Source organism: Panthera pardus, unplaced genomic scaffold, assembly GCF_024362965.1.
Source record: "Panthera pardus isolate Hobbes unplaced genomic scaffold, ASM2436296v1 HiC_scaffold_10, whole genome shotgun sequence".
Taxonomy (NCBI): domain Eukaryota; kingdom Metazoa; phylum Chordata; class Mammalia; order Carnivora; family Felidae; genus Panthera; species Panthera pardus.
This window is the reverse complement of record NW_026526655.1, coordinates 34,690,189-34,834,067: the sequence shown is the minus strand read 5'-3', so window position 1 is coordinate 34,834,067 and position 143,879 is coordinate 34,690,189. Positions and strand designations below refer to the sequence as shown.

The 143,879-nt window shown below is 38.3% G+C and overlaps 5 protein-coding genes and 1 long non-coding RNA gene across 15 annotated transcripts; 3 read left to right on the top strand and 3 right to left on the bottom strand.

Annotated features, from left to right (window-relative positions):
- Positions 1-8,280: 8,280 nt before the first annotated feature.
- Positions 8,281-24,279, top strand: BZW1 (basic leucine zipper and W2 domains 1). Of its 5 annotated transcripts, none has more exons than XM_019428393.2 (12): positions 8,281-8,570; positions 9,784-9,857; positions 11,607-11,783; positions 13,775-13,869; positions 14,824-14,889; positions 15,530-15,665; positions 16,336-16,445; positions 16,590-16,760; positions 17,238-17,384; positions 17,741-17,879; positions 19,256-19,378; positions 19,802-24,279. In XM_019428393.2, exons 2-12 carry the CDS (start codon positions 9,794-9,796, stop codon positions 19,831-19,833), a joined length of 1,260 nt encoding a protein of 419 aa, XP_019283938.1. In that variant the 5' UTR covers positions 8,281-8,570; positions 9,784-9,793; the 3' UTR covers positions 19,834-24,279. The 5 variants fall into 5 exon arrangements, with proteins under 5 accessions (XP_019283938.1, XP_019283936.2, XP_019283937.1 ...); XM_019428391.2 differs by having other exon boundaries at positions 8,281-8,607; XM_019428392.2 differs by having other exon boundaries at positions 8,282-8,574.
- A 20,554-nt stretch (positions 24,280-44,833) lies between these two features.
- On the bottom strand, positions 44,834-64,360 carry CLK1 (CDC like kinase 1). Of its 2 annotated transcripts, none has more exons than XM_019428401.2 (13): positions 64,261-64,360; positions 52,346-52,506; positions 51,828-52,056; positions 50,756-50,846; positions 50,291-50,357; positions 49,081-49,197; positions 48,828-48,994; positions 48,209-48,303; positions 47,983-48,112; positions 47,745-47,827; positions 47,179-47,258; positions 46,852-46,942; positions 44,834-46,720 (listed from the first exon to the last, which is right to left on the bottom strand). In XM_019428401.2, exons 2-13 carry the CDS (start codon positions 52,504-52,506, stop codon positions 46,577-46,579), a joined length of 1,455 nt encoding a protein of 484 aa, XP_019283946.1. In that variant the 5' UTR covers positions 64,261-64,360; the 3' UTR covers positions 44,834-46,576. The 2 variants fall into 2 exon arrangements, with proteins under 2 accessions (XP_019283946.1, XP_019283945.1); XM_019428400.2 differs by lacking the exon at positions 64,261-64,360 and adding an exon at positions 54,811-54,919.
- Positions 59,831-72,493, bottom strand: PPIL3 (peptidylprolyl isomerase like 3). The gene is made up of 7 exons (XM_019428406.2): positions 72,214-72,493; positions 71,579-71,657; positions 70,222-70,296; positions 68,416-68,509; positions 67,643-67,710; positions 64,261-64,379; positions 59,831-60,942 (listed from the first exon to the last, which is right to left on the bottom strand). Exons 2-7 carry the CDS (start codon positions 71,579-71,581, stop codon positions 60,816-60,818), a joined length of 486 nt encoding a protein of 161 aa, XP_019283951.1. The 5' UTR covers positions 71,582-71,657; positions 72,214-72,493; the 3' UTR covers positions 59,831-60,815.
- A 55-nt stretch (positions 72,494-72,548) lies between these two features.
- Positions 72,549-96,099, top strand: NIF3L1 (NGG1 interacting factor 3 like 1). Of its 2 annotated transcripts, XM_019428403.2 has the most exons (7): positions 72,549-72,639; positions 74,808-75,417; positions 76,236-76,398; positions 79,529-79,655; positions 81,553-81,691; positions 91,484-91,567; positions 95,697-96,099. In XM_019428403.2, the coding sequence occupies exons 2-7, from the start codon at positions 74,985-74,987 to the stop codon at positions 95,879-95,881; spliced, it is 1,131 nt and encodes a 376-aa protein (XP_019283948.2). In that variant the 5' UTR covers positions 72,549-72,639; positions 74,808-74,984; the 3' UTR covers positions 95,882-96,099. The 2 variants fall into 2 exon arrangements, with proteins under 2 accessions (XP_019283948.2, XP_019283950.2); XM_019428405.2 differs by lacking the exon at positions 81,553-81,691 and having other exon boundaries at positions 95,697-95,810.
- A 5,033-nt stretch (positions 96,100-101,132) lies between these two features.
- Positions 101,133-143,445, bottom strand: ORC2 (origin recognition complex subunit 2). Of its 4 annotated transcripts, XM_019428397.2 has the most exons (18): positions 142,772-143,436; positions 139,612-139,666; positions 138,307-138,410; positions 137,695-137,838; positions 129,087-129,176; positions 125,355-125,447; positions 124,892-124,923; positions 122,015-122,075; positions 119,677-119,870; positions 118,581-118,679; positions 115,508-115,617; positions 113,111-113,243; positions 112,237-112,333; positions 109,225-109,371; positions 108,435-108,606; positions 104,873-104,934; positions 103,622-103,740; positions 101,133-101,617 (listed from the first exon to the last, which is right to left on the bottom strand). In XM_019428397.2, exons 3-18 carry the CDS (start codon positions 138,401-138,403, stop codon positions 101,531-101,533), a joined length of 1,737 nt encoding a protein of 578 aa, XP_019283942.1. In that variant the 5' UTR covers positions 138,404-138,410; positions 139,612-139,666; positions 142,772-143,436; the 3' UTR covers positions 101,133-101,530. The 4 variants fall into 4 exon arrangements, 3 of the variants coding, with proteins under 3 accessions (XP_019283942.1, XP_019283943.1, XP_053762416.1); XR_008423461.1 differs by lacking the exon at positions 104,873-104,934 and having other exon boundaries at positions 142,772-143,445; XM_019428398.2 differs by lacking the exon at positions 142,772-143,436 and having other exon boundaries at positions 139,529-139,634.
- LOC128778086 (uncharacterized) lies at positions 110,665-115,289 on the top strand. The gene is made up of 2 exons (XR_008423478.1): positions 110,665-112,355; positions 113,131-115,289. It is a non-coding gene; the product is annotated as an uncharacterized LOC128778086 (long non-coding RNA).
- Positions 143,446-143,879: the final 434 nt, after the last annotated feature.

Sequence of the window (143,879 nt, the reverse complement as noted above, 5' to 3'; positions counted from 1 at the left end):
TTCATTGTCTTCTGACCGCCATTGACACCAGGCACATAGTAGGTATTTAGTAGATACATGTTGTAGAAAATAAAAGTGAAGGTCCTAGAGCATTTCACTTTTTTACCTCTTTTCTGCCAAAGAAGAGCAGAGAACTTCCTAACTGTTCTCAGCAAATGCCATTTCTGAGAGACAAATCTGTTGCATATATGTTGTTCTTTCTAGGAAAGTGATTCTCAAAATGTCATAAAACACCAAAGTTCTTAATGTTATTTCATAACACTTTTTACCTAGGTTCTAAAAACTCTTCATGGAATCTGTGTATATTAAAATGTGACTTACATTCAAAGTAACAGGTGTAGAGAATTGATGCAGAATTTCGTTTTAGCACTTCCTATAATGATTCACCAAAAGCTGAAAACCTCTGTTGTGGGCAAGCCTAATTGTATAAAGCCTTCTAAGGCTACCACCACCTGTACTAGTTAGGTTCTGAAAAATAAACCTATGTTTTAAAAGAAAATTATTTTTGTCCCAGAAAGACCTAGGAAATCCTCCAAGACAGTTTTAATACAACATTTTAAGAGTAGAATTGGAAATGCATGATGAGTAAAAGGGTTGTACTTTTCTCATCAGATAAATTGGCATTAGATTTCCTAAATAAGTAGTCCATGGCCTTCTTTTGGAAGAATGATCACCATCAAATATATTTAGCTTACTTTGAAAGTAAAACAGCCCTACTTACCCACAAAGTTTCTATGAAGAATTCTGAAATCCATGTGAAAATATTTTGTAAACAATAACATCCTCTCTAAATGAAGGCCTATAAAGACCATTCTATTACTACTAATTATCAGCAGTAGTTATTACTACAACTGCTGCTGCTACCACTACTAACAACAATAATAATAAAGCAGCAGCTAAGTTCTATTTAGTTTAGTTGCTTTCTCATTTTAGGCTAATAACTTTATATCACACACTGACCCTAAAATGTGAAATTTGGGTTTATAAAGAGAGCAAAGAAAGATGGCCATCTAAATATGCCAGGCAATAGTTCAACATACATTCGAGATAATTTTCTAACACAGACACATTTAGATCTGGGTCATCAGTAAGATTTCTTGTTCTTTAAATGAATTTTAATACATTAAGAGATAAGACTTGATAAGCAATAAACAGCCTTTCCTAAATAATCCTGTAACTAATGGTTATACCATATGCCATCATAGTTAACCTTGTTTGCTTTTCTTTAAATAAATGCCTGAATGTTACATAACTTAAAATGCAGCAATTATGCTCATCCAAAATATTACTTACTTGGCAAGTTACCTCAAACTATTTTCTGAATAAGCACTTTACAGGAGCAAAGAGTTTTCACCTTAACCTACCATCATTCCTATGTGGAGAGAAAGAGAATGAATGCCAGGTTTCTTGAATGCCTAAGCCTCAAAAATCTAAATAAGAGATGTCTGTTTCAAGGGAAGAAATAAGTGTCTTAAAAGAATAACTTACTTACTGGGGTGCTTTGGTGGCTCAGTTGGTTAAGCATCTGACTTTGGCTCAGGTCATGATCTTACAGTCCATGGGTTCAAACCCTGTGTCAGGCTCTGCACAGATAGCAGAGCCTGCTTTGGACCGTCTGCCTCCCTCTCTCTTTGCCCCTCCCCCATTTGTGTGCACTGTCTCTCAAAAATAAATAAACATTTAAAAAAGAAAAGAGTAGCTTATTTACCAAATTTTATTAAAATAGGTAATTACTAATGCTTATTTTTTTATTTTTCATAATCTTGATCATAACAAATATTATTAATAGTAAATAATAGTAAATACTATTAATAGTCAAATAACTAATGAAATCATTCTATGCGGCAAATGAAAGAAATGGCATAAAAGAGGGATACCTGACTGGCTCAATCGGTAGAGCATACAACTCTTGATCTTGAGGTTGTGAGTTCAAGCCCCACACTGGGCTTGTAGAGATTACTTTTTAAAAAAAGATGTTTTGGCACAAAAACAGACACAGAGACCAATGGAATAGAATAGAAACCCCAGAACTAGACCCACAAACGTATGGCCAACTAATCTTTGACAAAGCAGGAAAGAACATCCAATGGAAAAAAGAGAGTCTCTTTAACAAATGGTGCTGGGAGAACTGGACAGCAACATGCAGAAAGTTGAAACTAGACCACTTTCTCACACCATTCACAAAAATAAACTCAAAATGGATAAAGGACCTGAATGTGAGACAGGAAACCATCAAAACCTTAGAGGAGAAAGCAGGAAAAGACCTCTCTGACCTCAGTCATACCAATTTCTTACTTGACATATCCCCAAAGGCAAGGGAATTAAAAGCAAAAATGAATTACTGAGACCTTATGAAGATAAAAAGCTTCTGCACAGCAAAGGAAACAACCAACAAAACTAAAAGGCAACCAACGGAATGGGAAAAGATATTTGCAAATGACATATCGGACAAAGGGCTAGTATCCAAAATCTATAAAGAGCTCACCAAACTCCACACCCGAAAAACAAATAACCCAGTGAAGAAATGGGCAGAAAACATGAATAGACACTTCTCTAAAGAAGACATCCAGATGGCCAACAGTCACATGAAAAGATGCTCAACGTCACTCCTCATCAGGGAAATACGAATCAAAACCACACTCAGATATCACCTCACGCCAGTCAGAGTGGCCAAAATGAACAAATCAGGAGACTATAGATGCTGGAGAGGATGTGGAGAAATGGGAACCCTCTTGCACTGTTGGTGGGAATGCAAATTGGTGCAGCCACTCTGGAAAGCAGTGTGGAGGTTCCTCAGAAAATTAAAAATAGACCTACCCTATGACCCAGCAATAGCACTGCTAGGAATTTATCCAAGGGATACAGGAGTACTGATGCATAGGGGCACTTGTACCCCAATGTTTATAGCAGCACTCTCAACAATAGCCAAATTTTGGAAAGAGCCTAAATGTCCATCAACTGAAGAATGGATAAAGAAATTGTGGTTTATATACACAATGGAGTACTACAGGGCAATGAGAAAGAACAAAATATGGCCCTTTGTAGCAACGTGGATGGAACTGGAGAGTGTGATGTTAAATGAAATAAGCCATACAGAGAAAGACAGATACCATATGTTTTCACTCTTATGTGGATCCTGAGAAACTTAACAGAAACCCATGGGGGAGGGGAAGGAAAAAAAAAAAAAAAGAGGTTAGAGTGGGAGAGAGCCAAACATAAGAGACTCTTAAAAACTGAGAACAAACTGAGGGTTGATGGGGGGTGGGAGGGAGGGGAGGGTGGGTGATAGGTATTGAGGAGGGCACCTTTTGGGATGAGCACTGGCTGTTGTATGGAAACCAATTTGACAATAAATTTCATATATTGAAAAAAATAAAGTAGGGAACCCAGGGGGGTGCCTGGGTAGCTGGTTAAGTGTCCAACTTTGGCTCAGGTCATGATCTTGGGTTCATGAGTTCAAGCCCCATGTCGGGCTCAGAGCCTGGAGCCTGCTTCAGATTCTGTGTCTCCCTCTCTCTCTGTCCTCCCCCTGCTTACGCTCTGTCTCCCTCTCTCTCTCCCTCTCTCAAAAATAAATAAACATTAAAAATAATAATATAAATTAAAAAAATTATAAAGTAGGGAACCCAAGGATGCCGGGCTGGTTCAGTCAGTAGGGCGTGTGACTCTTGGTCCTGAGTTTGAGCCCCATGTTGGGCATGGAGCTGAAAGAAACGAAGGAAGGAAGAGAGGAAGGGACAGAGAGAGAGGAAGGAAGGAAGGAAGGAAGGAAGGAAGGAAGGAAGGAAGGAAGGAAGGAAGGAAAGAAGGAAGGAAGGAAGGAAGGAAGGAAGGAAGGAAGGAAGGAAATGGAATAAAGAAAGAAGGAAGGAAGGAAGGAAGGAAGGAAGGAAGGAAGGAAAGAAGGAAGGAAAGGAGAAAGGGGGTAAGTAGGGAACCGAATTTGGCCTAATAATGATGAAAAAAAGTTCCAAAATACTTCTATCGTAAGACATTGTCCTGAATGTTGCTGACATTTTACCCAAAACTTTGTTATTGACATGCTGGAGTTTGCAAGGTTAGCCATTACAGGATTCGTAACTGAGCACAGAAAGTCTGAATAACAAAGTCCTGCACAGCACTAACAAAACAAAAGGCAATTTAAGGCAGACTTGGGCCTTGTCTTATGAGGCATTTCCTCAAAGATCTGATTTATCCCTCCTCTCCTTGAGCTCATTAACCTTAAGCTCCTTAAACTTAACACTTTAAGCTCCTTAAATTTTTACACTAGTACAGCATTTATCAAGTAGGCATGCAGTACATTGTTAGGAACTACATTCAGTTTAAGGACAAATAACAAATCTACTAAAAGATATGGAACCCCAGTTATGAGCATTCGAAGGGTCTTTATCATGTAAAGCATCAGTACTCACATTTTACAGAGAGGTTAAGTGACTCATGTGAAACCTCAAAAACACCCAGGGACTAGATTCTCCTTTAAATATCTATACTCCAGGGCACTTGGGTGGCTCAGTTGGTTGAGTTGAGGGTCCAATTTTGGCTCAGGTCATAATCTCACAGTTCATGGGTTCAAGCCCCACATCAGGCTTTCTGCTCTCAGCACAGGGCCCACTTCAGATCATCTGTCCCCGTCTCTCCCTGTCCCTCCCCCACTTGCACACACACACACACACACACACACACACACACACACACACACACACTCTCTCTCTCTCTCTCTCTCAAAAATAAATAAACATTTTAAAAAATAAAAATAAATGTCTGTATTTCAGCATCCCTAAAAGAAAACCAGCTTGAAATTCCTTCTCACCCTTCTTTCTCCTCCATGATCAGGTCTCCTCCATGAGAAATACTAGCTATATCAAACCCATCCCATACTTACTAAAGCATGATGCTTGCTATACAGTGAGGCACTACTAAAATGAGTAAGAAATTGCCATTGCCATAAAGAATTTCAGTATAGAATAAAAGACAACTGCAAATACAAAAGTAGATTGAATATCAGAAAGCACAAAGTGCAAAGTTCAGAAAAGGAATATGTTTACATCAGCTGCAGTGATTAAGAAAGGCTTAAGGGAAGGGTAGTATTTGAGATAAGCCTTGAAATAATAAATGGGATTTTGACAGTAAAGAATGAGGAAAGGACATCTCAGTCTGATTAAAGCATAGAGTTCAGGTGTTTGGAAACTTTTCTGCTCGAGATACAGGTTATAAACATTTCCCAAGGGCATAGGTAAATTAGGCTGCCTGCCATATACAATTCCAAATGACCCCCTCCCTCTCTCACTTCCAGGAACATATATCAGCATGCAAATGAGTGAGAATGATCTTATAATAGATAATCTTCCATCTGCTTTACTTTTTAAAGGAAATCACTTGCTAAATTTAATATAGTTTTTAGTCAAAAATGCTTGCTACACCCCATGATGGATGGCAATTACAGGTTAAGAACCACCAGTGTGATGGGAAGTAAAGGTGAGAAACATTGGTCAGAACTATTCCTGGGTGATCTGGAGTACAAACCACAGCATGTAAACAGTGAAGAGATATGATTCAGGCGGCATCTGGGAAGATTATTCTAGAAGGGTGGAGAAAGGGATAGCACAGTTAGGAAGTTATTGCAAAAGTCCCAGTTACTTAGAGGTAATAGAGGCCTAAATGAAGATATTACTGGAAAAAGATGACTGAGTTGAGAAATGTGACAAATATAGAAGACAAGCTTTGTGAGGTCAGAGGTCTAACTTGTTACCTCTGTGTCTCTAGTGGTCTTTAGTTCAGCAACTATTTGTTGAATGGATAAACAAGATCTTGGTGGCAAGACAGTAATGCTATAGCAGTGCAGCCAGAATGTCTGGGTTCAAATTAAGCTCTTCCATTTACTAGTTATATGACCTTGGGTAAGTTACTTGACCTCTCTATGCCTCAGTCTTCCCATCTATTAAATGGGGATAATGATGGAGTCTAGATCATAGGGTAGGTTTTTTTTTTTTTTTTAATGTTTATTTATTTTTCTGAAAGAGAGACAGAGCATGAGCAGGGGAGGGGCAGAGAGAGAAGGAGACACAGAATCTAAAGTAGGCTCCAGGCTCTGAGCTGTCAGCACAGAGCCTGATGCAGGGCTCAAACTCATGAACCAAGAGATCATGACCTGAGCCGAAGTCAGATGCTTAATTGACTGAGCCACCCAGGTGCCCCAATCATAGGGTAGTTTTGAGGATTAAATAAGGTGGAGTGCTTAGAAGAATACATGACACATATATCTGCCACATAACAGTAGCTATTCTTATCAGTAAAACAGTGTGCCTTTAACAGAACTTCAGAAGTGAGAAAAACAGTTTAGGGGTAAGGGTACAAAGAGTGTTTAGTTTGGCATTTAGTGGAGCTACCAGATAGGCCTTGGGGAAAAGGTTTACACTGAGGAATCTGACTCTTGCCACTTCTCTGCGCTCCCCGTAGTCCTCCCATCTCCCACCAAGATCCAGTCACACTAGCCCCTTTCAGTTCCTCCAACAGGTCAGGTTTTTCCTACCTCAGGACCTTCCCACTGTCATTCCCTCAGCCTAGAAGGATAGAGAGCCTTGACAAATATGTAATGATTCAATAGCATTTGGCACTCTTTTAAAAGTTAACTCCGGGGCACCTGGGTGGCTCAGTTGGTTAAGCATCTGACTTCGGTTCAAGTCATGAACTCACAGTTCGTGGGTTCGAGCCCCGCGTCAGGCTCTGCGCTGACAGCTCACAGCCTGGAGCCTGTTTCAGATTCTGTGTCTCCCTCTCTCTGCCCCTCCCCTGTTCATGCTCTGTCTCTGTCTCCAAAATAAACATTAAAAAAAATTTTTTTTTAAGTTAAATCCAGGGGCACCTGGGTAGCTTAGTCAGTTAAGTGTCTGACCAGCTCAGGTTATGATCTCACTGTTGGTAGGTTCTAGCCCCGTGTTGGGCTCTGTGCAGACAGCTAGGAGCCTGTAGCCTGCTTTGGATTCTGTCTCCCTCTCTCTCTGCCCCTCCCCTGCTCATGCATGCTCTCTCTCAAAAACAAACTTTTTTTTTTTTAATTTAAAAAATAAAAAAATCAAAGTTAAATCCCTAGGAATGTATAAGGTAAGAAAGCAAAGTGGAATAAGATAAAAGGAATGAGCACAGAAAAGAGGAACAGCAATTGCAACGGACTATCCAGGGGGGTAACCAGGATACTTGGAACGAAGTTTTTAAGGAGATGGGTAATGTTCTAAATGCTCAGAGGAGGAAAGGAAAATGAGGATCACTGGATTTGGCAATAATTCTGAGGAAGAACTCTGAGAAAGTAATTGTCCACGATGTTGAGAGGGGAAGGCAGCAGAGGTCAGACAGTTAAATAAATCAACTAATATAAACTGATTTACCAAAAATGTTTGATAAGGGAGAGAAGCAGAGTGCAGGGAAGATGACTGTAGCAACAGACCCTGTTTTTAGGGTTTGGGTGGGATTTTTTGGTAGGAGGATAATAACAATGGAGAGGAAAACAAACTAAGATACAAACGGAATAAAAACATGAGGCTAGATCTTGGAGACATTGTGCATCTCTGCAGTTTTAATGCCCACAGTGCTTTTCACACGCGTTACCTTGTCCCTCAGCTCTCTGATGATACATCCTCTAATTCAGTGGTTCTCAAAAGTGTAGTCCCTAGACCAGCATCATCAGCATCAGAGGGAACTTGTTACAAAAGCACATTTTTGAGTCCTACAACAGATCTACATAATTGTGCGGGTTAGACCCAGCAATCTGTGTTTTTAAAAGTCCTCCAAGGAATTCTGAGGCTCTCCAGGTCCCCGCAAGGACCACACTCAGGAGAAAACGACAAAAGACCGCTGCAAGGAGTAGCGGCCACAGTTGGAGGGCAGAATTTTCTTCTGAACCTTCCATCTGGATCTCCCAACCTCCTAAGAGAGGCAGTGCACAACCCCAGCCAGCCAGCGGCACCTCAAAGCAAAGTCGCCCCGCTTCGGACTAGCCTGAGCGAGTTCTACCAACCCCAACGGGAGCGGAGGTCAGCTAAGGACCATTGGCCAAGCTCAGCCACCGCCCTAGAAAGGGCCCGAGTGCACCAAGTCCTCAGCTTCGACTTCCGGCGGGGGGGGGGGGGGGGTGTCTGCTGGGAGGGACTCCGGGCTGCCGTATCCAAATTCTTCAGGATTGGCGGGGATGGGGGGCGGGGTATTTGTTCTTCTAACCCCTCCGTGTGCTACGAGGCCGCAAGGGGCAGAGAAGGAAGAAAGACAGGCTAGGATAGGATAAGTTTCCGCAAAACCTTGAACCCAATAAAGGAACAAAGAAGACTTAAAAACCCTTCTCCCTGTCCTTTCCTACTTTCCCACCCCGAATCCCAAAGAATGGAAAAGGCGGAGGCTCAAGGCCTCGTCTAAGGGAGACGCGGGGAGGACGCTTGAGGAAGAAATCTCGCGATAGGAGGCCGGCCGGGGCGGGGGTGACACCTCTTCCCTCCTCCTCGCGTTAGTTCCGGTCGCAGAGGAGACACCGCCGCAGTTGCCGCCACATCGGGGATTTCTGGCTCTTTTCTGTTCGCCTTAAAGTCGGTGAGGCGCGACGCTCGCCTGTCCCGGGACGAGGTTGTGGCCCTCAGTCGCCAGACAGGGCAGGGGGGTGGGGGCCGGCAGGTCTGGTGTGGCCCGGCTTGAATGGGTCTGAGCCGCCGCCTGAGGCCAGGCGGGATCCGGGGCCTGGATTGGAGGTCCACTGCCGCCACCTCAGCAGGGAGGTCGAGGGTCTGCGGCCCGGACCGGGACGTGGGGGCCCGGGGGTGCGCTGCGGCGCCAGAGACCGAGGGACACCCCCCCCCCCCCCCGCAGCGGCCTTGCCTGGCCTGGGTAACAAAGCCGCTGCGGCCTCTGTTGGGTGATGTACGCGTGGGGGGTTCTGGCGGGAGGGGCGGGGGAGCAGCCACCACCTCTGCGGCCGCCTCCACCACCGCTGCTTTCGCTGGAGGGCGGGCGGATGTACGGGGCGGCGGGGCCCCCGGCGCGAAGCGCCTCGGCGCCTGTGGTCCGCTCGTTGCGGCGGCCGCCACCACCGGCGACGGGGTCAGTGGAGAAGGGGCTGCGGGCCGAGAGCTCGCCCCTGCGGCGCCCCGCAGGGGCCGAGGGGTTCTGGGTTGGGGGTGGGTTATCTCGTTCGAGCGGCAGACACAGGAAGGGTGTGGATAGGGAGACACGTGCTCGGGGAGGAGACTTGGATTGCAGGGTACGGGGCAAAGGAGGGTAGGCCGGCTCTCAGTTCATTTTGCAGGCTGGAGTGGTGCAAGCGGCCGCTGCAGTCACGGGCACAACTTCATAGGGTGGTGCTGCTCATAGGCCCACGGTGGAAAGGATTCACCCTTTGACGGTGTCTGAAAATTGACGTACACGGTTTGGATACCTCGCGGCAATGATGGCAATCTCGCTTAGACTTATGTGGTGCTTAGAAGTGGTGGAATATGCAGGCGAATTCAAAGAGGAACGAGGAGGAAACCAAACAATTATGTTTATGATGGGTGATTTGCCCCTAGTCACTATGGTGCTGCTATAAAGTCTTTTAAAAGTGTACTTCACCGTACATCTTCAGAGTTTCTTGTAGGGAGAAATGCAGGATTTGAAGTTACATTAATTCTTGGTGTCTGCCCCAGGTACTGCCAGGCTGAAAGTGTTCTATTTGATTTATATTGTGACTACACCAAGGTTTGATGCTTTGTTTTTAGAACAAAATGTTATGGCACTGATATTTTTAAGGCTTTATTTTCCTTTTCTTAGGGTGTCTTTTATGAATAATCAAAAGCAGCAAAAGCCAACGCTATCAGGCCAGCGTTTTAAAACCAGAAAAAGAGGTAAATATGTTTTAAAGTCTCTCTCCAAACTTCCAGAATAACTTTGATATCTTGGTTTTTCTGCCAGGCAATTGCTTAATAGTAAATCTTTTGAGAGAAAATATCAGAAAGGAACTTGAATTTCTAGTTGACTGCCATTTCAGATATACCCTTAATATTTTTACTGCTTTTCTAAGCCTTTAGTTTTTAGTATCAACATATATATCTCTAAGGTTAGTGAATGGTCTTTTTATTGTGAGGATAAAGTACCTTTTTTTTTTTTAAGTATGGAGTGCATTTTCACTAGCTAAATTTTATTTAAGCAGACTTGCTTGAGGGGAAAAGTTAATTTATGAAAGGGAGCTCCTAATGCAATTGCTGATTTTTCCCAAACTTTGTGAAGATTTCTGAGAGAAAAACCAGACTTTACACATGGAAGCTAATTATGGAACAGAGTTCACACTGTCATGTCTTTTGAAATTAAATACTTCTCACAGACAAGTACTAGAATTCTGTTAACTGCTTCTATTAGTGGGTAGTTAGGTGAATATTCTGTAGCAAAGCACTTATTAGTGATACAAAGTTAAGTGGGGTGTGGTCTCAGATATATTTTGTATTGGGCTTAATACTTTCACCAGGATTTTTCAGTGTTATTGTTCAAAAGCCATATTGACCTTATTTTACAGGAGATTTTGAGGAAATAGAACTGGGTCAGCTACTGGTTATAAATTGTTTTTTTCTACCCTGGGTAACAGACACTTTGAGATATATATTACATAATCTTTTGTAATCCCTGATCATAGACTGTCCTCTTGTAGTGGGGAGACTAAACAGTGATTTGATTCTAGTCTTTTCAGATTTCTTTAGATTTCACCTGCTAAATAAATTTTCTCAAGAGGAGGAAGAGGAGTTGGAAACTGAGCAATTCAGCAGTAATAGGGAAAAGTCTGTATCCCCTTGAGGATGTGGTGATACCAAGTCATTTTATTGTTATTAGCATCAGGAAGAGGTGTCACTTCCCCAGTTCCACATTGAGATAACTCATGCCCTCCTAGTTCCTCATGGTGGGGTCCTGGGTAGCATGAACAATCATCCCAGTTTGCCTGGGACTGAAGACAGGACCTAGGCTTTTCAGTGCTAACACAAAGTCTTGGGCAGACAGGGAGGAGTTGGTCACTCCAGGGCTGTGTGAAAATTACGGTAGCATCTAACCTAGATAGGGAAGTTAGCAAAGGTTGGGTATGTCCCTAAGGCACTGTTAAGTACCAAATGAATGATTTAAAACAAACATACAAACATAAAGTGTTATGGGCATTTAAAGAATCAAGAGCTCCAGCATTTAGACAGAATTTCACTCAAGAATAAAATTTACCTGAAGTTTAGAGGATGTCCTAAATTTCAGAAGAGCCCAGAGGCAATAGGAGAGCATTTGGAGTAGAAATTGCCTCCTGGCAGTAGGAACACACTAGCTCATTTAACTCTTCATTTATGAGACTTGTGTGAAAAAAATAGTAGGAGAAAAGCCACACAATTCTTGTGACTAGGCAGTCATGCCTTGCATTTGCAGAGGATATGTGTAGTCTTTTATTGTGTCTGCTTGCATTGCAGGTCTTGGGTAAGCTTTGTGTTTTGTTTTTTTCAGGTGTTGAAATAAATGAGATTGTGATACATGTGGTTAACTTATTCAGTAGTTACACTTTCATAAGGTGGTGGTTTCATGGCATTTTGGTAAGCCTTTTAAAACTAAATGTTGTGGGGTTTTCCCCCCAGATGAAAAAGAGAGGTTTGACCCTACTCAGTTTCAAGACTGTATTATTCAAGGCTTAACTGAAACTGGTACTGATTTGGAAGCAGTAGCAAAGTTTCTTGATGCTTCTGGAGCAAAACTTGATTACCGCCGATATGCAGAAACACTCTTTGACATTCTGGTGGCTGGCGGAATGCTGGGTAAGTGTCTGGGTTTTGTGGGAAATGTGATGTATAGAGATTATGTGGAATCCAGAACATGGACTGTTTGACAAACCTGTCAAATTAGGGTGGCTTTGTTTTTGGCTTTTTTACTTTCTTAGGATTTTTCCATTTCCCCCGCCCCAAGGTCATAGTAGTTTAGCAAATTATCTTGCTCTGTCTAGCTTTATAGTTGAAATCTGTTAGAAAATCATAACATTTGGAGATGACTTTTCTGATATGTACATCCCTACTACATCCCCAATCAGTAATTTTTCCAAACTGTGTTTGAACACTCTCCATTAATGGAGAAATCTTAACCTCTTATGTAGTCTTATGAAATACTACTTCTGTGTGCCTGAGGACTAATCCTACATTCTTCAGTACATTAGCCACAATCACTTAGAGTTTGGCTAATATAAATTGAGATGTCCTATAAGTGTCAAATATACGTTGAATTTTAAAGACTTGATATAAAAAAGAATGTAAGACATGTCAATAATATTTTGAATACTGAAATGTTAGAATCAATATTTTTGATATGTTGGATTAGAGTGTATTAAAATTGCACCCTTTTTTTGGGGGGGGGTGGGGAGAGAAAGAGCCTGAGCCAGGGAGAGGGGCAGAGAAACTCATTTTTTTTATAAGGAATAACTAAGACAGTTTACAGGTTTTCTTAATGTTTATTTATTTTTTTGGGGGGGGGGGCACAGAGTGAGAGAATCCCAAGCAGGCTCTGCACAGAACCCAGTGTGGGGCTCAAACTCATGAAGTGTGAGATCATGACCTGAGCCAAAATCAAGAGTTGGACGCTTAACTGACTGAGCCACCCTAGGCACCCTCGGAGGAACTCTTAAGTAGGCTCCATGCCCAGCGGAGAGCCCTGACACACATGGGGTTCTTAAAACTGCAAGATCATGACCTGAGCCGGAATCAAAAGTTGGGCACTTAACTGAGCCACCCAGGTGCCCCTGTTTTTAATATTTTTAATGAAGTTACTAGAAGATATAAAATTACATCATGTGGCTCACATTATGTTTCTGTTGCACAGCACTGCTCTAACTTCCACCTCCACCCTCACCAGCTCAGGATGTCTTAAAAGAATGTGCCATTTAGTTAAATATCTTCAAATGATGGTGATAATTTCATTTCCATAGCTCTTTAAGACATTTCAAAATGTTTTCACAGTGATATGATATTGATCCTCAGGGCCAAGCTGATAGAATCAGAACTCTTATTTGTAAGCCTGCAGAATGGAGGCTTAAAAGGCTTCAGTAACTTACATGCAGTCAAATAATTACTCAGTGGTGGAACCAAGGAACTTAACGTTCATATGTTCTAATATATTCCATTATATTAGCAGTTTGTAGTAAGAAATACCTATTTTCTATGTACAATACTAACCCTAAATCTGCTTTTAAAATCCTTTTTTAAACCTTTACTAAGGAAATTTTCAAATATATCCTAAAGAGAATAGTAAAATGAACTTCTTGGCTGTTACCCTACTTAATTGTTAACAGTCTTAGTCTGGCTGTGTTCCCCCTGACTTCACCCCCCTACCCCATACTTCAAAGTGTATATCAGACTCACTTTATCCATAAATACTTACAAATGTATATGAAAGGTAAAGACTAACTTGTAAGTTTTTATGGCCCAGCCTCTTAGGAAGCTTGAAGGGTTGTTTTCTGTATGGAAAGTTATGTTATCAAAAACAACTTAAAACATCTCCACTTGAGTGACAGATTTGGTACTGTTGAATGGTTAATGCAGTGAGTTTAACTGGGTTGCTGAAGGGGGTTATTCTCTCAAGTTGTTTCACTTTGTTCACCAACCAACCATGTTGCTTTTGAGATAGTGACTTTGCTCTCAGATCATCTTTTAGAATTTGTATCATTTTATTTTATAATGAGAATCCTTCTAGAAAGTAAGATTGAAATAATTACTAATTTTAAATGAAGGTCACTGCAAATTTTTTGTAAAATATACCTTAGCCCCAGGTGGTACACTGGCAGATGACATGATGCGTACAGATGTCTGTGTGTTCGCAGCACAAGAAGACCTAGAAACCATGCAAGCATTTGCTCAGGTAAATGAAACTATATATTTATTTCAGTTAGCTATTCTCCGTCTGAATAGGAGTAGTCTGCTTTTAAGAGGTTGCAAATAGAAAGTTGAAGGAATCTGAACTGAAGATTTAGAGATACTTTTTGGTGTAATATTAACGAACTAGAAATTTCAAATGTGTTGAGGAAAACAAAGTAGAAAAGATTGAATTATTTTCCTGTTTGTCCCTTTGGAATTAATCCATTTTTAAGGAAAACCCTCAAACTGAAAAGGAAAATCATTTCCTTGTCATTTCATTCAATTAATGTTTATTTATTTTTGAGACAGACAGAGACAGAGCATGAGCAGGGGAGGGGCAGAGAGAGAGGGAGACACAGAATCTGAACCAGGCTCCAGGCTCTGAGCTGTCAGCACAGAGCCCGACGCGGGGCTAGAACCCACGAACTGTGAGATCATGACCTCACGGTTAAGTCGGACGCTTAACCGACTGAGCCACCCAGGCGCCCTGCCTGTAACTTTTTAAAGATGAATGAGTTAATAGGCAGATTAGCTTACCAATCAAAATTTCATTCAAAGGTTTCATACATAGTTTGTGTTATTGTAAGCAAAGAATTCAAGTGCTCCTAACCTAGAAATTTGTTACCTGTCTTTGGGAAAGTAGAACTATATTCTCTGATCTTATTCTGTTAATAATCCTACAGATGGGTAAATGACTTGTATTTAAGCAATAAATAGTCCTTGCTTTAATATCTGGCAATAAAAATCTATCGTGGGTGGCTATTAAAGTGTTATATTGTAAGTTTTGAGAGTTGACAGATTCTTCCCAAGAGGGCTTTTTAAATAGCTTGTAAATTCTTATATCCAGTGGAAGTTTCCCTTCTTTGATGCTCTAAAGATACTGTGAGATACTCAGATCTTTTAGGAATCTGGCATCTGTAGATATCAAGTTATTAAATTCCGTTACTGTTCTTCATAGGTTTTTAACAAGTTAATCAGGCGCTACAAATACCTGGAGAAAGGTTTTGAAGATGAGGTAAAAAAGGTATGAACAACAGTATGCTTTGTGGATACAGAAGGTTGGGGTCAAAGAGGGGAACATTAAATCTTAATTTTGCCACGGATTTGAGAGGATTTAGGTATTTAGGTAGACTGTCATTGAAATGTGATTTGGGGGTGTATCGTTTAGTTTAATTTGCTACGGGGGTATATCATTTAGTTTAATTTGCTACACAGTGTTTCCTAGCTTTGTGTCCAAACAAGTGGCAAAAAACTAAAGACCAAAATGGGGTTTGTTCAAAAGATACAGTAAGATCAGAGTTAAGCAGATTGAGAAAGAAATTTAGCATACTTGATATTGAAGTCTTAGTCTATATATAGGTAAATGAAAAAATGTAGTAATGTTAATAGTAACATCAGGTTTCAACCTGTTCCAATTATTAACTCATGTAATACAGAAACCCTGTGAGGCAAGTTTTATTATCCACATACATATATGTGAGGAAACTGAGGCACAGAGGATAAGTAACTTGCTCAGGATCACTCAGCTAGTGTTACTATAACTAAGACTAAAACTTGGATGGTTAGACCCCAGAGCCCACACTTTTAATCAGTACAGGTTGCTTTACTATGTCTCTTTATATAATACAGTTGCTCTTTTAACCTTTAACTATTTACTTTTATAGCTGCTGCTGTTCTTAAAGGGTTTTTCAGAGTCGGAGAGGAACAAGCTGGCTATGTTGACTGGTGTTCTTCTGGCTAATGGAACACTTAATGCATCCATTCTTAATAGCCTTTATAATGAGAATTTGGTTAAAGAAGGTAATCAGCCTTTAGTAAAGAATTGTCTTTAGTTGTGTGAAGGTGAGGATACCAAAGAGCATGAAAGATGTACTGATATAAAAACTAGGATATAACTTACATAGATTTGATTTGTGTAATAGTCTTAGTTTTTTAACTATCTTTAAATTTCATAAAATAAAACTCATTAGATATTTAATATATACCTTTGGGTATCTTTAGGTATATAGCAGATGTGGTTATAACTTAAAAAGAGAAATGCCAGGGAAACCCAGAAAGATTAATTCCAATTGGGAGACTTGGGAAAGTCAGAGAAAGTGACTTTAGGGAGAATGTCAAGCCAAAAAGAAAATAAGTTGCCTGATGTAATTTTCATAGTTAAATAATTCTGTTAAAATAAAAACAAAACTTTTTTAAAACTAGACTACTGAGTGTTTAATGTGCCCTATTTCCCACAACAGCCCTGTCAAGTGTAAGAACTGTTACACTCATTTTACACATTAGAAAGCAGTTTAATAACTAAAAGTACCTAACTAGCAAATGAGACAATAGAGAAATTGGAGTGAAATGGTAAGCAGCTTAGTGGCAGAGGGAAGTTTGGGGATAAAGGGAGTAAGTCTGTGGTTGAAATGGGGAGATAGAATGGTTGAAATCCACTTGTTTCTGCTAAGTAAGCTCTTTTGTTCTACAGGGGTTTCAGCAGCTTTTGCTGTAAAGCTCTTTAAATCATGGATAAATGAAAAAGACATCAATGCAGTAGCTGCAAGTCTTCGGAAAGTCAGCATGGATAACAGACTGATGGTTTGTAACTTTTTTCATTCTTCCCATTCTTGCCAACACTTAAAGTGTGACAAGGGAACTTTCTCATTTCTAATCTGTGAAAAGAAGTGGTTTTTTACTGATACTATTTAAAGACCACTTGACCAGATTAAATTCTCCTTTCAGGAACTTTTTCCTGCCAATAAACAAAGTGTTGAACACTTCACGAAGTATTTTACTGAGGCAGGCTTGAAAGAACTTTCAGAATATGTTCGGAATCAACAAACCATAGGAGCTCGAAAGGAACTCCAGAAAGAACTTCAAGAACAGATGTCCCGTGGTGATCCATTTAAGGATGTAAGATATTTTTGTTTAAACCATCTTTACGAACTAACTAGAACTTAAATAAAATTTTAGAAAAAATAAGCCATCTCTATGATTTTTTATTCACTTGAGAAGCTTTAAGGTATTTCACCAGAGTGAGTTTTAATTAGTGGCTGTTGAATTATGTGCTGGGGCTTTCCATTAGCCTTCTTCACATTTAATGCTTTACTAGTGCCCAGAAATTATAGGGCTTGGGGATTTTGTAGGGTTCAAGCCAGTGAATAGATTTTATGTTTCCATCTCCATCCTTTTCCACCTGGTTTGCCTGTGTGTAAATTAAGGCTTGGACTAGAGGTCCATCCCTTCCAGTTCTAAAAGTTCTCTGATTATATGTGGTACACGTGTGGTTCCATTGCCAGTTGTGTTTTTATGTTTTTGTAAAAGGTCTAAGATTGATGTGTAGAGTATACATATCAAAACTGATTTACTAAATTGGGATTCTTTTTGCAGATAATTTTGTATGTCAAGGAGGAGATGAAAAAAAACAACATCCCAGAACCCGTTGTCATTGGAATAGTCTGGTCCAGCGTAATGAGCACTGTGGAATGGAACAAAAAGGAGGAGCTTGTAGCGGAGCAAGCCATCAAGCACTTGAAGGTAAGTCTGACTTCACCTTTCTTTGGCTCACGGTTTAAAAACAAATACATGTTTAAAAATAGCATTGGCCTGAAATTTGTTGTTTGCTTTTGAGGGAGTATTGGAAAATATGAGCATTCCTTATTTATTCTCTAAAATACTAACATTGTATTGACAGTTGTCTGGAATCCCTGGTGCAGACAGTATTGCTTGGTTGGCTTAGTTGCTTAGAGAGCCTTCTGCTTAATTTAAGTTTCCATTACATAGAATATAATTTACAGTGATTTTGAAAGATCTGTTATGTTCTGTATTTTAGGAATTTTGAAATGGCTGGTCATAAGAAGTGACTACATTTTTTTCTCTTTTCCCTTTAAAAGCAATACAGCCCTCTACTTGCTGCCTTTACTACTCAAGGTCAGTCTGAGCTGACTCTGTTACTGAAGATTCAGGAGTATTGCTATGACAACATTCATTTCATGAAAGCCTTCCAGAAAATAGTGGTGCTTTTTTATAAAGGTAATTTAAATTTTGGATTTTGTGAATACATTTAATAAAAATCCTAAAATACTCCTCTAATAATTTCAGTGAGTCTGAACATTAGCTCCATAAAATATTTTACTCTAATCATAGGACTGAATTGTCTCTAATTGAATTGGGTGCTTTTTAGTGTATTAATATCCAAACATCTTTAAACCTTATTAATAAGTTAAAATCTAAAACCTTCTTGGTGTGGCCTCAAACTTTGTCTCCTGTTCTCTACCAGTTCTCTTCCCCAGACACACTCTTCACATCTCTGTAGTCTTTGGCCCATGACAAGTTGACTTCCCTTCTTCACTCTACCCCATTAGCCATCTTGTCCTTCAAGATCAGTTCAAAATGCTCTGGTAAAACCTTCTATTTCAGTTATTATTCCCTTTTCTGTGATCCCTATTTCAGAAAACTGATCTAAAGTGGTTAATAAAGATAAGGACTTTGTTGGGAGAGAGCCCATCGCAATATATGTAGATTACTATCATTGTTAATAATGTTTGGGTGTTTTTAAACATCTGTTTTTGAGAGCATGCTCGTGAGTGGGCGAGAGGCAGAGATAGAGGAACAGAGGATCTGAAGTGGATTCTGTGCTGAAAGCAGTGAGCCAAATGCACAGCTTGAACTCAGAAACTGAAGTCATGACCTGAGCCAAAGTTGGACACTCAACAGACTGAGCCACCCAGGCACCCCTGTTTTTTTGTTTTTTGGGTTTTGGTGTTTTTTGTTTTTCTTTTTTTTTTTGAAGGGAGAGAGAGAGTGTGCTCACGCAAGCTGGGAGGATCCCAAGCAGGCTCCACGCTATCAGCTTAAGCTCAGAACCTATGAGATCATGACCTGAGCCGAAACCAAGAGTCAGATGCTTAACCTGCTGAGTTTAATGAATTATTGATCAAGTATCACTGATTACTTAATCATAAGGTTTCTCAACCTTGGTATTCCAGATATTTTGCGCCATTTAACTCTTGTTCGTAACAATCCTGTGCCTTATAGAGTATTGAGTAGCATTTCTCCTCAGTGTAACAATCAAGAATGTCTCTAAACATTGTCAGATGTCCCAGCACGGGGATGGGGTGTGTCAAGTTACCTTCAGTTGAGAAAGTCACTGGTTTAGTGAGTGTTTTTCCTAGCTGTAGGTTCCTATGTTGGCAAGAAGTTGACAAAACATTTCTTTATGTAGGTTTCTCATTTTATCTTTTCTATTTTTCTTTAAAAATTGAAGAAACCAGTTGAGTGTTCTGAATACAATTATTGTTTTTACTTGACTTCAGTAGGCTATTTTTTACCATGCACACATCTGTACCTTACGTGGCATCTGACTCTGCCTGAAAAACTCCCAGATGTAATGATGACTCTCTTTCTAGCTGAAGTCCTGAGTGAAGAGCCCATTCTGAAGTGGTATAAAGATGCTCATGTTGCAAAGGGGAAAAGTGTCTTCCTTGAGCAAATGAAAAAGTTTGTAGAGTGGCTCAAAAATGCCGAAGAAGGTAAGTCTTTTACTTGGTGCAGTTTGTTTGGTAAGCTGGAGAACTAATTTTAATGTGGCCATTGTATATGCCACCTTTTTTTATTCATATACCATTCTGTACCTTGAATACAGACTTTCATTCATTTCTGACAGATCTGCAAATACTCATTTACTTTAAGGCAGGTAGGGAGAGCTTGACTTTAAATATTGAAGTATTTTGATGGCTTGGCCATTAGACATTCTGAGGAGGAAAATTGAAAAGATTGAGACTTTAATATTCATGAATTTTGAGATGTATAAATGAAGGCTTGTGAATATCCTCATAAGTGGGGGATTATTAATAATATATCTTAATTATATTAAAAATCTTCAAAGTTATAAATGGGGACTTTTGTTTTCTTTTATTGTATAATGCTTGACTGCATCTTTTCCCCTTTTCTAGAATCTGAGTCTGAAGCTGAAGAAGGTGACTGAATTTTGAAACTACACCCTCAGTAAAGCAAACAGGAGTTGTAGATAAAATGTCATGTCTCATGTGTCCTGGTTCTTACATCTTCCTACCTCCCTATATCAAGCATGATATAAGGGCTTTCATGGCAAATTTTATTTTAAATGTTTCTATGGTTACTGGAAATGTTGGGTTTAGTTTCTAAAACCATGTTTTAAGTAGCTACAGGAGCTATAGATTTGAATCTAATGTTGCATTAGTCTTTTCAGTTATCTTCTACCTCCTGTATTTTCTACTGTAATAATGTAATTTAAGGCCTTCCACAATGAACAGTTCACTTTATTCCCTGGGTTTTCTATATAAACAGTTTTCAAGATATGATTTGGTTAAAAATAATTTGTTATAAAAATTCTGTTTGCAAATTAAACTGTAAAAGTATCCAAAGTCTCAAAAGGCAATGATTTGTGTGATAATTTAGTATGCCCAAAGCCCTGCTCATCAATGAAAATCTCATATACAGTAATTGAATTCATTAACATGAATCTTGAGTATTTGGACCGTTGCTTGCATGTTGGTATTTTCTTGCATTTTTAACCCTGGATGTCCTTGAGCTCAATTGTTTGCTCTATGGTTTTTATTCTTTAGTAAAGCCATGGAGAACAAGCTTGAAAGTGAGTTGTTTGGGAAATTGTGTATGACAGAGGTGGTGGGAAGAAGAAAGTTGAGCTTGTTCTCATTAAAAACTTTTGCATTCAGTTTGTATCTTTCCAGGCAAAACCAATGGATATTCTTTTCATACAGCCATTTTCAAATGTACCTTAGAAAAATCTTGTCATTTAAAGTATTTTACGCTTGTCATGCACTTAGATTGAAAGGAAAGGGACTCATAAAATAGTGTGCGTGCCTGCCTGGCTCAGTTAGAAGAGAGCATGTGAATCTTAATCTCACCATGGATTCGAGCCTCACATTGGGTGGAGAGATTACTTTTTTAAAAAAATAAAAATAGTATGAGTAAAGGAAGTGACTATCAAATCCCAGGAAGTTGTTAAATATTAAGTGGTCAGCATGTTCTGAGACTCTAAATGTAACTCATTTCCTCTTGCCTTAGAGTATTTGTTGTAAAGAATGAAGTGCAATGATGATACTTTCCCACTTGATCATGTTGGATCAACTTCATTCTCTTGACATCCTTTTAAATAACTCAAGCATCTGGCTATTAACAATACCCTAGTTTCCATCTTTTTAAATTGCCATGAGCCAAATATCTCTTATATACAATTGATCCATTTATTTCAATGGCTGCCTTTTAATTTCCATCTTTCTTTTCTTGCTGCTACCCGTATATATATTATATATATGTTTTATATATATATATATATATATATATATATATATATATATATATATGTGTGTGTGTAGTCATTAGAAAACAAAAAATGACCACCACTTTGGTGGAGAGACTTCATATTAATAAAGTGAACATTTTGAAAAGGTTTTTTTTTTTGTTGGGAAAAGAAACCAACTTAGAATGATGCCACCACACTGAATGGAAATTGCCCTTCAAAGGTGCCGTTCTTAGGAGCCAAGAATTCGGTGTTTAAAAGTTCATCTTGAGGGAATATGTGTAATATAATTTGAAGTAAAGGTGTAGTGACCTTATGAGGAACATAACTGATACCATTATGAATGGGGTGAAATTGTTAAAGGAATAACTTTGATAGTTTTAATGCACAGGCAAAATGTATTCACTAGGTTTCTACATAGTGATCTGCTTTTACTTTGTAATTTGTAGTCCTCAAAAGACTTTTTTTCAAAAATAATAAAGTCCATCCTTACGCCTAGGTTATATAGGTCAGTCTTCTTTAGTTTTTTGTTGGTTTTTTTTTTTGGTGTATTCCATGTTTATACCTAGGAATAGCTGTACGTTATGCGTTCAGACAACGTCTCTACTGTGCAAGCATTTAATAATCGTCCTTTTCATCCTATGATTCCCTAACTATAACACCCACACAGAATTCCAGTGTAGCGGAAACTACATTAATATTTCTATAGCCAAACCATTGCATGTTACTGTCGTACAAAGTGTACCCTATTTTATTATATACTGTGTATAGTGAAAAAGTGTGTAGTCTTCCAGAACTACATTATGATCTTTGATCATAGTTTTTTTCTTCATAATGACAAAGTAGTATTTACTTACTACAATGTTACAGTAAATGGATAAGTCACCTGTGATACTATAAAGAAAGGGAATGCTTCCTAAAGACTACAGATTTTCATTTTGAATTATAAGTGGAATTTTGGAACTTGGCTGCCAACGCCCACCTATGGCCTCAAATATTTACTGCTTAATCTAGATGTTAAAATTGTACTTGTAATTATAATTGGATAATGTTAGCTGATTTTCCTAACTTGGTGTCAGTTTCCAAGGATAAGTCGTCTTTTAAGTGCCATAATTAAATATGTTTAGAGCTGATCCTAAGTTTCTTAATTATTCTGGGAGTATTGTCCTAGAGATATTTGTTTGTTCTTACGAAAACTCCAAATACAAAAATGCCCAGGAAATTTTGACATAGCATAGTGATGGTGGGGAGAGGAAATGCGTGTGACTAAGAGATGTATCTGCGTTGTACATGAAAAAGAATAAGGGTGATTGGGGGGGAGCCCTTCTCGGGTGGTATCACCCCTATTGTGACCTAATGTATCTTTTTAAAGGGGAGGGGACCTAAAGATAAACATTTTCATTGGCAGATATATCTTTATGTATATCCATATCCTGAGGCAGTATTTTAATCATTTCCCATTGGTTTTGAAGATTTTAACAGATTGTTGATTGTAACTGTATCATAAGTAGAATCATTTGGAATTCTAATCTATAAAAATCAATTAAAACCCTGTGTAGCAGTTTATAATTAAAGTTGCTAGGCATAACGCTTAGATAATGGTATTGAAATTTTACTGATGAAACTACAGGAGATTCAGGAAATGACAGAACTGTTGGTTGGCTTTAAGTGTAACAGATGCCAAAATTTTAGTGTGCAGTATTACTTGGACTACTGAATGACCTTTGTAAAAATTTTCCTCAGATGCTATTTACAGGTGCCATGTAAAATAGGTAAAGCATTTGTGAGAGTTCTGGTAAATTGCCTTGCTATGATTTCTTTATGTAAAGTAGTAAGTAGTCCTTTAGTATTGATATAAAGTGTTTCTGTTTACCAGCTTACTGAGGCCTAAAGGTTTAAAATATAATTAAATAATAGGTTGTTCAGTGGGCTTTATTTAGGTGGACTCTAGTAGATGTGATAAGTACTTTTAAAAACGAATTGCAGTGGATATGAGCTAAACCCAATCTTTTTTTTTTAATGTTTTGTTTTTATTTATTTTGAGAGAGGGAGAGGATCTCAAGCAGGCTCCACATTGTCCACGCATTGAGCCTGACGTGGGGTTCAATCTCACAAACCGTGAGATCATGACGTGACCCGAAAAATGAAGAGTCAGCCTCTTGACCAACTGGGCCACCCAGGCAGCCCTGACCTAAACCCAGTCTTACCCATACAGTTATACATAATTACGAAACTTGGTGTGGATCAGAAAGGTTTCCCAACCCCCTTTCCTTCCCTACTTTCCCTCCCCTGTTTTAACTGGGCAATTAGCAGCCATATCAAATCCAACCTTTTTTGATTTCCATGCATTTATATTTTTTTCTTTAGAATTATAGTCTCCTCTCTCCCAATAATTGAAAAAAGGATGAGGATACTTTACAGATGCACTCAGTCACTGTCAATTTAGTAACTTTTAAAAACCTTATATAAATTAAAAGTTCAACTGTTTGTAGTGCCCTAGAGGAAACACTAGTAAAAAATCTGCCAAGTCCTTTGTTTTGTAGACTGTCTAGAGGGACCAAGACCTTGTTCAAACTATGATCAGAATGTTTATGGTTGTATTAGTGCAGGCTTGAGAACTATGCATTAAGTGTATACAGTGAATTTGGGGTGTTACAAAGTTATCAGATACAGTTGAGCTGTTCCATTTCAGGAGTTCCCGGTCTGTGTGACCATTTTACAATACTGAAGGGAAAAAAGTTTAAACCTTTTTTTTTTTTCTTTTTTAGTTAAAAATTCGAAGGCTGTGCTTAAACACTTGACTTAGAGGTAAACCTATTGTGTGACCCATTACAGACTGCAGCCTCTATTACTTCAAAAATCTGTTTTGTGTTCTCTGGCATCTTAAGAATATTTTCTCTGTAAATACACCTCATTTCCATTCTAGTTAGGAGTAACGGACCCCGGCATGGCAAACAGTTGAAGAGCGGAGAAAACTGGATAGCTGATACTACAGATAGTTGTTGGACCACCTCCAGTCCAGCCATCCAAACCAGTAATTCCATTGCTGCATTATTTGTGTTAACTGTGAAATTGGCTTCTTGTCTGTACCCTTGAAGTTGAATAAAATTTCATGAGATTCCTTGTTAACTTAGAGAAGCAATGACTATTGTTGCATTGGTTGTTGTATGCTAATAACCTATAAGCACTGGAGTTGCTTCTGGCTCCAGTCCTTGTCCTAGTCCTTCCAGTTTTCCCCCTGGCGTTTTGAATACCATTGAAAGGCCTATTCCTCTTTTTTTTGTCTGGACCACTTTGGCTGTTGTTTGGCTCACATGTACTTCAAACTTCTCCAAATGCTCAAAAACTGCAATCATTTCTCTTCATGAAATACTAGTGCCATCTACCCTCCCTGGAAAGTTTCAGCTCCCCTCCCTTCAGCCCTCACATCTGATGGGTCAAGTTCTGTCCATTTCAACTCCAACTCTAATTCATCCCACCAGTGTCTATTAACAGCCGGAGTAGTCTTTAATTCAAGTAAAACTACTTAAGAACTTTCTGCTGGAGGGACCTGTGTGATTGATTTTGTAGCTAAATCTTCCTTTTTCACTTATTCACCCCCCCCCCCCTCAGTGCCCAGCATCCGATAGTACTTGTCAAGTAGTAAGCATTAAATACTACGTAAGTGAAGAAATGAGAACAGGGATGACCGTGCTTCTTGGATCTAGTCAGAATACTGAAGTTGAGGATGTGAAAAACTAGAATGGATGTTTGCATGTACAATGAAAGTTGTTCTGTGATTTTGGAATATTTATTTAGAAGCAACTTTGGTAAGGTGGAATCCAAGATACTTCTATGGCAAGGATTGCTGTGACTGATGTGACCTGGCTGGACTAAGAACCTGTCAACAATTCGTAAATGTGTGTTGTCAGGTGCTCTGCTGAGCTTTAGCACTGTGGTAACAAACAGGACTAGATGCCAAAATTCAGGCCTACAGGAGGGAGCTAATCACAAGTGAGGTGAGAGCAAAACCAAAGGCATGGTAGGTACTGGCAGGTTGGAGCGTCTGGTTTCAGGGCTTACATAGTCTGTAAACCCTTAAAACAACCATGAGAGACAAATCACACTCAAAACATGGTTTGCAAGTCCCTAACATTGAACAAATAGACCATGCATGTGAAACAGTTGGAGAAAAATACCCCTCTATTAGCTGTGTGGCTGGGCAAATAATTCAACCCTGAGCCTTGTTTTCTACATCTGTAAATAAGAATTATGACTGATGCCTATCTTGTGGAGTGATTGAGAAGTTTACAATAATCTACTTAAACGAAGGTACTTAAACAGTACTCATCAGAAGAATCTCTCCATGAACTGTGGCTGTTGTCAAGGATGTGTTCGTGGGGGAACTAAATGCCACTGACACTGCTAAAGCCCTGAATACAGGTTTCCTGTTTGATTTGAACCAGTAGAAGGTAATGAAAGTCCCAAAAACCATTGACATGATATTTTTACTTTAGCAACTGTAGAAAGAGACACAAGATTAACTGAAATCGTCATGACCTGGTAGTAACAATGGAAGTCATGTTTTGTGTGCATGTGGTCAAGTGTCTTTCCCAAACTCCATTCTAAAAATATAAAAGTTATAAGTCCACAAAGGTTAATGGCATATGATAAGTATCTTTTGTTGAGAGAAGGAAAGCAGACAGGTGACCAATTGGCGGGGTTTTAGCTTTGTCTGTTCTGCTAAGCCCCTGCGGTGCAGCAGAGAGCTAACCATAACTTAATTCAATACCGCAGGTCTAAGGGAAGACTCAGAAGTTGGGGCACTCGTTTCTTTTAAGGGTGGGAGTGAGGAGCAGGGTGGAAAGCATGAGTTTTCGGAGTCTTTAAAAGGAGTAGCCACCTTTGTCCACTCCCCTTACCTTACACCGCCACGTGACTGGACTTAAATTCAGCAGAAAACAGAAGGTTTACCATCTGCAGAAAGAAGTTGGGGCTATGGACTGGCGGATACCAGACACAGGTAATAATACTATATTAAAATGCAAAAAACAAAATGGGCAGATCCATAGCATTATACATCTGTGTGGCAGAGATTAACAATTGTCCCTGATACTATTCTCTGACTTTTTCTTAGAATCCCCAACATTTAGCTGGACATATGACTGCTCAAAAAACATCTCAAAAAAGAAGACGAAGAAGAAGAAAATACATCTCCCAGCCCAGCCTCCCTTGTAAGTGTGGCCACATGATTAAGTTCTAGATGGCGGGATGAGCTATTTCCAGTGCCTTTGAAGAGGCCATGTCTTCTTCCTTCCCTTTCTCCTTCTTATAGCTGGAAATGATAGCATGATGACTAGAGATCAAACAGGGCTCTTGGACCATAAAGATGAGGGATGATTTGCTGAGCATTACAAAGCTACAAAATAGAGCCTGAGTTCTTGACACAAACTTTTTCAGTGTTCCATCTCTGACAACCTACGTCTGGACTTCTTTCAGATGATAAAGAAAATATCTTGTTTAAGTTATTTTTATTTTAGGTCTCCTGTTACATGCAGCTGAATGTAATCCTAAATAGTTGTTTAGAAATATAAAGAGAAATAGCAAAAGGGACAGACTCAAAATAGGCTCAAGATGAAAAGCTGAATAGATCAATCCTCATAGGGGAAAAAACAAGTGGTAGGTGTGCCATTTTTTAAGTTATTATCTTGTTTCAAACACTCTTGTCCTATGTGATGATGAGGCTGGAGCTCTGCAGACTACATTTCTTACATGGGATTAGAAGTAGGGAAAGGTATGGAGAAGAGTGTTCCTCAAAGAGGAAAGAGCATGTGCAAAAGGCTGGGAAAAAATGGAATTTGGTTTATTCAGGTAAAAAATACATTAGGTCTAAAAAAAATTAAGTGTACAATGCATTGCTTTTTAATTCCTTCACAAAATTGTGCAGCCATCACCACTACTGAATTCCAGAACATTTTCATCATCCCAAAAAGAAACCCCCACAACCATTAGCAGTCACTCCCCATTTCCCCTTCTCATCTCATCAGCTGTACCAACCACTAACCTACTTTCTATCTCTATGGCTTTACCTATTCTGGACATTATTTCACATAAATAGAATCATACAATATGTGGCTTTTTATACCTAGTTTCTTTCACTTAGCATAATGGCTTTAAGCTTCGTCTAGGTTGTGCCATGCATCAGTATTTCATTGCTTTTTCTAAAAGGCCAAATATTCAATTGTATGGATATATCACATTTTATTTATCCATTCTTCAGTTGATCAACATTTGGGATGGTTCTACCTTTGGACTATTATGAATAATGATGCTATGAGTATTTGTGTACAACATTTTGTGTGGATGTATGTTTTCATTTCTCTTGGGTATATACTTAGGATGGAATTGTTTGGCCACATGGCAACTCTATGCTTAACTTTTTGAAGAAGGACACAAATGTTTTTTAGAATGGATGCACAAGTTTTACATTCCCACTAGCAAATTTCTGTACATCCTCATCAACACTTATTGTTGGCTTCTTTGATTATAGCCATCCTAGTGAGTATGAAGCATTATCTCATTTTGGTTTTTATTTGCATTTCCCTGATGAGTAATAATGTTGCAAATCTTATTGGCTGTTTGCATATATTCCTTGGAGATATGTCTATTCAAATATTTTGCCTATTTTTGAACTGTGTGACCTTTTATTATTGAGTCATAACACTTCTTTACATATTCTGCATACAGGGCATAATTCCCTTATCAGATATATGGTTTGTAAATATTTTATGTCTGTAGTTTGTCTTTTCATATTTTTAATGCTGTCTTTTGGTGTGTGTGTGTGTGTGTGTGTGTGTGTGTGTGTGTGTGTGTGTGTGTTTAAGTAGGCTTCAAGCCCAGTGCAGAGCCCAATGTGGGGCTTGAACTCACAACCCTGAAATCAAGATCTGAGCTGAGATCAAGAGTCAAAAGCTTAACTGACTAAGCCACTCTGGCACCCCTTGATGCTGTCCTTTGATGCAAAACCAGTTTTTGAAATTGTACGAAGTCCCATTTATCTACTTTTGTCTTTTATCCCCTGTGCTTTTGTTATCATATCAAAGTAACCACCTAATCAAAGTTCATAAATATTTACTCCTGGGGCACATGGGTGGCTCAATCCATTAAGCAACCAATTTTGGTTCAGGTCATGATGTCACTGTTTGTTGGTTCAAGCCCTGCACTGGTTTGTTAGTTTGAGCCCTGCCTTGGTTCGTTAGTTCAAGCCCCACATTGGGTCATCTGCTGTCAGCACAGAGCCTGCTTCAGATCCTCTGTTTTCCTCTCTCTGCCCCTCCCCAGCTCATGCTTGTGCACTCTCACTCTCAAAAATAAACATTAAAAAAAAAGAAAATATTTACTCCTATGCTTTCTTCCAAAAGTATTACAGTTTTAGTTCTGACATTTAGGTATATGATCCATTTTGAGTTAATTTTTATATGTGGTGTGAAGTAGGGATTCAACCCCATTCTTTTGCATGTGGAAAACCAGTTGTCTTAGCAACATTTCCTGAAAATATTATTCTTCCCCTTTGAATTGTTTTGGCACCTTTTTTCAAAAATCAATTGCCCACTTTCTGGATTCTCATTTCAACTCCAGTGATCTGTCTATCCTTATGACAGTATCATACAGCCTTGATTGTCACTGTAGCTTTGTGGTAAGTTTTGAAATTGAGAAGTGTGAGTCCTCCAATTTTGTTCTCTTCTAAAATTGTCTTGGCTATTTTGGGTTCCTTAGCATTTCCATTTCTGCAGAAAAGGAAGCTGAGATTTTTGTAAGAATTATTATATCTTAGATCAGTTTATGACTATTGCCATCTTACAACCCGTGAATATGAAATGTCTTTCCACTTTTTTAGGTCTTCTTTAATTTCTTTCAATGGTATTTTAGTAGTTTTCAGTGTGCAAGCTTCACACTTCTTTGGTTAACTTTATCCATAAATATTTCATTCTTCTTAGTGCTATTGTAAATGAAATTTTCTTAATTTCATTTTCAAATTATTCACTATTAGCGCATAGAGATACAATTGTTTTTTATATATTGATCTTGTATCCTACAACCTTCCTGAACTCATTTATTAGTTCTAATACTTTTTTCAGTAGATTCCTTAGGATTTTTCTTGACACATACCATGTTCATATCATTTACAGATAGAGAATTTTACTTCTTCCTTTCTGAGGAAGACTTGCCTATTTGCCTTGGATAGAATCTCCAGTGCATTATTGAATAGAAATGCCAAGATTGGACATTCTTTTCTTGTTTGTGATCTTACAGGGAAATTTTTAGTCTTTTTATCAGTAAGTACAATGTTAACTCTGGGTTTTCATAGATGCCCTTTATCAGATTGAGGAATTTTCCTTTTTTTTCAGCTTTATTGAGGTATAGTTGACCAAAAAAAAAATTGTATGTGTTTAGGGTGTACAAAGTAATTAATATATGTATACATTGTGGGCACCTGGGTGGCTCAATCAGTTAAGCTTCCAACTTCAGCTCAGGTCACGATCTCACGATTTGTGAGTTCAAGCCCCATGTCAGGCTCTGTGTTGACAGCTCAGAGCCTGGAGCCTGCTTCGGATTCTGTGTCTCCTTCTCTCTCTGTCCCTCCCCTGCTTGTGCTCTGTCTCTCTCTGTCTCTCAATGATAAATAAACGTTAAAAAACTTAAAAAATGTATATGTATATGTTGAGAAATGATTACCACAATCAATTTAATTAATACATCCATCACATCGCATAATTAGCGTGTGTGTGTGTGTGTGTGTGTGTGTGTGTGTGTGTGTGTGTGTCTGTCTAGTGAGAATACCTAATATCTACTCTCTTGGCAAATTTCAAGTATTTGAAATAGTAATATTAACTATAGTCATCATGATGCATAGCAGATCCCCAGAATTTATTCATCTTATGCCTGAAAGTTTGTATCTTTTGACCAACATCTCCTGCATCCACTATCCCTCATTCCCTGGCAACTACGATTTCTACTCTGTGGTTCTAGGAGTTCAACTTTTTTAGATTCCCCATATAAGTCAGAACATATAATATGTGTCTTTCTGTGTCTGGCTTATTTCACTTAGTGTAATGTCCTCCAAGTTCATCCATGTTGCTGCAAATAGCAGGATTTTCTTCTTTTATATGACTGAATAATATTCCAGGAATTTCCTTCTATCCCAAGTTTATTGAGTGTTTCTCTCATGAAAGGGTGTTGGATTTTATCAAATGCCTTTCCCGCATCTATTGAGATTATCAAGTATTTTTTGTCTTTTATTGTATTCATTTGGTGTATTACATTGATTTTTCATATGTTGAACCATATTTTTTGTATTCCTGGGATAAATCTCATTTGGTCACAGTGTACAATCCTTTCATATGCTGCTGTATTTGGTTTTCTAGTATTTTTTTGAGAGTTTTGCATCTGTATTCATAAAGTATATTGGTCTGTAGTCTTCTTCACCTGTGAGGTCATTGTCTGGTTTTGGTATTTGGCTAACACTGGCCTCACAGAATAAGTTGGGAAGTGGCCCTCTTCTGTGTTTGCTAAGAGTTTGCAAAGGATTGATGGTAATTTTGTAAACACTGGTAGAAGTTACCAGTGAAGCCATCTGTGCCTGAGTTTTTCTTTGTGCAAAGTGTTGTTGTTGTTGTTGTTGTTGTTTTTAAGTTTTATTTATTTAAGTAATTTCTGTCCCCATGGGGGTTTGAACTCATGACCCAGAGATTGAGTCTCATGCCTTTCCAACTGAGACAACCAGGCACCCCTCTTTGTGCTAGGTTTTCAATTACTAATTCAATCTCTTGCTATAAATTTATTCAGTTATTTCTTCTTCTATCCTATTTTTTTAAATATTTTGTTTTAAAAAGAATTTTTTTAAATTTTATTTTTAAATAATCTCTACACCCACCATGGAGGTTGAACCCACAACCCTGAGATCAAGAGTCACATGCTCTACCAAATGGGCCAGCCAGGTACTCCTATTCTGTTTCTTCTTGAGTCAGTTATTTGTGAAAGGAAATTTGGCATTATAATAAAATTTTTAAATAAGCATATCTTTTGATTTAGCTGTTCCAATCCCAGGAATTTATTTCCATTATATATTGCTATATAATAAATCACCCCAAAATTTAGTGACATGAAATAACAACTTTTATTATGTTCACAGATTCTGTGGTTCAGGAATTAGGGCACAGTAGAGACCAATTGCCTCTACCTCATGTCTAGGATTCCTAATCCAGGAAAATTCAAACAGTTGGGAGAGGGAAGTAACTCAAATGACAGAGGTCTGGAAACATTTGGAAGATGGTCTCAGATGACTTGGATACTGGGGCTGTTGACTGGAGCACCTACATGTGTCTGGCCCTTCTCAGTGACTTTGTCTTCTCATAGCATGGTAGCTGGATTCCAAAAGGTAGTCTCTCAAGAGGGAGCTGCTGAGAGCAAGTGTTTGATGAAAACAAGATGGAAGCTGCATGACCTTTTATTGACCTCGTGTGACTTCTGCTGTTGTCTATTATTTGAAGCAGTTATCAGTTCCAAAGAACATGTGGAGTTGGAGATATTGTGGAAGACATTTTTAGAAAAAATCTGCCACACCTATCTTATAGAAAACTTGTATTTGATAAGTAAAAAAAAGCAACAGGCACAATCTTATTTGTAAAGTTTTAAAATGTGTACATATATACAGAAACAAATGCATACAGAGAGAACTGGAAGGAAATGGGATATCTATACCAGTTATCTCAGGGATGGGGGTGAGGAAGATATGTAAAGCTGGGCTTTCATATATTTTGATCTACATTATTTTATATTGCTTGAATCTTTTACAATGAGAATTATTAATCTATTATTTGCATAATAAATAAAATATCTATGTTGAAAATATCAGTTTTTAATAAATGGTGTAATACAGGGTCACCTGGATGGCTCAGTCGGTTAAGTGTCCAACTTTGGCTCAGATCATGATCTCGCAGTCCATGAGTTTGAGTCCGGCCTCGGGCTCTGTGCTGATAGCTCAGAGCCTGGAGCCTACTTCGGATTCTGTGTCTCCCTCTCTGCTCCTCTCCCACTCATACTCTTTCTCTCTCTCTTAAAAAAAATAAATGGGGAATAAATAAATAAATAAATAAATAAATAAATGGGAATGCAAGCAGGTGAAGCCACTCTGGAAAACAGTATGAAGGTTCCTCAAAAAACTAAAAATAGAACTACCCTATGACCCAGCAGTTGAACTACTAGGCATTTATCCACAGGATATAGGTGTGCTGTTTTGAAGGGACACATGCACCCCCATGTTTATAGCAGCACTATCAACAATAGCCAAAGTATGAAAAGAGCCCAAATGTCCATCGATGGATGAATGGATAAAGAAGATGTGGGATATAGAGACAATGGAGTATTACTCAGCAATCAAAAAGAATGAAATTTGCCATTTGCAGCTACATGGATGGAACTGGAGGGTATTACGCTAAGTGAAATTAGAGAAAGACAAAAATCATATGACTTCACTCATATGAGGACTTTAAGAGACAAAACAGATTAACATAAGGGAAGGGAACCAAAAATAATATAAAAACAGGGAGGGGGACAAAACAGAAGAGACTCGTAAATATGGAGAACAAACAGGGTTACTGGAGGGGTTGTGGGAGGCAGGGTAAGGGGCACTAAGTTATCTACTCCTGAAATCATTGTTACAGTATATGCTAACTAATTTGGATGTAAATGTTAAAAAATAAAACAAGTTTAAAAAAATATTAAATAAATTACTTAATATATGGATGCCTTCGATTTATCAGACAAAAGAGTAATTTAAGGCAACATGTATATTGTGAAGGCTGCTTTTAACTTATCAAGTCAAAAGGGCCCACAGTGACCACCTGGCTAAATAAAGACAGGCCCATCAGGCGACCCACCTCAAAATATCCATAGGCCCTAACTAACCAATGAGCTACTTAGAACCTGGCACACTTACCAAAAAAAAGGAAAATTCCAGATGTTCCATACCTCCTCACCTTCCCTCTTTAAAAACAGCCCCCACCTCTTGGCTGACAGTCTCCGCTTTGCTGTTCTGCCATCCTCCTGGCCACTCCTTTGCTGTGTATTCAATAAGCTTCTATTGCCTTTGTTCTGCCTCAGGTGAATTCTTTTACTGCCCACACCACCGGCTCCCACCTGATCATTGCCCCACATCTGGTGGCCCCCATCTGATCAAGAGAGGCACACATATATGACATTACATAATGCCATTGATTTGGACTCGGATTAAAAACGGGTTTTCAGAGGCATATGAGAAATATGAAAGGGAACTTTCTAGAACCTACAATTCAAAGCTCTGTAAAGGCAGAGCATTGGGAGTTATTCCATGCTTGGCACTTACCACATTTGCAAATCTAGCAGTAGAATAAATTTCACATGATGGAAGAAAACTAAGAATTTACAGTGGGCGATATAGACTTACAAATGTTTAGTTGCTTATCTACATACAAAATGAAAACCCTATGTTTTGCTGTTTAGAAGAAAGTACCAAAGTTTCTGTTGGTTTAAACAAAGTCTGAGGTTCTTCCCATGCTCATTTTTCTCTCCAATATTTTGTGGCTGTGATTTTTGCTTCTGGCAAAGGCAGGAAAACTTATTCCAAACAAACTCTCTTTCTAATAATAACTAGAAAACCTGAATAAATTGTAAAAGATGTAAGTTTGCAAACACTGGAGAGTTATCAAGGCTGTGATGATTTGAGGGGCCAACATCCTTGAGAAAAGAAGAGGGAGGGCCAAAGAAGTGACCCTTCAAAGTATTAGGGAATTTACCACTAGTGGCTGAAAGATTGAGCAGAATTTTAGGTAGCTGCATGGGCTGAGAGGGAAATGGGTGGTGAAAGTCTGCCAAGGAGGACCCCAGGTCTTTCACTTGGGATCCTATAGCAGATACCATTGGTGCCCTGCCCATTTCCTTCAGGCCTTCCCATTACAGTGAATGGAGGTTAACTTCCAACTACCAGTATCTCATTTGCATTTCTTTGTCTGAAGGCTATCAGAGCCCACTCTAGGTCTGGCAGGCTGAAGTGCCAAGAATTTATTCTCTCCACCCTAGCAGTCCTCACCATTGCCCCTTTGGTAGAATAATTAGAGGCTCTTCTTCGGGAGCTCCCAGAAGTCCACAGAGGCATTAAGTTCCAGGTACTCACAATAGGAACTTCCTTGATAATGCATTCTGTTTTTGGATGCCATCCCTTTCCTGCTCACTTTACTCTCTTACTGGTGCTTTCTGGAATCACCTCCCAAATAAACTACTTGTATTTGAAATCATGTTTCAGAGCTTCTGATTCTGGAAAAAACCCCAAACTAAAGCATTTGGGCCAAGAAATGGTCCTACACAATGGGGTTTCCAAGAAAGGACTCTTGATTGGATCACTGACCAAATGGTTAACAAGGACCATATGTAGGGTGCTGACAATCCCCGGAATGCTGTGGCACCACCACTAAGACTCTCACCTGTGAACTGGGATAGAATTCAGGTGTTAGGGCGGATGTGCTGGCTTATACAACATCACTGGCATTTGAGAGGTGGCAATGATAATTATAAAAACTGAGGCTTATTTTGTTGTTAAGTGCCATAGATGGCCCCGCTGCAATTTTGGGGAGCCAGGCAGGAGCTATGCTTTCCATGTGTCCAGCCCACTAGGGATTCCCTGGAGGGAGCAGTTGGCCTCAGCTGCGTACCAGGGCTCACTCATTTGCTTCTCAGGCTAGTGGCTGTGAGAGGTCAGAGTCAGCTACTCCTTGCTAGTTGACCCTGGATGGGGAGGACAGAAAGAAGTCCTTGGCAGCTGCTGAAACCTGTTGTGTTTGGAGGACTTGCTTGCTTGCCCTGAGCCGGCATTGACTGCTTTAGCAGCATTTGGTGAAGCAGAAAAACAAATTAGAATTGGCGGGCCTTAGAAATCTGACTCCTGGTAAGTTCCCCGATAATTGCACATTGGACCCCATCGGTGCTTGGTTTCCTGCTGTTGAGTTCTTTTGAACCATTTGTTCTGGGTTTTCATAATCCGTTTGTTCAGGCTAGCATAGCTTGAGTTGTGGCAGGAGCCCTTGTAATTTGTAAAGGTACCATTGGAAAGAGGAAGGAGGTGAACGAGAAGCCAGGGTCCCTTTGGGGAGATCTCTGTTGGAATTGTGTTTGTGTGCGTATGTATACACGAAATAGGGAATGCTAGTTCTATCCCCTCCCAAAGCCCCCGAGAGAGAATATCAACTGACTGGTCTACTTTTAGTTATAAACTTATGACCAAGAGGAAAATGATTTTTATTGGAACACCAGCTGGTCTATATATGTGTTAAGCTCAGAGGAAAGAATGGCCATGAATGGCTCTCTTGGATTTCTTCCTTCTATTCGCTTGCCTCCAAACAGGGGGTTTGGGTTTGGCTCTCTTAGCTTGTCTAGGAAGCTGTTTGGTTCAGTTGATAAAGGCTTCCCGACTTTTGGGGGAGAACAAATGCTAACAGCGGAAACTCTGGGCTTAGTTATAGATTTGTTTCTTTGTTCTTAACTTTTGACAAGGAAGATGGGGAATACTCCTGTCCCCAACTAAAGTCCATTAGGACATATTTTGAATAAATGGTGCAGAGGGCTGAAAAACAACCAGAGAAAAAGCCTGTTTTGCAGGAGGGAAAGATAGTAGATGGAGGTAAAGGAATGTTAGTCCAAATTTTAAATCTACCTTGGGCTCTGCTCCTGAAACCCCTGCCACCTCTGCCCCCCACTCCCGCCACTTCCTGCTCCACCCCCAGCATGCCTGGCTCTACCCCCTCCTATACAGTCCTCAGTGTCCCCCATGCCATTAGCTCCTGCTCCTTGCCCTCACTATCAAAAAGCAAAATGCACTCCAAGCCATTGGGCCACCTCCTTATGAGGTTCAAACTGTAGTTCCTCTCAAGTCTACATGAAGGGGCCCAAGAGTTCCCCAGCTTTAAACCACCCACTTCAGACTTCCCCACAGGAGTCCCAAATGAAATTGATGGTGGGGAATAATTGATTTTTAGTGGACACAGGTGCAACATATTCGGTATTAAAGGTAATTTAAGTTTGTTGGTTTACTTAAAATAGACATGTCTTTAGAGTTATCAGCATTAAAATAAAACTTTTATTCTATCAAGTTTACTAAAGGTCAAATAAACTTGTGTTACTTGTGTTGCAATTTGTCAGCAAAAAGATGACTTCAAATGATAGTTTTGTCTATCTCATAAAGTTTTCATGGACAATTGTTAAGAACAAGGAGGTTGAGTAGTAAGTTTTATTTAAAGCTTTCAAAATTTGAAATTTTGGAGTTTTGCTAAGCTAAATGATGAATTGGGTTGAATTCATTGGCTAAGTCTTTCTCAAATATGATAGAATATTAAAGCATTGATTACTGAACATAGGTTTGTCTGCTTTTGGCTTCTTATTGCACAGACACTGAGGATGCTTGGGTCTGTTGGTAAACCTGCTTTGTGATTTACTGAAAGTTGTGCTATGAAAAAAAATTATAAAATGTATTCATAAATTTCTGATCTAAAGAATTGTGGTGTAACAGACAGTTTGCAATTGTTTACCACTTGGTTTTCACTTGAGGCTAAGGTTTCTTTTATTTATTTATTTAATTCCAGTATAATTAACACACACGCAGTGTTATATTAGTTTCAGGTGTACAATATAGTGATTCAACACTTCCGTAGTTACTCAGTGTTCACCATAAGTTCTTCTCTGGTAACCAGCAGTTCTCTGTAGTTGAATCTGGTTTTTTATTGTTGTTGCTTGTCTCTTTTTTTCTTTGTTTTGTTTTGTTTCTCAAATTCCACATATGAGTAAAATCATACGGTATTTGTCTTTCTCTGACTGATATTTCACTTAGCTTTATACCCTCTAGATCCATCCATGTTGTTGCAAGTGGCAAGATTTCATTATTGTTTTATGGTTGAATAATATTCCATTGTGTGTATATACCATATCTTCTTTATTCATCTATCAATGGTTACTTGGGTTGCTTTCATATTTGGCTATTGTAAATAATGTTGCAGCAAAAATAAGGGTGCATGTATCTTTTTGAATTAGCGTTTTTGTTTCCTTTGGGTAAATACCCAGTAGTGTAATTACTGGATTATATGGTAATTGTATTTTTAATTTTTTGAGGGAACTTCATATTGTTTTCCACAGTGGCTGCACCAGTTTGCATTTCTACCAATAGTGCAAAAGGATTCCTTTTTCTCTACATTCTCACTAACATTTGTTTCATGTGTTTTTGATTTTAGCCATTCTGACAGGTGTGACACAGTATCTCTGTGTGGTTTTGATTTGCATTTCCCTGATGATGAGTGATGGGCATCTTTTCATGCATTTGTTGGTGATCTGGGTGTCCTTGGAGAAATGTCGGTTCATGTCTTCTGCCCATTTTTAATTGGGTTATTTGTTTTTTTGGTGTTGAGTTATATAAGTTTTCTTTTAAATATATTTTGGATATCAACCCCTTATCAGATATAACATTTGCAAATATCTTCTCCCATTCAGTGGGTTGGTTCCCTTTGTGTTTTGTTGGTGGTTTCTTTCACTATGCAAAAGCCTTTTATTTTGGTATAGTCCTAAAAGTTTAATTTTGTTTTTGTTTCCCTTGCCAAAGGAGATAGATCTAGAAAAATGTTTCTTTGGCTGATGTCAGAGATTACTGCCTATGTTTTCTTCTAGGAATTTTATGATTTCAGGTCTCACATTTAGGCCTTTAATCCATTTTTAGTTTATTTTTGTGTATGGTGTAAGAAAGTGGTCCAGTTTCATTCTTTTGCATGTAGCTGTCCACTTTTCCCATTACCATTTTTTTTGAAGAAACAGTCTTTCTCCCATTGTATATTCTTGCCTCCTTTGTTGAAGATTAATTGACCATATAAATGTGGGCTTATTTATGGGCTCTCTATTATGTTCTATTGATCTATGTGTCTATTTTTATGCCAGTACCATACTGTTTTGATTACTACACCAACGTAGTATATCTTGAAATCTGGGATTGTGATAACTCCAGTTTTGTTCTTCTGTTACAAGATTGCTTTGGCTATTTGGGGTCTTTTGTGGTTTCATATAAATTGGAGTGTGATTTGTTCTAGTTCCATGAAAAATTCTGTTGGTATTTTGAGGGAGATTGCATTAAATTTATAGATTAGTTTGGGTATATGCACATTTTATCAGTATTCTTCCAATCAATGAGCATGGAATATCTTTCCATTTGTGTCATCTTCAATTTATTTCGTCAATGTTTTATAGTTTCCAAGGTACAGGTATTTCACCTCCTTGTGTAAGTTTATTCCGAGGTATTTTATTATTTTTGGTGCAATTGTAAATGAGATTTTTAAAAAAGATTTTAAGTAATCTCTACATTGAACATGGGGCTAAAACTTATTGCCCCCAGATCAAGAGTTGGATGGCTCCGCTGGTGTCAGCCAGTGCCCCCAAAATTATTTTCTTAATTTCTGTTTCTGCTACTTCATTATTAGTGTATAGAAATGCAACAATATTCTGTATATTGATTTTTTATCCTGTGGTTTCACTGAATTCATTTATCAGTTCTAGTAGGTGTTTTTGTTGTTGTTGTTGTTGTTGTTGTTTTTTGGCGGAATCTTTAGGATTATCTTCATGTATTATCATACCATCTACAAATAGTGAGAGTTTCATGTCTTCCTTACCAATTTGGATGCATTTTATTTTTTTCTTCTCTGACTGCTGACGCTATGACTTCCAGTAATATGTTGAATAAAAGTGGTGAGAGTGGACAACCTTATCTTATTCCTGATCTTAGAGGAAAATATATCTCAAATTAAGACTTCAATAGATAAAATTAACAGCAGACTGGACAAACTAAAGAGGATTAGTAAACTGGAAAACAGACCAGAAGAAAATCCCCAAATTGAAACATGGAGATCAGAAATGTAAAGAGTATGAGAGACATTTCCAGAAAGACAGATTGAAGTACTTTGCTCCTTCCACTAAGTACAACTAAAAACCCTAAGCATTATATATAAAACAAAAGTAAGAAGACCTTATCTGGATCTTAGGAATGACATGGTTGTGAGTTTTCCCTGGCTTTTCTTTATCCTAGACTTGATGCTGGAGAAGTTGGCAACCTGGAAACATCAATAAGCACAGACAAAAATCCTCAATAAAGTCTGCTCTCTCTAGCCAAAGGGCCAGGAAAAGAGCAGCCAAGAAAAGAAAAAAAGAGAAACAAAAACAACAAATTTGAGATGGTGGAAGAACAGAGGGAGAGAGAGAAAGAAAGGAAGAGCATCTCAAGCAGGCTCCACAGTGCAGAGCCTGATGCAGGGCTTGATTGCACAACCCTGGGATCATGACCTGAGCCCAAATCAAGAGTTGTACACTCAACCTGAGCCACCCAGGTGCCCCTTGACAGAAAACTTTTTTTTTTAGTAATTGCTACAACTTATTGAGTACCAGATACTTCGCTTAAATTTTTTTAAGTTTATTTATTTATTTTCGAGAGAGAGCAAGTGGGGGAGGGACAGAGACAGAGAGGAAGACAGAGAGAATCCCAAGCAGGTTCTACACTGTCAGCACAGAGCCTAACACAGGGCTCAATCTCACAAAGTGTGAGATCATGACCTGAGTCGAAACCAAGAGTCAGAGGCTTAACCAAATGAGCCACCCAGGTGCCCCAATACTTTATTTTAGGGGGGGGGGGCTCAAGTGAGTGAGGGGCAGAGAGAATAGGAGACAGACAGAATCCCATGAGGGGCAGAAAGAGCGAGGGAGCTCACCCAGAGTGGTGCATGAGCTCACCCAAAGCAGCGCTTGTGCTCATCTGAAGCGGGACTTTAGCTCACTGGATGCAGTGCTTGAACTCACCAACTGTGAGATCATGACCTGAGTCAGATGCTTAACTGACTGAGCCACCCAGGCGCCCCCTTAATAGAAAACTTTTAAAAATACAATTGATTGCTCTACTCCAGCCAAACACCACAGAAAAAAACATGGTTCTACTTCCACTTTAGCTAGCAAAATTCAAGTGGGGATCTGAGATTTCCACCCTACCAAGGTTCTGACAAAATTACTCAACCTCTGACTAGGTGGTACCAGAGAAGGCTGAGTTAGGGAGCTGGGGCTTTCATCTCTGCTGGGTGATAATACTCCTCCCTGTTGTATCCATCTGGAGATTTTCATCCTCATTTGTAGTAATGAGATAGCCCTCCCTCTTCCTGCTGGTGTGGCATTTTGAGGCCATGTGGAGAGTCAGAACTTTCATGCTGTCCACAGACAACATGGACTGAGGCCACTCCACTCAAGGTCAGTCAGGCCATCTGAGGTAATAGGTAATGAAGCAATCCTGCCCCTCCCATGCAGGGCTGGAGGCCTGCCCCTCCCATGCAGTGCGGAGTCAGAATTGCCAACTCTGCCCAGAGGTGAGGTGGAACTCCTCTCTGACCTGGGTGTTAACATAAGCTGAGTGGAGATCCTGGACTCCTCATTCCCCTGCCTTTCCCACCAGGGTAGTATCAGAGGAGTCCTAGTGAAATAGAATATTTAAGTAAGACCCAGAGTCTTATAAATGCCCCAAATACTCAGGTTTCAATCATAATAAAAAAATTACTTGTCAGACCAAGGATCAAGAAAATATAATTTAAAAATGTCAACAGATGCCAAGATAACAGATCTTGGAATTACCCGATGATGACTTGATTTGATTTGAATTTTTTAGAGAAAAAGCGAGCTTGGGGGAGAGGGGTAGAAGGAGAGAAACTTAAGCAGGCTCCACACTGAGCGTGGGCTCAATACCATGACCCTGGGATCATGACCTGAGCCGAAATCAAGAGTTGGTCACTCAACTGACTGAACCACCCAGGTGCCCCCCTACGATGATTTTAAAGCAGTCATCAGAAAAATGCTGTAATGAGCAATTACAAAAACACTTGAAAAAAAAAAAAAAGGAAAAATAGAAAGTCTCAGCAAATAAATTTGAGACACGAGGAACCAGATCGAAATGTTGTAGCTGAGAAACACGACAGTTGGGGGGAAAACCCCCCACGGGATGGGCTAAACAGTAGAAAGGAAGGAATTGAGGGAAAAAATCGGTATTCTTGAATAATAGAAATTATCCAATCTAAATAACAGAAAATAGATGGGAAAAGAATGACCAGAGGATCAAGGACCTTTTGAACTATAACAAAAGATCTAGTATTCATGTCAAGAGTCCCAGAAAGAAAAAAGTGGGCAAGGCTGAAAAAGTATTCAAAGACATATGGTTGAAAACTCCCAAATTAGGCAAATGATCTAAACCTTCAGATTTGAGAAGCTGAATGCATCTCTAAAAAAGATAAACCCAAAGAATATATACATAGTCAAACACATAGTCAAAGACTATACAAAGACACATAGTCAAACATCTTTTGAAAATCCAGCCACCCACTACTTTTTGTAAAGTTTTACTAGAATGCAGTGACACCCATTCATTTACATGTTACCTACTTTCTCACTACGATAGCAAACATATACGCTTAAAACATATAGAAGAAAAAATACAGTGAACCTTCATTGATTCATCACCTAATTTCAACTATTATTATCTCACAGCCAATCTTATTTGGTCTATACTCCCTCTCTCCTCCCTTCTGCTTCTCCCAACCCCTCTGGGATTATTCTAAGGCAAAACCAAGGCATGGTAACTTTTCCAGGAATCCTTTCCTGTAACTGTTGAAAGGGAGGCAATATTCTTTCTTCCACTAGTAGAGTATAAGCCAGGACTGCAAGCAACCACTTTTGCAACCATTCAGAACGTTCTGGTGACTTCCTATCTCATCCAGAACAAAATAATCTACAAAGCAGGGGTGTCTGTCTGGCTCAGTCAGTAGAGTATGTGACTTTTGATCTTGGGGTTGAAGTTTGAGCCCCACATTGGGTGTGATTACTTAGAAATAAAATCTTAACCCCCCCCCCCAGCACCCCCCCCCCCCCCCATGATCTACAAAGCCCTACATAATCTAGCCCCTGGATCTCTCTCTAACCTCATTTCCTAACACTCTAACACCCATTCAGCTTCAACTATACTGGTCTTGCTGTACGATGAGCATACTAAGGATGCTTCTGCTTCTGTGGCAATTACTATCTCCTCTGCTTGCATAATCTTCCCTGGGTTATTATCTACATGGGCCTCTCCCTAATTTCCTAAGAATTTTACTCCAAAAAAAAAAAAAAAAAGGTTACCTATTTATTCAATATTTACTGAGCATCTTCAATCTTTCTGGCACTGTTATAGGTTCTTGGGATATGCAGTGAACAAATTAAAACATCTCTGGGATCACGGAGCTTACCTCTCAAAGGTGTAAAAGTAAACTAGAGAGAAACAGCAGAGAAGGGAAATATGGATGGTGTTAAGGGAGGTTGTGGCAACTTTAAGTAGTCAGGGAAGGACTCACTGAAATAAACATCTGAAGGAGAGTGAAATGTGTATACCCAGAAGAGGAAGGACTATACTTGGTATGTTTGAGGATAAGGAGGCCAGTGAAGCCACAGAACTACAGAAGAGAAAGTAGCTGGCATTGTTGTCAGAAAGATGTAGTGGCATAGAAGATATTACCTATTTAAAGTTTATTTTTTTTATTTTGGAAGGGAGATAGAGAGCAAGCAAGGGAGGGACAGAGAGGGAGACAGAATCCCAAGCAGGCTGTGTGTGGTGTGTGGAGCCTGATGCAGGGCTCAATCTCCCGAACCACGAGATCACATCCTGAGCCAAAGTCAAGAGTCAGACGCTTAACCTATTAAGCCACCCGGGCATCCCAGACAGTAGATATTGTAAAGGTGATTATAACGACTTTGGTAGACTGATATGGAAGCCTTTGGCTTTTGAGATGGGTAACTTGACATTGAGTTTTAACAGGCTCACTCTGACTTCTGTTTGTAGACTGGGAACAGTTAAGATGGATGATTGATTCCACTGATGGTCCAAATTCTCTACCACTGCTTTTGTCCCCACCTTTTGCCATGTAATCTTGTAATATCCTCCGATGCAGATGCTAGCACCCAGCCACATGCCTTTCTTTGACCAATGGGATATTAGCAAATTGGCCCTAGGACACCATTCCCGAGGGGCAGGATAAGCCTCAAAGCTTGAACTTCCTTGCTTTTAAAGGTATCTAAACCCATGTTTTTTTCTTTTAGGTTTATTTATTTTGAGAGACTGCGAGTGGGGGAGGGGCAGAGAGAGACAAAGACACAGAATCCCAAGCCGGCTATGTACTAACAGCGCAGAGCCCGATTCAGGCCTCAAACTCACGAAACCGTGAGACCATGACCTGAGCCGAAATCAAGAGTTGGACACTTAACCAAGTCACTCAGGCACCCCAAAGATCTATAGGCCCTTAAAGGTTCATGTCATTCAATCTAATGCATCTCACTTTCAAACATGTAACCAATCCACTTTTCTTACATCTTAAAGGCTGTTAATTAGTACAACTGAATATGCAGGTCACCATCTGCAATGGCAAAATTTATGTAACTCAAAAACTAGGACTACAGTATGTAATTTGAGATTATCTAAGGTCAATTTATTTAAAATGTACTATCATTTAGAGTGTACTCTTAAGAAAAAAATTCAGAGAAATCCTCTGCACAGGCCACCTTAATGTAATTTTTGAGTGCAAATTAACCCTAAGATTATTGTATTGCAGGGGACCAAAGGAACATGCAAAATACCAGTTAATATGTGACTCCTTCCAGAGCTAATAGCTTTTGTATAATCCAGGCCACTATTCCACTTGTGCTTTTCGTCTATTAAACATACCTGTAACTCTGAGATAAATACTGTAATATTCCTTAGTTTTACAAATAATATAGTCAAGAACAGACTTAGTGACATTCCAAAGTCATGCAGCTTATAGTAAGGGCTAGTTTTCAATCTAAATAGTGTGGACCTGGAGTTGATATCCTTATTCTAGCAACAAAAATTTATACTATGCCCTAAAAATCTGCTTAAAATCTCAGCGTTAATTTTATTTTTAAATTTCTAAAAAACCCCAAAACTCTTTTCAACAAACAATGCAAGAACTGGACATCCACATGCAAAGATTAATCCTTCACAAAAATTAACTCAAATGGATTAGATTTAAATGCAAAACACAAAACTTTAAAACTCCTAGGGAGAAAAGCTAGATGATCTTCAGTATGGCGACTTTTTAGAGACAGTAATGCCATAACCCATGAAAAAAACCTGACAATCTAGACTCTCTAAACATTAACTGCTGCTCTGTGAAAGGTCAAGAGAACAAGTCAAGCCAGACTGGAAGAAAATATTTGCAAAAGACAGGTCTAATAAAGGACTTTATCCCAAATCTACAGGTAACTTTTTTTTTTTTTTTATTTTTGAGAGACCACACACATATGCACACACAGGGGAGGGACAGAGAGAAAAATCCCAAGCAGGGTCCACACTGTCAGTGCAGAACTGGATGTGGGGCTCGAATGCAGTCTGACATCATGACCTGAATGGAAACCAAGAGTCAACTTGGTTGACTCAACTGACTGAGCCACCCAGGTGCCTTACAAAAAACTCTTAATGTATCTTTATCATTTAATCTAGCAATCACTTGTTTTCTACCCAAAAGAATTGCAAACTTAGGTCCAAAAAAACAAAAAAACCCACACCCGTCCATGGGCATTTTTAGCAGCTTTATTCAAAATTGTCAAACTAGGAAGTAAGATGTTCTTTAGTAGGTGAGTGGATAACCTATACTACACCCAGACAATAGAATACTAATTCAGAACTAAAAAATGAACTATAAAGCTATGAAAAGATGGGAGGAACCTTAAATGCACATTACTTAGGTGAAAGCCGCCAATCTGAAAGGCCAAATACTGATTCCAATTATAGGACATTCTAGAAAAGGCAAAACTACAGAGTGAAAAGATTGGTGGTTGCCAGAGTATGGAAGGGGAAGAAGAGATAATAGGCAGAGCTCAGATTTTTAGAGCAATGAAAATACTCCATATTCTACAACGATGGATGGATTACACATTTGTCCAAACCAAAGAACATATTACACAAAAGTGAACTAGAGCAATCTATGGACTTTGGGTGATTATGTCAACATAGATTCAATTAGAATACATACCCACTGGTGAGGGATGTTAACAGAGGATGCTATGTACGTGTGGGGGCAGAGGGTACATCCATCTCTGTACCTTCCTCCCAATTTTGCTGTGAACCTACTACAACTCTTAGAAGTCTCTAAAAATTTTTTTGAGAGAGCACATGTGCACAAGCAGGGGAAGGGCACAGGGAGAATCTCAAGCAGTCTCCATGCCCAGGGCAGAGCCAAACACAGGGCTTGATCTCACTCATGACCTGGGCCAAAATCAAAAGTCAGATGCTTAGGGCACCTGGGTGGCTCAGTTGTTAAGCATCTGACCTTGACTCAGGTCATGACCTTACAGTTGGTGAGTGAGTCTGACATCAGGTAAAAACATGAGCCCCAGGCGAGTCCTGCTTCTCTCGCTCTCTGCCCCCTTTATCTTTTGTGCCCTCTCTTGCTCTTAAAACAAAAGTCAAATGCTTGACTGAATCACCCAGATATCCCAAAGTCTTAAAAAACAATAATAAAAAATAAAAACCCTGATGCAGAGTCCTAAATGGATCAAATATAAATGAAACCATCGGCAAAAGCCTGACTTTTGTCAAGTCACTTGATAACTTAAACTTGGCTGCCAAGTATTCTGGAAGTTATTTTTATTTATTAAGTTTTTTTTACGATTTTATATTTTTTAAGTAATGTCTACACCTAATGTTGGACTCCAATTCAATACCCCAAGTTCAAGAGTTGCATGTTCTTCCAACTGAGCCAGCCAGGTACCCCTCTGGAAGCTTTTCTGTCATTCATTATTAGTCTTGAGCATAGGACATGAGGCCATTTGTAGTATCCTACTGGGGCGGGGGGGGGGAAGGTCAGAATAAAGAGAGGAAGAAAACTGGGGACTAATTTCTACTTCTTTGTGTCCTGTAATGTGGGCTCATTAACATTTGGTTTTAAGAAGGAAGGAAGAAGCTCCAATGCTAGCAATCCCTAAAATGCAAACAGCTAACTATTTCTGAAGACTTAAGGAAACCTCCAAGAATGGAAATCTATGCACGAAGAAAAATGGTGCTAAAACCAAGTTATAGATTCCTTTAAATTTCATAAGCGCAAAGTTTATTCTGAATAAATCATTTTATACAGTAATTACTGGAAAAAATGTTCATTACTTTAGCTATTTACTTAACAATTCAAATTATCCAAGCAAAATAAACATGGCAATAAAAAAAATGTAAGAAATTTACAAAAGCTATACAAAATAACTTATTTAAAAATTAAGACTGATACAGTCTATAAAATCTCTTCAAGAGAGCTATACTGTTACAGATCTATGTATCTTTTCTCAGGGGATGAAAGAAAGGATGCTTTAAGGCTTCTCTGAGAGTAATCCTTTTAGCTGGATCATACTGTAACATTTTCTCAATGAGGTCAAAGAGAAGTTCATGTTCAGCATCCTGAGAGAGCATAAATTCCTGAAAGGAAAAGAAATACAGTCAACAATCTTTTCTACTACCATTTATTACCATTTTATTTTCTACCATAAAAAGAAGGGAAATTCAAGGTTTTGATAATTTAAGCCCAAGCTTAAATGGGCCAGGCTCACCTTCAGAGGTTTACAGCGCCTTGAAACATATCTGCCAGCAGAACTGTGTTCATCCCAGTCTAATCGATCATGATGGAAATATTTACGTTTCCTAAAAGTAAATACCCATTCATTTATAATGCTGACAATGAAAACTTAAAAACATCTAGCAAAAGTGATTGGTTGCATCACTTATGATGATTTTATTGATCAAAGATTAACACTTTTTCTAGAGACTTGGAAAATTACTTAAGTGAAGATGCATTTGTCAAACTTCACCATTTCATAAAATTCTAACCAGAATATAAAACCAAGTGGTACGAAAGATGTACCTACTCTTAAACATACCTCGTTTTCTGTATCATATGTTTTGGTAAAGGTCCAAGAATTCTTTCCATCATTGCCAAATGCTCCTTACTATCATGTGTCTAAAATAACAAACAGAACTTGTTAAGCACATTGTGCACTTTGATCTCATTTAACACAGCTGCTACACTTCTAGTCCAGAAAGAGGTCACAAGGAAGGTGACTACTAAAAAAGGGCAAACTTTTAGCAAGTTACAGCTGATAACAAATATCAAGGCACACAGAACAAGGTCACCAATGACTTCTCTAAATCAACAGCATAATTGTTTATAAATGCTTAAAAATGTTTTTAAATAAAATAATAAATTACGAAGGGAAATACAAATACCCAATAGCATCAGAGTCACAGGACTTTCATTTCTTTATACTCATCTACAGTTAAGTCTACAAGGAGAAAAAAAGCTACCTAAATGTGCATACTTTGCATTAAAGTGCTCATTCACATAAGACAAAATAAATAAATAAATAAATAAATAAATAAAGGGCTCATCCACACAAACAAGCACTTTTCTTGAGCAAAGCCATCGAAACAGATCACGGTCACTTACTGGAAATACTGTAAACCCAAGGTAGTATTCAATAAGAATACATCCTATACTCCAGACATCACACGGCTGGGACCATCCCAGGGCTGCAAAGCAAAGCAAACTGTCAGAAAAAGACTTCAATATTCCTTGAAGACCTAAAAAATGCCATAAAGATTAAGACTAGAATTCTAAATTTTAAAGTGAGCTTCAATAAAGATATATATAGAAGTTCCCAAACCATAATTAAGAAGTAACTTACCTAAAATAACTTCAGGTGCCCTATAATGCCTTGTAGATACCAATGTACTGTGATGTTCATCATCATATGTTGCACTTCCAAAGTCTACAACTTTAATATCTGGATTTATTAAGGTACGTTCATCACGTTTCTGAAAATCGTAATTCATGGGTTAAGGAGGCATAATACCTTGAGGCATAAAATATTCACTTCTAACTATGAAAATACTAATACACTGAAGACTTACCATTTTGGGATTATATGCCTCTGTGTAGTCAGACTGCACAAATAAGATGTTTTCAGGCTTTAAGTCTGTGTGAGTCAACTTATTACTGTGCAGAACTGAGAATGAAACAAACAACTACTGTAATTGGAAAATCAAAAACCTAACCAAACTCAAAGCCCTACAACAAAAAACCTCTCTGATGCCTTTTCCACAGGTCCAAAGTTGTCAACATCCAACAGCTGGCTAGAAAACCACCCACTACCTTCAGTTAGTCCACTGCCAGCTAACAGCTAACTACTCAAAAAGTAAAGAAAGAAGTATCTTTCTCTTACAAAGCCAAGATTTATCATTCTTTAACCCAGTGGTTCTGGGTTAGTATTTTTAAGAATCAAGCTAAATTACAGTCTTCTCTATGACAATGTACTATTGTACGATAGACAATGTACTACTTACTGAATAAAACGCAATGAACTGACCAGCAGCTGGTTATCAACATCTTCCTCATACCTACTCTTAGGCCAGGTTTTTAAGACCTATAGGTTAGATCCCATTTTTTATTTAAAAATCCCTATCAGTCTGGCACTAGATCAGTCTCAACAAACTCAAGATTCTCATTCTCAAAGATATGCCAAGTACTCACAATTCACGGACTTGCATATCTGATATGCCATCTTCCTGATATGATCCAGACGAAATGGTAGAAAACCATTTTCCTTAATGAAGTCGTAAGTACTAAGTCCTAGTAGTTCAAATACAATGCAAATATGACCATGATGCTCAAACCACTCCAACATCTGGACACAGCGGCTATAAATATATGAAAAATAACTGAGTACAGCTTCTTACAATTCAAATCTACGTGACAGAATTTTCTGAATTGTTTTTATACTTACAATGTACTGCTGGGGTCTGTTGTATTCAAGTGTTCCAGAACTTGTATTTCTGAGCGAGCAGCTTCACAGTATCTATCCACATTTTTAACTATTTTTACTGCTACATGTCTACCTCCTCTGTTAGAAAAAGTCCAAGTCAAAAAAAAAATGTTAAAGATGATGTCCTACTCCATTTTCCTATCACTCTTTTCAAACTGTGCGACTTCTACTTTGACCCACTGTATTTATCTTCTTAAATCTGTGGTCTAACATTTGGTTTTATCAGATGTACTATATGGAAGTACTCTCTTATAACTGCAACTCAATGTAAATAATGAGAATGATGCATATTTTTTTCATCAAACCACCACTCACATGAATGTTTTGGCCCTTCTACTAAAATGTATGTTAATAGTTGTAATTTAATAAGAACATTGGGGATATCACCACTTTAGTTTGTATTCCAATTAAGACTCAAAACATGTACATATAACAGTTTCTCCTTATAGTACCTGGCAAATATTTTATCAAATTCTTCCTTTGTCTACGTTACCAGAAAACTTTAGAGATAGTAGGAGCATAGTATGGAGCTCCAGCTCTCAAAACCTTACTAACCAATAGTAGGAAGCCTTCTCTAGTCATTTGTTTAGAAAAACTCTGCCATTCAAAAGGGGGGAAAAATTCAAATAGAAGACAAAAAAGGTAAAAGGAGAGTTCTTACATTATCTCAAGAAATTTTAATTTGAAGAACATGAATAAAGCAACATGTAATACCATTTTACAAGAGTATTCAACCCTAATGGTGTAATCACAATGATAGCATCTAAAAATACAGATTCCTAGGTTAACTACTCTGATAATTGTTTCAACATGCCTTAGGTAAGCAAAATTCCAAATACCCCTAACATAAAACCAAGGCTTTGAAAAGTTCTGATTTAGATCACTGATCTGGGGCAGGGGGGGATCACAATTTCCCAGTGGGATAACAAAAGAATACTTTCTAAAACAATAAAACCTGCTCTCAGCTTAAAATTAAAGGCTACGTACACTACTAATAGCTAATACTTAAAAAATACAAAGTGCTAGTACCTTTTACTGGGAATTTCCCACATTACAGTAAAAAAACCAAATGAAAGAATATAATAATATATCTCATTCAGACCAGTCTAAAGCTAAAAAAATTTTCTAATGCTGATGACCTCCCCAAATGCAATTACAGTAGGAAACTTACGCTTTATGATCAATGCACTCCACGACTTTTCCAAAAGCTCCTTCTCCTAAAGTATCAACAATTTCATCTAAAAGAGAGAAATAAAGCTCAGTCATACCAAGCAGTGGAAATAATTTACTTATCATAATAAATGCTATCAATGCACATTATTCTAGTTGATGCTACAAATTTCCTTATCACTAGACATTTTACTGGTCAACACTGTCAAAAAACATTTATAACTATTTTTAGGTCTAATTTCATTCTTAAGTTCATTTTATTAACTTGATTTACTGTTTTGGAAGTTCTGCTTAACAAATATTAAATTTCTAAAGAAAGAAAAAACACAATCCCCACCCACCAAAAGAAATGGAAAACAAACAAACAAAAAACAGAGAAAGAAAAAAAGATTTCCAAATCCCTGAAATGTTTATATATAGATTATGTTATCTGAAAAGTTAATAAGTGTTGAAAAATATTCTATACATCTTGCACTTAGTACGTCTCCACTCTGACAGATCAGGTGACCCTCCTCATCATCCTCTACACTCCTGGTTCTTTTCCTTCGGTGACTCTTCTGGAAACGTCAAGTGGGCGGCACCAAGATCATCCAGCCAATCAATATACCCGAGTGAATTCAGGGCAGAATACGAAATTCATTCAGCGGGGAGATATTCAGGCATTCAGATACACGCCAGGCCACAAACGGTTGGCAGGAGCAATTTCAAATTCAGTCCCCAGAAATTCACAGGGCACATAGTTTATGTTAACAGGAGAAAAACATGGCAAGGAACAGATTTTCAGATAAGATACTCAAAGTGGCAAGGCAACAAAACATAATACAATTGTTTTTCTTAAAAAAAAAAAAAATGCTTAGTTGTAGCATTCACTGAAACATAATTTTAAGTTTCTAGTGTTCTAATTTAATGTTGCAAAATTGTAGGATGTAATAGTTACTTGGTCAAAGTAGACTGTGGCCAAATTAAGACTTCCTAGCTAATCTAACAAATATTGAAGCAGTAAATAAAATTAAAGTCCTAATTTTGGGGAGAAAAAAAAAAAGATTTGGCATACAAGAATAACACTATGTCATTTAAAATGTCATCTGAACTATCTTCAAATTAACCCATAACCCATAATGTTCCAATCTGTTAAGTGGTTTGCTTAGTGAAAAAAGAATTAAAAAGCATGCTTTGCTAGAAAAAGGCATGCCTAAACCTTTAATCTTACAAAAATAAAATGCCTATTCTACTTTTGTGATAAACTTCAATTTATCAAAACAAATCAGATTTCTTGAAGTACCACAAAACTAAGTTAATCACCTCCACTGTTTCACTGGAATGACAATTAATTGCTAACTAGTAATAAAAAGTTACTCTATTACTTAATATGTATTGTATTCAGGAGTTTCCTATGCAATGCACAAACACAGAAAGAATCCTGCAAGTTAAATTGAGATGACTTCTTTTTAAACACAACTTTCTCAAATAATCAAATTCAAGTTTTCCTGTCCCAAGGGGGAAATAAACTTTACAGAATGTTTTAAAAGAGCTCATACCCCATGTGAACGATGGTGTGAAGTACTATGGTGAATCCTATGTTTGCTTTTATAACTACTTCTTCCACTTCTACCAGAAGACTTGCTACTATGGTTCTGGTATCTGCTTTCATGGTCTCTATGGCGATGTCCAGGTTCACATCCTTGACTGTAGTCATTTCTGTATTCATCAATGTAGCGTCGACTATGATAATCTTTCTCATTTATGGACCTGTTTTCCACATAATGGCTAAAAACAAAAAATATTGTTAATTATTTATGCTAATACTAGATATCCTCAAACCGACAGTACTCTTAATACCTTTTGCTTTCCCCACCAAAAAAAAAAAAATCCCATGCAATTTTAGAAACGTTATAAGCCATCATTGGAAACAGAAACAAATGCTATTCATGGCTACTTATTTAAGTGATGCTGTAATTTTAATCATGAAAATATACCCCCTCCACCGTTTTACTGAGGTATCACTGACATACAACATTTTGATGCAATATATGTTCATATATATTATCATTCTTACCTATCAGATGTTTTAGAGTGATTATATTTGCAGTGCTTATTCTCCCGGGCACTGCTATGTGATCTCTTCTTTCTTTTATGACTGCTGCTGCTTCTCCATTTTCCACAGTCCCAATCTTTTTCCTCCCAATCAGGGCAATAAGTTCTCTTCAAGTGTCTCATCTACATAAAAGAGAAGTTTTAAGTAGTATCCTACCTGTCAGCACTGAACACTTCAATTAATAAAACTCTTCTTTGCTAATTCATTCTAGCTGTGATTTTTAAACTGTTCTTTTATTTTTGTTTCTTTAAATATTTATTTTTAAGTAATATCTCAACACCCAACACGGGATGGAACTCACAATGTAGAGATCAAGCGTTGCGTGTTCCACCGACTGACCCAGCCAGGTGTCCCTAAATCGTTCTTCTATTTGTATATTTATTTTTTAATGTTTTTTTTTTTTTTTAATTTTTTTTTCAACGTTTTTTATTTATTTTTGGGACAGAGAGAGACAGAGCATGAAAGGGGGAGGGGCAGAGAGAGAGGGAGACACAGAATCGGAAGCAGGCTCCAGGCTCTGAGCCATCAGCCCAGAGCCTGACGCGGGGCTCGAACTCACGGACCGCGAGATCGTGACCTGGCTGAAGTCGGACGCTTAACCGACTGCGCCATCCAGGCGCCCCTGTTTGTTTGTTTTTGAAAGAGAGAGAGGGAGAGTGTGAGCTGGGAAGGGGGGGGGGGGGGAGGGAGTGGCTGCAGAGGATGTGAAGCAGGCTCTGTGCTGATAGCAGAGAGTCCGATGTGAGTTCGAACTCAAAAACCATGAGATTCTGACCCAGACGGAAGTCAGACGCTTAACCGACTGAGCCACCCAGGTGCCCCTAAATTGTTCTTTTAAATCAAAGTTCAAAATTCATTGTCAGCCAATCTAAAATCACCGATAAATCCGATGAGAGCATTGCGCCAAAATGTGGAGTCCAAACTATTAACAATATTCTGCATTATCCATGTTATGCTAAGATTTATTTTTTTAATTTTATTTTTTTTTAATTTTTTTTTTTTAACGTTTATTTATTTTTGAGACAGAGAGAGACAGAGCATGAACAGGGGAGGGGCAGAGAGAGAGGGAGACACAGAATCGGAAGCAGGCTCCAGGCTCTGAGCCATCAACCCAGAGCCGGACGCGGGGCTCGAACTCACGGACCGTGAGATCGTGACCTGAGCTGAAGTCGGACGCTTAACCGACTGAGCCACCCAGGCGCCCCTATGCTAAGATTTATTGAAAGTGTGTAGGAAAAGAAAAAAACGGGGAGAGGGCTGGAAAGTCCAATTCATCAACTTGGTAAAAACCTTACCCCTTTCCTGTCAGTAGCATAATGTACTATAGGTCCACATATGTAACTCTCCCCATTTAAACGGGTATCGGAAACTAGCCTCCCAACTCAAATGCAATCCGAAACGTTCTTTGCGACAGAACACTCATTATTGTGTATTTCTGTAAAGGAGATATATCCCCAAGGCCTTTTACTATACACAAATCAATGGTGGCATTAGAAAACCACAAAATACCATCTTCGATGACCATTCCCCCGGCATGTATATATATAACAAAACCTAGCTTATCTTAAAAGCAATCTTACATAATCAACTTAGAGGAGGGCAGCACCTTCCTTCCAGAAATGTTTCAAGAAGAATCCCTAACAACTTGGAAAAAAAAAACCACACACACAGAAATGACTTTTCATTGTCCACTATCGTTTTTACCAGTACTAACTGCTGGGGCTCCACCACGTCTCTGCACACAACTCCGAGTCAAAATATTCTGAAGGTTGCTCTCAACATGTTGGGGGATCGAGGGCGCAAAAACTCCAACGCATAAGATGTCTGATAGCCTGACTGCTCTCACACGCTCCTTCAAATATATCCTATTATTTCTCCTTTTTCTAAACCCTATTTTTGTTAACGCCACCGAGGGCAAAGACACTCGTGATTTTCACTTTATTAAATCTTTTAAGACTCGAGTAGACCTTAGGTGATGTCGCCTCGTATCAGCTCAATGCGTTTTTCTCTCTGTTTGCTAGGAACACAGTTCCTCACAGGAGGCTGACATGCACATTCCAAGAGACAAGTAAACACCACCCACAGCAGGAAGCTTCGCCTCCTCCGCCCCGCCGCCATCTTACAGTTCCGCCGAGGTGGCCAGGGCCGCCGACGACAAAATGGCGCCTACGGGCGTCCGGCCAAGCCCTCCCAGCTCAGCCAAGTCACTACGCCTCGCCAATGTCCGGGGAGTCGCGGTTCAAGGAGAAACTCGCGGCAACAGTCTCGGCAGAGAAGACAAGCGAGCCGCCTCCGTGCGACCCAAGAGGGTGAAAGAGGAAGGGAGGGGGAAGGGTCGTCGTACTAGAGGTTGTATGCACCACAGGGCGCTCTCCGGGCACAGAAAAAGGGTCTTGACACCTAGCCCGCTTCCTCCTGAGTCTTACCTTCCTGGCCAGAGCGTCCAAGCCGAAGAAGACAAAAGATTGCAACGCGACGACAGAGTAAGCCCAGCTGGCTACCACGAGCTCCAACAACAAAATGGAGCTGACAGCCGCAGCGTCTGGACTCTCCTCGAAAATATTGGTGACGCTGCGAGCGCGTCCCCGCCGCGGGGCGGGGCGGGGCGGCACGGGCGCGTCACTGGAGCGCAGGGATGGAAGGAAACTAACGTAGGAGCCGTGTGCGCAGGCGCCGGGTGGGGAGCTCAGCGACAGAAGGTGGAGGTGGGGAAGTTGCGGACGGTGGCTCTGTCGGCCATGTTGTCCACTGTCTAGGTCTTAGGAAATAACGTAAGTACTGTGGAAGTCTCGTCCATGCTCTTTAAAAATATTTGGGAACGCTGGATACAAGAAGAAGTGAGGCAAGCATGATACAAAATATCCTGCGCCCTGAATGCAACCACTAAACAATCTTTAAAATAAATAAATAAATAAATAAATAAATAAATAAATAAATAAATAAATAAATAAATAAATAAATAAATGCACCACTTCTATCATGTAGCCCTAAATTACTAATTGTCTGGATTTCAGCATTTGCTAAGGTTCTGAGACCTATTTTAAACTAGTTAAGGCTTTAGTGGCTGGGACTCACACACCCTGAAATTGGATTGGAAGAATTTTCAAGATTTTGAAAGTTTAAACGAGTGAACATTTTGGAGACAGGAAGTGGATACCCTACACAGTTAAACATTTTGGCATTAAGCCGGTCCTTTTCAGTGTTAAGGCCAGATGAACTGTAAAAAAAGGAAATGGAAGGTCGTGAGGGAAAAGCGCCAGGAAACAACCTCTGAACAACAAAATCTTCAAACTACACTTCAATGGACCAAAATGATTGCCAATCCTGACCTCGCACCCTTCCTCCCATTTTGTTTCTTGAACAAAATGATTGCTTATTCATTCCAAACAGTTGAAAATGTATAAAATCAAACATTAACGATTAAGCATAATTTTACTGCTCACACTTGCACAGGAGAGCAACGTATATTGCCCAGGCCTATGCAGATGCACAATTATGGGTAAAAAGTGATGAGGAATACATATTTCCAAAGTATCTGTGGTAGTTTGCATTTCTTAAGCCCCTTTTCTTAATGGATTTGGAGATGCTTTAAAACCATTAATACTTAAATCTTTACATTGGGGCCAAGATCACCAAATACAAGGTAAATATTTCAGAGGGAGAAATCACAATAAATTGTGAAATTTGTAGCTGTTCAGGATACAGTTAGCACACTTAAATGTTAAACAAACCTAGGGAATCCTGGTCTTTGGAGGATGATAGCTAATCATAGTGGGCTAATTATTGTGCCAAGCGCTGTACATACATTTTCACTTAATCCTAACAACCTGCAAGATAGGCATCAACTATATTCTTCTATTACAGATAAAAGTTGCAGTGCATGTGCAGAGAGCAATTTAGAATCCCTACAGTAAGATTATAAGGGTGAAAGAAAATGAACATTGAAAAAATCTTATATATACTACCAAAATTCGTTTCTAAAATGTGTTTTTTTCAAAATGGTTTTAAATTTAGCAAACCCTCTCACACCTAGCCAGTTACTAATGTGAGATTTACCCAAAGTTACATTTATGAAATGAACTATTTTGTGTGTTAGTGCTTATGATTGTTTGGGGCATGCTATGTCCCCCCCCCCCCCCCCCCCCCCAATAATCTCTACTACCTCAGATTGTGACTGTATTTGTAGATAGGGCCTTTACCCAAGTACTTAAGGTTAAAATGAGGTCATTAGGATGGGCCCTAATCCAATATGACTGACGTCTTTATAAAGAGATTATGACATAATTACCCACTGAGGAGGATCTTGTGAAGATAGAAGATGGTCATCCACAAGCCAAAGTGAGAGACCTTTGTGTAAATAACCCTGCCCATGCCTTGACCTCCTAACTGCTAGTCTCTATAACAGAATTTTTTTTTTTTAATTTTTTTTTTTAATGTTTATTTATTTTTGAGACAGGGAGAGACAGAGCATGAACGGGGAAGGGTCAGAGAGAGGGAGACACAGAATCTGAAACAGGCTCCAGGTTCTGAGCTGTCAGCACAGAGCCGGACGCGGGGCTCGAACTCACGGACCGCGAGATCATGACCTGAGCCGAAGTCGGCCGCTCAACCGACTGAGCCACCCAGGCGCCCCTCTATAACAGAATTTTAAGCTACCCAGTTTCTGGTACTTTGTTATGGCAACCCTAACAAATTAATACAGTGCAAAGATTTTAAAATGGTATTTTGGTGAGGGGCACCTGGGTGGCGCAGTCAGTTGAGCATCTGACTCCTGATTTCAGCTCAGGTCATAGGATCAAGCCCCAAGCTGGGCTCTGAGCTGAACTTGGAGCTTGTTTGAGATTCTCTCTCTCCCTTGGCCCCTCTCTCCCACTCAGTCTCTGTCTCATAAAAAAATAAATGGTATTTTGGTGGAAACTTGTAACTTTATTCCCTAATTAGTGAAGTTGAACATTTTCTCTTTTCTCTTGTGACTTGCCCATTCATACCTCATTGCTTTTTTGAATGTACAGTTCTATCTTTTAAGCTTTTTAATTGCAATGAAGTTTTTGATTTTCATATAGTTAAACCTGTTTCATCTTTACCTTTGTCATGTTTGTGAACTGAGAAATTCCTCTTTGGAGGTGTTTCTCCCCACCCCCGCCACCCCGGAAACTTATCCATCTGGAATTTTGGTACATCATGTGAGGCAAAATTCTTTTGCTATTTTTCTGCATATAATTTACTGGTTATCCTAACACAATTTATGGAGTAACTCTTTAATGATTTTGGATATTGCTTTAATTATATATTAAACTCCTGTGTATACACTACTCTACACTCTTATACTCTACTAAAATACTACACTCTTTTAGTATTCTAGCTATATTCCCCACACCATTTTATTTATTATTACTATTCTAATGTTTATTTTTGAGGGAGAACAAGTGGGGGAGGGGCAGAGAGGGAGACAGAGGATCTGAAGTGGGCTCTGTGCTGACAGCAGAGACTGATGGTGCTTTAACTCAGGAACTGAATGATCGTGACCTGAAATGAATTCGGACAATTGACTGACCCACCCAGGCGCCCCTCCCCCACACCATTTTGATGTTTGCAGCTAATAACATTTTCATTGTAATTTGTTTTTTAAAATTTCCATTATCAATTATTCTGGATGTGCTTTACAGTTATTATGTTGAGTTCCCATCTCTACCTCTACCACAATTGGTACAAACTGAATTGAAAAGAACCATCAGTTTTCTTTTAAATTCAATAGTGAAATGGTAACTAATCAACTTTTCTAAACTGATGAAAAGTTGAATCCTATGTATTAAAATTTAACTATTCGGCCGCCTGGGTGGCTAAGTTAGTTAAGCATCCAAATCTTCATTTTGGCTCAGGTCATAATCTTATAGTTTGTGAGATCAAGGCGGGCGTTGGGCTCCAAGCTAACAGTGTGGAGCCCACTTAGGATTCTCGCTCTCCTCTCTCTCTCTGCCCCTCCCCTCACTTGTGGGGTGAAGCATTCTCTCTCTCAAAATAAACATTTAAAAAATTAAAAAATAATAAAGACATTGTAAGAATGAGATCTGGGGCGCCTGGGTGGCTCAGTCGGTTAAGCATCCGACTTCACCTCAGGTCATGATCTCGCGGTCTGTGAGTTCAAGCCCCGCGTCAGGCTCCGTGCTGACAGCTCAGAGCCTGGAGCCTGCTTCGGATTCTGTGTCTCCCTCTCTACCCCTCCTCTGCTCTTACTCTGCTTCTCTCTCTCTCAAAAATAAATTAAAAAAAAAAAAAATGAGATCTAAGAACCAAATACTCACCATATTGGTACTTTAAAAAAAAAAAAAAAAAAAAGGACAGTTTAGAATAAAAATTGAGGGAATACCAGTCAATACAAAAACATTTTGACAGTAAAAGCCTCTTAAGAGTGAGGACAAAAAAATTCAATGACATTCAGTTGGAGAAGAAAAATATCAGGTATAAGAAATGTCAAACCAAATTCTGGCCCAAAAGAGGCTTTAATATTAATTCTTGAAACCTAAATGATTAAAATAAAAGGGTGACTCAAAATGTGAGGGCATTAGGGGTACCTGGCTGGCTCACAGCTACAGCATGTGACTCTTAAAATTTTTTTTAATGTTTATTTTTGAGAGAGAGAGAGAGAGAGCATGAACAGGGAAGGGGGAGAGAGAGAGGGAGACACAGAATCTGAAGCAAGCTCCATGCTTTGAGCTGTCAGCACAGAGACCTATGCGGGGCTCAAACTTAGGAACCATGAGATCATGACTTGAGCCGAAGTCGGACACTTAACTGACTGAGCCACCCAGGTGCTCCTACAGTGTGTGACTCTTGATTGCAGGGTCAGCCCATGTTGGGTGTAGAGCTTACTTTAAAAAGTGAGGGTTATTAGTATAATTGGCACATCAGTTTAGTAGAAGGTATAAATGGTAATAAGAGGGTATTGCAAGCTAACTTCTAAACTATAGTTAAGAAAGAAAATATGGGGGCACCTGGGTGGCTCAGTCGGTTAAGCAGCCGACTTTGGCTCAGGTCATGATCTCGCGGTCCTTGAGTTGAGCCCCGCGTCGGGCTCTGTGCTGACAGCTCAGAACCTGGAGCCTGTTTCAGATTCTGTGTCTCCCTCTCTCTGACCCTCCCCTGTTCATGCTCTGTCTCCCCCTGTCTCAAAAATAAATAAAACGTTACAAAAAAAATTAAAAAAAAGAAAGAAAGAAAATATTATTTAGATCAACTATTTGCAGAAATGATACAAACCAATAAATACCTGGCATCAGTTTTAGAATACCCAAAACCTAATCAAGGTGTGGAATATGGTTCTTGATGAAACCAATGGGATAGCCTGATAAATGATAAGGCCTGATTCAGTGAAAGCCCTATGGTCGAGATAAATGTTAGGAGAGAAGCTTCCATTTACTCTACAGAACACTTACCGCATGCCAGAAGTTTTATACACATTATCTCATTTAATCCTTGCAATAGTTTTATGAGGGAATATTATTTAGGGATGAGAAAACTTGGAGATGTTAACCTGCCTAAAGTTACTAGTAGGGGGCACAGCTGTGATTCAAACAGTCCAGGACTCCACAACTGGTGCTTATAACCAACTAATCGCATTTTCAAAATGATCACCTGTAGAATTCTGTCCTACAGTACTGTAAATGATAGGCCTTAAAAAAAATGTTCCATGGGCAAATTGGGAAATTGAGTGTTTGCTGTACTATAGGACTTCTCTGTGCCTTTACTGTAATTCTAAAGACCAGAAAATAGCAAATGGATTGGCTGGTTTTTCTAGACCATCTCTGTATCTTGTCCTTTCTAACTATGCAAAGTGAATAATTAATGGACAAGGATACTTCCAGGATATGGACTAGATATGGCAGGAATATGTAACTAGGGTGCTCAAAAATACTTGAATTTAAGGCTCAGAATTTGTTTGTTTTTTGCTCAGTGTCTTTTTAAATTATTTTTAAATGTTTCTTTATGAGAGAGTGTGTGAGTGGGGGAGGGGCAGAGAGAAAGGGACAGAGGTTCCAAGTGGGTTCCGACCTGACAGCAGTAAACCTGATGTGGGGCTCAGACTCACAACCACGAGATCATGACCTAAGCATAAGTGGGACGCTCAACTGAGCCACTCAGGTGCCCCGAGGCTCAGCATTTAAGAATGAATGTTTATATGTAATAATTAAACAAAAGGGCTTAAAAAAAATTAAACTTAAATACATTAGATGCTAGTTTTAGTAAGGAATATGCTCTAATAACGGGAATAAAAGCTGTGTAGGGCCCTTTGATACCACCAACTCATAGAAAATCTTATTTGTAAACAAGCAGAAGGATGATGCAGTCTCTTGACATAATTTAAAACTGGGTAAACCACAATAGGTGTGTTCCTCTGAATAGTCTGCCAAATATTCTTCCAGATCTATTATAGCTACTGTGCAAATGGATTGGCATGAATAGTTATGTCCTTAATGTGTACATCATTAAGAGGTCGGTATGTCTTCTCATTTACTGGTAACTTCTCCAATTCATCTAGAGTCTCTAGACCATCTATTACCCTGAAAGAGAAACCATATAAATGTATGAAACATACTATCGAAATACCTATAGCATTAGTTTCCTTAAAAGAAAAGGATAATATCTCAAAGTTCTTTGAATTTCCTAGTTGAGTGTACAATAAAATATTGATTTGATTTTCTACCACAGATATGAGCCAAAATTCAAGAATTCATTTTTATGCCTTTAGATAATAGCAATGAATAGGAATATTACCACTAAAATATTCCCACAGCATAGCTACAAATGGGTCTAATATAACCATTCACAGATTTTCTTTACTATGGGAAATACCCAGAGAAACTATGTAAGGGTGACACTGTTGTTAATCAGTACTGCCCTATACTGAAGGTGCTGAAGTGGGTGGCCACTTTGCACTTTATTGTGTAAACATGGTATTTTTATACTTTTTTACATCTGGGCAACAACAAAAAACAGTAGTAATAAAATAAGAGGAGGGGAGATGGGACACTTAAACCCATTTACAGCAAACCCACTTCATGTTTTCACCAAGAAAAAAAAATATTGACAGCTATCCTTCTGGCAAGTTAGTCTAAAACATTTGCTAAGAAAAGGTGGCTTTAGATTATACCTCCTAGTTCAACTCAAATCAATTCTGGACACTTGTAGTATTACTCAAAAAAAAAAGATAACAGAGGGGCGCCTGGGTGGCTCAGGTGGTTAAGCATCCGACTTCAGCTTAGGTCATGATCTCCCGATTCCCGGGTTTGAGCCCTGCGTAGGGCTGTGTGCTGACAGCTCAGAGCCTGGAGCCTGTTTTGGATTCTGTGTCTTCCTTTCTCTCTCTGCCTCTCCCCTGTTCACACTCTTGTTTCTCTCTCTCTCAAGAATAAACATTTAAAAAAATGTTTAAAAAAAAGATAACACATTTACATTTTATTTTGCATTTCTTCTTTAAAATTTTTTTATTTACTTATTTTGAGAGAGAGAGAGAGAGAAAATCCCAAGCAGACTACACACTGACAGCACAGAGTCCAATGTGGGGCTTGAGCCCACAAACCCTGAGATCATGACCTGAGCAGAAACCAAGAGTCAGATGCTTAACCAACTGAGCCACCCAGGTGCCCCCTATTTTGCCTTTTTTTTTAAATGTTTGTTTATTTTTGAGAGAGAAATAATGTGAGTGGAGGAGGGGCAGAGAGAGAGGGAGACACAGAATGTGAAGCAGGCTCCAGGCTCTGTCTGGGCTGTCAGCACAGAGCCTAATGTGGGGCTGGAATTCAAGACCCCCCGCACGAGATCAAGACCTGAGCACAAGTCAGGCGCTTAACCGACTGAGCCACCCAGGCACCCCTACATTTCTAATAACCTTTTGAATTTACTTCCAAATGTAGAACCATTAAAGTCTTTAAATTTTAAGTTTCAAAAGCTGTCTCTCCTCCTGGGTCAATAAGAGAAACAGAGGATATGGGAAACAGATCTCAGGCAAAAAAGGGCATGTACAATTGAGGCCAGTAGGTCAAGTATTTTGGGACACGGGCCCCTTTGAGAATCAAAGGAAAGCTATGTACCGTATTCCCAGAAATAAATGTGTTGTATATATATAAAACACAGTTGCAAGGAATTAAGGGACCTAAGGTTAAGAATTTTTTTTTTAACTTTTTTTCAATGTTTTTACTTGTTTTTGAGAGAGAGAGAGAGAGAGAGAGAGAGAGAGAGCGCGAGAGGGAGCATGAGCTGGGGAGGGGCAGAGAGAGAGGAAGACACAGAAGCTGAAGCAGGCTCTAGGCTCTGAGCTGTCAGCACAGAGCTCAGCTCTGGGCTCGAAATCACGAACTGTGAGATCATGACCTGAGCGGAAGTCAGGCGCTTAACCAACTGAGCCACCCAGGTGCCCCTTTTTAAACTTTTTTTTTTAAGTTTATTTATTTATTTTTAAAGAGAGAGAGGGAGACAGTGGGGAGTGGAGGGGCAGATAGGGAAAGAGAGAGGATTCCAAGCAGGCTCCAAACTGTCAGTGCAGAACCCAATGCAGGGCTGAAACTTACACACTGAGATTATGACTTGAGCTGAAACCATAAGTCAGATGCTTAACCAACTGAGCCACCCAGGGGCCCCAAGAAGCTTTGTTTTTAACTCTAGTTTTATCACAAATCTAGTAACATAAACCCTAGTAATTAATGATTAATAATTCTGAATGGTGACTTAAAGGAGAAAATAAAAGGAAGAGAACCTGAATTATTTACGTCCAGGCAAATACTACTAAAGGATGTAATATTTCATTAATTTCACTGGTTATTAATCTATAAATTAGACATATGTATATGGAATGAAATATAAGAGTTGCTGAGTCTTCTATTTTTCATTAACCTAACTTGGAATTCAAACTGTTAAATAAAAGAAACTATAACTGTACCTTGGTTTATTGAGCATGTAAATATTTGTTGAATAAACAGACAAGTTGACTTCTTGCTGATTTATGAAAGCAATTCCCAGGCATAGTGCTTATAGTGAATATTCTGGCAGAGCCTGCTAAATGCCTCCCTAGGAGTCAGGCACCCTCTCTTCTTGCAGAAACCTCATTTTACTAAGAATGGCAATGTGTCTAGCCAAAAAACATTTCCTACCCTCCCTTGTAGGTAAGAGGAGGCCTCATTGCTAAGTTCTGGGTCTTCTAGGGAAGGTCTTTAAAAAGGGGCTTACTTGGGGTGCCTGGGTGGCTCAGGTGGTTAAGCATCCGACATTGGTTCAGGTCATGATCTCACAGTTTGTGAGTTCAAGTCCTGTGTCGGGCTCTGTGCTGACAGTTCAGAACCTGGAGCCTGCTTTAGAATCTGTGACTCCGTCTCTCTCTGCCCCTCCCCCACTCACGCTCTGTCTCTCAAAAAATAAATAAATGTTAAATAAATAAATAAAAATAAAAAGGGGTTTACTCAGCTGACAAGCAACTAGTAAACTTTTGCTCTTCCTCCTTCCTTCTGCCTGGAACCCACGTTGTGACTGGAGCTGTGCTGCTTACATTATGACCATGAGCTGGGCTTGGGGATGGACAATAAAGATGGTTGAGGAAGAAGAGGCACCACTTAGAATATTGGTGACAAAAATGAACCATCTTTCTTCATAAGAAGAAATCCATTATATAACTGATACTTTGCATAATGATCCTGAAAAAAGTATTGGCTCCTATTTCGCAAAATAAAGGAATTAAGGCTTGAAGAGGTTATAAATTCCCAAGGTCACAGGGCTGGTAAGTGGAGGGCTTACCAGGTATATTTAGCTTTCTTTTTTTTTTTAAGCGTTATTTTAAAAAATAAATTCCAAAAGGAATTTCCAAAGGAAACCATAACCAGAATACTCACTTTCCAAATACTGTGTATTTCATATCCAAATGTGGCTGCTTGCCATAGGTGATGAAGAACTGAGATCCATTGGTGTTTGGGCCATTATTAGCCATAGATACAACACCTCTAACATTGTGCTGTAAAAGACAGGCCAAAATATTGATTTAACTGTGTTTTTATATAAATGTTCCAAATAATAGGACTGAAACAAGACCTGAACTCTTTCAGGGACCAAGAAAACACTTAATCAGTTTCTATTAGGGCTAATCTAAATGATCAGTTTCTGGATTATCTATATTTCTGAAACCTTGTATGTAAATTATTTATATCAAATCATGTGCCCCAATTAATTTCATTTTCACTTTAGAGAAGTACAGTCACAAACACTTAGCAATACCAATATATGATAGGAATCCTTACATTTACATTAAGGAACAGTGTGCTGGCATGAAACAATCAGGCAGACAATAAAACCAAAATCCCCATAACCTCTTCACATATACACTGGACTCTGGCTAGTTTCTTTATCTGTAAAACAAGGGAGGGAGGTTGGACTAGTTCAGGGGTTTATTCAGAATTGAAATGCTCACAAGGGTAAGCAAATAATAAATTAACTGAACAGAATGTAAACATTACAGAGGCTGGCAAAAGGAATGGTGTTATCTCTTGCCTAATGGCCCTAATTTTTTTTTTTTTAAACCAATGGCCATAGATAATACATCTGTGGATCTTCCACCCAAGGGCAGTCAGTTCACAACCCAGGACTAGATGATCTAAGGAAGGTCTCCTATAGCTTTAATATTTATGATACTATTTGTTATAAAAGGGACTTGTGTAAAAGAATTAAAAAGACTTTACTGATAAGATTGAAGACGTGACAGAACTGTGTTACAAGGAGGTGCAATATAAAAGATCATAAATAACTCTAATGATTATTCTCTCTTTAGCTATTCATCAGGGGACACTAATGACACAAGCAATGGAGATACAACTGCATCAAGATATTAATGCTTTATTGACTTCCTAAAGGTGACTACCAGTCAAATGTTATATTTGATACATGCACCAGAATGTATGTACCACTTATAACTTAATAAAATACTTAATAACCTATTTCTAAGATTTAAGAATTCAAATTTGCCAAACTGTTGCATATGCCTACTACTCCTCTCATCTATTACCCCAGCCTCTCCAAAAGTGAACCATTATCCTACTATCTTTATATATGCCTAAACAATATATTGTTTCCTTTTTCTTGTTTCTGAGCTCTCTAAAGTAGTATCTTACTATTTGTAGTCTTCTGGGAAGTGCTTTTTACACTATCATTTTCTTTCTAAGATTTACACACATACGTGTGTAGTTCTGATTTTTACTGCTTTATATTATTCCACAACTGAATATACTACAGTGTACATTTTATGATCAATGGACATTTGGGTTGTTTTTAGATTTTTGCTGTTAACACTCTAGGAACACTCTTGTACTGTTTCCTGATGCATTTGTACAAGAGTTTTCTAGGGTAAACATTTGGGAATGGAATTGCTGGATCAGGGTATGTGAATATTCAATACACACCCTCAACTCTGCATATCAAGATAATGGTTCTTTTCAAAAAAATTTTTTTTGTAACATTTATTCATTTTTGAGACAAGAGACAGAGCACAAACAGGTGATGGGCAGGGAAAGGGAGACACAGGATCTGAAGCAGTCTCCAGGCTCTGAGCTGTCAGCACAGAGCCTGATACCGGGCTGGAATTCATGAAGTGTGAGATCATGACCTGAGCTGAAGTTGGACGCTTGACCGACTGAGCCACCCAGGTGCCCCTAAAGGTAATGATTCTTAATCTTGACTGTAGGTATCACCAGGAAACCTGAAAATATAATCTAGGTCCTAATCAGTCCTCCTATTTTTCTCTACATTTAGGGGGTTGTAAGACCTTAATATTTTATATTTTTACAACTACACGTGAGTCTGTAATACCCAGTGTTGAAAATCACTGGTATAGGATGGTGGATTAGTGTTGAGGAGGCAGTTAGTTATTAATTAATGCCTAAAAAGTTCTTGTTTGTAATTCATGAAAAGAATGACTTATAATTTATCACCTCCCAACCCCAACTCCTATAACCAAAGTAATGTTTCCTTATGATAGAAAAACAAAATGAAGAAAAAAAAATTACTCCTAGTACCACCATCCAGACATAAACACTGCAATGAATTTTTTTCAGAGTTTTCTTGGGCATATTTTAATGTAACTGAAATACAATACTAAGTTATATATTCTTTAAAAAAATTTTTTTTTATGTTTATTTATTTTTGAGAGAGAGAGAGAGAGAGAGAGAGAGACAGAGTGTGAGCAAGAGAAGGGCAGAGAGAGAGAGACACACACAGAATCTGAAGCAGGCTCCAGGCTCTGAGCTGTCAGCACAGAGCCTGATGCGGAGCTCAAACTCACAAGCCATGAGATCATGACCTGAGCCAAAGCTGGACGATTGACTGACTGAGCCACCCAGGCACCCCCTAAGTTACATATTCTTACTGAGCAGAATTTATCTTTTTCTAATTTCTAAAGTTATCATTCTATGCAGATACAAAGCTTAAAAGACCATATGATAAACTGTTAGCAGATGTCACCTCTGGGAAATGACACTTATTTATTTTAATTTTTTAAATTTAATTTAAAATAAGATTTTTAAAAAATAGGCATGCATTAGTTTTTTAGTAAAAAAAAAAAAAAAAAGTTCTTGGGGTGCCTGGCTGGCTAAGTTGGTAAAGCATGCCCTCTTAATTTTCGGGTTGTAAGTTTGAGCTCCATGTTGGATACACAGATTACTTAAAAATAAAATCTTAAAAAAAAAAAGGAAATAAAAGTTTGAAAAACACAGAAAAATATGACAAAGGAAATAAAAACCTCTAATTTTACCATGCTATGCATTTCTCTTTAACGTAGTTGGGATCTACCACAGGTATTAAGTTAATACAGGAATATTCAAAGATCTAACAGAAAATGTTGAAAGTTGGACATTGATAATGGGCAGTATTGCAACCAGGAAGTCTTTCCTCCCTACTACCAAAAAAAGCCCAATGATTCAGGTCATTCAACATAAATTTTATAGTGAGACATTAGGCCCTTTTGGTACATTACTGATTAAAACATTTCAGGTTGGGCATACAGATAAGCTCACTTAATATCAAGATTCATGGGATTGTGAGATTCTAGAATATATTTTAGGCAACAACTGCCATTTATAATTTCTCCCTGGCATTTATCAAGTGTACTACTAGAAAAAAAGTATGTTTGTATACTAATAACATTAACTTGTGTTACTACAACATATGTATTAAAGGTTTCAAGTGTAAACAAGGCATTAGAAACCAGATGTTGATACATTGGAGATATACCTTAAGATATTCACTATATTCATCCTCAAATTTCTTGCCCCAGATACTGTTACCTCCTCTTCCGGTACCTATATTACAAGACAAGCAAATCAAAAGAAGTATCTAATTAAAGTTGAGAAAGGGTTCATTTTCTAAAACAAAAGGGCTATTTTATAACTTGTTAAATACAAATAAAATTTGACATGTCCTCTCCTCAAAATTTCACTTTACAGACTGGAAAAATAAAGTATCTCTACAAAAAACCCAATCCCCTCCCTATCAATATTGTTCATATTTTACTTTAAATCTAAGTGCTGGTAGCTTCGACTAAAAATTTCTTGCTAGGGTAAGGGGCCTGGTTATAAAAACTCTATGTAGGGGCTCCTGAGTGGCTCAGTTGGTTAAGCGTTTGACTCTTGATGTCAGCACAGGTCATGATCCCAGGGTCAAGGGATCAAGTTCTGCGTCCATGCTCAGCATGGAGCCTGCTTAAGATTCTCTCTCATTCTCTCTCTCTCTCTCTCTCTCTCTCTCTCTCTCTCTCCCTCCCTCCCTCCTCCCTCCGCCCCTCTCCCCCCACTTTCACTCTCTCTCAAAAAAACAAAAAAAAACCCCAACACAACAATCCACATGCTTATATTTTATCTATTTTATAAAAATTAAATAAATTTTATTTAAAAAATATTTTGAGTATAGTTGACACACAATATTACATTATATATTTTTCTATTCTTTGTCTACCCTCTTTTTCACACTATATACCCAATTCTCTAGATATTAATAGAATAACTTACCTGTTGGATCTCCTGTTTGAACCATAAAACCCTTGATATTTCTATGAAATATACATCCATTGTAGTAATTACTGGCACAAAGAGCCAAGAAATTCTGAAAAGAGTAAAAATAATAACTGGGAAATGATATAGCAGAAACATTTAAAGAACAAACTGTATTTACTGAAAACACTATAACAATGTATTTATGTCTTTTAGGCGTTACATTGGATAATGTCACTTCTCTGCCTAAAACACTTTGCTTCCTTCTGTTTTTGGAATAAAACACACAATCTTCAGTAGGGCCTAATAGGCCCTTCATGACCTGGCCTACCTCTGCATCTCATGTGATAATAACTTCTTTCTGTTACTTACTGTGTTAACCCCATCATCCTTCTGAAAATTCATCCACAAGAGGTAAGCATTCCTACCTTGAGGCCTTTGTACTGCTATCTCTATACCTGGCATATTCTTTTTATGTGTCTTTCTATGGAGATGCCTTCATTATTTTTCTGCATGTGATTTAAGTATCACTTTCTTGGTTAGGCCTGCCCTCACCTTCTTTTAAATAATTATTTTCTGTTAGTCCCTACATCAACACTTTATTTCTTTCAAGACATTATCACGTTCTAGAATCACTTTTTTTTTCTAGAATGAATCCCTCCCTGTCCCCACTCCCTCCTCCAATGCTTATCTTCTCAGCTAGAATATCAGTTTCACGAAGGCAAGGAATGTCTCTTGGTCATTACAGTACTCCCAGACCCTGGCAAGATAGCCTTTCATAAATAATTGTAGATTTTTTTTAAGTTTGAGAGAGAGAGAGTGCACGCGTGAACGAATGCCCATGTGCATGAGGGGCAGAGAGAGAATCCCAAGCAGACTCTGCACTGACAGCAGCAGAGCCTGACTTGGGGTTTGATCCTACAAACCATAAGATCATGACCTGAGCCAAAATTACAAGTCGGTGCCTAACCAACTGAGCCACCAGGTGTCCCCATAAATAAATGTTGAATGAATATATAGAGAGCCAGTTCTTTCCTTCTTTGTCATTTAAATACGTAAAATAACATAAGAAACAGTTATCTTACCTAACATGGTAATGATTACTTATATTTCCAGAGGAAAATAAGTCAAAAGAAAAAGATACCAGCCACTCTATGGTTAGAGAAAAATTATCTACTCTTTCTTTGATCCTCAAAGGTGAAGTGGAAACCAGGCCAATAATTCTAATGGATAGTTTTTCCTGACAATGGTTTTGTATTTTTTTTTTTTTTAATTTTTTTTTTTTAATGTTTATTTATTTTTGAGACAGAGAGAGACAGAGCATGAACGGGGGAGGGTCAGAGAGAGGGAGACACAGAATCTGAAACAGGCTCCAGGCTCTGAGCTGTCAGCACAGAACCCGACGCGGGGCTTGAACTCACGGACCGCGAGATCATGACCTGAGCCGAAGTCGGCTGCTTAACCGACTGAGCCACCCAGGCGCCCCAGGTTTTGTATTTTTAAATTTTATGTTTATTTATTTTTGAGAGAGATCATGTATGCATGTGTGTGCAGGGGAGGGGCGAAGTGAGGGAGGGGTAGAGGGCTGCCATGCTGGCAGCAGAGAGCCTGTTGTAGGGCTGGAACTCAAGAATCTGAACCATGAGATCAGGACCTGAGCTGAAGTCAGACACTTAACCAAATAAGCCACCTAGCCGCCCCATGACAATGGTTTTATACACAAGTTTTTTTTTAATTTTTATATTTTTAGGTTAGATAATTTGATTTCAAAATGGTTATCCTGTTGCATTAACTCATTTTTAATATGTACATAATGGTACTTACCTCACATGTTTTGGGTGTCCTTTCACAGAAGACTTCTATTTTAATATCACCTACATCTGTATGCAGTGTCACTGACTAAAAAGGAGAGAGAATGTGAGAACAATTAAGATTTCTTCGGATGACTTTATGCATTGTATTATTTCCCAAACTAGATTAAAGATGACAATCTGAATGAAAACACAGAAAGAAATACCATTTCAGAGATGACCTATCCACATAGCTGAAAAGCTGTACTTCTTCAAAATTTATTTCAGCAGTAGAAAAAAAACTCCAGATGATAAATATATGTTAATGTAAAATAGTATCCACCCTAAAAACTTGACAGTAAATACTGTGATGGAAATACTTAAAGTTTGAATTTTTCATCAATAAAAATGAAAACAATGGTTAGTTAGTATTACTGATTTAAATAGCAACTCCCCAACATCATTAATATATATTGAAAAATAGTAAGAAAATGACTTTTCAAAACATAGTCTGCACCATTTCCCTTAATGTAATTAAATTGAGAGACAGTGTTAAAAACAATTCCTTTCTTCACTAAAGACAACAATTCTCAGTTTTTCTAGATTCTAAATGTGCAGAGATAACCATATTACTCTTGCTTGCTTGTTTTTTGTTTATCTGATGTTGAGTAACATTCCTTTTGTTACCCATTGTGGGGTGGGATTCTGAGAGGTTATTATTTTTTTAATGTTTATTTTTGAGGGGGGAGGGGCAGAGAGAGAGAAGGAGACAGAATTTGAAGCAGGCTCCAGGCTCTGAGCTGTCAGCACAGAGCCTGACACCGGGCTCAAACTCAGGAACCTCAAGATCATGACCTGAGTGAAGTCAGAAGCTTAACCAACTGAGTCACCCAGGCGCCCCTGGAGGGGTTATTCTGAGGCTTCCTTTTTCATTTCTCTTCTTCCAGTAGTATCCAGCAGTCAGAGAGTATGTTCAGGTTGATAGAGGGCAGGAGTGTGTGTGAGGTGGGGTTGGGGGGTGGGGGGGAGACAGCATGATTCTCATTGCTTTTCTTCTGCTTCAAGCTCTAGTTGCCCACCTTAGAACAAACAAAAGGATCCAATTAAAATGATCACACCTGGCTATACGCTTCAACTCCCTCTTTCCATCTATATGTTGTAATCAGTCTTTTTCTGTAAAAAGTAAATTCTATGCATTTTAAGTGAAAACACTGAAGAATTTAAAAGTAGTTTTGTTTCTGGCTTTGTTTAGAGGCATCATACATTTTATGCTTCTACAGTTTATCATTTCTGTCTTGCCATTGAAAGTTCATGCAATTTTATTTCCCTTCAATGAATTTCTAAAAATTATTTATAATGAAACGCATTCATAAGAATTGTGTAAAACTTACCATTTTTCTTCCTGATGGTTTCGGGAAGTATTATTGCTTAATTTCTCAGTCTCCCCGAGAGAAGTTAGAAAACGAATCTTTATTCCCAAAAGAGAAAAGAATTAAGTTCATTTTCCTCTCTTAATTCACACGTGCTCATTTTTAATGCATATTTAAAATGCCTACAATAGCACCCTCTAAGTAATAAAAATTTGGTTATGGAAATGATGAGATCCTATCCGACTCAAGCCCCTCAATCTCTTACTTCCCCTGCTCACTCTTCTTCAAAAGCCTCCTCGCAAACTCCGCAACTAGCCAGGTACATTTCCGCCTTGGGATCTAGGCACTGGGTGTTCCCTTTGTCTGGAACACTTATACTTAGACATCTGGACAGCTGTTTTCCTCACGTCCAAGTCTCTGCTCAAAAGTCAGGTCTCACTGGCCTGATAACTCTATTTAAAACTGCCTTGACTCTAGTGCCTGCCCAATTTCCTTTTTTCATAGCACTTATCGCTAATACAGTACATATTTTTCTAATTAAATCTGTTCCAACACCACCCTCCCCGCCCAGAATGCTGACGCAAGCCCAAGAACTAAAACACGGAGCTTGACAAGTGTCTCAATAAGTGAATGAAAGAGTGTGTGATATTACTTACCACTTCAGTTAGCACAGCTCTAATTGAAACGACAGATGCCCTTCCTTGCAGATGCCCATGTTTCGAAACAAGTGTCTTAGGGCTACCGGAAGTCGAGCGCGGGACCCATTAGCGAGAACGCCCCTCTCCTGCTCGCCTCCTTTTCCCTTCCAGCCTCATTGCTATCTCAAACCAAAATGACTAGAACTAGGAAGACAGTGTCATTTATCTTCACCTGGTACGCTTTTGACAGTGAACGGGAGCTCTTTTAATAATAAAACAAAGACACAAAACGTAAACCGGAACTATTCTGGGCAACCTCCAGAAGTGCCTTGGGTTCAGACGTAAAATGGGAAGGACCACTTCCGCCCAGCTCCTTTCCCCCGCCCCATCTTGCAATGCCAAGAGTCCCTGCGCAGGACCGGAAGCGGTGCTAGAGGAGAATTGGTGAGTCCTGGGCTATTTATTCCCGCTTGGCCAGGCCCAGGTTAGCATAAATTGTAGGAGTTGTGAGATTGCGTCTGTGAAAGGAGGCAGAGGAGGAGACAGGGGCAGGAAACTGCCTTGTGGCATAAGAGCATAGGGCGCCAGGAGAGCAGGGGTCCTAACTCAGGAGTTTCTGCCAGTGCCTGGTCTCGTCACTGTCCTGGAAAAGGTCTGAAGTGGGACTGAAATGTCAGGTAGATAAAGTAACGTAAGAGGGTGCAGTTCGCAGGCTGTAAAGTGGTCCCTACTAATGTATTTTAAAAACAGTGCTTACTCTAGGCCAGGCATTGTTCCCAGCTGTACGGTTAAATCTTGTGACAACACTATAAGCAGGGCACTTTTATTCTCATTCTAAAGAAGGTGAGACAGCAGAGGTTGAGACATTTGTTACACAGCTGTGGTTCTGGGAGTTCGTTGCGTTTCAGAATGGGTCCTCCAACCCACAATGCTATGCTGCCTCCCATTGTTAATTGTTGCGTCAAGCTTCTCGGTTTTCTAAAAATGGAGGGTGTTCTATGTTATTTACAAGGGTTCTTTCAAATTTAGCAGTAAATAACTCAAAAGTGGTATGGTGGCCCATTAGGGCTTCACTTTCAAGGCCTGCCAGATTTAGAAGAGTCTGGAAAGTGGGGCAGTATCAGAACTTGGAAATTCGAGAGTGGAAGTGGTATAAGGACCTTTAGAAGGTCTTCCGAGACCTTAGGCTCCAGTGGATTTTGTAGGCTCTGCATCATTTCTTTGTTTTTGTTTTTAAGAAAAAGCGTGCGGGGCGAGGGGCAGAGGGAGAGAGAGAATTCCATGCAGGCGCCGTGGGGCCTGACACGGGGCTTAATCGCAGGACCCTTGGATCATGACCTGAGTCAAAATCAAGAAGAATTGGGTACTCAACCAACTGAGCCCCCCCCCCCCCCCCCCCCGCCCCGGGCGCCCCATTCAAATCAGATACTGAACAAGTACTCACATCTCTTAGTAAACATTTCTGCTGAAAAAAATAGTTTTTTTCAACAAATTTGTTAAACATTTTTGTTGAAAGAATTTGTTTTTGAAATTACTGGGTTATGACTAATTTGGTAAAATTTACAATTGGCCATGCTTTTCTTGTTAATTATTGTGCATACAATGAATGCTTTTCTTCAAAAACAGAAATGTTCCTAGAATCTTAATGGAATTAACAGTGTTTTGTATAGGGGCTAGACACTGAAGATGTTTATTAAGAAAAACTTTATTTGAGGCACCTGGGTGGCTCAATTGGTTAAGTGTCCAACTTCAGCTCAGGTCATGATCTCACAGTTCCTGAGTTCAAGCCCTGCATCAGGCTCTCTGCTGTGAGCACAGATCTGGCTTCAGATTCTTCCTCTCTGTCTCTGCCCCTCCCCTGCTCACACTGTCTCTCTCAAAAATAAATGTTAAAAAAAAGAAAAAAAGCTTTATTTAAGAAGTTAAAGGATGGGGCACCTGGGTGACTCAGCTGGTTAGTGTCTGACTCGATTTCAGCTCAGGTCATGATCTCCCAGTTTGTGAGAGCCCCGAGTTGGGCTCTGTGCTGACAGCATGGGATATTCTCTCTCTCTCCCCCACCATTCCTCTCCCCACCCCTCCCCCACTTGCACTCTCTCTGACTCTCTCAAAATAAATAAAAAGTTGAAGGAAACTTGTAAGGAAAGATAGTATTTAGAGTAATGGAAAAGGGATGAGGGTGGTTGAAGCAAGGATGGGGAGAAAAAGAACTTTGTGTTGGGGGCTGAGGAAGTGGGGATGAATGCGTACTATGTACCAGGCTTGTGCTAGGTGATTTACACATCTTAATTGATTTGCTTCTATGGATGGCCTTTGATTTTGGTTATAGTAGCTCCCATTTGGTAAATGAGAAAACAGCCTCAGAGAAGCTAAGTGACTTACCTAAGGTATCATGTGCTGGTAAGTGGCAGAATCAGTATTTGAACCCAGGGATATGTGACTATAGTCACATAGTTCTTTTGCTCATATGCTTTGCTACCTCAAAGGTCCAGGCTTAAAGTGTACATGTGTACCATTTCCTGTGTATTGACTTCAGATACTCAATTTTACCTGATTTCTTCTCTCCCTTTTGTTTTGTTTTGTTTTGTTTTGTTTTGTTTTGTTGTTGTTAGTGTGCAAGCAGGAGAGAGGGGCAGAGAGAGAGACTCTTAAGCAGGCTTCATGCTCAGTGGGGAGCTCAGTGCAGAACTCGATCCCACAACTTTGGGATCGTGACCTGAGCTGAAATCAAGAGTCAGACGCTCAACCGACTGAGCCACCCAAGCATCCCAGTTTTACCTGATTTCTGTATGTTATCTCGTGTACTCCTCACTCCCACAACAATCCGGCTTGTTCATTCCCTGATCTGCAGTTCTTCCCGTTCCTTCATGGATTTGAAGGTTCTCCTTTCCTCCTTGAATGACTTTGCATCCCTCTCACTTGCTGAGAGTTGGGACAATGTTGGATTACTGGTGGAACCAAGCCCACCACACACTGTAAACACACTCTTCCTTACCAATGACTTGACCGAGGAAGTGATGGAGGAGGCGCTGCAAAAGAAGTCGGATCTTATTCTCTCCTACCATCCGCCTATTTTCCGACCTTTGACGCACATAACCTGGAAAACCTGGAAGGAGCGCCTGGTGATTCGGGCTCTGGAAAACAGAGTTGGTATTTACTCTCCTCACACAGCCTATGATGCTGCACCCCAGGGAGTCAATAGCTGGTTGGCTAAAGGGCTTGGTGAGAAGCCTCTTCTTTCATGTTTAATATTTTCCCTACGAATGCTTTGAAATTTTAGAATGTCTTTCTAGTAGAATTTTAACTGCTTTAGATGTGGGTACCATTCTATTTTTATATATTTAAAAATAATGTTGTGAAATCTGGCCATTAAATTGCATTTGAGAAATTAAATTTTCATCCTTAATAAGGAAAGCATAGGAAATCTTTATTGCTGGACTGAGCTTTGTGAGTCCTCACTCACGTGACACAGTGCCTAGCACCCAGAAATTCAAGAAGTGCTTGTTAAATTGAGCTCTGAAATCTCAGATCTCTCCAGGATATTCTTTGTATGTCAGTTAGATAGAAATCAGATTTTCACTGAATGCTTACTCATGCCCAGCACAATGACAGAATTCAGCCTATGTGTTTTAGCTTTATTTTTAGTTAGTTATTTTCATTTACTCATTTGGGGTTGAAACTTTTATGATGACATAATCTGAATTAATGTGGTCAAGTAGGTTATGAGCATTTGCAACCTGAATGATGATTTACCTGAATAAATTTAGTAAGCAGTCACAATTCTATGTATCATCTAAAACTTCATGAGTCCAGTTTTTGTGGTATTTAACAGTCTTCTGGAAAATAATTCTGAAAATAAATTTGATTTTATGTCAATACTAAATCACTAGATTATGGGGACTTTTGGATGTATATGTAAGGGATATATATATGTGTGCATATTATATAAACATCAGTTTCTAAAAGCTTATTTCTTAAAATTTTGTCCATAATAGTTTATCTTTTTAATTAAAAAAAAAACAACACAATTTTATTCCTAGGAGTTTGCACCTCCAGGCCCATACATCCTTCCAAAGCTGCCAACTACCCAACGGGGGGAACCCACAGAGTAGAATTCAGTGTTAACTCCACCCAACACCTGGACAAAGTCATTTCTGCAGTGAAAGAAATTGCAAATATTTCTATCACTTCTTTTTCTACTAGGTATGATATATTTTTCTTCTTTTTTTGTGTGTACTTATCTGCAAGGATCTTCTTTATAAATTCTATAACTCTAGTATTGTGAACTGAAACAAATTGTTTCCCCCCAGGGTGGGTTTACGAGGCAGTATACTTCTCATTTGCATGTAGGTGCTCCAGAAGAACCATGGGTTTTTTTTTTCCTGAAACAATAAAAATGACAAGTAACACTATTTTCCAGGTGGGAGGGACTATACTATGCCTTTTATTTACAACGTTTCTAATTCCCCTGATAATGTTGAAAGGTGGTTTTTACTTTATAGTATATAGATAAACCCTACTGACTCACTGATTACATAGGTTTACTCTTACCAGTTTCAAGCAAATCAGTGATTCTCAAACACTTTAACGGAAGAAGACATTCAGGTGCCTCTTAAAAGGCCAATCATTTATTTAGGGCAGAGATATCAAAATGGTGCCTTTAGTGGATTTTCTTTGAAGCTAATTTATCCGAACATCTTTTGAAGCAAGTTAGGAGACAAGTTACACAAAGCTGGAACTTAATAATTGTTTAAAAAAACAAAGATGAATATAATAACTTTAAGAAGATGGAGATCTGTTCCAGGCTACAACAAAAAGGGACTCTTGTGAGTGGTTTTTAGGTGTAGATACCTTGTAATAAAATTATTGCAAATGCTTTCTAATAGTGTTGAGGGATTTAAAAAACCTCAAGAAAAATTGTTTCCAGGACTTTGTATAGATTCCAGTTATGGATGTCTTTTACCATATTGAAATACTGTGTAAGTACTGAAATTAAAAAGATACACATGAAAATTTCAAACAATGTAAAAGTCCTCCTTGTTCCCTCTACTCAATTCCAGTATCTTCAATTCATGTTACCTTTTCCTTTGTTTTCAGAGAAGTGGGTATCTTTCTAAACACATACAGGAACATGGAGAAATGCAGATTTTTGTGGGGTTTTTTTTTTTTTTATTGTTAATTAAATGGCGTGCTGCATTTGCCCCTTTTACTGAACAAGAGGTCTTAGAGATCTTTCTATGTAGGTACAGAAGATCTCTTTAACTGCTATGTAGTGTTTCTTATGGATCTACTGGACTTTCTTTAAGCATTTCTCTTCCTAACTAATGAACTTTTTCCTTTTTTAAAAAGTTTATTTATTTTGAGAGAAACAGAGACAGTGTGAGCTGGGGAGGGGCAAAGAGAAAGGGAGAGAGAGAATCCCAAGGAGGCAGTGCAGAGCCCAATGTGGGGCTCCTAATTCATTAAACCAAGAGATCATGACCTGAGCCGAAATCAAGAGTCAGACACTCGACCGAGTCACCTAGGTGCCTTCCTCCCTTTTTTAAAACTGATGCACATTTAGTTTGGTTTTAGTTTTTCCTTATTACGGGTGATATCTGGGTTTTGTGATTAGATTGGGGTCCAGGCACTTTTTCCTTTTTTCTTGTCAAAGCTCTACAGATGATTCCAGTGTTGACAACTACTCTTCCAGATTCTTTTAAGGTGTCTTTTAGCTCTAGAATTCTATGATTATATTTTTAGAGTTTATGGTTAAATACAAAACTTTTCTGATGCCAATGTTTTTGGAGACACTTCAGGGCATTGCTTCTCAGGGTCATTCAAGACCCCCTACAGAACGTTGGCTTCATCCTAAAGCTATGTAATTAGAATGGGGTTTGCCTGAAAAATCTGTCCAGGAGATTCTTGTTTCAGTGGTTTGAAAAATTAACTTCTTTGGGCCTTAAAAAATTCAGTTTGAGGGCACCTGGGTGGCTCGGTTGAGTGTCCAACTTTGGCTCAGGTCATGATCTCATGGATTGTGACTTTGAGCCCCACATCGGTCTTACTGCTGTCAGCTTGGAGTCTGCTTTGGATCCTCTATCTCCCTTTCTCTCTGCCCTTGCCCTGAGCGCGTGCGTGCGTGTGTGTGTGCGCGCGCGTGTTTTCTCTCTGTCTCAAAAATAAAAAGCCCTTCATTTGGGAAAAAAATTCGATTTGCTTTGGCAAATCATAGAAGTTCATAGAAGTTCTATTTCACTGGATCTGTAGAAGGGTCCAGTAGCTATCATTTTAAGAAGGTAGCAGATTTCTGATGCATACCTGGGATTAGGAACAATTCTAGAATAGTAGTTTCAAAGTGAGGTCCCTGAACCAGCAATATCAGCATCACCTGGAACTTGTTAGGTAAATTCTAAGACCCCACCTAGATCTACTGAATCTGAAACTGGGGAGGTGGGGTGGAGCTCAACATTCTATTTTAATAAGTCTACAAGGAGATTTGGATGCATGCTGAAGTTTGAAAAATATTTTTATTTATTTATTTAATTTTATTTTTTTAAGTTTACTTATTTTGAGAGAGCGAGAAAGAACACGAGAAGGGGAAGGGCACAGAGAGAGAATCCCAAGCAGGCTCCGCACTGTCAGCACAGAGCCTGACAGGGGTCTGGAACTCACAAACTGAAAGATCATGTCCTGAGCAGAAGTCAAGAATCTTGACACTTAACCGACTGAGCCACCCAGGTGTCCCTTGAGAAATACTATTCTTGGGGCACCTGGGTGGCTCAGTCGGTTGAGTGACTGACTTCGGCTCAGGTCATGATCTCGCAGTTTGTGAGTTTGAGCCCCACGTCGGGCCCTGTGCTGACAGATCAGAGCCTGAAGCCTGCTTCAGATTTTGTGTCTCCCTCTCTCTCTGCCCCTCCCCTGCTCATGCTTTGTCTCTCTCTGTCTCAGAAATAAATAAACATAAAAAAATTAAAAAAAAAAGTATTCTTGAAAATGGTTTGGTTTGGGATTGCAACCTAAATTTCATGTAAATTTTTTTTTAAGTTTATTTTGAGAGAGAGTGAGTGCAAGTGGGGGAGGGGCAGAGAGAGAGGGAGAGAGAGAATCCCAAACAGACTCTGACTGTCAGCAAGGATCCTGATGCAGGGCTTGAACCCACAAACTGAGATCATGACCTGAGCTGAAACCAAGTGTCAGAGGCTTAACTGACTGGGTCACCCAGGCGTCCCCTAAATTTCATGTAAATCTAATCTTAATTATAGGAGGTTGTAAAGTGTGGATTGTTTATAATATGTTTTACTTACATTCATCCTAGAACAGCAAGTGATTTTTTTTTTTTTTTTAATAGGACTGATGATGAAGAACAAACACGGATTAGTCTGAATTGTAGTCAGGAGGCTTTGTTACAGGTGATGGCTTTTCTTTCCCAGAACAGACAATTCTATCAGAAGACTGAAATTCTGTTACTGGAGAAGGTAATAAAAATATATACTGTGCATTTTTGTTTGGCAAATTCATTTGTAAGTTGTTATATCAACACGCTGTTAACTGTTACCTAAAGAAGCACAAGGTAGTGTTGAGGACATAAAATACCCTGGAAAATATACTGTACTGAGAAAGGGAGACATTCCAGGAATGGAAAAGTGTTGGTAGAGGTTTTAGTTCATTCAGGCTGCTATAACAAAATACCCTGGACTGGATAGCTTATGAGCAACAGAAATTTATGTCTCACAATTCTGGAGCCTGGGAATTCCCAAGATCATGGTGCTGACAGATTTGGAGTGGTATCTGGAGAGGGTCCACTTCCTGATTCATCATCGGTACCTTCCCTCTGTGTCCTCACGTAATGGGAAGCACTAAGGATCTCTCTTGGAATCTGTTTTATAAACTAATTCCAGTCACGTGGGGTCCCCTCTCATGACTTAAGTACCCCCTAAGGGCTCCACCTGCTAATACCATCATCTTTGGGGGTTAGGATTTCAACATAGGAATTTGTGCAGGGGCAGACACATTCAGGTTATAGAAGTGTAGTATTGTGTGGTTTTTTTGTGTGTATTTTTTTAAATGTTTATTTTTTTTTAGAGAGTGACAGAGTGTGAGTGGGAGAGGGGCAGAGACAGAGGGAGACACAGAATCCAAAGCAGGTTCCAGGCACTGAGCTGTCAGCACAGAGCCTGATGTGGGGCTCGAACCCCCCCATGAGATCATGACCTGAGCGGAAGTTGGACGTTTAACCAGCTGAGCCACTCAGGTGCCCCAGTGTGGTAGTTTTTTTTTTTTTTAATGTTTTTTTATTGAAGTATGGTTGAAACCCAGTATCATATAGTACTTTTTAGGGTTAGAGACTCGGTTACAGGTTCTATCACTTTTATACCCTCTGCCTGGACCATTCTATTTGCTCCTTTAACTTGACAGCTATTCATATGGTGATTTCTGCATCTTTACTTTCTGGCTCAGAATGCTTTCTTAAGGTAAAAACTTAAAAAAAGGACCCATATTTCCTGGAACTCTCTGTTCCACTTAATGGATCCCACATATAATTTAGTATATACAAATATTGACCTTATTCCCACATCTCCCCTTTGAATATTACTTTTTTCTATTTCATTGGTGGCATCATCTTCTGCCTGATTTTCTAAGTTTACAGAGCTCTCCCTTGCCTCTCATAAATCCATGCCTGCTGATTCTGTCCCCAAATCTATAGAATGTTTCTCTTCTCTATGTCACCACAGTAGTTGAAAAGTTGTGCTTTGTCACCACAGTAGTTGAAACTCTCCTATCCCAGGTGACAAAAGAAGAGTAGTCTCCCTAGTGGGCACCGGAAGGGCGACAGTCCATGCTTTTTCTCATAGTGTACTGGCCATGGCCTCTGTCTCCATCCCTTGCTCTGCACATCAGCTGTAGCGTCTGCTCTTGGAACCGCTCTGAGCTCGTACCTTTCCACATCTCACCCTATCCCTTTCCTACCACACTATACTTGACATCACCCCCTTTATTATTATTATACATTTTTTTTTACTTTTTTCTGGTCTGGGAGGCCTACGTTTTTGCAAAACCTTTGGTTCCACTTCCTCCAAGTATCCCCACCCCAAGTCCCAGCTCATTTATTTTGTCATTTCTTTGTGCTCCCATAAAATGGTTCCTGTCTTGTATTTAAACACTTTTATTGTGATTAGTTATCTAAACATTTGCCTCTCAGGAGACTGAGCTCCTAGAAGTCAGAGAATGTTTTTGTCAGGCTTGCATCCTTGAACTTCAACCGGGACCTGGCTGTAGTAAGCTCACAGTGTGCATGTTTTATTGATCTCAGTATTTGCTGTATGTTTTCTAGGACTGAGATGGACAGTTTTTCTAACTTGTGTTTCTCTTCAGCCTCCACTTCCACAAACTGGGATGGGACGGTTGTGCACACTGGATGAGCCTGCTTCCTTGGCAACCATGATTGAGCGAATCAAAAGGCACCTTAAACTAGCTCATGTTCGTCTTGCTCTTGGGGTAGGAAGGACCTTAGGTAAATATGATCCATTTATTTGTCCCGTGTACCTACTAATAATGTAGTATTACATAGTATTTGGGCAAAAGTTGATGGTTTGGGTTGTAGTAATGTGACAGGAAACATGTTAGTTCACGGGGGGCTGACTGATTTATTTTATCAATCCAGGTGGGCTAGGTTATGCTGTGGTGTACATCTTATTTGGCTCAAGCAAGATTTGTCTCATTCCTACTCCATGTTCATTTCAAGTCAGCAGAAGAAGTCTACTCATCGTACACTGATTGCTGTTGCAGAGGGGGAGTTTTGGATGGTCTTGGACCATCAGTTAAACATTAACCCAGAAATGATACATTTTCTGTTCAAATCATTGTCTAGAATGAATCACATTTTGAGCACAAGTCAGGGCATGAAGCACAGTCCTACCATGGGCCAGGAAGGGCGCCGGAAGTTTTTATTATTCCAATTACAATGCAAGTATTCTATTTTATAATACTGATGGCATTTTACAGCAAGATGCCAAGTGATCCACTGCAGTTTCCGAGTCTTGTAGTCTTGGTTTTTGGCTTTTAAATACTGCAGTAAACATAGGGGTGCATATATCTTTTCAAGTTAGTGTTTTTATTTTCTGTGTGTAAATATCCAGTAGTGGAATTACTGGGTCATATGTATTCCTATTTTTAATTTTTTGAGGAACCTCCATACTGTTTTCCACGGTGGTTGCACTTAGTAATGTTCCCACTAGCAGTGCATGAGGGTTCCTTTTTCTCCACATCCTTGCCAACACTTGGTATTTCTTGTCTTTTTGTTTTCAGCCAGTCTGAGAAGTGTGGGTGATCTCTCATTGTGGTTTTGGTATGCATTTCCCTGATGATTAGCGATGTTGAGCATCTCTTCATGTGTCTTTTGGCCATCTGTATGTCTTTGGAAAAATGTCTTTTCAGGTCTTCTGCCCATTTTTAAATTGGATTATTTGTTTTTTTATAGTGTTGAGTTGTAGAAGTTCTTTATATATTTTGGATGTAAGCCTGTCATTGGATATATCATTGCAAATATCTTTTCCCGTTGAGCAAATTGCCTTCTCATTTTGTTGATGGTTTCCTTTGCTGTTCAAAAGCTTTTTATTGTGGTGTAGTCCCAATAGTTTATTTTTGCTTTTGTGTACCTTCCCTGAGGAGACCTATCTAGAAAAGTATTTCTAAGCCGGTGTCAGAGAAATTACTGCTTATGTGTTCTTGTAGGAGTTTTATGGTTTCAGGGCTCACATTTAGGTTTTTAAACTGTCTTGGGTTTATTTTTGTGTATGGTATAAGAAAGCTGTCCATTTTCATTTTTTTGAATGTAGCTGTCCACTTTACCCAACACCATTTGTTTTTTTGTTTGTTTTTTTTTTTTTTTTTTTTTTTTTATATTTATTTTTGAGACAGAGAGAGACAGAGCATAAGTGGGGGAGGGTCAGAGAGAGAGAGGGAGACACAGAATCCGAAACAGGCTCCAGGCTCTGCACTGTCAGCACACAGCCCGACGCGGGGCTCGAACTCACGGACCGTGAGATCATGACCTGAGCTGAAGTCGGACGCTTAACCGACTTAACCCTTGTTTGTTTTTTCTATTGATAACCAACTTTATTGTTTTTCTTTAATTAATTTATTTATTTTTAAAATATAATTTATTGTCAAGTTAGCTAACATACAGTGTATACAGTGTGCTCTTGGCTTCGGGAGTAGATTCCCATGATTCATTCCTTACATACAACACCAGTGCTCATCCCAATAAGTGCCCTCCTCAATGCCCATCACCCATTTTCCCCTCTCCCCATCAACCCTCAGTATGTTCTCTATTTAAGTGTCTCTTATGGTCTGCCTCCCTCTCTGTTTGAAACTATTTTTCCCCCTGCCCTTCCCCCATGGTCTTCTGTTAAGTTTCTCAAATTCCACATATGAGGGAAAACATATGTATCTGTCTTTCTCTGACTGACTTATTGCACTTAGCATAATACCCTCCAGTTCCGTCCATGTTGTTGCAAATGACAAGATTTCATTCTTTCTCATTGCCAAGTAGTCATTCCATTGTGTATATAAAACACATCTTCTTTATCTTTTCATCACTTGATGGACATTTGGGCTCTTTCCATAATTTGGCTATTGTTGATAGCGCTGCTGTAAACGTTGGGGTACATATGCCCCTGTGATTCAGCAGTCCTATATCCTTTGGATAAATTCCTAGTGGTGCTATTGCTGGGTTGTAGGGTAATTCTATTTTTAATTTTTTGAGGAACCTCTGCACTGTTTTCCAGAGTGTGGCTGTACCAGTTTACATTCCCACCAACAGCGTGAGAGGGTTCCCGTTTCTCCATATCCTTGCCAACATCTGTTGTTTCCTGCGTTAATTTTAGCCACTCTGACTGGTGTGAGGTGGTATCTCAGTGTGGTTTTGATTTGTATTTCCCTGATGATGAATGACGTTGAACATCTTTTCATGTGTCTGTTGGCCATCTGGATATCTTCTTTGGAAAAGTGTCTGTTCATGTCTTCTGCCCGTTTCTTCGCTGGATTATTTGTTTTTTGGGTTGGGAGTTTGGCAAGTTCTTTATAGATTTTGGATACTGACCCTTTATTTGATATGTTATTTTCAAATATCTTCTCTCATTCTGTTGGTTGCCTTTTAGTTTTGTTGATTGTTTCCTTCACTGTGTAGAAGCTTTTTATCTTGATGAGGTCCTAATTGTTCATTTTTGCTTTTATTTCCCTTGCCTTCGGAGACATACCAAGTAAGAAGTTACTGGGACTGAAGTCAAAGAGGTTGTTGCCTGTTTTCTTCTCTAGGGTTTTGATGGTATCCTGTCTCATATTTAGGTCTTTTGTCCATTTGAGTTTATTTTTGTGTATCATGTAAGAAAGTGGTCCAGTTTCATTCTTCTGCATGTTGCTGTCCAATTCTCCCATCACCATTTTCTAAAGAGACTGTCTTTTCCACAGGATACTCTTTCCTGCTTTGTCAAAGATTAGTTGGCCATATGTGGGTCCAATTCTGGGTTCTCTATTCTATTCCATTGGTCTGTGTGTCTGTTTTTGTGCCAATACCAGACTGTCTTGATCATTACAGCTTTGTACTAGAGGCTAAAGTCTGTGATGGTGATGCCTCCTGCTTTGGTTTTCTTCTTCAGCATTACTTTGGCTATTCGGGTCTTTTGTGGTTCCATACAAATTTTAGGATTGTTCCAACACCATATGTTGAAGAGACTTTTTCCCATTGGATATTCTTGCCTCCTTTGTTGAAGATTAACTGACCATATATAAATGGGGGTATATTTCTCAGCTGTTTCATTGATCTATGTGTCTATTTTTATGCCAGCACAATACTTTTTTGATTATTAAACCTTTGTAGTATGTCTTATTTTTAACGTATGTTTATTTTGAGAGAGAGAGACAGAGAATGAGCAGGGGAGAGGGGCAGAGGGAGAAAGAGAATCCCAAGCAGGCTCTGCGCTGTTGGCACAGAGTTTGATGTGAGGCTCAATCCCATGAACTGTGTAATCATGACCTGAGCCGAAATCAAGAGTTGGACCCTTAACCGACTGAGCCACCCGGGTGTCCCTGTAGTATATCTTGAAATTGGGTAGTATGATGATGCCTCCTGCTTTGTTCTTTCTCAAGATTGCTTTCAATGTCTTTTGTGCTGCCATACAAATTTTAGTATTATTTGTTCCAGTTCTGTGAAAACTACTGTTAGTATTTTGATAGGGATTGCACTGAATCTGTAGATTGCTTCAGTAGTATGGACATTTTCACAATATTCATCACATCCATGATAGTGGAATATCTTTGCATTTCTTTATGTTACCTTCAATTTCTTCCATCAGTGTTTTATAGTTTTCAGAGTAGAGGACATTGACCTCATTGGTTAAGTTTATTCCTATTTTATTCTTTTTGGTGCAGTTATAAATGGAGTTGTTTTCTTAATTTCTCTTTCTGCTATTTCATTATTAGTGTATAGAAATGCAACAGATTCCTGTGTATTAATTTGTATTTTGCAACATTATTGAATTCATTTATTATTACTTTTGGTGGAGTCTTGGGGTTTTCTGGTGTATACTATTATGTTGTCTGCAAATAGTGAGAGTTTCACTTCTTCCTTAACAATTTGGATGCCTTTTATTCTTGTCTGATTGCTATGACTAGGACTTCCAGTGGCAAGAGTGGGCATCCTTGTCTTGTTCCTGATCTTAGAAGATAATCTCTGTTTTTCACCACTGAGTATGATGTTAGCTCTGGGCTTTTCATATATACCCTTTATATATTGAGGTATGTTTCCTTTAAACCCACTTTGAGGTTTTTATCATGAACAGATGTTGAATTTTATCCTGTTCTGCCCCTATTGAGATGGTCATATGATTTTTATCCTTTGCTTTGTTAATGTGTTTTACATTGATATTCTGAATATTGAAGCATCATCCTTGCGTCCTTGGAATTAATTCAGTTTGGTTGTGGTGGATGTATTGGTGAATGTGGTTTGCTAGTATTTTGTTGAGGATTTTTGCATCTATATTCACCAGGGATATTGGCCTGTAGGTTGGGAGTGTCTTTGTCTCGTTTTGGTATCAGGGTAATGTTGACCTTGTAGAATGTATTTGAAGCTTTCCTTCCTCTTCTATTTTTTGGAATAGTTGAAGGAGAATACCTATCAAATCTTCCTTGTTTGGTAAATTCATCTATATATCTAGACTTGTATTTGTTGCGAGTTTTTTGATTACCCATTAAATCTCATTGAATTGGTCTGTTCAGATTTTATTTGTTTTTACTTTAGAGAGAGAGTGTGTGCATCAGTGGGGAGAGGGGCAGAGGAAGGGAGAGAATCTTAAGCAGGTTCCACTCTCAGTCCATCATGGGACTTGATCCTACATCCCTGGGATCATGACCTGAGCTGAAATCAAGAAGCGGACACTCAACCAACTGAGCCACAGTGTGTTTAGATTTTCTATTAATCCCTGATTCAATTTTGGAAGTGTGTTTAGATTTTCTATTAATCCCTGATTCAATTTTGGAAGATTGTGTTTTTCCAAGAGTTTATCTATTTCTTCTAGGTTGTTCAGTTTGTTGGCATATAATTTTTCATAGTAGTCTCTTTGGATTTCTGTTTTGTCAGTTGTTACTTCATTCATTTCTGATTTTTTTAAATTTGGGTCCTCTATTTTTCTTGATAAGTCTGGCTAAAGGTTTATCAATTTTTGTTTATCTATTCAAAGAAACAGCTCTTGGTTTCCTTGATCTTTTCTATTGTTTTTTTATTTTAGTCTGTATTTCATTTATTTCTGTCCTGATCTTTTATTTCCTTCCACTAACCTTGGGTTTTATTGTTCTCATTCTGTTAGATATAAGGTTAGATTGTTCAGATATTTCTTGTTTCTTGAGGTAGGCCTGTATCACTGTAAATTTTCCTTTCACTGCTTTTGCTGTGTCCCAAAGATTTTGGACCATCGTGTTTTCATTTTCATTTGTCTCTGTATTTTTTGATTTCTTTGTTGACACATTGGTTGTTTAGCTCCCACATGTTTGTGTTTTTTTTCCAGTTTTTTTCTTGTGATTGATTTCTAGTTTCCTACCATTGTGGTTGGAAAAGATGCATGATATGATGTTAGTCTTCATAAATTTATTGAGACTTATTTTTTTTTAATTCTTTTTAAATGTTTTATTTATTTTTGAGAGAGACAGAGACAGAATGCAAGTGGGTTAGGGGCAGAGAGAGAGACACACACACAGAATCCAGAGCAGGCTCCAGGCTCCAGGCTCCAAGCTGTCAGCCCGATGCGGGGCTTGAACTCACACGCCGTGAGATCATGACCCGAGCCGAAGTTGGACGCTCAACAGACTGAGCCACCCCGGCGCCCCAATTGAGACTTCTTTTTTGGCCTAACATGTTTTATCCTGGAGAATCTTCCATGTACGTTTGAAAAGAAGGTATATTCTGTTGTTTTGGGATGGAATGTTCTGTATATATCTGCTAACACTAATGTGTTGTCCAAAGACACTGTTTCTTTATGGATTTTCTGCCTGGATGATTTATCCATCAATATAAGTAGGTGTTAAAGTCTCCTACTGTTACGATAGTATGGTCAAACTTTCTCTTTATATCTGTTAATAGTTGTTTTATGTATTTAGGTGCTCCAATGTTGGGTGCAGAGATATTTATAATTGTTATATCCTTTTTTGCATTGATTCCTTTACCATTATGTAATGCCTTCTTTCTCTCTTGTTACATCTTTGTTTTAAAGTCTATTTTGTATTGCTACCTTTGTTTTGTTTTGTTTTGTTTTGCTTCCATTTGCATGGAATCTTCTTCCATCCCTTTTCCTTCAGTTTGTATGTATCTTTAGGTCTGAAGTGATAAAATACAGACCCTTCTATATGCTGCCTACAGGAGACTCACTTCACCCTATATTTTTTGATTGTTGCATTTACACCATTTACATTTAAAGTAATTACTGATAGGTATGTGCTTATTTTTATTTTGTTAATTGTTTTCTGGTTATTTATGTAGTTCTTTTCTGTTCCTTTTTTCTTCTCTTGTTCCCTTTCGTTGTCACTGGTAATTTTCTTTAGTGTTATGCTTGGCTTGCTTTCTTTTCAGTTTTTGTGGATCTGTTACAGATTTTTGTGTTTGTGGTTACCAGAAAGTTTCTCTATAGGACCCTAAATATATAGCCATCTATAATTGATGGTTACTTAAGTTCGAACACCTTTTTTTTTTTTTAATGTTTGTTTATTTTTGAGAGAGAGAGCGCGCACATGCAGTGGAGGGGCCAAGAGAGAGGGAGACAGTGCATCTGAAGCGGGCTCTGTGCTGACAGCAGAGACCCTGATGTGGGGCTTGAACTCACAAACCATGAGACCATGACCTGGGCTGAAGTCAGATGCTCAACTGACTGAGCTGCCCAGGCACCCCAAGTTGGAACACCTTTTAAAAGGACTTGTGTTTTATTCCTGCATGTTGTGTGTGGCATCATATTTGACATCTTTTTCTTCATAACTATTTCCTAATTATGGCTTTTTCTTTTCTCCTTAAAAGAAGTTCTTTAACATTTGTTGTAAGTCTGGTGTAGTGGTGATGAACTCCTTTAACTTTTGCTTGTCTGGGAAACTCATTTTATCTCTCCTTCAAATCTGAATGATAATCTGGCTAGGTAGATTATTCTTTTTTTTTTTTTTTTTTTTTTTGAGAGAGACAGAGCACATGAGCAGGGGAGGGGCAGAGAGAGGGAGACAGAATCTCAATCAGGCTCCGCAGTGTCAGCATGGAGCCTAATGTGGGGCTTGAACCCATGAAACCATGAGATCATGACTTGAGCTGAAGTCAAGAGCTGGACGCTTAGCCAACTGAGCCACCCAGGTACCCCCTGGGTAGATTATTCTTGATGGTGGGTTTTTTTCCTTTTAGCATTTTGAATATATCATGATACATTCCCTTTTGGCCTGCAAACTTTCTGCTGAAAATCAGCTGATAGCCTTCCAGAGTTTTCCATATAAATAACTTTTTGCTTCTCAGTTACTTCTTTTAAAATTCTCTTTATCTTTAGTCTTGGACATTTCAGTTATTATGTGTCATGGTGTGGATCTCCTTGGGTGTGTCTTGTTTGGACTCTCTGTGTTTCCTTCTCCAGGTCAGGGAAGTTTTCAGCTATTCTTTCTTTTTTTCTTAAATTTATTTTTATTTTTTATTAAAATTTTTTTTAATGTTTATTTTTGAGAGAGAGCAAGCATGAGTGGGAGAGAGGCAGAGAGAGGGAGGGAGGGAGGGAGGGAGACAGGATCTAAAGTTGACTCCGTGCTGTCAGTGCAAAGCCAACATGGGGCTCGAACTCACAAACTGTGAGATCATGATCTGGGCTGACATTGGACGCTCAACTGACTGAGCCACCCAGGCTTCCCAACTGTTATTTCTTCAAATAAATTGTCTGCCTTTTTCTTTATTCTCCTTCTGAGACCGATACATGCTATGATTGTTCACTTGATGTTGAAGAGATCCCTTAACCTATCCTCATTACATTTTTTTTTTTTCCTGTTCAGGTTGGCTGTGTTCCATTATCAGTTTTTCAGATCACTGATCTGTTCTTCTGCATTTGTTAATTCCCTCTAATGTATTTTTCATTGCAGTTATATTCTCCATTTCTGGTAGGGTTTTTTTTAATGTTTTGTTTATTTTTGAGAGAGCACAAGTGGGGGATGGGCAGAGAGAGAGGGACACAGAGGATCTGAAGCAGGCTCTGCACTGAGAGCAGTGAGCCCATTGTGGGGCTTGAACTCACAAACCACGAGATCATGACCTGAACCAAAGTTGATGCTCAGCCAACTGAGCTACCCAGGTGCCCTGATAGGTTTTTTTTTTTTTTTTTTTAATTTTTTTTTGATGTTTATTTATTTTTGAGACAGAGAGAGACAGAGCATGAATGGGGGAGGGGCAGAGAGAGAGAGGGAGACACAGAATTGGAAGCAGGCTCCAGGCTCTGAGCCATCAGCCCAGAGCCTGACGCGGGGCTCGAACTCACGAACCGTGAGATCGTGACCTGAGCTGAAGTCGGACGCTCAACCGACTGAGCCACCCAGGCGCCCCCTGATAGGTTTTTTTTTAAAAAATATTTTCTGTCTCTATGTTGAAGTTCTCACTGAGTTCTTCCACTCTTCTCTCCAGTCTGGTGAGCATCTTTATGACCATTACCTTAAACTCTTTACCTGGAGTATTACTTCTCCCTGTTTCATTTAGTTCTTTCTCTGAAGTTTCATTTTATTCTTTCATGTGGAACATATTCCTCTGTCTTCTCATTTTGCTTGACTTTCTGTGTTCACTTCCATGAATTATGCGGAACAGCTGCTTCTCCCCAACTTGAAGGAATGGTCTTATGTATGGTCATCCCTGAGTAGACTGTGTGCCTGCTGACTTTGGTTGGCTGGAATGGTGTTGGGCATGGGCAGACTCCCAGGGCACTCAGTGCTGGAGCTGCCCTGGTGGGATGGTTGGAGCTAAAGTGGGCATGGACTGGGGTGGTCCTAAGGCTCTCAGAGAATGCCTTGGCAGGATAACCGAAGCTGAAGTGGATGTAAGCCAAGTGTTCCAGGGTGCTCTGTGAGCTCTGTGGAGCTGAGGTGAGGCTTGGACTGGTGGGGGGGAACCTGAGTGCTTTGCACAGGGGGCACCCTGGCAGCACAGCTGTACCTGAAATAGGTATAGGCCAGAGGGTCCCAGAGCTCTCCATGCAGAGGGCACCCTCAGCCTCTCTCTTAAAATACCACTGATGGAATGACCAGTAATGAAGTGTCCATTCTAGAAGCCTTAAGTGCTAAATACTTGTTGGATTTGGGCTTCAAAGTTTCTGTTATTTTACTCTACAGCAACTCCTCAGAGGTTGTTCTTTTGACTAAATATGATATTTAAAAATACATGTCAAATGAGTTTGTAGCATTCCTATAACTAGCCCTTTTAGTCCCTCACCTGAGAAGGAGCTGGTACCTGCCTATCTCTCACTGTTGCCTGGAAAACCAGGATGGTCACTTTACCAGCCTTATGTGGGCTTGTGCACAGCTATGTCTGTTTTAAGGAATTAATAGCCCTGCATTGGGTTATTTTTGCAATACCAAAGAATCATCTGTCTATATGAAGATGTGTTTTATTATTTTTTTAAATTCAGTAAGCAAAGTTCATTTACTGGTAATGAGACCAGGAGTAAAGTCTGCATTATGTGAAAGATTATTAATACAAATTATAATATTAAAATGAAGGGGAATTATAATGTGTTGGTCTCTTGTTTCCTTTATTTTGAAGAGTCTCCAGTCAGAGTCGTGGCCCTGTGTGCTGGTTCTGGGAGCACCGTGCTGCAGGGGGTAGAGGCCGACCTTTACCTCACAGGTATGATAGCCTCTGGGTCTCCTTTTCTTTTTTGTGTGTATCATTCCCAGCTTTATTTTTTATAAGAAAAAAAAACACAACAGGTTTTTAAGCCAGCACCTGGCATATAGATGGATCTAATACCTGTTGTTAGAACCTGAACTAAATAGGAACTGCACTGAAATTGGAGATAGACCATATTCTTTAATTTTTTTTATTATTTTTTTTTTACTAGTAAATTTAGACCATATTCTTTTAGAGGGAAAAAAAAATCATTAAACAATTTACTGTTAGATTATCTTAAAAACTTGTGTTCAGTATTTATTTAACCTGTGTTCTTCCTAAACATTCTCATAGATTTCATGTCTGTTAACGGGACACTGTCTACTTTTCCACCTTAGCTAAAGCCACTAAAGCCAATCATTAGTTCCTATCAGTTCTAGCTCCAGAATCTTTTTTTTAAGGTTTATTTATTTTTGAACCCATGAACCATGAGATAATGACCTGAGCCGAAATCAAGAGTTGGATGCTCAACCAATTAGGCCACACAGGCACCCCATCCAGAATCTTTATAGAGCCTTTCCTCTTATCTCTATTCAGGCATCATCTTCTACGTGAAATACTTAAATCTAATCTTAAGTCTTCCACATACAACCCTCAAGTTAACTTTTTTTTCAAAAGTACAAATTTGATGGTATATAATATTATCCTAGCTAAAAAGTCTTTAGTGGTTTCCTTCACGTGTCCTGGTCAGGCCTGAACATTCATCCTCTTTCATGCAGCCTTCTGCTGTTTTCTCTGGCTAGAATGCCTTCCTTGCCCATTTCTTTATACTTGTAGTGATAAGCTCAAGATACCTCCTCTGAGAAGCTTTTTCTGGAACTGTCTGGCTCCTGCCCTGATGGTCATGCCTTCCTCTCCAATTACTATTGCTTTATCCTTTTTTTTTTTTTTTAATTCTTCATTTTTTAATTTTAGAGCGAGAATGAGCAGGGGAGAGGGGCAGAGGGGCAAAGGGGGAGAGAGAGAGAGAATATCTTAAGCAGGCTTCACAGTCAGCACAGAGCCTGACGTGGGGCTCATTTCCAAGACCCTGGGATCCTGATCTGAGCTGAAATCAAGAGTCGGACACTCAGCTGCCTGAGCCACCCAGGTGCCCCTCCTGTTGCTTTCTCCTTAACCTCCAGTATGCATTTCTATCAGATGGTAATTGTTCAGCTTTATACTCTGTCCTTGAGGGTAACATCTAATAGGTACAAGGCCCATCATTCAGAAGATTTGGAGGCACTTTGTACACTAATGGTTGTATTTTGCTACATTTGCATATTCTGTGTTACATACATATTCTGTGTGTGTATGTGTATAAATATATATCTATGGGTGTGCATATAAATATATTTCTATTTATGTGTTTCCCTCGAAACCATTTTGTAATAAATTTCATACATGACCTTTTATCCCAGAAGCATCAGCATATATCTCCTAAGAACTAAGGACATTTTTTTTTATTTTTTTTTAATTTTATTATTATTATTTTTTTAACGTTTATTTATTTTTGAGACAGAGAGGGACAGAGCATGAACGGGGGAGGGTCAGAGAGAGGGAGACACAGAATCCGAAACAGGCTCCAGGCTCTGAGCTGTCAGCACAGAGCCCGACGCGGGGCTCGAACTCACGGACCGCTAGATCGTGACCTGAACTGAAGTCGGACGCTTAACCGACTGAGCCACCCAGGCGCCCCCCTTTTTTTTTTTTTTTTTTTTTAACGTTAGGACATTTTCTTTTATGACCAATGATCAAATACAGGAATTTAGGATTGTTAAGACACTTACTTAATATGTAGTCTATATTTAAATTTTGCCAAATGATTAGAATTGCATTTCTTTTTCTGATTGATACCTAATCTGTGAGCACACATTGCATCTAGAAGAGTTTCTCGGCTCTGTCCAGAGCATTGACATTTTTGAAGAGTATAGGCCATTTGTTTTGTGGTATATCTCTAAATTTGGGGGATGTGATTATTTCCTTATAAATAATGACTTTCTTAAAACTAGTTCTTTTTTTTTTAAACGGCTTGAAAGAGACTTTTAAAATGTTTTTGTTTTTATTCTTTGTTTTTAGAGAGTGCACAAGTGGGAGAGAGGGGCAGAGGAAGAGAAAGAGAATCTTAAGCAGGCTCTATACTTTGCATGTAGCCTGATGTGGGACTCCATCCCATGACCCTGGGATCATGACCTGAGCCAAAATCAAGAGACACTCAACTCACTGAGCCACCCAGGCACCCCTAGTTTTCTTTGTTTACACTTCTAAGCAATATGTGCATAAGATAAATTCATGCAGTTCAAAATTGTTAAAATAGCCTTCCTATCTGTTTACTTGGGGAAATAGAAAGTATCTTCTTATCTGGCTGACCTTAGATGTCTATGATCTGTGAGGTGTCGCTTTGAGTATAACTTTAGGGATGAAAAGCACCAGGTCAAAGGCGCATATGGGCCCTCTCCTGATGTTCATCACCCTTACTCTGAGTGTAACATGGTAGTATCAGGGTGTTAAGGGTAGTATCCTAGAAAGACCAGCAGATTTGCTCCTTGTAAATATAAATTCTCATTTGCTTCTTTCCCACAGCTACCCTCCTAAGCTAGGCTTTTCTTCCCTTTGCCTTCAGCTAGTACAGAGTCTTTGCAGATCCCCCTGTCCGCGCCTTGCCTTTCATGCCTTCTCCTCACAGCATTTATAATTGTCCAGGTCACCAGACTTGTCTCTCCTGAAGCATGGCTTCTAACTGGGCCCCTTAGTGTCTTTCTTCTTTTTACTTTCCTATTTACCTTTACTATTACCTTTACCATTTACTATTACCTTTACTATTACAGATTAAGATATTTTAAAAGATTATTGAATAAAAAAATATCCCATATATGAAATTGACATGTATTGGGGAGCAGGAAAGTGTGGAGGATTAAACCTTTCCCTAAGAACCTTTTTCCCTTATTTTTTGATGTTTTCAGGGCTCTAAACATATTTCAAAATTAGACTTGTTATGAACAAGCTAAATTGTGTATTTTTGCTGTAAAATCAGAAGTCCTCAAATTCACAAATAGTGTTTTTAAAAAATTCAAGACACTTGAGGGGGCACCTGGGTGGCTCAGTGAGTTGAACATCTGGCTGTTGATTTTGCCTCAGTCATGATCCCAGGGTCATGGGATCAAGCCCTGTTGGACTCTGCAATGAGCATGGAGCCTGCTTGGGATCCCCTATCCTGCCCCTCCCTTGCGTACACACACACACACTCTCTAAAATAGGAAAAAGCAACTATTGGGGCACCTGGGTGGCTCAGTCAGTTAAACATCTTGGCTATTAATTTCGGCTCAGGTCAAGATCTCATGAACAGCGAGATTGTACTGTGGGGCTCTGCGCTGACAGCACAGAGCCTGCTTGAGATTCTCTCTGCACCACCCATGCATGTGCTTGTGCTCCTTCTCTAAATAAACATTACAAAAAATACAGGACACTGGAGTTTTTTTAAACCTTTTTACAAAAGAGGAGCTCCTCTTCTACCAGTAACTTCAGAATTTCTAGGAATTTTGCCTAAGTTAAAAGAAAATAAATACCCTGTATGTATGTATGTATGTATTTATTTACCTTGTCTTTAATTTAGAAGTAACCTTAAGCTGGTTTTATCCTTATTAGAGTAGAGCCGATACTGAAGATTTTGGTGTTCACAAAGCAAAGAAGTGTTTGGGAACTATACCTAGGATTTTCTGGAGATATTTTGTTATTTGATATTGATATAGATGAGAAATTTTCTGAAAGCCCCAGTTGACTTAGCAGTACTCGTTTATCTTCTTATGGAAACATTTTGAATGGGTGTTCTTGTAGATCTGGTTCTGGTGGTATTAGATGCTATTGCATACGGGAGTTTAGATTCTTGTCTCGAGTCTGCCAAGGAGAAAGAATTTGGAATTCTCATTGGGATGATCTGTCTCTTTCTAAATGGGAAGACACCTAATAAACCTGTACATTGCTTTCTAGATTTATGTGTAAAGTTCTGCTTTTTACACGATGAAGACTTGGGTGTTTCTGCAGTTATGGTTCAGCATTCCACAGACTCTGTGTCTAATATTTAAGTATTTGCTCTTTCCTTTGTTGGCAGGTGAGATGTCCCATCATGATGTTCTGGATGCTGCATCCCAAGGAATAAATGTCATCCTCTGTGAACACAGCAACACTGAACGAGGTTTTCTTTCTGATCTTCAAGATATGCTGGGTGCTCACTTGGAAAATAAGATTAATATTATCCTGTCAGAAAGAGACAGGGACCCTCTTCATGTGATTTAAAGCATACAGGGACAACAAGATGACAGAGTCTACAAATTGATTTGCTCCCAACTTGAATGCGTAACAGGAATCAGCAGACTTAGTATCCATCTGGAAGAATGTCATAGAATGTACACTATTTCTGGTTTGTAAATCTGCTTCACCAAATAGTCTGTAGCTTGTATGGTAAAAACCATAATGTATTAAACACTTAACAATTAAACGTATTAAACAAACTACTATTAACAAATATTTATTATAAGATGAATTAAGATTATGATACAATGTGAAGTACATATTTATCAACTCCAGGAAGATTACTTAACATTCTTGGTAAGTACCTTCTTCTTAGCTTAATTATAGATGAGATCTGTCATTTGAGATCTCTCTGCTCTTGGTTAGTTTAAAAAACTTGAGATTAGAATACTGATTTCTAGGTAGCAGCCTCTAGGGGGTGATAAGGTATGTCTGTATGTTCCTGTTCATAGATCACTAATGTCTCACATAAATTTCAGAATCAGGATGAGGTTTTGTTTTTGTGTTTTTTTTCTTAATATACATGACCATTATTCATAACTATTGTTTTATTGCTTTTGGGTAACTTACCTGTAATTTTATTAGTAATACATAAAAGATGGTTAGCTTTCAAAATACCAGTTATCATACAGTATTAATTTTGTGCTAGGCCCTCTCAAGTATGTTATAAACAGTTTCAATCCCTATAAATAAGAATACAGGTATTATTATTATTTCCATTTTATAGATGAGTGAACTGAAACAGAGGTTAAGGAGTTTGTCCAAAGCCACGTAGATAGGGAGTGAAGGAGTTAGGACACAAAATGTGGTAGCCTTGCTTCACAGTCTGTGTTCTTTACTTCTTAACACTGACGGTAAAACTGATATAGGAGTTATATAAGGAATTCTGAAGGAAAAGAAATCCATTTTCACTGGGATTTTCTCTGGCTGGTATGGGAGGTTTTTCGTTTGAATACTTATATTTGCAGTTTCTCTGCTGAGCTTTTTACTTTGGTAATAATAAAAGCAAATCTTGTAAAATGCTGAGAAAGGATTTTACATTTCTTTTGTAGGACCCTTTTCCTACCAATCATCGCCCAGAGGATTTGGGATCCTGACTCACAAATTATTCTTGGTGGTTTGCTGTAATATTGATTCACTGCAGAAGTAACTCGATAGGACTGAGCCTTAAGAAATGTCCCCAGTTAGAGTCAGAGGAGGAGCCAAGAGAGGAGGTGGGAGGAGAATCAGAAAAGATTCAGAAGCCCAAGTAGAAAGCTTGGATGAGGGATGGTGACACCAAAGTAGAGAGAATGAGATAGCAGACAGCTTTGAGAGACCATCTTACTGGCATTTGCCTCAGTCATTGTGTTCTATGTGCTGGGCCCATAGAGAAGTGGGGAGAATAGGACAGAAATTTGGATGATATTTTAGAGTATATTGTAATTAACTATGCTAAGGATATGCAGAGGGCTTACAGGGAAAGTTATCTGAGGAATGGGGGATAGATTTCAGTCAAGAGGTACAGCGTGAACAAACACCAAGTAAAGAGGAACCACACAATGCATTGAAAAAGCCCAAGTAATTAATTCACTTGTCAGGGCAGAAAGCAGGAGGCATGAAAGGTATGGTCAGAGATGGTACTTAAGAAATTGCTTGGGGCCAGTAATTTCTCAAACTGTTTTTTTCTCTTTATGGCACACTTAACAGTTACTCATGCTGAAGGTTGTGGATTAATTCCTTTGGATAGAGTTCCAGAGGGGATTTAATGGATCGAAGAATTCATTCATGATTGGACATACTTATTGCTAGTTTTTTTGTTTTTTGTTTTTTTTTTTAAAGAATGACATTATTGGGGTGCCCAGGTGGCCCAGTTGGTTAAGTGTCCGACTCTTGATTTTGCTGGGGTCAAGATGACCTAGCCGTTTAGGAGTCTGAGCCCCGCATCAGGTCTGTGCTGATAGTGTGGAGCCTGCTTGGCAATCTCCCCGCTCCCCACCCCCACCCTCTCAACTTGTCATGTCTCTTTGTCTCAAAATAAGCTTTAAAAATTGTAGTAGTAATGTCACTTTTTTTTTAAGTTTCTTTACTGGCATGCTAACATTTTTAAGTAACTAAAAGTACTCCCAAATATATCCTCTGTAGTTTTTAAAACATAAAGTACTACTGAAGATGAATTCTTTATTTTCGCTTGTCAAATTTTCTGAACTGTTAACTTTAAGGTGTTATCATTGCTTTTCAAACTTGAATGTGCACAAGAACATCTGGAGATGTAGTTTAAAAATGCATTACAAAAGGGGCGCCTGGGTGGCTCAGTCGGTTAAGCGTCTGTCTTCGGCTCAGGTCATGATCTCATGGTTTATGAGTTCGAGCCCTGCGTCAGGCTCTGTGCTGACAGTTTGGAGCCTGCTTTGGATTCAGTGTCTGCCTCTCTCTGCCCCTCCCCAACTTGTGCTCTGTCTCTCAAAAATGAATAAATGTAAAAAAAAAAAATGCATTACAAAAAATGCAGATTGATTTGTAATGCAAAAGATGCAGATGCTTGAGTAGGGCCCAGGCATTTGAGTTCCCAAGAGATACTGCTGCTGCCATCTTGAGGACTACACTTGAGGTAGCAAAAGTAACAATGGTGACATGAATACTTGGGAGGGCTTGAGGCGAAAGTGTGCTACATGCCAAAATTATGAAAATTTTGTAGTTTTCTTTTATTATACTCACATTTATTTACTTATTTTATTTATTTATTTATTTATTTTAAACTTAGTGCTTCGCTGTTTTTTTTTTGTTTTTTTTGTTTTCCAACGTTTTTTATTTATTTTTGGGACAGAGAGAGACAGAGCATGAACGGGGGAGGGGCAGAGAGAGAGGGAGACACAGAATCGGAAACAGGCTCCAGGCTCCGAGCCATCAGCCCAGAGCCTGACGCGGGGCTCGAACTCAGGGACCACAAGATCGTGACCCGGCTGAAGTCGGACGCTTAACCGACTGCGCCACCCAGGCGCCCCTATTATACTCACATTTAATGTCACATTGTCTACAGCATCAGTTATTTCAAGTTTATTTTATTCAGCATAGTAAGGATACTATTAATGCTATTAAAACCTCATAATAGATATTTTGTACTTGACCTTCATGTCCTTAAAACTCCTGTCTAGCATAGAGCCTTCTGTGTAATGAGCGTTCAACAAACATGGATTAAAAATGTTTTAGCAGCAATTTGAAAAAATGTAGGACACTCTCCTAAGGGAGAAGTAATTGTAGAAAGCCTAGAACAAAGTCATTTGCGTAACACTTTTTTTATCCCTTAGTTTTAGAGGCCATACAGCCTGTGATAAGGCAGACCCTCATGACTTTGTCATCTGTTGGCTACTCAGGACTAGGCTGGAAGAGTCTTCTCACCTAGAATGTAGGAAAATACATTCTGAACAATGTTACTGGCTCCACATTTGAATCAGGGGGACAACAAAGACTTCTAAAGTAAGTAACTTTTTTAAAAGATAAAAAAATCTATTAGCTGTCTCCTAAACTGATTTTATATGAATGAAATGTTCATGTATTAAAATGACAAACATGCTAAGAAGGTCAGTTTTTAGAGCATCACAAGAGCTGATTTAGTGCACTCTGCATCAGGGATTCAGTGTTGTATCAACTTTTGTGGAGTGTAAGAATGCCTGTTCCACATCCCTTGTGCCTTTTTTGGGCCTGTATTATTTGGCCATTTTATTAAGACCAGCCAGAAAAAATCAAGTTTTTCAGGTCTGTTATTTCTTGTCAGAAGCAAGTAACAACAGAAGTTGGAGCCTTAGCAGTCAAGCTCTTCACTGACAGTATAAGGAACATCGATACTGAAACAAGTAAATGAAGAGTGTAGAATAATTCTGCTAAGATCTTCATCAGATCTGTAAGATGCACTTATAAAATATTTGAAGGACTTCTAATTATTTTTAGTAAAAAATCAGTACTAAAAAAAATGATTCTATCCAAATTGGCTTTTTATTTATTAATAGACTATTGACACATAACTGCTTGCAAGTAGTATGGACACAAAAACTATAAAAATAAACCAGTAGATATTTAAGGGCAAATGCAAAACTTGCATATTAGGTCATTAAAGATTTTATATACTTTATAATACTATAAGTTATAAACTAGACATTAAGCAAAAAAAGCAAGGTGCAAACCAGTACGAATCATATGCTACCATTTGTGTTTTTAAAAGGAGATATAGACATATTCTTCCATGTGCATAGAATACCTCTGGAGGAATAAACTCCTATCACTGGTTGGCATAGGGACTGGAAGGAAAACTCACTTTTCATTGAATATCCTTCGGTGACAAAAATTTTTAGAATCAAATTCATGTACAGATTTGTTTAAATATTTTGATTATATTTAAGACTAAACTCATATGTGGATTTAACAAAATTAATTATATGGCACAAATAAATGACTTCCAACTCTGAGCATTTAGGGAAATATTTTCATGAAAGGGGTTTACAAGTTAAAGTATGTACTGCATCAGCATTTTTCACTCCTATCTTATTACAGTGGTATTTCAATGAAGAATTTTTTTCCAAGTATGAAATAATTTTAAGGGAGTATGTGAAGACTACAAGCCAACCAGTGGCCAAGGTTAGCCTTTTTCTCTTTCCTAAGGAAAAAGACTTGTGTAAATATTTCGAAGGCTTGAAATTATTACTTTAAGAAAAAAACTGAAACGTCTTACAGTGAGTTTTAGGTCTACTTGATAGAGAAATCAAGATTAAAGCAGCCATTTATATGCTACTCACTTGCATGTTACTGAAGAAAAAATGTCAATAGAAGAATAACTGAATTTTTATTTTCTGTTTTCTTGAAAACAATGACTAAAATGTAATTCAGGATTGTGTTTCTGTAGCCTGGCTTCTCACTCGTGTCATGAGGATGATGGCACAGATATTAATTTTTCCAAGTACCATAATTATTGTTCATGTGCTTTCTAAGGTGGGTACACATCTTATATACTCATTATGCTTTTCCCACTGTCCCAAAGAAATAGTGTCATGCCCTCTTCCTCCCTACCCCCACCAGCATGTAATCTAAATCCAAAAGGAGAAAGCTACATCACCTACTCTTCCCCAGTCTTACACACCTTTTGTTAAGCCTTTCAAGAGCAGGAAGATGATCTGCCTTCTCCTTTATACTCATCAGCTCTGACAGAACAGCAAATAAAGTAGATTTATGTGATGCCAATGTTTTTGTACTTCCATACTCTAGATGTACTTCCATACTCTAGAATAAACACATTTGCAAACAGCTCTGGGGGGTGTTTAAAAGGCCCTCAAAAAATTAGGAATAGTATCATCTCTAGTATAAAAGAATTCAAAAACAACCAGCTCCAAATAGTCCCTGAGCACACTGTTCATTCCAGCATGAAGTCTCCAGAGAGGTAATGAATGAAAGGCACGTTTTCTCCTACTTGAGGACCACTGCATAGTACTAGAGATGGTACACCAGCCAGGCTAATCAAGGTTCTAATCGATGACATTCCCCCTCCTAACTTTAAGTCTTATACACTGGAAAAAAGAGTCTAATGTTAGATGTAAACACAACACTTTAGAGGAGTGGCAGCTGGGGTCCAACAACCCTTCTACAGAAGAAGAGTAAAGGGCAGCTTCAAGACTCTTCTTCTTCCTTTTCCAGGAAATCAGTCAATGTTCCATTGTCCACAGGAATTAACAAATATTCTACTCCATCAGTTCCCTAAAAGATGTGAGAATACCCTGGATGTTAGTCATTTGTAAAGATATATGTGAATCTTGTTGTAGGTTAAACAGAAAAATAGATTTAATATTTTACATAAATATGGAAATGTAAAGATTAAGGCAAAAGGGCAGGCATATATATTTAAATACACTGAATTCATAGTTAAACCACTTCATCGTGGAAAAGACTGGAGAGTAAGTAGATTTCTTTACCCTCCTGGTCTTTCTAGAATTTTACATACTGATTTCTTGGTTCTTTTATCCAGGTATCTCCCCTAATCCCCTTTTTAAAAAAGTAATCTCTACACCCAACGTGGAGCTTGAACTCATGACTCTGAGATCAAGAGTTCCATGCTCTACTGACTGTGCCAGCCAGGTGTCCCCCAGGTATCTCACCTTTTTAAAATAACCCTCACTAGACTCTCATTTCTATCACCCAACCTCTGTACCTTTCCAGAAGAGTCATCAATATTTGGTGGTCTCCACTTCTTCACCTTTCACTCAACCCAGTCCAACCTAGCTACTACCACCATTATATGTCATCAAAAGAACTTTTGCTTGGACCACCAAGGAATTCCTTATTCCTAAGTCCAATACAGATTGTCGGTTTTCATCTTTTTGGCCTGTCTGCAGAACCTGGCACTGCTGACTGTTCTTTCTTAAAACATGCCTCTCTTGGCTTCTGTGACATCATATCCTGTTTTTCTTCCTGGCTGTCTGGCTATTATTCCCACCTCTACAAGCTTATCTTCTACTTAGCCATTAAATGTCGCACTTCTGGGCTTAGTTCCTGGCCTCCTAATCTCACTGTATGTCCTCTCTCATGATAGTCCTACCAATGGCTGGTTTCCATTACAACCTAAATATGCAAGGATCAGTCTTCTATCTCTAGCCCAATCTTTGCTCTGGTTTCTTGTCCCAGGATATCCAGTTGCCTAGCTGACATCTCCATTTGCAAATCTTGAAAGAATCTCAAAGAGTAAGTTCAGATGTTCTGCAATCACAAACTTATGATCTGTCTACCCAAAAATGTTTCTCATCCAGTGATCTTACCATCTCTCTGGTTATGCACGCCAGGTACCAGAAATCATTCTTTACACTTTACCTTGGCTCTCACATCCAACCTATTATCAATTCTTGTCAGTTCTACCTCCTAAGTATATCTGGATTCCAACCCCTTTTCTCTCTTCATCCTAGTCAAGTTACCATCATCTCACCCAGACTACTAACAGTTTCCTAACTGGTCTCTGGGAATTGACTTTTAGCAATTCCCACCTCACCCTGCCCCATTCCACTTTGCATAACCAGAGTCAGAACAATTTTTTTTAATGACTTCCCTTAATCTTCAAATGAAGATTAGAATCTTTTCCGTGGCCTAAAAGCAGTATACCATTGTCTTTTCAGCCTCTCATTCTGTGCCATGCTGGCCTTGTTTTTCTCTGACCAGTTATCTCCCAATATTCCTTGAGATCTCAGCTCAGTGGTCTGATAACCATAATTAGGTCGGATTCACATATTACGCTCTTTCAGAACCATGTACCCTTCTGATCATAGGACTTAACCACAATTAAAAATTGACATGTGTGTGATTATTTGACAAATGCCCATCTCCTCCATTAGACTTTAAGCTCCATCAGAAAAGAAATTCGGTTTTGCTTACTATTGTATCCTAATACTTAGCGCAATATCTGATATGTAGTTAGTGCTCCATGTAGACTCAATTGGTGATGTGGTAGAAGAAAAAGAGGGAAAAGGGAATACAATTATTTGACTTATATTTCTAATGGTCTGTTACCCTGGCTAAGTTTTCTGCTCTGAAGCTGAGTACTTCTTTCTATAGAACTTAATCTATAGAACTTAAATGGTACATGGCCTAAATGGATCCTTGGGACCCGTCATGGAACCTCTACTTGTTTCCTAAAGTCGACTCAAAGGCATACTTGTCCTTAACTAAACAAGAGATAAGGTATTCCTGGCATATAATCTGTAACAGCAGTCTCACCTTCTTTGTTCTTATAAGCTTGTGGTCCCTAAATTCAGTTAGCTGGGCCCGAAGTGTCAGATCACTATTGACCAGGAATGCCTCTCGACACTGTTGGTAAAAATCTTGAAAAGAAAGTCCTAGAGAGTTCAAAAGGAGATGTGAACATAAGTTAGCATTTAAGACATCACCCCATATATGGTTACCCATTCCAAAGAACACAGAAAAAAAGTGCTATTGCCACAGTATACCAAAGTAGTCAGTTTTAAGTACCTCTGGAAGAAACAAACTAGAGAAAACTTAATTATTATACACCATGACTTAGATATATCTATTTAAAAAAAAAAATTTTTTTTTTAATGTTTTATTTTTTGAGAGAGAGAGACAGAGTGTGAGTGGGGGAGGGGCAGAGAGAGAGAGAGAGAGACACACAGAATCCGAAGCAGGCTCCAGGCTCTGAGCTGTCAGCACAGAGCCCGACGCGGGGCTCGAACCCACAAGCTGTGAGATCATGACCTGAGCCGAAGTCAGACGCTTAACTGACTGAGCCACCGAGGCACCCCTAGATATATCTATTTTTAAAGGGAACTGATTGGTTGAAAGTAGTCAACTGACCAAGTAAAACCTAACTCTGTGGGCAGCTTTAAACAGCATGAATAACGCTGACTTTTAAAGAAGGAACTAGTAAGTCAGGAGAGCTGAACGGTTATTAAAATATTTATCTAAGTTAATGGTTTTACCCAAGGGGAAGAAAATCTGCTAAGATGCCCAGCATATGAAATATGTTATCTGTAGACACATGTCCACAGTTACTACCATAGGAAATTTAAAAATAGGCCGGAAATGGGGCACCTGGGTGGCTCAGTTGGTTAAGTGCCCAAATTTGGCTCAGGTCACGATCTCAGAGTTTGTGAGTTTGAGGCTCGTGGGCTCTGCACTGACGGGGAGTATGAAGCTCGCTTGGGATTCTCTGTCTTCCTCTCTCTGCCCCTCCCCTGCTCTCTCTCTCTTTCAAAAATAAATAAAACATTAAAAAGAAAAAAAAAAAAAGGCGGCCAGATGGGGTCTTTCAATGTGCATTGGCAAACAGTGCGTTAAGCAGTGTTATCTGTGGGGCTTCTTGAAAATGTGCTATGTGGCAGACAAACTGATCACAGACCAAACCATTTATTTGCTCCTTTGAAACACTGCAGTGCTATTATTAGATTCCAGAAAAAGGAATTTATGGGGTGAAACAAACTCAAACAATTTAATATTATAATTATTGGATACCAATGTAAGAAGGGTTATCCTGGTTATCCAGTTGATACTTTATTAGTAGCCTGAAGATCCCCCTAAGGAAAAAAAAAAAAAATCAAATCCAGAACGTTAACATCAAAAGGTAACAGTAAAATACACAAAGATAATTTGAAATACTTGGCTTATACATACTCTCTTCTGTTCTTTTCTCCAAGGAACCTGGCCTACTTAAAAAAGAGAAGCTTTTTTATAGACTTTTAAGGAAAATCTAGGAGTTTTCTTTAAGGCTACAGGTTGGTTCAGGTTAGAAAATTTTGAATATATAATAAAATGTAAAGAGAATATTAATCCCATAACCCTAAAATAACAACCACAAACATTTGATGTGGAAATCATATTTATGTATGCTGCCTTCTCAAATCTTTGTGGAATAAAGCAGGGTGGAAACACAAATTCATGCATTTATATATAGTATATACCATTTTATATCTCACCTTTTCACTTAACTGATTTTCCCATATCATTAAAAAGTCCTCCTAAATTTTTAATGGCTTCTCAGCTGTCATATCGTGTACCACACAGTTACCATTGCCCTACCTGTTTTGGATGTTTACTTCCAATTTTATTAAAAATAACTCCACATTAAGTTGTACATATTCTTTCATCTCAATTTCTATAGGAGACTGCACAAAGTCGAATTATGGGGCTGGAAGCATGTTACACACCCTGAGATTTTCAGGAGTCCTTGGGTGTGGCAAAAATTTTAAATCTTTACATTTTAATTTTTAAGATGATCTAGAAAATAATCACATAAGTGTTTCTGGATCATCTGACCATGTTAGAACTAGATACTGCCACTGACTACACAGCTAAATGTTGATTAAGATTTTTTTATCACATTCACACCAAGTAAACACTAAATGATATAGGAGTTTGCAGAATGAAACAAAATTTCATAGTTACAAAAAAAAAGCATCGGGGACACCTGGGTGGCTCAGTCGGTTAAGCGTCCGACTTTGGCTCAGGTCATGATCTCACGGCTCATGGGTTTGAGCCCCATATTGGACTCTGTGCTGACAGCTTGGAGCCTGGAGCCTGCTTCGGATTCTGTGTCTCCCTCCCTCTCTCTCTGTTCCTCCCCCACTCGCACTCTCTCTCTCTCAAAAAAAAAAAAAAAAAGCGTTGGAGGCTAATACATAGACATTTAAGTATGCCAAACTAAAAACTGCTTGCATTAGAGCAGAGTCCTATTTAACGTTGTACTTATATTGTATGGATTCCCACCTTCATACACAGCAACTTGCAATAGTCCATTAACAGTAAACATAAGAAGATTGAAACCTTTTTCTATTGCAATTTAATAGAAATTTTGATTAGATACCGATTTAATGCATATTTCAATACTAATACAATACTAATCTTCAGGTCTACAAAGCAGCTTTACAGAGTAACAAAATTAATTAAAATCAGTAATTGAGGGCTAACATGAGGGAGTCTTGTGGTACCGATACAGCTGAGTATCTTGACTGTGGTGGTTATAGGGATGTAAGGCTCCGCATGTGACTAAACTGCAAGGGCTATGAGCATACACTTGCACACACACAAATGAGTGCACATGTCCACGGTGAAATCTGAATAAGCTCTATGGATTGTACCAATGTCTGGTTTTGGTTTAATACTGCACTGTGATGGGAGGTATTTGGGAAAGGGGTACTCAGGACTTTCCTGGACATTTCTTTATAGCCTTCTGTGAATACTCCAAAAGTTTTTAAAAAAGCAAACACATAAAAGAAAAATAAATGGGAAAAATTTTTCTAGAATGAAAAGATTTGAAAGTTTTTGCCTATCCCATCCCCTAGTTATTCCCCTCCCTTCTTTTATACAGTGTGTACTATCCTGAATTAGGTATTTTTCATTTCTGTGCACATTTTGAAATTTAACCATAATGACATATGCATAGAGTATTACAATACTACATAATACATAAAGTATTACAGTGCTATAAAGTATTGTTTTACATGCTTTTTTTCATATCTACCATCCTGTCTGGTTTAGCATTTGTCCTCAACAGAAATGTCTGGGTTTGGACAGTATGTGGTATTGTCCTACTACTGTTACCCCACATAAGTCAGACTCCCAACTGCCTTTGCTGCTCTTACATCCAGAACACAGCTGGGCTGTGGCTTCCATTCTCTCACTGCTCTATGATTGCTTCATTGAGATGTTCATATTTTCAGTCAGGCTATAATCTTTTTGTTTTTCCTTTGGTCCTTTTATATTTTATCTATTAATGCTATGTGTTTGGAACAAAAGGGGATGAATTAAAAGTGTGAAAACTATTGTACCATCCTGACTAGATGTGTCCATTGCTCTTGGGAGAAAAAAAAGACCTTGCTAGTCTCATCTGCTTTAAGAAACTTTGCATTTTTGTGTCAAATTTAAAACACAAGAAAAATCGATGTTTGGATTAATTTATAGGTCCAATACATTCTCACTTGCTACCTCTATAATGTTCAGTCCACTCATCCAAGAACACACTATTTTTCATCTTTTCAAATCTTAATTATTTTTAACAGGGTTTATTGTTTTCAAACACTTCATCTGGTTAAAAATTGCTCTAGAATTCTATTCTTTGGGGGGGGGGGGGGGGGGGGACCTGGTACTAAAAGCCTTTTTCAGTAAGTTATCATGCCCTTTATGTTTTGCCAGTTTATGCCATATCCAGCTTTTCTTAGCATTTCTTAATTCAGATACACCTCTTGGTGGGGCTGCTGAAAGGGCTCCACTAGAGACATTATACAAAGATCTTTAAGGGCAAGAGCTTTGGAGCCCAGCAGATGTGGATCAAAATCTCTGCCCACTGCTATCTACCTTAGAGTAGCTGTGAGGATCAAATGAGTTATTTCATGTGAAGGGCCCCATGTTTGAATCAGAATGTTCAGTATATAATTAAAAATAACCCTCAGATTTAAGTAAAATCAAAATTCTTTTTCCTCCAGTGACCACTATCTTGAGATATAATAATTAATGGGGTGCCTGGGTGGCTCAGGTCATGATCTCACGGTTCATGAGTTCTAGCCACACTTTGGGTGAGCCCTGCTTCTCTATCCCCCTCTCTCTCACTTTCTCTCTGCCCCTCGCTGACTTGTGCCCTCTCTGTCTCTCAAAAAAAAATTTAGAAATTTAAAAATTCAGAAAAAGAAATATTGACACTACTGTTTGAGGAGTCCGCCTATTGCATAACCCAGGACTGCCAACTAGTTTTTACTATTTCTCTTAATCCTTCAAACTAAGTAGAGACTTCATTATTACCATTAAAACCTACTACTGCATGTCTTAAAACGTATGGAGTTTTTAAAAAGAAACTGCAGGGGCGCCTGAGTGGCTCAGTTGGTTAGGCATCTGACTTTGGCTCAGGTCATGATCTCGTGGTTTGTGAGTTCAAGCCCCACATCAGGCTCTGTGCTGACAGCTCAGAGCCTGGAGCCTACTTCAGACTCTATGTCTCTCTCTCTCTGCCCCTCCCCTGCTCACGCTCTTTCAATAATAAATAAATAAAAAAAAAAAAGAAAGAAACTGTAGTTTTCATTCTTACCTTGCATTAGGGGTAAGGCTTCGTAAGACATGAGTTAGAGAACTCAGTGGTAATGATCCAGATTGTTTAACCAGAAGAGAATTCTCATAGGAAGTTTCTTCAGTATAAGGACTATATGTAGTAGTTTCATACCAGAGCCAGTTATAAAGACTCTGCTTTGCATGATCCCACACTACGGCATATAATTAAAGAAAACAAGAGTTATTAATTATTGTCATACTGTCATGTTACTAGATTCCACTCTAGGAAGTGGAAAGAATGAGAAAGCATTGAAATAAATGAATCCTAAAAATTTTCATTTTTGCCATTTTTCCATCCAAATCAGTACCTCACAATCTAATTTCATTGTCAGTCAACATCTATATCTGAATCTTTATTTGTATGCTGAATACAAGTAAAATATATTAGTGCTACACCAAGGCATTCTTTTGAAAAAATTTAATAACACTGTTCTTTTTGTGTTTTAAACATTTTTTTTTCTATAGGATCATCACAAAGTCTCTGAATTAAATGCATAAAATCAATGTTGCAATACTTACAAAGAGTAGAAAAAGACCAATATAATAGTTGGGCCTCTCCCCCTTCATGAAATGAATACCCCCTTTAGAATCTGAATTTTATCTCCAAGAATTATGCTCTAAATCAGATTGAGGACACTTTTATTTTTAGCAACCCATGTCTTTAAGCATGCAACAAAAAAAGTGTACTAAAAAAACAATAAAAATGTTGACTTACAATAGTAAAAAATTTTTTAAGACTGGTATCTCAAGAAAGAGAAGGGAAGACTTACTGAGAGGAGCATTGAGGTGATCAATAGATGCTATAAGGTATATATTATGTAAAGATGACAACTGTCCAATAATTTGCTGGCTTTTGTCTCCTCTCAACATTTGGCTATCCAAATTGTGGATGAGAAGGAAGAGTTCTAAAGAAGAATCTAAAAGGAAAGACAACTCAATTATTATTTACAAGGAGTATTTGTAAAGTCCTTACAACACAAAATGCCTGTGAATTAAAAAGTATCAAAGTAGTATAGGACAAGGGTAACTACTGCATAGCAGTATGTAATATATTTGAGAAGACAGCAGTCTCTCAAAAATAGGCAACATATTATTAAAGTTTTAAGGAAATTGGTTGAAAATCAGTGGGGACTGGGTGGTTAGACACTTAACTGGAAGGGTTAGTGCTCAAATCACATCATAAAGAAAGGAGTTTTAATAAGGTACAGGAAATAGTGCAAGATGCATATTGGGTTGGAGGTAAATCTGTGCATGTTGCATTGCAAGGTAGAAGTTCTTACCAGGCATTAAGAGGCAAGATAGAAAACCCTGATTATCGTAAAAGGCAAAGAAGACAAAAAAAGGGGAGGGAGTGAAATTTAGGATATTGCTCAAGGCATCAGGAAAGTCAGAGAAGTAAATAGTATCATAAAGGTTAATGAAGGAAGAATTTGGAGGATGGAGCTGTCAACACCATTAATTACTGCAGAGATCAAGATAAAGAATGAGCCAAGGTCAACTCTGTTTAGTAAGAAAATTACACAGGTAATCAAGCATATAGTTCATGTAGCACAGAAGCAAGAAATTGAGGAAATAGGTAAAAAGGCATGACATGTCTTCAAAAACTCTGAAATCTCTGAAACAAGAAAATAAAACAGTGTGGAAGGGCAGCAGAATCAGGTAAACCTTTTCTTATGATGGAAGAAGTCCTATATATGTTTAAAAGCCACTGGTAAGTCTCTCAGGAGTTGGTAAGAAATGAGACATTTAGCATTTATAATGGACAATAAGCCTACTAGAGTAAGTAAATTTCTCCCACTGGGGCTAGAGGGACAAGAGAGACTATAGCAACAAAGATTCTGAGAACATTTTGAAAGTCCAAGGTTCCTTAAATTCTAGAAGCCACCATAATCAATAGTGTTTAAATTCTATATAGACATAGAATTCTATTTTATAACTATATAAAATTATACTTATATGTTTACATCATATGCATTACACTATATGAACTATGTAATTATTTATTTATGAACTATGTAATTAGTTACATATATTCAAATTATATACCCATATGTGAAAACTTTTTTTTAATTATAGTTTATATAATTACAAATATATTTTATATAAATAACCAAATATGCATTACATAAATGAATATATACATGTAAAATGACTCAGGCACTTATTTTAAACAATTTATAACCATACCAAAATTCTCTATCAGATTAAGTTACTCCTTTTTATTAAGTAGTAACTAAGTGACAATTGTTGGACCCTAAATAATTTTTTTTTTTAGTTTTCTGAAATGCTCACATAGCCAAAACACTCACACCAAAAGAATAACAAAAAAATGCTTTTAGGGGTGCATTGGTAGCTCAGTCAGTTAAGTGTCCGGCTCTTGATCTCAGCTCAGGTCTTGGTTTCACTGTCGTGAGTACAAGCCCCACACTGAGCTCTGTGTTGGCCATGTAGCCTATTTAAAAAAAAAAAAATGCTTTTTTTCCATTCTGCAGATTTTAGTATATGAAATTATTCAAATGCAGTAATATTTACTGAGAATAAAGAAGAGAAGTGTTTTCTAAAAATATTAAACAATATAAAAATACCAAAGATGCACGTATCAACTGGGGGCACTTCACACAGGCCAAGTAAAACCTGAAAACTATTCTGAAATAATAGGCTTTTGGTTATACAAATTCAAGGTGTTTGGGGTAATTCTTTCCTGTTAGGTAAATGAAGTTCACAAAAAAGTTGATGGAAAAAGAAAGGGCAAATTACTTCTGAGAAATCTAAATCATCATTGAGAGAAGTGTTATTGAAATAATCCCCTGTACAGAATAATACAGAGCTTCCTCAGTCTCAGATGGGCATACATCCCGATAAACCCATCCTAAATTGAAGTAAGTCAAAAATACTTTTAATACACTCAACTGAACATCATAGCTTAGCCTCGCCCACCTTTTTAGTTTTTTTAATTTAAATTTTAGTTAACATACAGTACAGTGTTGGTTTCAGGAGAATTCAGTGATTCATCATCACTTACATACAACACCTAGTGCTCATCACAAGTGCCCTCCTTAATATCCATCACCCATCTAGACCGTTCCCCACCCACCTCCCTCCATCAACCCTCAGTTTGTTCTCTGTTAAGAGTCTCTTGTGGTTTGTTTTCCTCTCTTCTCTTCCCCCCACCACCTTCCCATATGTTCATCTGTTTTGTTTCTTAAATTCCACATAGGAAGGAAATCGTATGGTATTTGTCTTTCTCTGATTGACTTATTTTGCTTAGCAAAATATTTTGCTTAGCTGGCTCCATCCATGTCAATGAAAATGGTAAGATTTCATTCTTGTTGATTAGCCTAGCCCACCTTAAATGTGCTCAGAACAGCCTATAGTTGGGTAAAATCATCTAACACAAAGTCTATTTTATAATAAAGTGTTGAATATCCTATGTAATTTATTGAATACTGTACCGAAAGTGAAAAACAATGGTTGTACGGGTACAGAATGGTTATATCAGTTATTTACTTTCATGGCCATGTGGCTGACGGGGAGCTGTGGCTTGCTGCCACTGCCCAGCATCACAACGGAGTGTAGCACCACATACCCCTAGCCCAGGAAAAGATTAAAAATGCAAACTTTCAAGTATGGTTTTCTACTGAATGTGTATTGGTTTTGCACCATCATAACATCAAAAGTGGTAAGTCAATCCATTTTAAATTGGGGACCTCCTATCTGTACGTGAATAAGTATAAGTGTATGCTTAGCTTTACCCTAAAACTAGAGCATCTACTTCATGTTACCTTCTTTAAATTTGTTTACTATCCAGTCTAGCTGATCCAGTACACTGCGGAAAGTACCCATATGATCGAGGACTTCTTCTGTTATAGAATTCAGGATCTATATCATAAAAGTGCAAGAGGTACATCAATTACTACTTATTCTATCATATAGGATAAATACAACTAGCAAATCAATCTTTTCTTATAAGTTAAAAATGAATTTAGATTTCCTATCAAGTCTAAAAAAACCACTTAAAAAATCCTTCTGGTTCTTAAGTATATCAAATTCATTTTTGGCATTAAGTTATGGCAAAAATGAAACATGGAAAAATACCAAAGACATAAAGATAAGAGGGTAGCAAAAATAACCCCCCTCCAACAAAACGGGAAACATTAGAAAACTATATATTTATCAAAGGAAATGGGATACACACATTAAAGACACTTTTCAGAAGGAATACTGCATTATTAATATCTAGCACCAAAAGGTTTTTGTTTTCAAACGATGAGAGGACACAAGCATTTGCACTAAAACTGACCTATGATACATTATAAAACTACAAACTATTACTTATTAGAGTACCAAAGTGACATAAAAGCAATAATAAAATCAAAGTCTTCCATAATCCTGTCCTTCACAAAAGTACTGTTGTTGGTATTTGGTAAACAAAACCAACATTTCTCTAAGATTTACTATATTTATCAGTTACAAAGTAGGAAATTCAGAGATGAGGTTTCAAAGCTAGAACCCTGAGTCCCAACACATGATCTTAAGCATTATGCAATCCTACTAGTGTCAAGGCTAAAAAAATTTGAATGTTCCAGAATGTAAATGGTATGGGTATCAAATGGCAGGGAATATAATGCTGCTCCTTTTAACATTTTTGAAACTTACTGATTTCACACTTATTCCAGGAAAGAAGCCATTGATGACAACATGAATGGAATCTTGCAGCACAGTGGTTCGAAACCTTTCTAGTAAATCTCTTTTAGAACCCAAACCAAAAAGCACAATGTTGAACCCCAGGCTGTTAGGAAAGATAGCATTCATGAAATTAAAGTTCAGTACCTCTTACTTAATTTTTTAGAATTAACTAGTTTAAGTTTATAAAAAATACAGAAAGAACTAGGATGACTAAAGAACTATATTGATTCTCAACTTATACAAGGTAATAAAAGCGCAATTTTATTATTATCTGTACACCAAACTTACAGGTCCAGCATCAGTAACTTTCTCTCCAGCTCTTAATACCTTTCAGGTGATGGATGGCTGGAGGCAAGGGAGAACAACAGGAGGCACAAGGCACTTAACAGTTGTACAAGCTGAAGCTGAGTTTTAATAGATTAAATAGCAAAAGTAAGCAGAGGCCAAATCACAAAGGTCTTGTTAAGTCAACTAAGACATTAGATTTTATTTAAAGGACAATGACCATTTAACAGTAACTAGTCAGGTGTTAACTGAAAGGTTTTAAGTAGGAAAGTAGCATGATATTTTCACCCTGGCTGAATAGGGCGGATGGACAGAAGAAGGGGAAAACTGCCAAAGATGATGAGCTTGAATTAGGTGTTATGGAGAAAAATAGAAGTTATCAAGAGCTTTACATGTCAAATCAATAGGATTTGAAGAGTGATTAGATGTGGAAGGTGAGAGAAAGGGAATATTTCAAAATAACTTGGTTTTTTTTGGCCTAGGCAACTATGTGGATGAAGTGACTTTCACTGTGCCAGGCTGCAGGGGCAGGTGGCAATGAGGGGTCTAAGAGGAGTTAAATTTTATATATATTGAATTATTTACAGGACATCAACATGGAAACCCTCCAGTATACACTGATGTACCTGTATATGCTGCTGAGGAGTGAGATCTCGGCTGGCCTGGAGAAATCATGGGAGTTATTCACATGCAAAAAGCAACCAAAGCCCAGAGAGTGAATGAGAAGATTAGAACACCAAGCACCTAGGGGTCAAGCTAAAACTCAACTCCATGATTGTTTATAGAAGTCTATCAGAAACAGTATTTATGTGATGCTTTGTAGCAATGCAGGGGAGCCTAGGAATAGAAGAAAGGCAATAACCCCCAAAGTAGAGATAGATGGTGCAAGGTAGCAGCACCAGAAAAAAAAGTAAGGAAATTCAGAGAGTCGACAATTCTGTTAAGTAGCTGAATGAGGTATAGGCTGGGAAGCAAAGTCAAACAAGTTATCAGAGTTGACATACTGGAAGGAGGAACTGGTGGATGCTGTGGGATGGGATCAGAGTGAAGAGCTACTTTACAAATTTATAATGAACAGATCTACAAAAAGTTATTAGGAGAAACTGAGGTCCTAGCAATGAAGATAGGCATAACCCTTTGATGTATTACTGGCAAAAGAAAGCCAGGATCAATTGAGGAAAATTGTGTCAATTTCTAGTTTTACTGCTTGGTGGACCTGACTTCTTATTTATCCCTGTGACTATGTAACTGTGAGTATACATGTACAATACCATACATTTTAAGCACTTCCTTATACTAAGATCCTTTTTAATAAAAGTGTAAAAGTAATTATAGTAAAAAAAAAAGTTTTCATTTTAACCATTGTTCTAATTGTTTTAATGGGAATTTGAAATTTAACCTGAGGTATCTGAAAAATGGTAAAATTCAAAAAATATTCAAAGAAATAATTTTTAAATGGTAAAATGGTATTTATAGGACAGATAAAAACCTGAAGATCTATAGCACATGAATACAGAATAAGATTAAAATATATATATATTCTTTTTAGAAACTTTGCTGTGGAAAACTGGATTATAATCTAACTGAGGGGCACCTGCGTGGCTCAGGTGGTTAAGTGTCTGAATCTTGATTTCAGTTCAGGTCATGATCCCAGGGATATGGGACTGAGCCCCACATGGGGGCTTCACATGGAACGTGGAGCCTGCTTAAGATTCTCTCTTTCTCTCTGTAACCCTCCCCTGCGCTCTCTCTTAAAAACAAAGAAAAAAATCTAATTGATGTATCTTATCAGTCTTGACAGATTAGATTTTTCAATATTTTTACAAGTAATAACAATTCTAATAAAGGCTATTTTACCAATGGCTTTCATATATGATAAACTTAGACACATTTCTTGAAAACTAGATTTTCTGAGATGAGTCATACAATATGACATTTCTACATCTGAGTCATCAAATTAGGAAAACACCTATTTTTTTCACAATTTTATATGTAAAAATGTATCAAGTTGATTGCAAAAAGAAAATTAAATGTTAGATTGCTTTGATTTTAACACACAGACATGTAAATAATAGTACTTACCGTAACTGCAACATCCATTTATGAAATAATTGTTCATACTGTTGATTTAGTTGTTTAAGTTCAGCAGAAAAGGAAGGAGAAACCTTGCTCAGTAAGTTACGCAAAGTTTGCTTTAAAAAAAAAAAGGGAAGAAGATCACTTTCAAACCACATACATCAAAATCAACAGAAACTAAAAATACTTCCTTAGAGGTAGACATTAGAAGAGGCCATTAGTGGAAATATTACTTTAACCAGGCTTGGTAATGAGTGCATCAAATGAATACACATACTATTTATGGTTTAAGTATTTGTTTTCTTAAAACTTTTTGTCTAGAACTGTATCTATGATTATAAATTCCAAATATAAGGCTTTAATTTCTAAAAAGATCATTACCATAAGGAGATGATTAAACCTGCCTCCCAGCTTTGACAACAAATCCAGACAGACTTTTTAAAACCTATGAATTTGAAGAAATGTGAAAGCTTAAGGTAACAATATGAATTCTCAGAAAACATTAAAGTTTCTTTATAATTTACCATTATCACTAATAAAATAAACTTGTATCACTGCTCCTCTAAGAATCAAAGCTACTTCTAACAAATCCATCTTTGATAAGTATGGCAAAGTTCTTTTTTGTTTTTTTTTTTTTTAAGATTTTATTTTTGGGGCGCCTGGGTGGCTCAGTCGGTTAAGCGTCCGACTTCGGCTCAGGTCATGATCTCGCGGTCCGTGAGTTCGAGCCCCACGTCAGGCTCTGTGCTGACAGCTCAGAGCCTGGAGCCTGCTTCGGATTCTGTGTCTCCCTCTCTCTCTGCCCCTCCCCCATTCATGTTCTGTCTCTCTCTGTCTCAAAAATAAATAAAAACTTAAAAAAAAAAAAAAGATTTTATTTATTATTTACAAAAAAAATTTTTTTTTAATGTTTGTTTATTTTTGAGACAGAGAGAGAGCATGAACAGGGGAGGGGCAGAGAGAGAGGGAGACACAGAATCTGAAGCAGGCTCCAGGCTCTGAGCTGTCAGCACAGAGCCCCACGCAGGGCTCGAACTCTCAAGCTGTGAGATCACAACCTGAGCCAAAGTCAGATGCTTAGCTGACTGAGTCATCCAGGTGTCCCTAAAATATCCTTTTAATACTAAAGGCTAGAATTGCAGTTAACATCCCAGGCACTCAGGTCTATTTAGGTCTTAACTTATCCACACACTTAAAGAGAAACAGGACAAGTTCTAAGTAACTGGTAAGTGGGTAGTTTTAAAAATTTTCTCTCATTCCTTCTGAAGTTTAGAGCTCTGAAAAAGCAGATGAAGCATTTCCAGAGGTCAATTATAGCAAATTATCAGAGCATACTCACACTTGAATGTGAACTCTGGAAAGTTATCTATAAACTTTAATTTCAAACTTTAGTGTCTGCGGAGAATCACGCTATTGGCCCCAATACTTCCCATTTCCCTATATATCCACACCCTCTGCCATGTGACTTTGCCTCCCACTAAAGAGGTGGAGCCTAGTTCCCTGCTCTTTGACTTTTTTTGCAGCCACATGATTTGCTGTGACCACTAGGACAAGGCAGAAGTGACACTGGGTCAGTTTTGAGCCCAGGCTATAACAGGTCTTGTGTTTTTCCACTTCTTACATCTCTGGCATCATCATGAGAAGAACATGGCTCAGGTGGCCTGCTGGTCCAATGAGGAAGAGAGACATATGGAGCAAATCCTTGATCGGCCAACCCCCACCTGACCCACAGACATGAGAAAGAAAACATAAATGCTGAATGATACATGCTGAGACTATATTGGTTAGCTATGTCCACAATCACTGAAAGACCTTCCCCTCCCTCATTATTGGTAACAGGTGTTTAATAGAGGTCTTTCTGCCTCTCAGTCCTATGAAGTCCTGTTCTGACTCTAGACCCATTTATCCTTCTCCCATGTTGCTTATACAGAAATCTATGCACTAAGTAGATGTCAGTGCCATCTCCTCCCTAGGACAACTTGGCTTCTTGACATGTTTTCATCAGTCTCTGATCTGAGGCCCAATACCAATACACCAGGTGACAAAGACAAAAACAACCACATAGTATCATGTCTTCCAGGTCATGGCAGCTTACTCTATATTCTCCTCTTTTCTGTATCTTGCAAACTCTTGTGAAAAGCCCTGTATACCTTCGAAAATTGCAAAAAGTCTCAATATTCTTTTTTTTTTTTAAGATAGCATTTTTTATTATTTTTTAAAATGTTTTTATTTATTTTCGAGACAGAGAGAGACACAGCATGAGCAGGGGAGGGGCAGAGAGAGAGGGAGACACAGAATCTGAAGCAGGCTCCAGGCTCTGAGCTGTCAGCACAGAGCCCCACACGGGGCTCAAACTCTCAGACCGTGAGATCATGATCTGAGCTTAAGTCGGATGCCCAACTGACTGAGCCACCCAGGCGCCCCAGAAGTCTCAATATTCTTTGAGCCAATGACAATCATCTCTTCTTGATTCAGATTATCAACCCCACTTTCTACTCAAAGACTTTCTCAGATGGGTTCTGTCTTCTCTGTTAGGGACATACCAGTCAAAACCCTCAGTCAAAATACCTCAAAAACTGGTATTTTTTATTAAATGAGATACCAGAACCATAGTATATAGTAACTTTATCTTACTGTACCGAACAGGTTTTCTGTAATATCAAGAAGCAGCTTCCCTCTGTTCTTTGTAACTAAAGGTCTGTAACTAAAAGAGTCCGGTCAAGGTCTTTATTTTGTGACCAGTGTGAAGTTCAATGAATATGAGTTAAAGAATAACAGAGATTAATGCTAATGGATAACAAAAAAACTATGGCCCTGATGATTATCATAAATCCTGAAGAAATGATAAAGTAGAGAAAAAAATGTAATTATAGTATATCAAACAGAATTCAAATCTATTGAACCATTTACATATAATGAAACATATAATAGTTATGTTACATTAATTTGTGTTTCATTTTATCAGGATAATAATTCTGCTTGTGTAAACTCACTCTTCACATTTGCTGCTTATGCAGTATATTTTTTAGCTCACAATAAAAAAAAAAAAAATGTAGAAGTAACGTTTCTTGCAACATACCTGATCCAGTTTAGCTCGCTTTAGTTTCTGTAGTGTTCTGTCAGAGGTTAAAACTTTTGAACTGCTATGAGCTTCAAAATATTCTTCTACTAAATCACTCTGAAAGTGGATAGAGCAAAATCAATTCTTAGTTTCAGATATTTATTTTATATCAAAACTAGACAGTAATATCAGAATAAGATATGTGAAATATTTGGCAGCATTTTCTTTTTGCAGCGATAATACAGATTAAGGACCAAGCAAATTTAATTCTATTTAATTCTAGTAGTAAAACTGAGTAACTCTTAGGATCATAAAAGTTAAAAGAAATGACTACATTGAAGTAGTCTTCAAAAAAATGATTCCTAAGTTCCAACATAAAATTTCTACTTAGACTTAAAAAGGGGGGGGGGGAGGTGGCTAATGATCAGGACCTTCATTTTGCCTCACACAGTCCTTAGTACAGCTAAGGAACTGAAAATGAGGAAGAAATCAACAGCAGAGTAAAAAAAAAAAAAAAAAAAAGAGCTGCCTACCATTCCAGTAAAATGGCTTACTACTTCTTCATGAACTTGGGGCTAAACTAACCTCCATGGTGGTAAGAAGGGATGGAAAACTTTTCAGGCAGTAGGCTTCCTACATTGCTCTGATTCTTTACACCAAACACCAGATAATTAGCCTTTTCTCAGGTCATGGTGCTTACAGTGTTCCTCCAAATAACTCAACATGGACCCACAACCACTTCACTTACTACTTAAACTGACTTGACCATATCAACAATGTTACAAAAACAAAACTATATAAAAAGGTATACACTGAGAAGTCTTGCTTCCAGTTATCCAATCAAAATGTATTTAAAAGCTCATTTTTTATACAACTAAATTGAGATGTCAGCTTTAGCACATGGCATTGATACATGAATGTGGATGCAGACAGGCCAGAACAGAAAGTTCAGAAATAGACACAAATATATACGGGCACTTATGTGAAAGACTGAGAAAATATAGAAAAGTAAAGGAAAAAAATATATTAATCCCCCATTTGGATCTCTTTTCTTAGGGTAGCTTATCTTTAAGATACTGCACAATTTTTCTTTAAGATTAAAGTCTCCACTTACTGTTTTATCTCTTTTCATTTTCTTAGAAGGTGTTCCTTTACAAACAGGAGCTGAAACTACTCTATTCTGAGATGGAATCTTTTGGCTCAATATGACTTCGTTAGTGTCCTCTTCATATTCTTGTGCAACTCCTTCATCATCTTCTGAGTTGGAAGCAGAATATTCACTTTCACTGTCAGAATGAGACCTTGGAACTGTGGGGCAAAAAAGCAATCAGGAAAATTTGACAGTCTGACAAGAGAGGCATTGAAGGGTAATGGAAAGAGCATGGACTTTGAAATAAGAGAATTTTACTTCTGGTTTTGTCCTTATTTGCTGACGATTTCACCAGAGCTAGTTATATAAAGTTTTCTGAGCACTAGTTCCCTCATTTATCAAATGAGGCTCAAAGTGCCTAATTTAATGAACCACTGTGAAGACTACATTGAAATGTATATAAAGCAACTAACAATGCCTGACACCCAGGAACTGTGGCAGAAAATGCCAATCATACCTAGTATCATTCTCTTTCCTTCTTCCTTGCTAACAGAACAGTTTTGTAATATGTGGCAATGTGTCTCACCCTAAGGGATAAATAATCATGGTAATTATCTTTTCCTTTGCCAGATACTTGTTTTCCCACCTCTTTTGCATCTAGGATTGGCTATGTAACCCTCTGACCAATGAAACTTGAGGGAAAATTTGCTAGAAGCTTCTGGGAAAGATTTCCCTCACTTATGGAAGCCATTTATTTATACCAATAGCTTAAAGCTATAGAAGCCATTGTGCAATATGAAGCATTCAAACCAAAAGGTGAAAAATGCTGGTAGCAAAGCAAGAAGACAGGCAGAACCTGGGTCTTTTACGACACTGTTGAGTTAACTCAACCATGGAACTGTGTATCCCTAGGCTTCTCATGATGTGAGATAATTAAATGTCTATGGCTTAAGCCATTATTGTAGAATTTTCTGTTGCTGCCTATACTGGAAACGCCATCCTGACTCAATAAATGGTAGCTACTATAAAAACTATCAATACATAGGCACATTCCATCCCAGAGTTGATACAATAATTTTGCTTTTTCTTAAGTTTATTTATTCTGAGAGAGAGAGAGAGAGAGAGAGAGAGAGAGAGAGAGAGAGAAGGGAGGGAGGGAGGGAGGGAGGGAGGGAGAGAGAATTCCCAGCAAGCTCTCCACTGTCTGCGCAGAGCCCAATGAAGGGCTCAATCCCACGAACTGTGAGATCATGACCTGAACCGAAATCAAGAGTTGGACGCTTACTTGACTGAGCCACCTAAGCACCCTTAAAATAACTTTTAATTTCCTAGAAGGCAGGACCATGTCTATTTACTTGGCTTCGTACAGCATTCAGTACAACTATGAATATTTAAACTGGTTTCATTATAAAATTTCTAAGTACATCAATAAAACCACTTACAAAACTGTCTCAAAAAAACCCTAAAAGGCGTGTAATTTTACTGGAGAGACATTTTAACTAACCTTAATATCTACTGACTATAATGTAAAAGACATAAGTGTTAAGTGTTGGAGTTAAAAATATAAGAGAGAGTTCTTGGCCTGAAGGAATCTACAGTTTAATTGAAGAAATGAACATATCTTTTCATGAAAAGAAGTTAAGTAGTGACAATAACAGATACTAATAGGAGGGTGCCTGGCTGGCTCAGTTAGTAGAGCATGCGACTCTTGATCTTGGGGTGTTCAAGTCCCATGTTGGGTGCAGAGCTTACTTAAAAAAAAAAAAAAGACAGTAATAGCTAACACCTGTTAAGCACATATTAAAGTCAAGCACTATACTAAGTACTTTTGACATCTTTTATTCCCATTACTCTGAGAACTATGGGGCTGGTACCATTATTGTCCTTGTTTTGCAAATGAAAAAAACAAGCATAGAGAGGTCTCTAAGTGGCAGACTGAAGATAAAAAGCAAGCAGTCTAAGACTAGAACCTATATACTTAACTATTACTGCTCCTTGTTTAGGTGCTTCTTTTTATAAAAACTCAGTTTTGTTTTGTTTTTTTTAAGTTTATTTGAGAGACTGTGTCCACACAAGCAAGTGGGGGAGGGAGAGAGAAAGAGGGGGAGGGGAGGAGAGAGAAAGAGGGGGAGAGAGAGAGACAGAGAGAGAGGGAGAGAGAAAATGAGAATCCCAAGCAGGCTCTGCACTAATAGCTCAAATTTGTGATTTTGAAATATTTAACTTTAGTGCAGAGACCAATACGGGGCTTGAACTCACAAACCGTGAGATCATGACCTGAGCCAAAATCAAGAGCTGGATGTTTAGCTGACTGAGCTAGCCAGGTGCCCCAAAAAACTCTTGTTTAAAAAGAAATACATACCTATTAATCTTTTCCTTATACCACTAGGTGCTGTTGATAGAAATTCACTTTTATCGTTGTTCTGTTTAAAAATAAAGCAACATAGTTTCAATTATCAAATAATAATGACATAGAAATTAATGATGGATGAGTGGAAGAGGCTAGAAAAGAAGAAAAATATTTTCTTTTCATTAGACTCCCTTTGAATTAGATGAGCCTAGTTCCTAGAAGTAGAAAACAATGACAAATTAATCTGTCAGGAAAAAACGGTATGGCAACAAAACAATACAACAAATTCCAAAGGATTCTTTAAAGTGATTCTACAAGTTGAATTCCAGACATCTATAAAGTATGTAAAGAAAAAATGTATATGAGCCTTTTGAACCATTTTCACCCATCAGATGAGCAGAATATTTTTTTTTAAGTGGATAATATCCAGTGATAATGAGTAAGCAAGGAAATAGGCACACCTATGCATATGGACCTTTTAATGTGTTAGCAATTTACTGGTGGTAAAGTATTACCTTCTTTGAGGAGGAGAGAAACAGAGATCTATACATTTTATGCCATTATTTTAAAAGTTTTAAATTCTTCACAGAAGTATAAAGTCTATTTTTCTTTTCCTCACAGAATATAATACTTAAAAACCAGTAAACTGCTAGCACATTAAAATGCCCACTGTTGTATATAAGTTAATTTTTAACAATACTGATAAAAAGATAAAGTACCCTGTGTTATTTTGGCAATATGAAATTGGGACAAAAAACTTAAGTCTGTTGTCCTGTGATAGGTTCTTGGTGCTAGTTTCAAATGTTAATGAATTCTGATTTGGGAATACGAAGAACAGTATTATAATAAATGAACTGAGCCCAATGAGTATATAACATAAACTTTTTTGATCCAGATCCTTAAAAAATATTTTTACATTTTGCCATCTTGATCCAGTACACATGTGCACAGTCATATAACTGAAATAAATTATAATGAAGTAATACTTACAAAATAGAAATTTTCAATTTTACAGTCTCTTACTTTTTAAACTGTAGGTCATGTCCTACTAAGCTCATCTCAAGACCGTGAGTTGAGACAGCCTGCCTCCATATAGCTTAATTATCAGGTCTGAGAACACCAATGTCAAAATAACCGTTTCAGAAAATTCTTGCTCAAAAAGGTAAGGCTATAACTTACTTCAGTGTTTGCTACAGAAATTTCTGCAAACTGATTTACCTAGACAATTTGGGTAAACTGTTCTCCAATCAACATAATAGATTACTCAGCAGGGCAAACAGCTTATCACAAAATAGTTCATTCATCAAGATGCAGTTCAAGACCCTCTTCTTACTGTGTCCACCAATCCTCAAATACATGTAATGAATTTTGTCTAATACAGATCAATTCCCCATCTTGATAGTCATGCCTTAAACCTTTTAAGCCCAGATCCTCAAGCCCTATACATACTCTCTCCTGAACTCTCCCTTCTAAGACAGTGCATTAAATCTGTTACAGAGGTTGTCTCTCATTGTGGTAGGTTTTGTGATGGTTAGGGAAGTGACAAGATCCACTAATGTGATGTGATCCACACCTTGAAAAAGAATGCATTAATATATCTAAATTCTTTTTTTTTCTTAATTTTTTTTAACGTTTATTTATTATCAAGAGAGAGACAGAGCATGAGCGTGGGAGGGGCAGAGAGAGGGGGAGATGCAGAATCCAAAGCAGGCTCCAGGCTCCGAGCTGTCAGCACAAAGCCTGATGCAGGGCTCGAACTCAAACTGTGAGACCATGGCCTGAGCCGAAGTCGGACGCTTAACCGACTGAGCCACCCAGATGCCCTAATATATCTGAATTCTTGACTGGATTAGGGGAATAGGTTTTATTCTTTTATAGTGATACAGTATACAAGATATAATACAGGAAAAAAGCATTGTTAAAGACAAAGGAGGCTCTGACATGTCTAATCTCACATCTAGACTTGCCTAAACAAGACATTCACATGTCACAGGCCATAACCATGGCCCTAAATGTCTACACTCACATTCTTACAAGGGGTTCCCCAAACTTAGCCTATACATAAGTCCAGGCATGTCTAAATTTATAGGCACCCAGGCCTGGACACACTCCACACTCACATACTCACTGCCCTGGATTCATTCATGCCCATCTGGGTTTGCTCATATCCAGGCAGGCCACTTGACAAGGCATAATGAAAAAACAAAATCACACAAACACAAAAGAGAGAGGATAAAAATTGTCATTTCATTTCAAACCCTGGAGAGAGTTTACCAAAACCAACTTTGTTTTCAAATGTAAATTATGGGGGCTTCTGGGTGGCTCAGTTGGTTAAGTGTCCGATTTCAGCTCAGGTCATGATCTCACAGTCCATGAGTTCGAGCCCCATGTCAGGCTCTGTGTCTCCCTCTCTCTCTGCCCCTCCCCTGCTCATGCTCTGTCTCTCTCTGTCTCAAAAAAAAAAAAAAAAAAAAAAAGTAAATTATGAAAGGATAAATAATCCACCTTATGAAAGGTGGATTTAATGGATCTTGCTATTAGTCCCTCAAGAAACAAGAGAACATTATGTATATAAGCAGAACAAAACAAAACCCATAAAATTTCCAGGCCAGCTCCACTAACTTGACATAGGGATAGTTCTGACATAGAAATAGCACAACAGTTGTGTCTAGAAGACCTGGCTTCATTTTCCAGCTTTCCTCCTTCCCAGTTAGACGAACTTAGACCAGTCACTTCACCTCTCTGAACCTCAGATTCTTCATCTAATGTAAGGTGTGTAATTGGCAAATACTGTGTATTATAAAGTGCTATATAATTTAAGAGATGAAGTGGATATTCTTCATGTCTTTGAAACACAAAGGTTTTTGCTTGTTTCAGTCAAATGCTTACCTTCACCTGAACTTTGTCTGAAGCAGAATGTCCTAAAAAATAAAACAAAAAGACATTACTTACCATGATACTTCACTTTTCATCATAGTCTAGTTTCATTCAACTGCCCCACAACTGTCCACAAACTGTAAGACTTCCAAATCCCTAAAGCCTTATTTCAAATAGAATGTGGCAAAGCAAATCTTCCATGAACATTTGGGTAACTCAAGCAAATGATAATAGGATTTTAACGGTGTTTCTAATTGGCCCTATCAATCAATTTCAATCAGCAGATATTTCCCCCTTTTACCGATAGCTAAATATGGGTATGTGAAGGCACAAATTGGGGGTATTAACTGCATTTGGTTGAATAAATTTTCAGAACAGAAAAGAAGAAAATATATACAAACACACTTAGACAAGTAAAAAATATATAACTTGAAGCAACTATGAAAACTATCAAAGAACCAAGGTAAAATCTTACCCTTGCTACATTGAGGAATGTTTATCATAATTTCAGGATCATTCTTCAAATTAACTGAAACATTTTTTCTTGGTGTTTTTGCTAGTTCTGAAGCTGTAAGCAGACAAAAGAAATGTAGAAAGCAATCTTTAACAGATGATTAAGGGGTGGATTAAGATTAAGCAGATGAAGGGGGGAAATCGCTTTATTTCACTTATATAAATTCTTAGGGGGGGGAAACCCTGCCTGCTACTATTACCAGGAATATAAATAAACCTATCTATATTAAGATTACTGCCTCTTTTACCTTAAATCTTCTTTCAAATATCTACAAATTGTCTAAATAAATAAATAAATAAATAAATAAATAAATAAGGCTTTGACCTTACTGCTTTCTAAACTGTCATTCTCTCTCCCTGTCCTTTCCATCAATAATTTTACACTCCTTCAATTTCTTTATCATATATACTTGAGGCATATCTTTGTCAGAGGGTAAGAAAGAATGGCCAGAAAATGGGATTTAAATCAAGTGGAAGCTGTGTATATTTAAAACTGTACTTTAAAAACTCTTAAATCTCCCATAACATGTGGTATATTTTGTGTCTAAAACTATAATACATGTGAATAATGTATAAAATATAGCATTGAGCGGATAGCTGTTTCTGTAATGGAGCATCAGATTAAAAAGTTGGCTTCTAAACACAAAAGGCCATTTTATATGAAAAATATAATCTTTACCTTTAAAAATACTTTCTCGAGGCATCTGGGTGGCTCAGTCGGGTAAGCATCTGATTCTTGATTTCGGCTCAGGTCATGATCTCATGATTTGTGAGTTCGAGCCCCATGTTGGGCTCTATGCTGACAGCACAGAGCCTGCTTGGGATTCTCTTCCTCTGTCTCTGCCCCTCCCCTGCTCTCTCTCTCTCTCTCTCAAAATAAATAAACATATTAAAAAAGGTAGTACATTTGTGGGGACTGTCATATTTTGGATCAATATCAAGTCTGGAGGATAAATTGTGTGAAACAGATTAGAAAGAGCTTGAGTCAGTAAAGTGGCTTTAACTTACATGAATTCAACTATACTTTTTATTAAAAAAGAGGGATATAATTTGAATAGCATATATATTCAAAAATATACCTTTTTTCTCAGTGAACAATGTTCCAGTGTGTGTTAAGCTGGGAAATGTAAATCTATTCCTTAGTTAGGCTCCATTCCACGTGCCTCTCACACTACTGAGAAAGTAACTACAGTACAATATATTTTTTTTTTTATTTTTTTAAAAAGGTTTTTAAAATTCATTTTGAGAGAGAATGAGTGAGGGAGGGGCAGAGAGAGAGGGAGACAGAGAATCCAAACAGGCTCCGTGCTGTCAGCGCAGAACCTGATGTGGAGCTTGATCCCATGAACTGTGACATCATGACCTGAGCCAAAATCAAGAGTCAGAGGCTTAACCAACTGAGCCACCCAGGTGCCCCCATATTGGAAATTTTAAAACAAAATTTTAAAATCCTCTTTGCCTAATGATAGCTTCTCATTAGGCTATTATTTGATCCTATCAACCAATCTATTTTCAATTTCCCTAAAGTCATCTTTCTCCAAGCTGCTGAACTCCTTACTGTCCTCTCTACTTGGTATTTCTACCTTTGCTCTTTTGTTTGCATTTATTAACTCATCACAGATATGCATTTTACAAAGATTCCCAATCTAACTCCTAGTGTATTTCTAGTCCTGTATCTTGGTTAGACCAATTTTTTGAATCATTTATACATAACAACATGTGATTTTCTGGCAGGTTATAATTATTTTAAAAATACTAAGGCCTTCTACTTCATTGATACAATTAGATGTAAACACAATTAACAACAATAAATAAGTCAAAGAAACTTTTTTTTTTTTTTTTAATTTTAGGAACATACAAGCAGGGGAGAGGCAGGAGGTGGGGGGGAAGGAGAGAGAGAGAGAGAGAGAGAGAGAGAGAGAGAGAGACAGAGAGAGAAAGAATCTTAAGCAGGCTCCACGTTCAATACAGAGCCCAGTGTAGGGCTTGATCCCATGACCCTGGGATCATGACCTGAGCCGAAATCAAGAGTTGGATGCTCAACCGAATCACCCAGGTGCCCAAAGATACACTTTAAAGAAAATCACAACTAAACACAAGTCCAAACTAAATACAGATTTTGGAAAGTACCATCAGTCTCAAATTATCCAGAAAGCCATCTTTTTGACTGTGAATTTCTTTCATTTGTGATGACAGAAATGCCTAATATAACAGTACTGAAGTTTCTTGCAGCCCATACAATATAAGACATATATTATGGTTATTATGTGCATGTGGATTATCTACTTGAAGAACTTCTACTTGATTACTCCTCTGGGGCTCCTCTCTTCACTATTAGTTCTCTTTCTCCAATGTTCTTTGTCCTGTTTCATTGTTTTGGGGTTTCAGGTTAGTCTTGGTGTCTATCTGATCCTTTCTCTAATAATTACTTTAGCATTTCTTCTCTGGTTTCTCAAAGATCCTATAAAGAATGCAGTCATTTTTACAGACTGAAAAACTGTTAATTTCTTAATGTGCATTATGAACATTAAGAAACAGATCAATTCATGTAAATTATTGTATGTACCATGTTAGGTTCAGAATTAATAATGAATTTCATATTATACTTTTCAGAAAAGCTGAATACTGCAAATGATTAAATATTATAATGTTTAATATTCAGTAACACAGATGTTATAATTCTTATATATCCCTCATCAATGTAAACACTTAAGTTTTTCACTTGATCTTGAATGTTTACCTGGTTACTGGCCAGGATGACTGCATATATCGGTGTTCTGTAATTACAGATTATAAGCCCTATTATACAACTTGACATTTTACTGGATAGTTAATTATTGTTCCCTTGCTCTTGACTTCTTGCCGTTCCCAGACCTTCATATACTTATGGATCTAATTTTCAAACTACTTTCATATGTTATTTCCTTTCCTCAAAGCTTTCAAAAATGACCCCTCATACCACAGGACCCAAATAAAGTGCAATCTGAATTTTTTAAAAGAATTGAATTGATAGTTTAATTTTAATGTTGTATGTAATTTATTTTAGTCTAGTTTTCTGAAAATTAGTAATCCATGTAAAATTAGTATAAGTGGTAACTTGAGTAAGAAAAAATATCACAACAGCCCATTTGTAACAATTTTATACAGTTTTCTACAATACATTTTTCTATATATAGTATAAAATTCTTAGTCATTAAATTCAGATTATCTGTGACTTAAGACGCTCATTTACTTAAAACTTTGTTCAGGACCTATGGCTAGATGTGGGAAGAAAAGAAACACAGGATTCCTCCTGTGAGAAGCTTAAAATCTAGCTGAGAACAGAAGACATCTGAGCAGGAGCATCTGGGTGGCTCAGTGGGTTAAGCATCCAACTTCGGCTCAGGTCATGATCTCCAGTATGTGAGTTCGAGCTCCACGTCAGGCTCTGTGCTGACAGCTTCAAGCCTGGAGCCTGCTTCAGATTCTGTCTCTGTCTCTCTTTCTCTGCCCCTTCCCCACTTGCACTCTGTCTCTCTCTCTCAAAAGTAAACAAACATTACAAAGAAAAAACATCTGAGTATGAAAAATAATTGGTTTTACATATGCTTGAAAATATGATACAAAACAATATCCCTCATTCTTTTAGGGAATGCATTAGGATGATAACTGTGGGGAATGTAGTTAAATACACCTTCTTAGAAAAACAACATACCTAATTTAGCCATCTTTTCAGAGTGTTTTCTATTCTGAAAAGAATAAACTTTATTCCCACCATCTGCAGCAGAGCCATTTTTCAAAGATTCTGAAAGAGAAAAAGCAATATGCATTTTGGGAAAATAGGCAAAATTAACAGAAAAAATAAAATTTTAACTAAAAATTTAAGATCTGTACCGTCTTGCATGAAGGTTTAACAATACATATTTATACATAAAATATTTAAAAATAGATGACAGACTATGTTTATATAAATCTGAAACACAGAAAACACATTATTCTTCACAAGTACACAAAAATAAACATATAAACACACACACACACACACACACACGCACGCACGCACGACCCCCCCTCCTCCCCAAACCCTCCAGACTAGAGGTATATGCATTCAATTCATGATACTGCTGCCCCTGAGGGAAAACAGAAGGGGCTCTATTAGTTGTTTTCTTCTTGAAGTAAACACTGCCAAGTACAATTCAGTTAATTGACACTGAGACAGGTAACAGCTGCTACATGGTGGAAGCTCTCTTACTATCAAGACTATGACCTAATTTTCATTCTTCAATCATCCCTTTTAATAACAACAGCTACCTACAACATACCGGATACTCATCGCTAGTAGCCTACTCTCTGGCATAGTAATTCTCAAAGTGTGATGGGGGACTGGGGGCCAAAACTATTTCATAACAACACTAAGATATTATTCGATTTTTTCGCAATCAAGAGTAGATCATAGGTATTCCAGAGACTACGTGATGTGTGATGACAACACCATCCTGTGGGCTAATGGAATGTGTGAAGCAGATATGAAAATTCAGCTGTCTTCTATTAAGCCAGACATTAAAGAGATTTGCAAAAATGTAAAACAAGGACTTCTTCACTAATTTTCTTTTTGGAAATAGTTGTTTTTCAAATCTATGTAATTCAGGTTAACATCTAATGTATTTTATTTTTGTTATTATAAAACAGTGCCAGACTGTTCTGAAGTTGATGTTTACTATCCTTACTATTTAAGAGTCCCCACTGTCTATGCCCTAATACTTGGCATTATCTTAACTCCTTAATCTTTGCCAATTGAGTGGGTATAAAATGAATCATATGGGGACAGTTGTTTTAATTTCCCTTTCCCTAATTGCTAATGAGGTTGAACGTCTTTTCACATGTTTCTTATTTCTAAAGAGGAAATATCTTTTTCTCTATCCTATGACTTGCATATATGCATATATGACACTTCTTTAGGGTGTCATTTGATGAAGAGAAGTACTGAATACTTTTTCAAATAGACTTTATGTTTTAGAGCAGTTTTAGGTCTAGAGCCAACCTGAATACAAGGTACAGAGATTTCCTATATACCTCCTGTCCTCACAAACGCACAGCCTCCCCCACTATCAACATCTCACCCAGAGTGGTAGATTTGTTACAATCTTGAACCTACACTGACACTTCATTATCACCTCAAGTCCACAGCTTATATTAAGGTTCATTCTTGATGTGGTACATTCTATAGACTTTGATAAAAGTATGATGACATGTATCCACCACTGTAATATAATATACAGAATAGTTTCAATGCCCTAAAAATCCTCTGTACTCAACCAATTCAGATCTCCCATCCTCTAACCACTGGCAAGCAGTGATCTCTTCACTGTCTCCACAGTTTTGCCTTTCCCATAATGTCACATAGTTGGAATCATAGCTATTGGCTTCTTTTCAGATTGGCTTCTTTCACTCAGTAATATGCATTTAAGGTTCCTCCACATCTTTTCATGCCTTGATATGTTTTTTTTTAAATGCTGAATAATATTCCACTGTATGGATATATCAATTTATTCTTGGTTAATTTTTTGGTTGTTTCCAAGCCACGGCAGTTATGAACAAAGCTTCTGTAAACATCTGTGTGCAGAGAGTGTGTGTGTGTGCATGCATGCGCGTAGGTTTCTGAATGGATATAAGTTTTCAACTCATATGAGTAAATACAAAGAAGGAAAATTGCTAGATCATATTGTAAGAATATGTTTAATTTGTAAGAAACTGCCAAACTGTCATTCAAAGAGCAGTACCATTGTGTAATAAATGAGAACTCCTCTTGTTCCACAGCTTTGCTAGCATTTGGTGCTGTCAGTGTTTTGAATTTTGGCCATTCTAATAGGTGTGTAAGTGGCAATCTCATCGTTGTTTAAAGCTGCAATTTTTAAATGACATATAATGTTGAGGGGGCGCCTGGGTGGCGCAGTCGGTTAAGCATCCGACTTCAGCCAGGTCACGATCTCGCGGTCCGTGAGTTCGAGCCCCGCGTCAGGCTCTGGGCTGATGGCTCGGAGCCTGGAGCCTGTTTCCGATTCTGTGTCTCCCTCTCTCTCTGCCCCTCCCCTGTTCATGCTCTGTCTCTCTCTGTCCCAAAAATAAATAAAAAACGTTGAAAAAAAATTTTTTTAAATGACATATAATGTTGAGTATATTTTGAGTTGAGTAAATACAAATCACTAGTTGCCATCTGTGTATCTTCTTAGGTGAGACGTCCTGTTCAGAGCCTCTGCTCATTTTTAAATCAGGCTATCCATTTTCTCACTGTTGAGTTTTAAGAGCTCTTTGTGTATTCTGGGTAACACTTCTTCAACAGATGTCTTTTGCAAATATTTTCTCCTAATCTGTGGTTTGTCTTCCTGAGAAGTGCTGAATTTTAATAAGGTGAATGTGTCAACCTTTTTTAATTACATTAAAAGAAATTCATCTATAATCAAGTCAAAACCATATTCTTATATTTTCTTGTAAAAGCATTTACAATTTGCTTTTCATACGTAAATCTTAAATTAAGGTAATTAACTTGTTTAAGATGGGAGGTAGAGATCAAATTCTTTTTTTCATTATGATACCCCATTGTCCCAACACTGTTTACTGACCAGTTCATCCTTAGCAGAGTGATCTGCAATGCTGCCTCTCTCTTATATCTACTTTTCACATACATTTAAGTCTGTTTATGGCAAACCTGACTTATGTACCTTAAGTGTCTGGCGCAGAGACAAAATATGAATTTAAAGATACTGAGTAGTTTCTATGTAAACTAAATTAAATGCTTTAGAAATATTTGATTAAAGTTATTAGTAAACGCAGTTAGTTTCAAATCAGATATAGGTGAGAAATCATAAAAGATTTAAGAAAAAATTTGAAAAAACACAAAAGCACACTACACTGATACTGCATCAAAAGTGTCTTTAAATGTACAATCTAATGGAGGGAAATGAAACCTGAAATCCCAAATGGTGCATTATGGATATGCTGTCTAAAAAAACCCAACACCAAAATCAAAAGTGATGATGTTCTTCAACCAGCTGACTTCTAGCAAACTTCTATTGAAAGAAAAGACTCTGGTGGGTATGTGTTTGTGTATGTGTGTGTATATGTGTGTATATATATGCTTATATATAAAACAAAATGTTTAAAGTATTTTTATGATTTTCTGGTTCTGATATTTTGATTGACTAACAATGATTCTAATCATATTGTCCAAAAAGGTTTTTACTACATATAGAATTTTTCTTTTTTTAAAGGACACTATTTTCTTAATGTTTATTTATTTTTGAGAGACAGAGAGAGAGAGAGAGAGAGAGAGCGTGCTTATGTGAAAAGAGTGTGAGTGGGGGAGGTGCAGAGAGAGGGGGACAGAAGATCTGAGCAGGCTCGGCGCTGACAACAGCAAGCCTGACACAGGGCTTGAAACCATGAACCACAAGAGTGCGACCTGAGCTCAAGCCGGACACTCAACTGACTGAATCACCCAAGTCTCCCACATATAAAACTTTTTAATAAGTTTTAAATGACTCAAAATGCACAAAACTGAAAAAACTATGAATATACAAATCACAAAAGAAATTAAAGTGGGTAATAAATGTAACAAAAAATATTTAATTCTGATGAGGGATCCTAATACTAGTTGATACAATCCTTCTAAAAAGCAATTTGGCAACATGTATGCTTTATAAAGTTCATACACTTTCACCAGTAATTCTACTTCTAGGACTCTCTTATGAAGAAATAAGAGATCTAAACAAAGATTTATGTCCCAGGGTAATCACTACTGTATTAGTTAAAATAAAAAGTCAGACAATCCAAAAGTCTAATAAAGGCCAACTATGTTGTTTATATATCAGAATGCAATGTTATTTCTGTAATACACCATTTCACACCCATTAGGATGGCTATTAAAAAAGAAAAACAGGGGCGCCTGGGTGGCTTAGTCAATTAAGTGTCCGACTTTGGCTCAGGCATGATCTTGTAGTTCGTGGATTTGAGCCCTGCATTGGGCTCTGTGCTGATAGCTCGGAGCCTGGAGCCTGCTTTGGATTCTGTGTCTCCCTCTCTCTCTGCTTCTCCCCTGCTCACGCTCTCTTTCTCTCTCTCAAAAATAAATAAACATTAAAAAACAATTTAAAAAGAAAAACAAGTGTTGGTATGCATACAGAGAAACTAGAACACTTGTGTTGTGTCCTGTTAGTAGAAAAGTAAATTGGTGTAGCTGCTGTGGAAAATAGTATGGAGATTCTTCAAAAAATTAAAAATAGAATTACCATATGATCCAGCAATTCCACTTCTGGGAATATATCCAAAAGAATTCAAATCAGGGCCTCAAAAAGATATTTGTACACCCATGTTCATAGCAGCATTATTCACAGTAGCCAAAAGGTCGAAGCCACCCAAAAGTCCACTGACAGACGAATGGAAAAATAAAATATGGTATATGCATAAAATGCAATATTATTCAGCCTCAAAAAGGATGAAAATTCTGACACTACAACATGGATGAACGTTGAGAACATTATGCTAAGTGAAATAAGCCAGTTACACACGCAAAAATACTGTATGATTCCACTTAACATGAGGTACCTGGAGTAGTCAAATTCATAGAAAGTATAATGGTGTTTGTCAGGGGCTATAAGGAGAAGGGACTGGGGAACTGTTTAATGGGTAGAATTTCAGTTTTGTAAAATGCAAAGAGTTCTGGAGATTGACTGCAAAACAATGTGAATGTACTTAATACTAAACTATACACTTTAAGATCATAAATTTTATATTACATGTATTTTACCACAATTTTTATTTTTTTCTCACATTTCTAAAAAGAGGTTTTCCAAGAATTTTCTAGTAGTCAACTAACAAAGAATCAATTATAGAGTTACACTGTTCCTAAGACTAAAAAACAAACCAATTGTTCAGGAGAAGCATCAATAAGACAAATTGCTCTTGAGGACACCTAATTGCTTTGAGAGATCTTTGGGAAAAATCTTCTATTTAAGGCTGAGATCACCTAGCACCTCTATGCAGTGACTATTCTACAGACTAGATGTGATTAACAGAATAAGAATGATGCCAGGTATGTCAAGATGTGTGCTTTTTATAAGAAGCAGTTTACACTTTGATAGTAAGTAAAGGGATTAATAAAATATTTAGAGGTCATTGTTGAAAGGTTGTTTTCTTTTAACTATTCCTAAGGATTCTTTGCCAAATGTCCTTCTATGTTTTAAAAATAATGCATATGGGGGCACCTGGGTGACACAGTCAGTCAAGCATTGGACTTTTTTTGTTTTTAATGTTTATTTTTGAGAGAGAGAGAGAGACAAAGACAGAATCTGAAGCAGGCTCCAGGCTCTGAGCTGTCAGCACAGAGCCTGATGAGGGGCTTGAACTCATGAACCAGGAGATCATGATCTGAGCTGAAGTCGGATGCTTAACCAACTGAGCCACCCAGGCACCCCAAGCATTAGACTCTTGATCTAGGCTCAGGTCATGATCTCATGGTTGGTGGGTTCAAGTCCCGCATCGGGCTCTGCACTGATGGTGTGGAGCCTACTTGGGATTGTCTCTCCTCTCTGCCCCTCCACTGCTTGTGCTCTCTCTCTCTCTCTCAAAATAAATAAACTAACTTAAAAAAAAATGCACATTTGTTTTCTATTATAATAAAAGATTAGAAAGAAGCTTATTGTTCATTATCTCAAAGGAGGCTAAAGAAGACTGTAAGAGATGTCACCATTTCCACTCTGAAGAAAACATTAAAAAACTCTCCTTCCTAGGGGCGCCTGGGTGGCTCAGTTGGTTAAGCGTCTGACTTTGGCTCAGGTCATGATCTCGTGGCCTGTGAGTTTGAGCCCCGCATCGGGCTCTGTGCTGACAGCTCAGAGCCTGGAGCCTGTTTCAGATTCTGTGTCTCCCACCCTCTCTGACCCTCCCCCGTTCATGTTCTGTGTCTCTCTGTCTCAAAAATAAATAACTGTTAAAAAAAAAATTAAAAAAAAAAAAACAAAACCAAAAAACTCTCCTTCCTATACCATAACTGGAACACTATTCTCCCCAATACACATTTTGGCAAACAAGAAAAAAATCAAAACAGAAAGAGTCACGTCTGTGAGACTTAATCGTTAAGTTATAGACTTGTCTATTGTACATACCCACAGCCTAATGAAAAGCTCCATTTCCTGGACACAGAGACCGTCAACACAAGCTTATGTGTGTGCATGCACATACAGACAGAAAATACACAGCCAACTATTAACAGTTCTATGTTCTCTAAAGCATGCATTCTCAACAGGAATATATTGCTCCAGATGGATTAAAAATTGGCTCTCGGTGGGAGGAAGAATGTGAAAATGTGAAAAACATCTTAGATATTACAATGGTCTGTGGTCCTCCAAAGAGCCACAGATATGCAAACAGATATATAAACAGATATATATCATAGATATAGTATCAAAAGTTCATGGGTGGGGGCAATTAGGAGAAAATGTCTAAAAGAAGGCTCTTTTGGGGATGATAGTAAAAAATAGGCTGAGAAACACTGCTCTAAGGCAAAGATTCCCATTAAGTGTGCAAAATTAAAGGCATAGGTTATAGGTAGGCTGAGTAATGATCCTCTCAGGCCTCTGTGGATGCCAGTCAGGGCTTGCAGAAAGAGCAGGAATAAGGGTTAGAAGCCCGAGGGCATTTGTCCTGGTCTGGGGCATTCTCCTCCATTTATTCCAGTGTGCTTCCAAATATCATTTGCTGTGAGCGCTATTAAGTGAAAAAGCTTGGAAGCACTGAGTTTCTACTACAAATATGTATTTTTTTTTAAGATTTTATTTATTTTTTTAATGTAATTTCTGCACTCAACGTAGGGCTCAAACTTACAACCCCAAGATCAAGAGTCACAGCCAGGTGCCCCACAAATATGTATTACTTTTACAACAAGAAATAAAACAAAAACACTTTCAATCTCTTCTTAGGTCTAGCGTAATAGGAGTCAAGAATTCAAAGTTCTATTCAGAACATGCCCTAAAAATGTCAACTATCCCATTGGGGAAACTTTTAAAAGAATCCACTCTGTCCACTTAGTCTATTGAGGAACAACGGTCATTTTTTGTATCATGCCATTTAACAGTGGGAACTAAACCAGAGGCGTTATTACTCAAGAAGTGACAAAAAGGTCAGGAGTAGTGATGATGACCATTTATAAGCCAAGTATGAGAGAGTAAAAAACACATACATGAGAGAGACAGTTGGCATACAAAGAGAACAGATGCACAGAGATGACATGAGAGAGACTGGGAGATCCATGAAAGCAAAGTCCCTAGGTTTTTAATGTTGTCTCAGTTCCAATGCCCCTAGTGCCCAACAATACTGATTTTGTTCCTTAATCTTTATTTACTAAGCCAACTTAAGTAGATCTGTGTTCCTTGAGCCCTAACTATAAGATAATAAGCCTAGAATTTTTTAAATATAATCTGGCAGGAATCTGGTTTAGATGTAAAAAACAAAAAACAAAAAGCAAAAAAAACCCAGAACATCAGCATGCCTACATTCAAACATTACTTCTTGGAATGTCCCCTCTATTTCTATAAAGAAGGCCAAATTGGGCACTTGGGTGGTTCAGTCAGTTAAGTGTCCCACTTCAGCTCAGGTCATGATCTCATGGTCTGTGAGTCTGAGCCCCACATCAGGCTCTGTGCTGAGAGCTTGGAGCCTGGAGCCTGTTTTGGATTCTGTGTCTCCCTCTCTCTCTGCCCTCCCCCACTTGTGCTCTGTCTCTCTCTCTCAAAAATAAATAAACATAAAAAAAAAAAAAAAAGACCAAAGTAATAATGAAGTGACTTGCTTTATGAAATTATTTCAAATTAATTAAAAATATATAGGTATCTTAAAAAATAACTTTAGATTGGCCTGTAGAATTTTTCTAAAAATAATTAAATGAAGGACTGGTTGCTTGTGGGGGAAAAAAACTAAAGAAAAAAATGTAATGGAAACTCAGTGCTTCCAACTTTTCCAACTGTACATAAAAAACTGAAGCAAGTGCTTTTCTGATGAGAAATAAATATAGCATGCGTGACGAAAAAGTTCTGGAGATGGATGGTGGTGATAGTAGCACAACGTTATGAATGTATTTAATACAACTGAGCTATACACTTAAAAATGTTACAGATGGTAAAGTTTTTATTATATGTAGTTTACAATTAGAAAATAATAATATGGTACACCACTGCCTAACCTACCAGACTATTTTTATGTATCCTGCAAAGCAATTTTAGCTACTAGCAGAAATTTGAGTGTACATTCCCTTTCCCCAGTCCCCAAAATACCTTGAATATCTTGTCCTAAAACTTCCACATAGTTCTGATCTTTTAAGACTTCCTGGTCATCTTCTTCCAAATCATATTCTGGCTTCTTTATTATTTTTTTTGTGTTGACCAAAAGCTGAGCTCGCTCCTTTTTTAATTTAGCTCCTACAAGAACATCCAAAGAATTAGAACATTACAGGTATAAATTCTTTCTAAATATTACATTTAAATAAGTAAACTGTACTACTTATATTGTCATTATTTAAAATCTGGAAGAAAATTCACTGTTTTCTCTTTGATGAAAGTATATACCACTCTTCACTACAGTTTATATAATTTTTAAAAAAACCCTGAAAGTGTATTATTTTGGGGGGGGTCAAAATAACTACACATTTTAATTACAATGGGTAGTTATCATTTATCCCTATTATTAAGCATTTCATATCAGATAAAGCTTTATTATTTTTAATTGTCAAAATTTTGGAGTAAACTAAAAAAGTGGTTTTTATTTAGTCTTACTAGATCAAATACTTTGTGCTATATATTCAAAATAGAAGGTTAAAATATTTTAAAAAGTGAAATAATCCATAACCATCACATAAGCATCTCTTCAATTGTATAATCACTCTGTACCTCCTTCTCTATCAAGAATGTGATTAAGAACATCATCATCTCCCACAAATTGAACCTCCAGCATCTTGTCTTCTTTTAATTCCAGTTTACTCATCATTGCCAACCTAAACAAAAGCAATAAAGCACTAAAAAGTGATGAAAAATTCATTATCAACAGCCAAATAAACATTCGCATAACAAACACACGTATTTGTACAAAACACTTAAAGTCTTAAGTATGAAAAATATATTATACATTGTTGTATTAATACTGTTTTTTTGATAATAGGTAACTCAGTTCTTTATCTGAAAATGGAAAAGACAGGAAGAGGCAATTGACAGTTGGAAAAAAAACAAATTCAATCCAAACAAGGCAACTAAAGTATAATAACAGGGAACCAATTCTTCCTGTAAAGAAAGCTCTAACCAATCTACTGAATGATAACATTATCAGAAAGGGGGTGGTTAATACATGACAGTTTAGAAAAGGGACAGCCAGGCAAAGAATAATGGTTTGGTAGATTTTAGTATCTATTCATTGGAGATAAATAGTCCACTGGCGAAAGTCTATGTACTTCACTGGTATACCAAACCTGGATCAAACAATCCTCAAGCACCTCCCTGTACTATTATTGCATGCTTACCAAACTTTACAATTATGAACGTGGCTTTCTGGGTATCATGGCAACTAAACAGTAAACATGAATCTTTCTCTTTTTTTAAAAAAAAAAATTTTTTTTTTTTAACGTTTACTTTTTTTTGAGACAGAGAGAGACAGAGCACGAACGGGGGAGGGTCAGAGAGAGGGAGACACAGAATCTGAAACAGGCTCCAGGCTCTGAGCTGTCAGCACAGAGCCCGACGCGGGGCTCGAACTCACAGACCGTGAGATCATCATGACCTGAGCCGAAGTCGGCCGCTTAACCGACTGAGCCACCCAGGCGCCCCTAAACATGAATCTTTCTAATACTTTATAGTCACTTCTTCACTGATCAAACTTCAGAGTTTGGCAAGCAAAACCTTGATCAACTCTGCCTACTTTGAAAAAACTTAATTTCAGAACTTATAATACTAATGGCCTGAAACCAACTGTGATTCTAACTAGCTGCTAGCTCACTGGTTTACCCAAAAAGTGAATTTTTTTCTCTCCTCCTTCTTCTATAAATCCTATTTTTGTCTTTTCTCCTAATAAGAGGCTGACTACATCACTCATGAGTCAGTTACTTGCGTGCAGATAACTTACTAAATGCTGCGAAATTTTCTTCTGCACACTTAAATGACTTGTCTCTATTTTCTTTTTTTTGACTTGTCTCTATTTTCATTTACCTTTAAAGGTATTACACATTCTGCAGCTGGAAAATTCAGGTAGAGTCCCCTGCAATTGGAAAAAAAAGAACTTGGTCAAGGTCAGCTAATAGGAAATAAAAGAAACAAACAAGTTCATGAGTTTTAACAAACAAGATGAATACATAAATACAGTTCTTACAAAGTCAAACGTTATTATGAAGGCATAGGAAAGGGCAAAACAGCCATCAGTATTTTGGCCAGGAAGTACTAGATGAGAAGATCTGGACCATGGGGGCAGGTGGCTGGAGAGAGGAGGCCAAAATTTGAGCACTTACTATATGCTGGACACAGTTTTGAATATTCTATACATATTCTCATTTAACCCTCACCAACTCTATTAGGTTTTTGTGTATAAAGATAATACTTCATCTATAATTTACATGACCACTGCCAGCAGACCATATCGTTTTGGGCCATTTTTCTAGTCATGATACTGCTTTCTACCATGGGGAATTTGGACATATTACAGAAAAAGTTTAATGCATCTACATGACATATTAAAAAAAAAATTTTTTTTAAGGTTTATTCATTTTTCAGAGACAGAGACAAAGCGTGAGTGGGGGACGGGGAGAGAGAGAGACATAGAATCTGAAGCAGACTCCAGGCTCTGAGCTGTCAGCACAGAGCCCGACTCAGGGCTTGAACTCACAGACCACAAGATCATGACCTGAGCCGAAGCTGGATGCTTAACCGACTGAGCCACCCAGGTACCCCCATCTACATGACATTTGTATATAATAAACTTATGATTTCTTTATATATGTATAAAATAAAGTTTTTCTGAGGGGCTGTTTGTCAGGCACTCTATTAGGTACTTTCATGTATAGTAGACCATTAAATCCTCTTACTCATCCAAATTCATGCAACTAGAAAGTGTCATAAGGGCTAAAACCCAAGTTTGATTCCAAAGTCCTTGATCATGCTACTACACACTCTTCCCGCCATTAAATACAAATCTGTTATCCTGAATGCTTGTTCTGACCTCTGGAAACTATTCATCATATATCTAATCATTTTCCCATCTGGCAGTTCAAACATCCAAAGATTTCTACGTTCCTCCAGGTTTCCAGTTCATTAAGTTAAACACCCCTAGTTCTATCGAGCATACATGTTTTTAATCACTTTTTTAAAATGTTTGTTTAATTTTAAGAGAGAACGGGAGTGGGTGCACAAGCGTAGAGAAGGGGCAGAGAGACAGAGGATCCATAGCAGGCTCTGTGCTGTCAGCACAGAACCTGACATGGAGCTTGAACTCATGAACCGTGAGAACCATGAGACCATGACCTGAGCCGAAGTCAGATGCTTAACCGAATGAGCCACCCAGATGCCCCTATCAAGCATATTTTTAGGAGCATGGCCAGATTCAGTCTAATGTATATTGTTTTAAAATATAAACAGCTATGTTTAAACATAATATAAACAGCTGTTTAAAATATAAACAGCTATGTTCTACAAAGGATTTGAAGTACTGACAATAAGCAAATGCAATAAAACAAACGACAAACTGTAATAGTAATAGGAGTCTGGATCCAGGAAAAAACAAAGAAAGCAGAAAATACATCATACAAAGAACAGTGGCTCGGAGCTAACTGGCAGCCAAAGTGAAAAAGGAATAAAGGTCAGTTGCATAATTCTCATTCACAAAAGTTTAGTAGTTCCTTTGGGGAAAGATTTTCAAGGAAAATTTAAAAACAAAAATTTTAGACAACTGAATATCGTCTTTTGCAATTTCCCTATGGTATTTTACATAAGAATTGCCTGGACAGAGGCGTCCTAACTTAATATTGTTTGTGGCTGAAAGCATTTCCTTTTCTAGATTTTAAGCCATCTTATTACACAGTACTGAATCACCAAACTGAAGAAACTTCTATAAAGACTTTGAAAGAAATCTTTCCTTCTTTCTCCAAAGATTTCTGAAAACAACAAAACAACAAACAAACAAAATCCACTACTTGACAACCACACAATAAAATGCAAATTTTTAGTGACCATTTACTCTTCAAGGCACTGTCTTTGGGTGCTGAATTTTAAGTGGACTCCTTATAAGGAGTTAACCAGTCAGGTAATACAGCAGCACCAATGGCGTATTAATGGCAAAACACTCCCCTCTAAGAGCAAATAAAGGATTTGCTACAATTTTTAAAAACATAATCCTTAAAAAAAAGGTGGCATAGATTAGCACTAATTTTGATATCAGATAAGCCTAGGTTCTGATCTTAACTCCACACTCACAACTGTGGACAAAACGATTAAATGAGCTCATGTGTGTGGCATATGAAAATACTAATTGAATGTTCCTTATCACTGTTTTTTTTTTAACTTCAACTTAACCATGTAGATTTCTTGACATCCCTACATCTCGTCTAATAGAAAAGGTGCTCAGTAAATGACAAATAAATGATACCTATTTAACGTGCAGTGCCAATACCCAACGGTGTAGTAGAGCCATGCTATTTTTCCTTCAGACTGCCATTTAACTAGGGTGTAGGTATGATGGTTTTGTTAGGATTTCAGTTGTAAGACGAAAACCAATGCATCAACATCCTTTTAATGTAAAAAGCTCTACCAGAAGAGCCTGGTTCATCAACATTTTACAACCAGGCATGGTGCCAGGGTGACCGACCAGGCAGCAGGATTCATTTGGGGGCATCCGGGCTGGGATGCCATCAAAGGTTCTCACTCCTGTGGCAGTTCTGGGACAAAATCTGTTCCTCGTTGTGCCTGCTCCTCTCTGGTCACTTTACACTTTTGTTACTGATTTTCACAGTTCTCTCTTTACGAGTACAAGGCTCTTTAAGCCGAGAAACTGATACGTTGACAATGCGCCCCTTGCACAGAAGGCCTATCACTGCTGGAGAGACCGACCAACGGTACTTCCAGAAAGAGGCTGTCACCCCAACAAGTATTTATGGACTTTGGCCCGGGCCTCGAGCCACTTACCAGTTGGCCGCGCCGGGGGTCCTCGGGGGCTTCGGGCTGCGTGGGGAGGGCAACGACCCAGCCCGGAGAGCCGAGGGGGAGCCCTCTTCGAGACGAGTACCGCAGCTCGACTGCGGAGCTGGACGCCACCGGACTCACCTCACAAACCCCGAGTTAAGCGGGAGAGGGAAGCGGGCTGCCCAGTCGTCCCACCACTCACCGCTAGGTCTCCGCCAGGCGCCGCTCGGGCCGCCCAGCACCTGCCGGCGGTACCCTGCTGACTGGGCACTCTAGGGGAGGTGGCTACGGGCCCAGCAGGGAAAGCCAGATGCCTGTTAAGCACAGCCGGAGCAGGGTCGCAGGGTCTCAGACTCGCAGAGACGAGGAGGGAAGCCGGGAGGCCGACTGGGGGATGGGGGTCCTGCCTGGGCACACCGAATCTCCCGCCCTGTCCATTGGGCGGAGTCCAGGAAAGCCAATAGAAAGCGTAGTCAGCCGAGAGCGACGTCTCTGCCCGCCAGTCGGTTTCAGCCTGCCGGCCCCGCCCAGCAAGAAACCTGAGGAAAACGAATCCCTAAACTCGGGTTCTGGGCCTTTCCTAGTCTCTTTCCGTTTCCGGGGAAAGGAGAAGGAAGTGTCGCTTACACCTGGAGGAATTTGTAGAGGTGTAGCAGGTTGAGCGGTCTGCCCTGAGGCAATCTTAAAAGTCATCATTGGTTTCTCTAGACACCTTCTTTTGAGCAAAAAGATAATGGGAATGAGTTTGCGGTTTTTTTTTTAAATATTTTTTCTTAACGTTTATTTATTTTTGAGATAGAGAGAGACAGAGCATGAACTGGGGAGGGTCAGAGAAAGAGGGAGACACAGAATCCGAAACAGGCTCCAGGCTCTGAGCTGTCAGCACAGAGCCCGAAGCGGGGCTCGAACTCAGGGACCATGAGATGATGACCTGAGCCGAAGTCGGAGCTCAACCGACTGAGCCACCCAGGCGTCCCTATGTCGTTTTTAAACATTTATTTCGTTTGGGGTGAAAGGTAGGATTGCGTACATCTTAAGGTTTTGGGGTAGGGAAGAGGGAGACAGCCTTCTCTGTAAACAAGAGAATTAGGGCCGGGGCACTGAATATGGAGATGATCCGGATCGGACTCCTAATGGGATAGAGATACTGGTAAAATAGAATGAGTATATACAAAGAGATACTGAAGAAGAAAAGGATTGGACCTACTAAGTAAGATACGGTATTACCCACTAACAGAATATATTTCGTTTAGATGCATTTATTCAAAACAAAAACACTACAGAATACCCTGCATACTAGATAACGATAT

Excerpts from the sequence above, each read along its gene's own strand:
- ORC2 (XM_019428397.2), bottom strand. The coding sequence starts at position 138,403 with ATGATGAGTAAACTGGAATTAAAAGAAGACAAGATGCTGGAGGTTCAA. Across the intron at positions 137,839-138,306 it reads CATTCTTGATAGAGAAGGAG|GAGCTAAATTAAAAAAGGAG; the intron begins GTACAGAGTGAT and ends ATGTTCTTGTAG. Across the intron at positions 119,871-122,014 it reads TATAAGGAAAAGATTAATAG|TTCCAAGGTCTCATTCTGAC; the intron begins GTATGTATTTCT and ends TTTGCCCCACAG.
- CLK1 (XM_019428401.2), bottom strand. The coding sequence starts at position 52,506 with ATGAGACACTTGAAGAGAACTTATTGCCCTGATTGGGAGGAAAAAGAT. Across the intron at positions 52,057-52,345 it reads CACTCTAAAACATCTGATAG|CCATTATGTGGAAAACAGGT; the intron begins GTAAGAATGATA and ends TTTTGTTTTTAG. Across the intron at positions 48,304-48,827 it reads GATATGCAAGTCCGTGAATT|TTCTGCACAGTAATAAGTTG; the intron begins GTGAGTACTTGG and ends TTTCATTCTCAG.
- NIF3L1 (XM_019428403.2), top strand. The coding sequence starts at position 74,985 with ATGTTATCTCGTGTACTCCTCACTCCCACAACAATCCGGCTTGTTCAT. Across the intron at positions 79,656-81,552 it reads AAATTCTGTTACTGGAGAAG|CCTCCACTTCCACAAACTGG; the intron begins GTAATAAAAATA and ends GTTTCTCTTCAG. Across the intron at positions 81,692-91,483 it reads TGGGGTAGGAAGGACCTTAG|AGTCTCCAGTCAGAGTCGTG; the intron begins GTAAATATGATC and ends TTTATTTTGAAG.
- BZW1 (XM_019428390.2), top strand. The coding sequence starts at position 8,993 with ATGTACGGGGCGGCGGGGCCCCCGGCGCGAAGCGCCTCGGCGCCTGTG. Across the intron at positions 15,666-16,335 it reads TGAGAATTTGGTTAAAGAAG|GGGTTTCAGCAGCTTTTGCT; the intron begins GTAATCAGCCTT and ends TTTGTTCTACAG. Across the intron at positions 19,379-19,801 it reads GCTCAAAAATGCCGAAGAAG|AATCTGAGTCTGAAGCTGAA; the intron begins GTAAGTCTTTTA and ends CCCCTTTTCTAG.
- PPIL3 (XM_019428406.2), bottom strand. Across the intron at positions 67,711-68,415 it reads TCAAACAGGAGATCCAACAG|GTACCGGAAGAGGAGGTAAC; the intron begins GTAAGTTATTCT and ends CTTGTAATATAG. Across the intron at positions 64,380-67,642 it reads AATATAGTGAATATCTTAAG|CACAATGTTAGAGGTGTTGT; the intron begins GTATATCTCCAA and ends TGTCTTTTACAG.